Source organism: Tiliqua scincoides, chromosome 4 (assembly GCF_035046505.1).
Source record: "Tiliqua scincoides isolate rTilSci1 chromosome 4, rTilSci1.hap2, whole genome shotgun sequence".
In the NCBI taxonomy this organism is placed as follows: domain Eukaryota; kingdom Metazoa; phylum Chordata; class Lepidosauria; order Squamata; family Scincidae; genus Tiliqua; species Tiliqua scincoides.
In genome coordinates this window covers 221,988,078-222,109,973 of record NC_089824.1, presented here as the reverse complement: position 1 = coordinate 222,109,973, position 121,896 = coordinate 221,988,078, and the positions used below count along the sequence as shown (strand labels likewise).

The window sequence follows — 121,896 nt, the reverse complement described above, 5'->3', positions numbered from 1 at the left end:
ACAGAGATTCTACGGTGGAGTCGGACCCACCTTCAGTCTCTACTTTGCTGGATTCTATCCCTTCCTTAACAGAAAGGGCCACCCCACCTCCAACACGCCCCTGCCTGCCCCTCCTGTAGAGTTTATAGCGGTGGGATTGTGGTATCCCACTGATTCTCCGCATTCCGCCAGGTTTCTCTCCTGCCCACTATGCCAGTGCTTGCCCAGGCACCAGACATTCCAGTCCTCCCATCTCCCTCAAAGACCTCCCCTGCAGAGTGCAGCTGGAGTGCGCGCCCCACTCCCTGGAAGACGCCTGTGCGCGTGCGCGAATCCCGGGCAGGCTTGGAGACGGCTCCAGGCGGTCGCCTTCGTTACGCCCCACCCGGAGGCGCATGCGCAGAGCAGACGCAACGAAGCCCGGCTGGAAGAGCGCGCGTCACACCTGTGCGCATGCGCGAGGTCCGGGCAGGGCTCCAGACCGTCTCCTTGGTTACCTTGCTGCTGTGAGGAGAGCATGCGTAGAGCAGGTGCGATTAGGCCTCGCAGCCTTCTCGCGGGCCGCGATGGGCGAGCGGGACCCGGACTTCGTGCTCGGCTATCTGGCCGAGGTGGAGGCGCTCGCTGAGGAGGTGATGGCCGGCAGGCAGCAGGTAGGGAGGCCGGTGCGGTGCGGGGTAGGCAGGTGCTCTCGCAGTGGCGTAGCTGGAAGGGGGGCGGAGCGCTCAGTCCGGCGGGGCGGCTCGGCGGGGGAGGTAAGTGGCCCCTCCATTTGAAGCCATTCCCGGCGGGGGGAGCCAAAACGGAGCCGTACGCCCCCCCCGCCGCTCGCCCCCCCCACCGGACTGAGCGCTTCGCCCCGCTCCAGCTACGCCACCGCCTCCGCGTCCTGTGGCCAGGAGTTCCGCAGGCTGACTGCACGCTGGGGAGCTGCAAGCTCTTCCTAGGAACCCTCAGGCACTGGCTGCCAGAGGGGCAACAGCAGGAGGCAGAGGCCGGGAGGTGGTGGCCTGGGTGGTGCTGTTTTGCCTGGGGGGCTCCAGGCACTTGAAGGAAGGAAGAGCCCCCTGGCTGGCTCCGTCCAAAGGCCCATCTGGTCCAGCCTCCTGGATCTCACAGGGGCCCACCAAGTGGCAAGGAGTTCCACAGACTGGCTGCATAGGATAATCAGAAGAGCCCAGCCTCCTGCATCTCACAGGGCCCGCCAGGTGGCAAAGAGTTCCACAGACCAATTGCATAGGAACATCAGAAGAACCCAGCTTCCTGGATCTCACAGTGGCCCACCTGATGCCTCAGGGAGCACACAAGACAACAGACCTGCTTCCTGGTGCATCTGGCATTCTGAGGTAGCCTCCTCCTAAAACCAGGAGGTTGCACAGACCCTTCATGGCTTGTAACCTGTGGTGCACTTTTTCTCCATCAGTTGGTCCAGTCCCCCTTTAAAGGCATCCAGGCCAGGTGTCATCATCACATCCTGTGGTCAGGAGTTCCACAAATTCCATTTGCTGTTGAGCAGCCATATCACGCTAGGATTGCAGTGTTCATACTTGTGCTTCACCCATGACTTGCAATCCGTACAACTTTGCAATTTGTAAGTTGGGTCAGCTACATTATTAAAAAGTGGCAAGAAACATAATAAATAAAACTTTTTTGAATGATCAAAGTACTTTTGTGTACATGCACAGTAGTAGTAGTAGTAGTAGTACTAACATTTTATGTCCTTCCTCCAAGGAGGTTGTTGCAATCAGTACAATAACCCATCAAGGTTAGTCAATACAGTATGATGAAATGACAGGAAAAAATACTATAAGAAAACATTTCTCCAAATGTTCACAGTACTTTGGGTTCATTACCTTGTTGTAACTTGTGAAAAACTTGCAAGTTAGATTTCCCATATTGCAGATGGGAGGGAGGACAGCTGAGGTGCAGAGATGGTGAGTTTGCCCAAGGATAGCACATGAGTGTCTGATACTGGTGAGATTCATCCCAGGGGCTTCTGGTTCTTTGCTCAACATCTAATAATTCATAGTCGCAAATCACACATTAAGTGAGTGGCAACAGGATTGCATTATCTGTTCCTTATGAGTGGAAAAAACGCACAGATTCTCCATGTGGGCAATATCATATATCATCAAGAAAGCCAGACTAGAGCCCTTCTTCCTGCCTTGGATTTTCTCTTTGTGTAGGATTTTCAACCATGGGAGCTCCCCCACCTGACATGGTATTACCCAACTTAAGTTGACCTTGTCGCATGTACCATATGTGAGAATTCAGCTGAAGCCATCAGGCTCATACCTGTTCTCTGCTGTGCCATCCATCACAACAGTCCCTTCACTTCAGTCTTTCTCTCCCCTGCCTATGGCATCCTTCAGTCTTGGAAGACTATGGTGTCACGTTCTGAATGGTGGTTCTGGAACAGAGTGTCCTCTCCAGTGCGCGAAGCCTGGGTAAAGTAGGTATGGAGGATAAGCTGTTACCCATGCAGCAAATCCCCCCTCTCTACGTCGCTGAAATGGTCCAATGGAAAGGCAGAGGCCAATACGGTTGGTTCCAGCGGCGTCGCAGGAGTTGCCAGAATGTGACTGTGTTCAGCCACGAACTGCCTCAGGGACTCCGGCTCCGGATTTTGCCTCGAGGTTGACTCCTGAAGCCTTTTCCATAACTGGATGTAGCCACAAGGCAGTGGAGGTTTGGGATCAGAGTTTTCCTTCTCTCAGATGAGCTGCCTTCCCAGGCTGATGAGTCCCATCTACCCGGTGGCTGTTTAGTCGCCTCTTACGACAAGTACAGCCGAACTGAGGGCCTATTCTTATCCCCAGACTCCTCCATAATAGGAATTTCCAGTGTTCACTGCCGTCTCCCATAATTTCCTGTCTGTCTCACCAAGGCACTAGTTAATCTCACCAAGGCACTAATTAAGATGTGTATGTGCAACCTCCTGATTTTAGAAATAAGCTATGTCAGAATGCCAGATGCAAGGGAGGTAGCAGGATGCAGGTCTGTTGTTCTGGTGTGCTCCTTGGGACATTTGGTGGGCCGCTGTGAGATACTGGAAGCTGGACTAGATGGGCCTATGGCCTGATCCAGTGGGGCTGTTCTTATGTTCTTAATTTTCCCACTCAAAAGGGAAGGTGCTTGTCAGATGCTCATCCCCCTTTTAACTCCCTTCCCTTCTGCTGTATCAGTCACTGCCTCCTTATTAAGAGTGCAGTTCCTCCCCTCCCCCCTGTTTTTTGCAGGGGGTTTTGCACAGATAGAGAGGGGGCGCCTGTATGGATAGCCACCGCCACACACATGCCCCCACGCACCTGTTAAATTACGTTTGTTTTATTGTAAAAGCACTTGTTTAGTGAGTGCTCTTTGTTTAGCAGTCTTGCTTACTGAAGAACTGAACATGCAGGCAATGCATCCACACACTACAGAGAGACTGCCAGGAAGCTGGAATTATTGCTTCCTGTTAGTTGTCCACTATCATGCAGGCTGGTTGTCTGCACTTTCCGCTCTTCTCAAACAAGAACCACCCATGTGCAAGCACTTCTACAGTAAAACAAAGGTAATGTAATGGGCACAAGGAGGGTCCCCCCTGCCCCCCAATCAGTGAATCTGGAGATACTGGATCCACAGATACAGGAGCCTGCATGTACTACTTATTTCTTTTCTCCTCCCTGCAGAAGATCAGAATGCCAGTCAGTCTTCCTGCCCCTTCTGGAGAAGATTCTCTTGAATTTCTGACTCCAGTGTTCTCAGGGTCTCTCTCCCCCCCTCCCTCCGCGCACTGGAGCATATGCCTTTGCCATTGTAATAACCTTGTATTCGGCAGGTCCTTAATAATGTTGGTGAGGGTTATTTTTGCATCCTACCAGCTCAGTGGAGAGAGAGGGAGGGAAGGGTACATATTGGCTGGTTCTTGAACAGACAAGCAAGGTGGCTGAAGTACATGAACAGTTTCTGGTGCCAGTTTGCAGGACCACCCTGGCCCACAGGGCAGCATCTTTTTTCCTGCCTGGATTCCACCATGTTTGCCACAAAGAGGTTGTCTGAATTGTTTACACTGTACATGAGCAGTTGGAATAGGGCTGTGCAGAACCGAGTGTAGGTTGTGGCAAATGGTTCAGGTGCCTCTTCGCCGTGTGGGTAACAGAAAGAGCATTCAGTTCTTCTTGGCTATTGACATAAACTGACAGTTTAATCAATTTTCTTTCAGATTGTGAATCTGGATCAGAAACGCAATCAGAACCGGGAGGCACTGAGGGCTCTGGACAAGGAGTCAGGCTCTTCAGGTAAGGGGTCATCTTGAACAGATGGAGCTACTTGATACCAAATTATACCTTTGGTCTCTTTGGCCCTGTGTTGGCTACTTGGACTGGCAGCCGTTCTCTTGAGTTATGGGAGAGGAATCACTTTCTTAGCCCTGCCACCTGATATCCTTTTAACTGGAGGTATCTGCGATTGAACTTCTGCTCACAAAGTGAGGGCCTTCTGCCCCTTTCATTAGTGCTGGAGTGTGCATAATCCTGTGGTTTCACAGAGATATTGTGGGGATGGGCTGATGTATGTCCAGGATGTTCTATGCCTAGGGAGGGAGGGAGGGTTGCTGTAGGATTGCACCAGATCTAGTCTGTAAGCATTCATGCTGATATCTGGGACAACGGGTTATGCTGTGTAGCCTGTTGCGTGGCCTTCTTTGTTAGCACAGAATAAAAATGTAAGGTTTTCCATGGCAGAGTGTCTGATGGATACCTTGGTGCCTGGCAGGTGCATGTATGACTCCTTAGCATGTCTGACTCCTGAGAAGAAGCTGCTGTGCTTAGAAGGAGCTGTTGCTATTGAGCTATCAAATCTAGCATCCTCTGTGTTTCCTCTTCCACTGCCAAAGGAGTGCTGGATGAAGCAAGAAAGAACCACAGAATGGCAGAAACAAGGAATTTGCAGGTGTTCTCAAGGACTTGGAGTCTCGCAATATTACTCCCTTTTTTCAAGGCAGCTTTGTAGTGATTATCAGTGTCCCCAGTACACCCCCTCCCCCACTGCCACAGTATGCAACCTGGTTCTGGTCACATTCAATTTGGGAGGGGCAGGACAAGGATAGGGATTGTGTATGATGCAGTTCTGTGGAAGCTTAGAAATGCTCCAGCTACTTGATGACACTTTTAAACAATCTCAGCTTGAACTTGTTTCCTCCTTTCAGATAAAGTCATGGTTTGCTTTGGGAGCATGTTTGTGCAGCTTCCGAAAATGAAGACCAAGGACATGTTGCAGAGGGGTGAGATCCCAGGGATGCTTCTTTTCCCCTTCTTGATTAACAGTGGGAGCTGGTTTGCACCACCAGATTGTTTATTTGTTCTCAAAATATTGTTGTCCTCAAAATATTGAATCTAACATGCATAATTTGACTTTTAATTTCACAAATTACGTATGCAAGCCAAGTTTACAGTTCAGTTCTTTGCTTACCTTTCCACTGTTCAAGTCATTTTCTGCAACTTTGTGGTAATGTGTAAAGTTGGCTGAGTTGCCAGCTTGGTACCTGCTGCAGCTTAGATGAGGAATCCTCTTGATTCTTCAAGTGTGGTTGGGTAGTGCCTTTGCCTCTTCAGGCTGAGGGTGGGGAGCAGGAATAGTTGGCTCCTAAATGAGAGACAAGGAAAGCAGAGACTGACAAGAAAACATGCCCAACTGCTTCTGCTTCCCTGCACTTTTGCCTACATTGCCTTCCAGCATTCTGTGGGGGAGCTTCAGAATGCCCAACGGTCAGAACATTGCTTGCACATGGCTCCTCATGTGCGATGTGGCTTAGTTCAGAAGGGCTTGTTCCTGATCATAGTTTAGAAAAAATGCATAGCCAGGTATTTCCTCAGCAATTAACTCCACAGCTTGAAATGCAAGCAAGCCTAACTGTGTGGTATACATTGTCCCTAAGGCCAGTTCACCCAGAGGGAAAATTCCATCCCTTCCTTAAAATATGACAGTCTCTTAGTTCTGCAGGGTAATGTGCGCTGAACTTTCTTAGTTTATTGGGACGCATGCCTTCCCTTGGTCCAAAATTGTGCATCTAGTTACAAAAGGCAGAACATCTTTTGCTTGTTGATTCCAGTGGGTCATAATTCATAGTAGTTTGGACAGTAACTGTAAGGAGTCTCTTGATATGTGCTTAAAAGGGAGAATATGCCTTAATTCAACAGAAATGGCAGGTTTTTGAACGAAGAGGAAGATATGCCTTTAGTTGCTGCGACAGCTGAAATACGAATACTGTACACGGGATAGTCCAGGTCATGAGTCTGAGATGTATCTTAAATCATCCAGGTGATTTCTTATTACTTCCACTCTTTCTCCAGATCAAGAACTCTTAGACAAAGAAATAGCAAAATTGAGGGAAGAGCTGAAAGTGAAGGTCAGCCGTCTCTTGGAAGCTCAAGGTATTTGCCCAATGAGCAAGAAATAATCAAGTTCTGTCATGAATGTGATGGGGAACCTGGTGGAATTTGGATCAGGTGTTGATATTTTTTCTGTTGTTGCTGCTACTCTTCATGCACTTTGTGGTGACCTGTTGGGACCCACTAGGCCCACTTCTCTTCTTGGAGAGAGAAGCAAGGCAAACAGCCCAAGCACCTGACCTTCTCACACACCTTTGGGTATCTTCCTGGGATGACTGTGGCAAACAGCTTTGGCACTGGTGATCCTGCATGAGTACATAACTCCCACCAGCAAGGAAAGACACCCTTCTCCTTGCCCTTCCTCCAGCTCAGTTAGCCGGGTTCCCTTAGCATGGAACCTGGTCACAAAAGAAATGTCTGGAGAGCCAGCTGACTCTGGTCAACCCCAGTTTCTCTTTATGCAGATAAGGCCTTGCAAAGTAAGCCAAGAGTAATTTGTAGTAGTATGAGGGGCTGTAGCTCTCTACTCTGGAGTTTTCACAAATAGGACACTCAGAAAATGAAAACGGGCAAGGCTGAAATAGGCAAGACACGTGAAATTATTGCAGAAAGAAATAAAAGCCTAATGCAAGCTGCCTAGAATTGTGCCTAGCTGGGATCACTCACTTAGGCCTGCACCAGACATGCAGTTACTCTGTGGCAAAGTGCATTTGTGATTGGCATCTGTGACGGTCAACCCATGTGGGATTTGTGACCACAGATTCATTGCAATTGGGGGGTTTATCCTTGGCAAAAGTCACACTAGTCCCTCCTCTGGTACTATCAGTTATCAGCAGACTTCCTGTGTCTGCATGTGTCCCAGCAGAACTAACCTGCTGAAAGGAGTGGGAGTTTTGGAAATCTTCATGGTTCAGGCTTATTGTGTGATTTGCTGCTCCACCTTTTACAGGGAAATTTTCTTTCCTTGTTACCAAGAGAATGAGGTTCCCCCAAGAAGGAATCAAAAATTTGGCTCCCACTGGTTTCCAGTCCACATGTGGTATAACATGAGATGACAAGATACACGAACTCAGGGGTGGCACATCTCATTGCAGATGAATCAAGTCATATATTTCAAGGAAAGCTACAAATTCCCCTGCTGTTTTGACTGTTTTTTTCCACAGGACTTCTCTGATAGCTTGATATCTCCTCATTCTTTCCCAAGGTAAACCAGAGCTGAAAGGCTACAGCCTGAAACCTTTGGGCACAGAAGAAATGTGGTTCATTAAAAAGGTGCTGGAAGGCTGAGGCTGTATCGTTGTGTGGACTTAGCCGCCGCTTCCTGTGCAAGAAGCTCATGGTGCAAAAGGAAACTTCACAGGCAGATGCCTGGTCTGGACACAGGGCATCTTCTGAGCTGTTGAGCACCCAATCTCTTTGGTCTTTTGTGGCAGGTTGAGTGGAGAAAAATGTTCACAGCAGTCTTTCTCTGCAGCTTTGACAGCCTGGCTGAGCTTTGAAACCCAAAGAGCAAGATATTTATGACAGGTCACAATGTTGTCATTGTAAGATGATGCCAAATTAAGTTATTGTTGGGCTCTTGAATTCTGGAAGGGAAGCAAGTAGCAGAACTATGATTCTGTTGTCTTCTAGGATAGGAAATGCATGATTTCATGATAATAAATTGTACATTAATTGTACATTAATCAACTGCTTGTCGTGGGTGATGGGAATATGTTCTGTTGTTCAGCCAGCTTGTGTTGTGATCCATTGGTTGAAATCAGCGACTTTTAACTCTTAGAGTCTAAGGGCACACAGTCTAGACAGTCATAGCTGCCTTTTTGCCTAGAAGTTTGTCTTGCTGTGCAGTGTTGGGTGTCGCACACTAGGTGGGTAAAAATACCAAATGGCACAGCTGGTAATATTTCTCTCTACCCCAGCCAAACATCTGCTGCTACTTAGGCAGCTTCTTCCAGCTTAAAATTATGAGATCTGTGTGGGATTGTAACTGTAATGAGCTAGTTGGCATTTCTGCAGTGTGCTGGCCAACTCTGAAGAACATCTGTGGGAGGGGGCAAGAAAGGCAGGAATCCATAAAATCTGACTTGCAGGGTATGAGCTTAGCCTCTCCAAGTGGCAGGTGTGAGCTCCCTGCTTGCCCCTCTCAACCTGAACTTTTGCATGGTTGGTTTGCACCAGTAGGTGGCAAACTTCCCTACTCCCTGCTTTCCATACACACTCTGGCCTGTCAATCAGCAGCACCAGTCTGCATATTTCACTTGCCATAGAGACTTGTGTTTGGGGTTTTCTGCAATTACTTTAAAGCCTGACCAGGACACTTTCCCTGAGACCTGCCATTATCCTGCTTTTCTCCTGTGTCCATTCCCACCCTCTTCATACTTTTTACATGTGAACCTGTGACCTTTTGTGGGTATATTCTGTTTTCTGAGGTCAAATTGTATTAATCATTTGGAGCAAGCATTGTCGAACACACCAGGATCCATGTCAGCCACAACCAAATCTCTAAGCCCTGGAGAAGACCATGAGCTCAACAGTCCCTTGTGGTTGCAGCACCCTGTGCTTGCTTTAGGGGGTAGCTACTGCAGGTATGATTGACTTGAGGTCTTCCTGCACATCTGGAGAGGCAGCCTGTGTCCCTTGGTGAAGTCCCTGCTCTCTGGGGAGGGTGGCTGTGTGAATCAGCCCTTGGAAATGACCCTCCCAGGCCCATCTCTCACTGATCTATGATAACAGTGCTTGCCCTGTTGCATTGCCTGAAGCGGTATAGTTTTGCTGGCTTGTGAGAATTGCTGGAGCATCTCCTTACTGGGCTTATGTGCAACCTTCTGGCCAGGGTTCTCCATTCAACCTTTAAACAGCTCCCTGGTCTCAAACATCCACTGAAGGCTTGTGTTTTAGTAGTCTCCAAATAGTCAAATCCAGTAATCTTTAGTTTACTCTCAAATTTGCCCTAGACATGCAAATTTTAAATTCTTTTGTTTCAGCCTCATTCCTAACACGATGGACATTAGGATACAAAAAGTGACAAAGGTGCAGTTCCTGTGCTCTTGTTTGGTGCTTTAGTATCTAATGGGCAGAAGCAGATAGAACAGACAGAATCTGGCAAGGGAGAACCCCAAGCCCCAGGTGCTGCTGGATTGTCCTTTCCTAAAGACTCAGCATGTGGAGAACACGTAGGAGAGATGGAGATCACGGAGGCCTTTGCTCCACAATCCTATTTAGACCTGTGTTGAGTCACAGGGTCAGTAGCTGCTTACATGTTCTCACTTCCTCTCCACCCTGGGCCCAGCATTCCCCTGTCAAAAGCAAAGGAGCAGGTTTCTCAAGTCTTAGCAGTCTTAGTAACTTTTATTTATCCTCCGTGTGTATCTGAAGCAAGATCGTATACAAGGGTGTATTTGGCAGGGAAGCATTGCTTTGTCCAACTTTCACTGTGGATGACTTCATAGTAGAGCAGCCACCACTTAGGAAGACCAACACTCCTGCCCCCCCACTCTTTGTCGGTTCTGTGAATGCTAAGCACTGATCACATTTGCCCTGGTGCAGTGTAGCAGCAAGTTGCCAAGTTGACTTCATGCAATGGATTACCTTGATTAGAATCTGCCTGACACTTGAAGTCGGCCTGTCTTGAGACCCAGGAAACTTCTCTACAGATGCTCCTGAAGCTCCCCAAAGTATGTGTAAGGGGTGGATCTAGCTGAGGCTCGTGAAGTTGGCAAGTGGCCCGAGTTTGGCTCTGCAACACAAAAGGAACCTCCAACTTCTGACCATTCCCCTTCTGCTGTACCCTGAGTAAATGCTACACTTTCTGCTGTGACTGAATAGACTTGAAAAGCTGCTTCAGCTGTTTCTTCCTGTCATTGTTGTAGCCTGAAATGAAAGTGAGAACAAGATGTTACCTTTAGTGGAGAAAGAACAAAATCAGCTGATTGCTTCAGTTAGGGTGGAAAAATGGCTAGAGGAAATGCTGCAGGTGCCTCTCAGTACTATCTGACAGTCTGTGTTAGATGCACCACCTGATGGAAGTGGCGCTGGGAAAAGAGTCAAGTCTTTCCATTCAGCATCTAAGGGAGCGATACAAGGGTAGTTCTTTAAAAAAAAAAAAAAAAGGCTAAACTGCCTGTCTTAAAAGTTGGTCATAAACAGAACCCTGCTGGTTCAGGCCACAGGCCTATCTAGTCCAGCTTCCTGTATCTCACAGTGGCCCATCAGATGCCTCAGGGAGCACACCAGATAACAAGAGACCTCATCCTGGTGCCCTCCCTTGTATCGGGCATTCAGAGTTGGCCTACTTCTAAAATAAGGAGCTTGCACAGACCTATCACAGCTTGTAACCTGTGATGGACTTTTCCTACTGGTTGAATTGCAGGCAGCCAATTTAAGACAGTTAAATAGGTACAGAATGCAATCTTACAAACATACAAAGCTGCTTTACCCAGTCAGAGTTTTGAACTATCTAGCCCAGCACTGAATGCCACAGACTACGCACTATGTGAAGGAGTATGTAGACCTGGCTTGGGGTAAAATGTGTAGGAGCAAAAGAGCAAAAGTTGCAGTCTCCAGCATGCTACGAAATTCCATGGTCACAGAGCCCTGCCAGTGCCTCCCAAGGGCCACCCAGCCATCTACCTCAGAGTTAAGTACCTAAATGTGTGTTTGCCACAAAGCCATTCATTGGTGTATCCAAATTCCCATCTCCTCTGCTAACAGGACCATCGTTCCATACGAGGTCAAAGCCCCCAACACGCTTCTCCTTCCCTGTCAACCTGTAGGAACAAAAGCTGAGCATCAAGCACAATTATTGAAGTGCCTGCCCTTCCTTTCCCTGCCAAAAGGCGTAATCAGTACAGAAATAATAAAGTAGCAGCACATCACCATCCAGGTGTGTTGAGCGTTGGCACAAGTGTGGGTTGTCTGTGGCATGCAGGGTGCCTGGAATGGTTTGCTTAGTGACCCAGATTCTGCAGCTGGATGACAATACATACATGGTGTGCCATGTTTCAGGTATTTGAAACCCACCTTTCCGCCAGAAACAAAGGCACCCACGGGGGTTTACAATAAAATGAGTCCACCTATAAAAATTGTGTGGGGAGAAGCTGAGCCTCTTGGTCTGAGCAGCAACAGGGCTCTGAAGCCACACTCGCCCTGCCCTTCTGTGCCTCCTGTCACGTGTCTCTGCCTGGCTGGAGGGATTGTCTTCCTCTCTAATCAATGGCCTTGGATCTAAGAGTGTGCTAAGCGAGGGGGGCAGAGGTAGATCCAGGCCTGGCTGTCCTGCAGCTGTGCACACTGAGTGGGGACTCCACCCTGCTTCCTATTTCCATGACAAATTGCCATGGGCACCTGTATCAGCAGTCCCTGAAGTTGGAGGCCTATTATAACAGTCAGTCAGAGGTCCCTTCTTGTTGTAGGCACCGTCTTTGCAGGCTTCCTGTGCTTTCAATCAGAAAAGGGGCTTCTGAGAGAGGAGCACCGCTGGCCTGATCAAATCTGCAGCCCCACCAGAGTCTTACTTGCCCTGAGTCAGAGGCAGCAGATTAGAAACTCTGTACAAAGAAATCAGCACAAGATGGGACCCAGGAAAATACCATCAACACCAACCTCCTCTCCTATTTCATGTCCCTTGTAGGTGGAGACAGATGCCACAATAGTAGAAATGTGATCCTGCTGGGCCAAAGGGAATCAGATCTCAGGTCTGGTGCCCTGAAGTCTTTCCCACTGGGAAAAGGAGATGGGCAGCCAGAACCTTGTTAAAAATCCACAGTAGCTACTGCCTGGGGCAGGGCTCGGAGCACACACAATACAGCAAACACCTTCTATGTAGGAACCAGGAGCTGAGCTCATTTCTTCACACACTATTGGCTGATTTTTATTTTTGATACTATAACAATTATAAATGTTGTAATGCTCTAAATACAATGAAAAGTATGCATTGTACACCATGCAAACATGTCCCCATATGGCTTTGCTCACCTGCCTTCCATGTCTACTATATTCAGCGTGTCCTCAAGAAGCCGGGTTTTGAGTTCATAGTCCTCCTGGCTGCTGGCGGTGAGGGAGGGGGAAGCATTGACTTCTAGAAGCCAGCTATGGCAGAAAGCAGAACAGAATGTCAGGCACAGGAGAAGCAAACTCTGCTGGCAGTCTGCTTCACCAGCCTGTAGTGAAAGAGGTGGCAGAGTTGAACATAAGAAGAGCCCCACTGGGTCAGGCCAAAGGCCCATCTGGTTCAGCTTCCTGTACCTCACAGTGGCCCACCAAATGCCCCAGGGAGCACACAAGACAACAGGCACAACCTGCCTCCCAGTGCCCAACCCTGCATCTGGCAATCAGGGGCAGCCTGCCTCTAAAACCAAGAGCTTGCACATACCTACTATGACTTGTAACCCGTAATGATCTTCTCCTCCAGAAATTTGTCCAATCCCCTCTTAAAGGCATCCAGGCAAGATGCCATCACTACTTCCTGTGGCAAGGAGTTCCACAAACTAATTACATGCTGGGTAAAGAAATATTTTCTTCTGTCTGTCCTAACTCTCCCAACATTCAGCTTTTGTGGATGTCCCTTGGTTCTGATGTTATGCAAGAGGGGAAAAAGAGTCTCTCTATCCACTCTGTCCCTGCATGATTTTGTATGTCTCAATCATGTCTGCCCTCAGGCGCCTCTTTTCTAGGCTGAAGAGGCCCAAACACTGTAGCCTTTCCTCATAAGGAAGGTGCCCCAGCCCAGGAATCATTTTAGACGCTCTCTTTTGCACCTTTTCCATCTCCACTATATCCTTTTTGAGATGCGGTGACCAGAACTGGACACAGTACTCCAGGTGTGGCCTAACCATTGATTTGTACAATGGCATTACAATATTAGCTGTCTTATTCTTAATGCCTTTCCTAATGATCCCAAGCATGGAATTAGCCTTCTTTACTGCTGCCGTGCATTGGGTTGACACTTTCATCGAGCTGTCCACAAGGAACCTGGTGCTTGGTGAGGTGACGGGGAGGGGTCCATCTTGAGACCCTTGAGCTCACGACCCACATCGATAGCGTAACTGCACAACTTCCCCAAGGAGACTGAGTAGCCATGTGATGGAGCTGTCCCCATGTCAAGCAGGAGGAATGAATGCTTTCACTCATTCACAGTGCTTGGGGACACTGTTTGGCTTGGCACTAAATCACTCGCCTTCTGAGTTCGGACTTTTAATATTGACGGTTAAGGGTTTATGCTGATTGTTTTTATGGGCTGTGTTTTTACTGCCTGCTGCTGGTTTTTAATTAGATTTTTAGGTTGCATATTAATTTTAGGTAATTTTGATGCTTATATTTTTATATTGGTATTGGTTTAAAGTTTATATTTTTATATTTGTACTGTATTTCTCTTCATATTTGTATTGTTGTAAGTCACTTAGAATGCCCATTGGGAGATTAAACAGAGAATGAATGAATAAATGAATGAATGAAATGTCAAAAAGATTATCTGAGAATCAGTGGCGTAGCTAATCAACATGTAGCCCAGTGCAGAGCTCCAAATGATGCCCTGGAAATGATGTCACAACTGGAAGTAACATCACACCCAGGCTTCTTAAAAAGTGCAAATTGGGGGGAAGACCTGCCTCCCCCATATTAACACCTTATTGGTTCCATGCTATATCATAGTAACATCTCATTGGCTCTCAGAACAACCAGTCTCAGAGGTCAGTTTTGAATAAAAGAAATTCATTTTTTGTTCCTTAAGGCAGTTGTGTTTTCGTTTTCTGGTTAATTGACCATAACGTTTGATAGAATACAGATATTCTAATTTGGTTTGTTTCATTGCATTCTTCATTAAATTACCTTTCCTATGATATATAACAAGATGGTATTATTCGTACATACAAAGATTTTCACAATTTTGGCCACTAGTGTCAAGCTCAGCTTGTTGTCCTCCTAAAGCTTGTTGCCCGGTGTGACCCCCTGCACCCCCTTAGCTACGCCACTGCTGAGAATCACATCTGGGCCTCCCCACAATAGTCCTGTTGATTGTTTTGTTTCACAGAACTGAATGAAGTTTCTGAAAATAACGCCCTTTTAAATCTTCATAGTCCCTCCCTGGATTCTGTGACTGGACAGGTCACAAGTGTATCAGGGACATGTAGTGGGTGGGGAGGCAGGTGAGGCAGAGTCTCCCCACCACAGTTCTTTGAAAAATGCCGCCATGTGTGAGGTGTGCAAGTGCTCACAACTCACACACTGTGTGTGTAGATTTTGAGTGTCTACACACCTCACACATGGTGGCACTTTTCGAAGGACTCTAGTGGGGAGGCTCTGCCTCACTTGCCTCCACACCCACCACATGTCCCTGAACTGTACATGCACACGCTCTCTATGACCTGTTAAGTTTGATGAGCAGGAGAGAGAAAAAAGCAGAAATGGGCCTAATCTCCCCACCTTTCACTGAGGTCAGTGGCTTAACCCATTTCTGCCCAGCCCACAGGTGTACACATTTGGTCTGTGCTGCATATATGCAACGTTGGGCAGAATGGCTTAAGCTGAGAAACACTCCCACATCACTCACTTGGTGACAAGAACCGAGCCAGCCCTCCCTGCATAGGCTTCCGGTTTCATGTGCTGGAACACGTGGAGCTGCCAGGAGGCTCCCTGGGAAATGACCAACCAGCAAGCAAAGCTAGTGGACCACAAACACAGCACAAGGTGCCTGCACTGATTCTTCCAATTTGGTGCCTGCCAAGGCATGGCTGTGAATACAGGAGACAAGAGCGCAGAGGGGAGGCCCGTCTGCTCTGACTGTGGCTGGCTGGCGTCTGGCTTGTCTGCTCCTTTGAAGCAAGGATGTCCCCAGGGCTGTGGCAGAGGCATGACTGGCCACCAAGGGCGCTAACTGAACCAGCAGGCAGAGGACCATTGCACAAGCAAGACCAGAAAGACAAAACTCAAAGGAGCGCAGTGCGACTTAATCCGATTGTGCAAGTCTCCTTGTCAGAATAAATCTGGCTGGCCTGGTTCATTGCTAATTGGGTAAGAGGCACTTTTTCAAGTGGGTGCTCCTCTTTATAGCAGGGGGAAAGTAACTGGCCCATCACACCCCAGCAGTGTCTGTTCTAGTGGCTGTCTGCTGGTATTCTTTTGCATCTTTTTAGATTGTGAGCCCTTTTGGGAGCCATTTAGTTATTTGATTTTTCTCTGTAAACCGCTTTGTGAACTTTTAGTTGAAAAGCGGTATATAAATACTGTTAATAATAATAAATAATAATAATTGCTAATGTGCTGGTCTTCTCATTTGCTGTTTAGTTTCTCTCGCCTTGGATGGTGCAATTCCAACAGCAAGAGCCAAATCATGTTTTCGGTTCAGCAAGCAAAGGCCCCCTGAGAATAAACAGGAGACAGGCTGAGAATTCTGCTACAGACTCCTACTCCCTCTGATCAACCAGGTCTTCATTTTCTTGGGGGACACCCACAGTGGTTCAAGGTTTTTTAACAGTTTTAAGGCTGTAGCAAAGGCATTGATTTGATTTTCTTTGTAAACCACTTTGTGAACTTTTTGTTGAAAAGTGGTAAATAAATATTCATCATCATCATTCCACCTCCAGTCCCTCACAGCACATTCAGTTAGAGCAGGGGTCTCCAAACTTTTTGGCTAGAGTGCCGCATCAAATATCTGGTGTGGTGTTGAGGGCCAGAAAAAATATTTAAATATGAAGTTTTAATAAATAAATTAGAGATGGAACTTAGAAGACTGAATAAATGAATGAATGGGCTCATTCATTTAACCTCTCTGGCCCTCAGAACACCCTCCAGATGCAACCAGAGCACAGTTCTGGTCGTGTTCAGTTGAGTGGGCCAGAGGCTTTCAGGGGACAAGAGGCTGGCCGCGGGCCAGATAGAGGCTTGCCACGGGCCGCATCTGGCCCCCGGGCTGAGGTTTGGAGACCCCTGAGTTAGAGAATTGCAAGCAGCACGGCTGGTAGAAAGCCCTCCCTGAGGTGCTGGAGAGCCACTGCCAGTCAAAGCAGGCAATACCAGGTCAGATGGACCGCTGATCTGACTAGATAAGGCACCCGACATCTGATTGTGATGGTCAGCACTTGAACTCACAGAAGCTCCTTGCCTGTTCTTCCTCATCCACATCTTGCCAAGAGCAACTGCATTTTACAAGGTGCTTCGAAACTGCCATAGTGACACACCCACTAAGCAGGTTGGAGGCCTGTGATTCCTTTCTTCCAGCTTCCCATAGCCTTCCACCTTCTCCCATGTCCCGCACTGTCCGCCACTAACCACCCTCTCCTAGTTCCCCAATACAGAAAACTGGGGACTTTTTGGGCTGCAGAACTCACATCCTTCCTGCCCAGAAGTTTGCAAATGCCCTCCAGTCACTTCCACTTACGGCTTCAGGTCCTTGTCAATCAGGATATCATAGCCATAGAGCTCAAAGCAGTGCTTATCACTGATGATCACTTTCTGGACACTCTGCAGGCTCTTGATGAAAATGTTGTCCATCTCAGCGAAGAGTATCTCCACGGCTTCCGCTCCGTGCTTGGCTGTCAGGTAGAGGCGGAACTGCTGGATCATCCACTTGCAGCCCTGCCAACATAAGAGAGCTGGGATGGGAAAGGGGGATGGGCAGAGGGGTGGACACTGCCGGGGGGGGGCTGGGCACAAATCCCCACTGAGCTGCTGTCGCTCAGTCTAACCTACCTGACACGACCCTTATGAGGATAAACTGGAACGAGCCCTATTGTGCTGTCCTGAATGCCACGGAAGAAGGAATGAGGCACAAATGTGAGTGACAAAACAAGCACCAAAGCAGCCAGGAGCAGATGAGGTCTCTCCAGTCCATGTTTCTGCAGATTTGTGATTCAACTTGCACTACAATGGCATTCTGCATTCAGCAGTCTGAGGGCCCAGTCCAACTTTCCAGCTGCGGTGTAGCCACAATGCAGCCCCATGGTAACGGAACACATGCTCCCATATCTTAAGAAGGCCCCAGTTACTGCCCCTCCACCAATGGCACAACTGCACTAGCACTGGAAAATGGGATGGGACTGGGCCCTGAGTCAGGGAAGGCAACCAGGGAAGGCAGGCTGATCAAGGGGAGTAGCATCTCATGAGTAGTGCTCATGAAAGGGAAGGGAAACAGATTTGGCTGTCCAATCATATGGCCCATGCCAATGCTTGGCTCCTCCAGTCACAAAGAAGGACCCCAGTCCACATCCAGCTGCCTGGGAATTCTCAAACAAAAGTCAAAGACTGCTATAGGAGCTTTTAGGCTGCTTGACCTGCCCAGAAATTTCTAGGAGGTTAGAAGCATCCAAAAATAAGGAAAAAATGGGAGGAAAAATGGAGCATTCATCAGTGTGCTAGCTGATGTGCGTAAAGAACAGCTTCTGCCCTGCTCTTTCCTTCCCTCAAAATTACAATAAAGATGAGGAGGTTTGGGTATTTTGTGCTGATTATAAGAAGGTTCTTTGCTACTGGACACACAAAGGGAAAATGATGTTAACCTCAAAAGGAATTAACAGTCCAGTCCTTTGCTGTGCTACATACTTCTGTCTCAACATTGGATGTGATCACTGGGTTAATGTATGTATTTCTTTGATCTTTGTAGCTTATTGAAAATGAGAATACAAACAGTTTGTGAACAGAGCACCTGTGGGTCACCAGCAGGCTTCCCCCCACCACAACTCTAGGCTCCAGAACAGTTTTGCCACTGTTTTTAGAACAGCCTTAGGTCCAATAGGAAAGAACCTTCCCTGAGATGCCTGGACAGCAGTGCCACCACTAAAAGACCACAAGGCCACGCAGACAGATGGTTTGAGCATTCCCTGTTTGGTTGGTTTCCCCAAGAACAACAGGTCCCAGTCAGCCCACCTCCTGGGACTGGCATGCACTAGCTGGGGTAGGTGAGGATGCCTGTGTAGCTTTAAAACACTCAGATGGGCTAGTGATGCCATCAGCCTGGATTTCTCAAGATTCAGGATGCTTGTGTGTAGTCCAGCCTGGCTCCTTGTGAGAGCACATCTGTGTGTGGTCAGATTCTCACCTGCCTGCCTCTTTAGTGATGCAAGACACATAACAGACCTCTCATGCTGGAGGGAAGAATGAGAGGGAAGAGTGAGATTTGGATGCATTGGGGAATTGGTTGCTTAGGTTTCTGAGGAATTCTCTGTGTAACTGGAGGGGAGGCTTCCAAGAACTGTCCCTTTCAGCCTGGCTTTCTCCTCAAGCTGGCTGGAGAGTCTGCTGAGTTTTGCCCTGGTATTGGGGCAGATCGCGGGAAAGGAGGGAGGCATAGGGCTTCTCCGTGGTCCCTGCGCACTGTCCAGAAATTACAACTGTCTTCATTTTGAGCTGTTGAGCTTGTTGCCAGTGGCATAGCTAGAGGGGGTGCAAAGTATGCAAGGGAGGGCACCAGGATGAGGTCTCTTGTTATCTGGTGTGCTCCCTGGGGCATTTGGTGGGCCGCTGTGAGATACAGGAAGCTGGACTAGATGGGCCTATGGCCTGATCCAGTGGGGCTCTTCTTATGTTCTTATGTTAAGTCACCCCTGGGGGCTGGGGGCCAAGAATAGGCCCTCAGTTTGGCTGTACTTGTCGTAAGAGGCGACTAAACAGCCACCGGGTAGATGGGACTCGTCAGCCTAGGAAGGCAGCTCATCTAAGAGAAGGAAACTCTGATCCCAAACCTCCACTGCCTTGTGGCTACATCCAGTTCTGGAAAAGGCTTCAGGAGTCAACCTCGAGGCAAAATCAGGAGCCGGAGTCCCTTAGGCAGTTCATGGCTGAACACAGTCACGTTCTGGCAACTCCTGCGACGCCGCTGGAACCAACCGTATTGGCTTCTGCCTTTCCATTGGACCATTCCAGCGACGTGGAGAGGGGGGATTTGCTGCATGGGTAACAGCCTATCCTCCATACCTTCTTTACCCAGGCTTCGCGCACTGGAGAGGACACTCCAACTTCGCCATACGGCGTCGGCACAACACGGGAAGCAGCAGTTTACCGGTTATAAGTCTTTGCTCGATTGGCGTAGAGCATGACGCCAGGGGCTGCTTCCGACGGTGGGAGAGATCATTGCATCTCATTGGGCAGCTACCGCCCGCCTTAAGCTGGGCAGTCCCCAGCCAGTAAGGTGTTGCCTCGCCACGGTCCGTTAACCTCATGGGGTGCGTGGGGTTTAGGGTGAAAACCGACAAGCGGATCGACAACTCTGCACCATGCAACAGAAAACAGAAAACTACTGCCCTAAAGCTGGGCACCTGGAACGTTAGGACAATGACACCTGGCTTCTCTGATGACCTGCAAGAAATAGACGACGCACGCAAAACAGCTGTCATCAACATGGAGCTGAGCAGACTGCAGATGGACATCGTCGCCCTTCAAGAGACTAGGCTGCCAGATTCCGGATCTGTCAAGGAGAGAAATTTCTCATTTTTCTGGCAGGGAAAACCACCAAACGAAACCAGGGAACATGGCGTTGGCTTTGCGGTCAGAAATACCCTGCTGAAATCCATCATCCCACCTACTGTGGGAAGTGAAAGAATTTTGTCCCTGCAGCTCCAGTCATCAGCAGGACCTATCACTCTCATCAGTGCTTATGCACCGACTCTGTCGTCTCCAGCAGAAGCCAAAGACAAATTCTATGATGACCTGGCCACCACTGTCAAGAAAATCCCTGTAAAAGAGCCATTGTTCATCCTCGGCGATTTCAATGCTAGAGTTGGTGCTGATAACAGTTCATGGCCCACTTGCTTAGGTCAGTTTGGCACTGGGAGGATGAACGAAAATGGCCAACGCCTGCTAGAGTTTTGCTGTCATCACGGTCTCTGTGTCAGCAACACATTCTTCAACACAAAGCCCCAACATAGAGTCTCTTGGAGACATCCAAGATCAAAGCACTGGCACCAGCTCGACCTGATCCTCACCAGACGCTCCAGCCTTCCCAGCATCAAGATCACACGCAGTTATCATGGTGCTGCCTGCGACACTGACCACTCCCTGGTGTGCAGCAGAGTGAAACTGCAAACAAAGCGACTGTACCACACGAGAAAGGAAGGAAGACCTCGCATTGATACCAGCAAGACCCGGGATCAGAGAAAAGTGGAGGAATTTGCACAAGCGCTTGAGGAATCTCTTCCAGGCCCGGCCGACGCAAACGCATCCAACAGATGGGAACATTTCAAGAATACCGTTTACAACACCGCCTTGTCCATATTCAGCAAGAAGACCAACAAGGCGGCAGACTGGTTTGAAGCCCACTCTGAGGAGTTGACACCAGTCATTGAGGAAAAGAGGAGAGCTCAAGCAGCATACAAGGTCTGTCCCAGTGAGCGCAACCTGCAGGTCCTCCGAACTGCTCGCAGCAAAGTCCAACAGACTGCCAGGAGATGTGCTAACGACTACTGGCTCCAGCTCTGTTCCGAGATACAGATAGCAGCTGACACGGGCAACATCAAGGGGATGTATGATGGTATCAAGCAGGCCCTAGGTCCAACACAGAAGAAAATTGCCCCTCTGAAGTCTGCCACAGGCGAGGTCATCCAGGATCGGGCGCAGCAGATGGAACGCTGGGTGCAGCACTACTCTGAGCTATATTCCAGAGAAAATGTAGTCACCGAAGAAGCACTGAACAACATTGAGTGCCTGCCTGTGCTGGAAGAGCTTGACAGTGAACCAACCCTAGAAGAACTTCACGTGGCCCTGGACTCCCTTGCCTTTGGCAAGGCACCTGGAAAAGACAGCATCCCTGCTGAAGTCCTAAAATGCTGCAAAGAGATCATCGTCACTGAGCTGCATGAAATCCTCTGTCTCTGCTGGAGAGAAGGTGGAGTACCTCAAGACATGAGGGATGCAAACATCATCACGCTGTACAAGAACAAAGGTGACAGGGGTGACTGCAACAACTACCGCGGCATCTCTCTCCTTAGCGTTGTAGGAAAGCTGTTTGCCCGAGTTGTACTAAAGAGGCTCCAGGTACTTGCAGAGAGCGTCTATCCAGAATCGCAGTGTGGATTCCGAGCCAACAGGTCCACCACTGATATGGTATTCTCCCTTAGACAACTGCAGGAGAAATGCAGGGAACAACGACAGCCACTCTTTATAGCCTTCATAGATCTCACAAAGGCTTTCGACCTGGTCAGCAGAGACGGCCTCTTCAAGATTCTCCCCAAGATTGGATGTCCACCCAGGCTCCTCAGCATCATCAGATCCTTCCACAAGGACATGAAGGGCACTGTTGTCTTCGATGGCTCCACATCAGACCCTTTTGACATCCGAAGCGGAGTGAAGCAGGGCTGTGTTCTTGCACCAACCTTGTTTGGGATTTTCTTCGCTGTCCTGCTGAAGCAGGCCTTTGGAACTGCAACAGAAGGCATCTATCTCCGGACCAGATCAGACGGAAAGCTCTTCAACCTCTCCAGACTGAGAGCAAAATCTAAAGTCCAGCTGAAATGTCTGCGTGACTTCCTCTTTGCCGACGATGCAGCTGTCACTACCCACTCTGCCAAAGATCTCCAGCAGCTCATGGATCGTTTTAGCAAGGCCTGCCAAGATTTTGGACTGACAATCAGCCTGAAGAAAACACAGGTCATGGTTCAGGATGTGGACTCACCTCCCTGCATTACAATCTCTGAGCATGAACTGGAGGTTGTCCATGACTTTGTGTACCTTGGCTCAACGATCTCCGACACTCATTCTCTCGATGCCGAGCTAAACAGGCGCATCGGTAAAGCAGCTACCACATTTTCCAGACTCACAAAGAGAGTCTGGTCCAACAAGAAGCTGACGGAACATACCAAGATCCAGGTCTACAGAGCTTGCGTCCTGAGTACACTTCTGTACTGCAGCGAGTCATGGACTCTTCGCCCACAACAGGAGAGGAAACTGAGCGCTTTCCACATGCGCTGCCTCCGACGCATCCTCGGCATCACCTGGCAGGACAAAGTTCCAAACAACACAGTCCTGGAACGTGCTGGAATCCCTAGCATGTATTCACTGCTGAAACAGAGACGCCTGCGTTGGCTTGGTCATGTCGTGAGAATGGATGATGGCCGGATCCCAAAGGATCTCCTCTATGGAGAACTCGTGCAAGGAAAGCGCCCTACAGGTAGACCACAGCTGCGATACAAGGACATCTGCAAGAGGGATCTGAAGGCCTTAGGGATGGACCTCAACAAGTGGGAAACCCTGGCCTCTGAGCGGCCCGCTTGGAGGCAGGCTGTGCAGCATGGCCTTTCCCAGTTTGAAGAGACACTTTGCCAACAGTCTGAGGCTAAGAGGCAAAGAAGGAAGGCCCATAGCCAGGGAGACAGACCAGGGACAGACTGCACTTGCTCCCGGTGTGGAAGGGATTGTCACTCCCGGATTGGCCTTTTCAGCCACACTAGACGCTGTGCCAGAACCACCTTTCAGAGCGCGATACCATAGTCTTTCGAGACTGAAGGTTGCCAATATGTTAAGTACTTTGCAGGGAGCCTCACCACAGCATGCAAGCAGCCCCTCCCCCTCCCTTTCGAAGGCAAAACAGGTGAAGGCAAGATGGAGTGCATGGGCAGTCAAGGCCAATGCCTCTGTTTTGCTCCCCCTGCCTGGAATGGCTCTAAAGGGGAGGGGGAGGGACCGTTTGCATGCTGTGGTGCGGCTCCCTGCAAAACTAAGTTCTCTGCACCCCTTCTAGCTATGCCACTTCCTGTTGCTGTCACTGCAGCCACTTACTCGGCTCCATGGCTGCGCAGGGATCTTAACCCTGGCCTCCCACATCTCAGTCACACCAGTCCTAAAGCAGGATGGGCCTGGTTGCCCTGCCGGCGGAGTCAGTATTGCTCACCTTCTCGGGATCGTAGTCAGGGGCCGTCTTCTGCACAGCGACGTTTGTCAGGTGAACATCTGGCATGAGGTAGGATATAAGGATTGTGCAAAAGGGAAGGAAGGTTCTTAGCACTTGAATCTGGCCCTTAAACAACCTCCCCTGACCCCAGCTCAGTGGTGGAGGTAGAGGGGGTGCAAAGCACTAAGTTTTGCAGGTGCATGAACACACCGTGCAAGCGGCCCCTCCCCTCCCCTTCGGAGCCATTCCAAGAGGTGGGAGTAAATGGAGGCAATCGCCTTGACTGCCCATGTGCTCCATCCTGCATTTGCCTCCGGTTTGCTCCCTCCACCCAGAATGGCTTCAAAGGGGAGGGGAAGGGGCTGCTTGCATGGCATGTTTAGATGCCTGCAAAACTTGGTGCTTTACACCCCCTCTAGCTACACCACTGCCCCAGCTGCCACTTAGTTTATTCTCCCACCCACCTATTTGGGCACAGACCTCAAGCTGCTGGATGGAAAACAAAGAACGGAAATACCATTCCCCATATTTTTAGGAACATACAAATCCTGAGGCAGCATATATCTTGCAACCAAATAGAGGTCGGCCTGATGTACTCTGTGGTCAGAGAGTCCCAAGATAGACCCTCTATTGCTTCACGGTATCCATGTGCATTTGGGAATTAAAGGATTAGCCTAGGCACCAGTTCATACATTATGGCCCAAATCCTAACCAACTTTCCAGCACTGGCATAGCTGAGCCAATGGGATGTGTGCTGCATCCTGCAGTTGGGTGGCACTCACGGGGGGCCTCCTCAAAGTAAGGGAATGTTTATTCCCTTACCTCAGGGCTGCATTGCTCTTATGTCAGTGCTGGAAAGTGGGTTAGGATGTTATTTTAGGTGTAGACTTCAAACATATCTTTTGTTCTCTTGTTATGGATCTGCAGATTGGAGAGAACAGATGTCCTGCTCCCTGGATTCCATGCTGCATTTTCTGTCAGGAGGGCAGAGAAAAAAGTCTGATTTCTTCCTCAGAACCTACCTGCTTATTATGTCAGCTAGAGTAAGTATTTTGCTCTAGTCTTGCTAGAAGGCCTGCAATTGTATGTTCTTGGTCTTTATTACTAACCTCACTGTTTGTTTAAATACGTTCTGGTGTGTTCTGAATCAGAACTTCTGATCTGTGGGGATTTTAATGCATCTCATTTCCTCTCACCCAAGTTACTTGTTCAGTAAATATACCTTTAACCTTTAGGGAAGTTGGGTACTTAGTGACAGGTAGCTGGGAGAGTTTCATTTGGAATGGCCACCTACCCCTTTTAATTCATAAGAGCCATACTGCTCTTTAACTCAACAGTGATGGTATCTGTTGACACCCATGGGTTTCAGAGTGCATTTAGTTCCCATGGGAAAGCTGAAGAAATGAGACATCCAACGAACCCAGTTTACTAAGGGACCAATGACATACCAGAATAAGGAGAGTTGTATCAGAATAAGGACACTGTTCTCCAAAGGATCCCAAGGGTGTCATGGGTCTTTAACTGGGGGACTGGAAGGGCTGCTTCAGCACTTGTAACTGATGCAGCCTAGACATGCCAATTACTCAGATCTGGAAGATCCAGGTTCAAATCCCCTCTCAGTCATGAATCTTCCTGGGTGACTTTGGGCCAGTCACTTTCTCTCAGCCTCACCAACCTCACAGGGCTGTTGTGAGGAAAAAAGGAGGGGAGCAGCCGTGTACACTGCCCTGAGCTCTTTGGAGGAAGTGCAGTATAAAAATATGATAAACAAAATAACTTCCTATGACTCTGGTCCCTGCTATTCCTCTCAGCTAACCAAGCCTTGACTAGCACCAGTGTGGGCTCTATAGTCTGCACTGCTGGCTTCCTAGCCTGGGAGCGTCTTACTGCAGAAAGAGTACCTTCTTGCCTCTCCCCTCTGAAACACTACATGCCAAACTGAAACAAGCCCCATGTAAAGGACGACAGGTTAGGATACAGTGGTCGTCAATTGAATTCAGAGTGAAGCGCGTATTAGAGAAACGAGCAAAGCCATCTCGGTACAGCCAGGCCTTGAGTGGGAGGTACTGGAAGAAAAAGAAAGACTGGAGGTCTGTCCAAGCTAGCAAGTACGCCGGCAAGGTGTGGAGAGACAGGCCTGCTCGCTCACTCACCGACATTACGAGGACGTAGACCCGCAAGTCAAACTTTCGACCTGCAAACCAAGGAAAAATAACTGGTGAGCATTCAAACATCTGTGCTACTGACTGCTCATGTACCAGGACCACAGAATGGCATTACATTTGGACTGTGAGCACCTGAAGGAGGGCACATGACTCTTTCGTTAGTGCAAAGCTCTGTGTGTGTTGATGGCATCATAACAAGAAATATAAGAGAGAGAGAAAGGATTCCAAATTCAAAACCCTGCATGGGAATTCCAATTCCAGGACCTTCACAAAGCATGAAACATCCTGTGGAAAATGTCCCCGCCTTTCCCCATTGGAACACCTTGTGCCATTTGGAAGCAGCCCATGTCAGGTGAGCACAGGAGAAGAAACACCATGGAGTTGTTCAAAGCAGGTTAAAGCAGTCATTGAAATTACTGCTCCTCAAGACTGACTAATTGCCAGCACCTTCCAGGGCCCCTCTCTCACCTGGACCGCCCCTGTACACCCTCCCAATGTGACCGGAGCTGTGCTCTGGTCACATCCGGAGGGTGTTCCGATGCCTCCGGAAGGCCTTAGAATGCCACTTCCAGTTTTTTGGCAAAACCAGAAGCGATACCTTAGGGCCTAGAAGGCCTTCTGACACCCGGGGAGGTAGTGTGTGGCCTTCCTGGCGTTCAGAACACCCTCTGGACATGACCGGAGCACATCTCTGGTTGTGTTTGGAGGGGTTGCAGGGGTGAGCGGGGGGGGGGGGGGGAAACCCTGCAGCCATGGCATTTCCTCCCGCTCCCCTGAGGAGTGCCACCTAGGATCCTGTGATCCCTATGAGCCCCCCCCCAGCTATGCCAATGGTACGCCTCATGTGTTTTTCTTTTAGGTTAGCAGGAATTGGCAAGCAGGACTTGGCCAACAGGCTGAGGCAAAGAGGCAAAGAGGCAAAGAAGGAAGGCCCATAGCCAGGGAGACAGACCAGGGACAGACTGCACTTGCTCCCGATGTGGAAGGGATTGTCACTCCCGAATCGGCCTTTTCAGCCACACTAGATGCTGTGCCAGAACCACCATTCAGAGCGCGATACCACAGTCTTTGAAACTGAAGGTTGCCAACTTGGGAGCAGGAATTGTCATTTTAAGGTCAGCATAACATAAGAACATAAGAAGAGCCCCGCTGGATCAGGCCATAGGCCCATCTAGCCCAGCTTCCTGTATCTCACAGTGGCCCACCAAATGCCCCAGGGAGCACACAAAACAACAGACACAATCTGCATGCTGGTGCCCTCCCCTGCATCTGGCAACCAGAGGCAGCCTGCCTCTAAAACCAAACAAATGCAGTAATTTCCATGTGAGCACTCCAAGTACTGTTAATTTGCCCATCCTTAGTGACAAGGACCATTAGCAGCAGTAGTCACTCCGTATTTTGGAAAGAGGTATGTGGCTGGATTTGCAGACAACTTACCACCTATTAAATATGGATTCTCGATATAGCGCTGAGCTACGTAATTCTCAACTGGAATGTCATCTTTTTGGTCATCGAAGCGAACCCCATCCTGAGAAAGAAATCGTGTGACTTGCTTAGTTCACAAAGAACAGAACTTTTTCTGTTTTGAGCCACACAGAATCAGGATGACTGCTAAATTCGGGAACTGATCAGAAAACATTGTCCTGGGGTCAAACTTCCAGCCCAATCCTTTCTAGCCCTTTTGCTGACAAAACTTGCATTGCAGCCCAATCCTATCCAGCCCTTCCAGGTCGCAGGTGCTACAGTTGCAGCGATTCCTTCCCAGAAGGGAAGAGGAGCAGAGAAATGGGGCCTGAAGCACCTAAGAAGGAAGCAGGAAACAGGAAGGCCAGAGACCCCCTTCCCCACTGACAGAGCTACTCAGGCAGGGTAAGATAGGGAGATGGATGATTCCTACCTCCCATTGCCATAGAATCCAACTGGACCCCCACTGGCCTCAGCTGACCTGGGAGGAGGCTGGAGGATCCCAGGGAAGCTGGGAGAGCAGGAAATTTTATACTGGGATTACACCTTGGCAGGAACTTGGATTGCACTGGCTATGTGAACATAAGAACATAAATAAACCTTATAAATAAACCTCCCCCTGAAGAGCAGTTCCTGGTCTTCACTACCTCTTACTTGGAAAAAGATGTCCTGGCACCTAAGGGATGTCACTTGGAAACCCCTTAGAGGTGTTGCGCCAACCCTGGGATGAGGCCGCGGCCCCTGCAGACATCACAGGCCACCACTTGGATGCTTGGTGACTGCACACATGTGTCACTGGAGCACTCAGCCACTGCCACTGCCTGAAAGTTGGCAGTGGGGTGAGCTATGGGCGGGGGGGGGGAAAGAATCAGGGTGGGAATTGGGGCTAGCTGGGGTATGTTGGGGAAGGGCAAGGGCCGGTTATCAGCAGTAGTGGCAACAATACCTGATGTCCCCTTCCAGGCCTTGACAGATCCTGTTGGGCCCATTTGGACTTAAGCTAGCCAAAAGACTGGTGTAGATCCAAGTAGGCCCATTGGGTGGAATGGTCTCCTGCTGGCCCACAGCATGCAATGGAGGATGCACCAATGCTACTGCACACTCTGGGCCGGCTAGGACTGGGCTGAGACCTGAGTCTGAAGAGGACTCTGCCTGCTGCGTGTAACTTGGTCCATTTGTTTAGGTACTTCAGACGATATCCTGCAGGTCTCCTTTATGTTAAGGTACTTTCATGGCTCTCCATGAATCAAAGAAATTAAGATTTGTGGGAGGGGTTCAGGACTGCCTGCCATGTATTGATCCCCCAAGCCCTACTGTGCTATAAACAGGGAACAGGCACACCACAGAAGGGCTGCACAGCAATAGGTCTGGAAGACGGAAATCCATAAAACCAAAGGAGATCAATAATGCCCTGAACATGACAGAGCCAAAAGCATCAAACATTCAAGGTCTGACTGACTGCCACACATGTGGCTGGAAAGGAAAAGTTGACTGGAGCCGTTGTGCCTGCCTGATGGGGCTTAAACTGATCTGAGACCCTGCATGGGCTGCCCAGAGCGAGTAGCATTTTGCTCAACACCTTCTTGGACTACCATTCCCTGATGCCCCTAGCAGCAGAAGCAGAGTCAATGAACAGAATCTTACAAGACTACAAAGACTGCATTTCCCTGGTGGATGCCACAATATGTCATCACATTTTAATGGCCCTGAAAGAGTTCTAAAGCCTGCAGTCCCATCCCCTGGCCCACAGTGGGATGAGCCACACATCAGCCCTCCCTGTCTGTCCCCATTAACCTGCCAGCAGGGAGCAGGAGAGAACAAGGAGTCCCTTTAGCAGTTGATGAAAGGGTACTGCTGACCACCTAGCAAAACTCTAAAGTAGGCTGTTCCCAAAGAATCCCTTCCTGGGAAGCGAGAAAAAGGAGGCAGCTCACCTTTCTCCAGTCAATTACATCCTTCAGTTTCCGGAAGAGAAAAATCCCTCTCCCCTGGGACCGGGCAACCTGCAGGAAGGGAAGGGGAAAGTTAACTTGCCCTTGATCTGACCAGCACTCTCCTCTTGGCCTCCACAAAGCAAGCTGCAAATACCACTGCGTGGTCTATTTCCTGCATTGTCTGCTCCTGATGTGGAACAAGCAAGCAATAAATAAATGGATTACCGGAAGTGGGAGTAAAATGGAGGCAAATGCCTGGCTCCAAAGGGGAGGGGGGTGGGCTGCTTGCATGCCGTGGTGAGGCTCTCTGTAAAACTCAGTGCTTTGCACCCCCTCTAGCTACACCACTACTACCTTTTGGGCCCCAAAATGAGACACCCACCTCAGGCATCATAAAACAACAATAAAAAAAATGAAACCACTTATATGAACAACGCTATAATTGCAGCAAAATTTCATCAGCAAATACCTGGAGACCAGACTCCACGTGGTGCTCACAGGCAAACCCCTGTGATGTTATGCAAAGCAGGACGAGAAAGAGGCCAACAGACACTGGCCCTCTTGAGGCAAGGAGTTCCACAGCCTGAACAGACTCACAGAGAAGACTCCCTCCCAAGTGCCCTCCCATCACACCTCAGCAGGACACGGAGCAGCATCTGCCTGATGATTAGAACGTGCAGTCGAGTTCATACAGGAGAAGATGGTCTCTGGGATGTGTGTATATTTAAAAAGTGTAAATCCCATTTTTCTTAAGCAACAACCCAACTGCTCAATCCTACGTAATTCCCTGCATGGCGATGCAGCCAGGCCAACAGGGTGTGTGCTGTACCAGGAGGGGTAGTTTCAGGTTCCAAAGGTCTTCTCCGGGCAAGGGAACCTTTGTTCCCTTGCCCTGGGGTAAGCCCTCATCACCTTCCTGGGTCTGCTCAGACTTGCGGCAACTATATAGGGGGCACAAATCTGAGTGGGCCCAAGAAGGTGGATTGAGGCCAAGAAGGGGGTGATATTAGTGGCACCGCCCCCCTTCCTCAGCCTGGATCTGCCCTTCTCCCCACCCCTTTCCCTACCTACTCCTAAAGGACAGAAACACTGAAGAGCTGGGGAGAGCTCAGTTTGTCTCCACACTAGTCATCCACACACTTCCCAGCGGCAGCTCCGCTGAGTGGTGGTGTTTCCGGCCTTGTCTCTGCCGAGCTTCTGAAGCTGACGCTGCGGTTTTATTTTGCAACATAAAAAGGGATGCTTGATGGAGTGCCGGGATAGAAAGGCTTTATGGGCACAAATGTGGGATGGTGGCATTACTCAGGAGTGGCAGTGACACGGGTGAGTTATGCTGGCCATCCCAGAGGAGAGCTGGTAAAGTCTTTATAGCACTGCCTGTGTGTCTCTTCTGCATTTCAAGCAAAAGTTTCTTTTGCCCTTTCAATGAGTTGGGAAAGTTTTACTGCAGCTGAATGTTTTTCAGCCGTCTTGCTCGTAAATCAGAGCTACGCCCTTGGAGGACTTGCAGAAAGTGGATGCCAAATGATGCCCTGATCTCTCTGTCAGCTGCTTCTCAGCACCTGGTACGGACAGGCTCTGCAGGGGGGTCCATCCACTCCAGCACTGTTTCAGGCAGGGGCCTCTGGGGAACCCCTGAGCAGGGCACAAGGCAGCATCTTCCCTGAACTGAGAGGAACACTGGCTCCTGCCCAGTGAGGCTGCAGTCTGCTATCATGCCTAATAGCCAGGGATCCCATTCAAGTCAACTCAACTTGTGGCCATTCACAACATCATTTATGTGCTAATTTTAAGTACATACACAGCTAATCGGTTTCATGGCTGACCCTGAAGACTGGTGCTACAAGAGATGGAGAAGCATTTCTCTGTCCACTCTCACCATACCACTTTATTAAGTTCTCTCACGGGCTTAGTGGCATAGCTAGAGGGGGTGCAAAGCACTAAGTTTTGCAGGGAGCCTCCACACAGTGTGCAAGGGGCCCTCCCCCCTCACCTTCGGAACCAGGCATATGCCTCCTTTTTACTCCCACTGCCTGGAATGGCTCCAAAGGGGAGAGGGAGGGTGGGAGCTTTGAACTGGGGCTTTCCAGGCCATTGTCATGGGCACAATGAGACAAGACCCAGATTCCCTACAGTTCTTTAAAAATGGCACACGTGGCTGCGGGCATGGGGCAGTTCAGATCCAGACCACAGTGCAAGTGGAGGTGCTCTTCTTTTTTTAACCCCCAGCACCATTTTCTTGATTGTAACAGTTTCCTGAAATTACTAGATGCTGCACAGAAAAGAGTGGCTTCTGGAGACAGCTTCAGCTGTGGGGCAAAGGGTCCCACCCACCTTCCTGAATGCTGAGGCCTCTATCTAAGCTGCCCCCACCCTGAGAGATACCAGCCACGGATCTCCTGCCATCTCACTCTGAGAAAACAAAGAGAGTTGGGGCTGGCGCCTCCCACTCAGCTTAAGCCCAACCTCATGGCCACATTTTCATGGGTACTTTATTGCCATATAAATGAGCATGTGAAAGCCCACTGAGTTATACCAGACTGCACGAGGCTTCCTCATACATTGAAGCATTAGTGGCATGGGTGCCCTGATCCAAAGTTTGTCAGGGTCTTGAGCCTTCAGTTGCACTGCTGAAAGCCATGCACAGCCCTCTGTGTTCTCAGCAGCCCGGCTTTAAAGTGACTCAGAGATCCCGGAATCCCAGCTCCCCCAGGTGATAAAGCGAGCTTTCCAAGCCATGGAGCAAGTGAGATATTGGGCTGTTAAAACGTCCCGAGCTCAGACTCATATATTACCTTCCCATTTTTAAGGCCTGTGTATTTTTTCCCAGCAGAACATTTTAGAAGGAAAAGAAAGAAATATTTTTATCGCAGGCTGTTTCATGAGATCTTCCTGGCCATTTAAGTAGCAGCCGTTTGAAAGCCGCACACAGCTCAGCATGGCAGGGAGCCATCGAAGCCCAGCGATCTTGCCTCAGACTACCAGGGCATGGGGGAGGACTGACGGATACAGCTGCACCAAGGAGGAGGGCTCATGATCTCTGTGCAACTTGGCCTATAATGCAGGTGTTGTTCACAATGCTGACACAATTCACAGTGCTGACACAGCATTTATGTCTGGCAACCTAATCCTTCCAGGTATCCTTTAGAACGATTGGACTGTATGTGAAACTATTAGATCTGCCGACCAGTGAGTTGGCAGCTAGATTGGCAGTGAATCAATCCAGAGCAAGGCTCCAGGGACTAGGCTACCAGTTATTGCCACTGCACTAAGGAGAAGCGGCCAAAGAACAAATTGTGCCCTTCACATCATTTATGGCAGGGTTATCAGGGTTTTTAGTGTTACTTAGGAAAGGTGGCTGAATCCCCCTTCTTTCCCCTTTTATTTTTATTTTTAAAAAATTATTTGATTTACATCATGATCATCATCATAACTGGTATTTATATACCGCCTTTCTTGGTCATTGGAGCGCTCCTTTGACTTTATTCAAGGCTGTTTACATGGGCAGGCTTTCTCTAAACCCCCATGGGTCCTTGTGCCACTTGCCCTCCCCCCCATCCTGAACGCCTCTGAAGGGCCCTCCTCCTGCCCTTCCCAAACCCCTGCGCCGGCAGCCTGCTGCCAATCCATACTTTTACACATGCCTTGCCACAAATGGTTGGCAACCTTCAGTCTCGAAAGACTATGGTATAAGCCAGGGGTGCCCAAACCCTGGCCCGGGGGCCACTTGCAGCCCTCAGAGGCTCCCAATCAGGCCCTCGGGGAGCCCCCAGTCTCCAATGAGCCTCTGGCCCTCCTTAGACTTGCTGGAGCCCGTGCTGGCCCGACGCAACTGCTCTCAGTATGAGGACAACTGTTCGACCTCTCATCTGAGCTGTGGGACGAGGGCTCCTTCCACTACTTGCTGTTTCATGTCTGTGATGCAGCAGTGGTAGTGAAGGAAAGGCTGGCCTTGCTTTGTGCGAGGTCTTTTAAGCCTTGAGCTATTCCAAAAGCTTCATTCATCCGTATAAGTTTCCTCCTACATTCATTTATATAAATTAATTCAAATTTTAAATTGTAAATTAATTCTTTCTTTCCTGACCCTTTCTTTCCGGCCCCTGACACAGTGTCAGAGAGATGATGTGGCCCTCCTGCCAAAATGTTTGGACACCCCTGGTATAAGCCTACAGCCACTGGTATTCCCAGGCAGTCTCCCATCCAAGTATTAACCAGTCCTGATCCTGCTTAGCTTCCAAGATCAGACAAGATCAGGCATCTGCAGGGTCTTTTACAACAGACTTTAGAACTTTTGAAAGTTTTTGTCTTTCAAGAACACCCTACATTCCAGATGAATCTTTTTTCTGTCTTACAAGGCCAGCCTCTTTTTTCTTACTGCTTTCCAAAGAGCTCTATGCAACAGACCAGCCTGTACCCTCTTCGATCACGGCAGGCTGACTGAATAAGAGAGATGTGCAACTTAAGATCTCGCTCCCTGTTTCTCAACCAGTGGCACTTGTACCAATGGTGGTACTTGAGGTGCTATCTGGTAGTATGCACAGGACACCCAGACCCCCACTGCCTGGCAATGAGATCAGCAACACAATGCGACAAGCAGTGGTAGGAGGCTCCACTTGGCAGGCAGAGCTCTGGCAAGCACTTTTCGCATGCTCCAAAAAGCCCTTCCACCTGCCCTGAGCCTCTGACATTGCATTGTACCTGACCTCCCAATATGGAAGTAACTGGGTATGATCTCATCACCAGTTACTTCCGATGGTACTTCCAATAGGTGGACCATGCAACACTGCTGGTCCTGGCCACATGGCTGCCCCAGGGCAGAGCATAAAAATGCCACCCCATAACCAGAAGTATCTGCAGTGACATTGTCACCACATCAGTGCCATGCAAAGTTACCACAATTACTTCTGGTATTAGTGCTGATTTGAGAGTCACTCCCCTTCTTCCTCTTTAAAAAAGGGGGAAAGAAGGGGGAGGCAGTCTGATCAGCACAGATTCACTTTTTACAAAGCAAAACAAGCTGGCAGCAACCCCGGCTTGTTTTGCTTTGAAAAAAATCTGGAAAAAAGGGTGGCAGTGGGGGAGGCACCGCTGTGATCCACTCCCCCCTGCCACCCTTTTTTCCAGATTTTTTTGGAATCTGTGGGTGCCTCCCCCACTGCCCCAGGGTATGTGAACCCATTGACCCCCCCCCCCGGTCCGGTACTCCAGTGCCATGCGAAGTTATATGACGGGGGATAAACATTGAGAAATGCTGATCTAGCAGGTTATTTCATAAAAATAGAAGACAAGCGTGGCTGCTGGCTCATGGTGTCCCCTGACTCCAGCATCTGACTCCCCACAGTGCTCAACAAGATGCTTCCAGGAAGCCTGCAAACAGGGAGGGCCTGAAGCAACAACCCCTCCTGCCATTGCTCTATGGTAATTGGCATTCCCTGCACTCTGCATCTGAACATGGAGGTTCCACATAGGCATCAAGACAATATCTTTTTGTAGACCTCTCTGTATTCTCGAGGCCGGATGTCCACCTGTCAGGGATGCTGAGTAACTGCCTGCATTGAGTAGGGAGCTGGACTAGATGATGTCCAAGGTCTCTTCCAATTCAAACATTCTAAGAGTTCGCATTCAACTCCCTTTTTAAAGTCATTTGAGCCAGTGGCCATCACTACAACTTATGATGGTCAGTTGGATACCTGGACTTGGAGCCCAGATCTACCTGACGTGGGCTCCCATTCTGACTGCCCTCTGGAGCCATTTCTTCCAGGTGGGTAGACCTGGGCTCCTGGTTGAACTTCGGCCTCTGTGGCTGAGGATAGCTGGGCAGGTAGACCTGGGCTCCCGCCCAGACTTGAAACCCAGATTAATTTTATTATAAGGGGAGTGTCAAAAATTTATGGGCCCCAGGTGACAAATGATCTAGCTATGCCAGTGCTTCCAAGATCCTTCTACTTGCCCTACCTCTGTGCAAGATCTAAGCAGCTTGGCCAGAGGCAACCCAAGCTCCCTCTAAGAACATAAGAACAGCCCCACTGGATCAGGCCATAGGCCCATCTAGTCCAGCTTTCTGTATCTCACAGCGGCCCACCAAATGCCCAGGGAGCACACCAGATAACAAGAGACCTGCAAGGCTTCCTGGGAATTGTAGTTAAGAACATAAGAACAGCCCCACTGGATCAGGCCATAGGCCCATCTAGTCCAGCTTTCTGTATCTCACAGCGGCCCACCAAATGCCCAGGGAGCACACCAGATAACAAGAGACCTGCAAGGCTTCCTGGGAATTGTAGTTAAGAACATAAGAACAGCCCCACTGGATCAGGCCATAGGCCCATCTAGTCCAGCTTCCTGTATCTCACAGCGGCCCACCAAATGCCCCAGGGAGCACACCTGATAACAAGAGACCTCATCCTGGCGCCCTCCCTTGCATCTGGCATTCTGACATAACCCATTTCTAAAATCAGGAGGTTGCGCATACACGTCATGGCTTGTACCCCGTAATGGATTTTTCCTCCAGAAACTTGTCCAATCCCCTTTTAAAGGCATCCAGGCCAGATGCCATCACCATATCCGGTGGCAAGGAGTTCCACAGACCGACCACACGCTGAGTAAAGAAATATTTTCTTTTGTCTGTCCTAACCCGCCCAACACTCAATTTTAGTGGATGTCCCCTGGTTCTGGTATTATGTGAGAGTGTAAAGAGCATCTCCCTATCCACTCTGTCCATCCCCTGCATAATTTTGTATGTCTCAATCATGTCCCACCTCAGGCGTCTCTTTTCTAGGCTGAAGAGGCCCAAACGCCGTAGCCTTTCCTCGTAAGGAAGGTGCCCCAGCCCAGTAATCATCTTCGTCGCTCTCTTTTGCACCTGAAAGCCAGGCAGGCAGCTGAGCCAGTTGCTGCCAGAAGCATCATCACTGCTGCCACTACCACAAAATTTCTTCATGCATTGCAAACTAGATAAACTTATCCCTTCAGTGTCTCATCTTCTAAGGCCAACACAGCTACAACAGTATATTCTGCCCTAATATATTGCAGGCATAAAACAGAGATTTTGCAACACAGAATTTACAGCTCCCTGTCATTAAGTATAGCCAAATACTGACTGCCACTTTATCTGCTACCACAAGACCTTTTTGAGACAAGATGATGTTTAACTGAGAAAGCAATTCAGAGCTGCGCTTAAGCCGTCTCTGCCCAATGTTGCACATACGCAACAGAGACTAAATGTCTATACCAAATGTGTACATGATCTTTAAAAAGGGAAAGAGGGGGGACCCAGGAAACTATAGGCCGGTCAGCCTAACATCCATACCGGGTAAGATGGTGGAATGCCTCATCAAAGATAGGATCTCAAAACACATAGACGAACAGGCCTTGCTGAGGGAGAGTCAGCATGGCTTCTGTAAGGGTAAGTCTTGCCTCACGAGCCTTATAGAATTCTTTGAAAAGGTCAACAGGCATGTGGATGCGGGAGAACCCGTGGACATTATATATCTGGACTTTCAGAAGGCGTTTGACACGGTCCCTCACCAAAGGCTACTGAAAAAACTCCACAGTCAGGGAATTAGAGGACAGGTCCTCTCGTGGATTGAGAACTGGTTGGAGGCCAGGAAGCAGAGAGTGGGTGTCAATGGGCAATTTTCACAATGGAGAGAGGTGAAAAGCGGTGTGCCCCAAGGATCTGTCCTGGGACCGGTGCTTTTCAACCTCTTCATAAATGACCTGGAGACAGGGTTGAGCAGTGAAGTGGCTAAGTTTGCAGACAACACCAAACTTTTCCGAGTGGTAAAGACCAGAAGTGATTGTGAGGAGCTCCAGAAGGATCTCTCCAGACTGGCAGAATGGGCAGCAAAATGGCAGATGCGCTTCAATGTCAGTAAGTGTAAAGTCATGCACATTGGGGCAAAAAATCAAAACTTCACATATAGGCTGATGGGTTCTGAGCTGTCTGTGACAGATCAGGAGAGAGATCTTGGGGTGGTGGTGGACAGCTCGATGCAAGTGTTGACCCAATGTGTGGCGGCAGTAAAGAAGGCCAATTCTATGCTTGGGATCATTAGGAAGGGTATTGAGAACAAAACGGCTAGTATTATAATGCCGTTGTACAAATCTATGGTAAGGCCACACCTGGAGTATTGTGTCCAGTTCTGGTCGCCGCATCTCAAAAAGGAAATAGTGGAAATGGAAAAGGTGCAAAAGAGAGCAGCTAAGATGATTGCTGGGCTGGGGCACCTTCCTTATGGGGAAAGGCTACGGCGTTTGGGCCTCTTCAGCCTAGAAAAGAGACGCTTGAGGGGGGACATGATTGAGACATACAAAATTATGCAGGGGATGGACAGAGTGGATAGAGATGCTCTTTACATTCTCACATAACACCAGAACCAGGGGACATCCACTAAAGTTGAGTGTTGGGAGAGTTAGGGCAGACAAAAGAAAATATTTCTTTACTCAGTGTGTGGTTGGTCTGTGGAACTCCTTGCCACAGGATGTGGCGACGGCATCTGGCCTAGATGCCTTTAAAAGGGGTTTGGACAAGTTTCTGGAGGAAAAATCCATTACCGGTTACAAGCCATGATGTGTATGCGCAACCTCCTGATTTTAGAAATGGGCTATGTCAGAATGCCAATGCAAGGCAGGGCACCAGGGTGCAGGTCTCTTGTTATCTGGTGTGCTCCCTGGGGCATTTGGTGGGCCGCTGTGAGATACAGGAAGCTGGACTAGATGGGCCTATGGCCTGATCCAGTGGGGCTGTTCTTATGTTCTTACCTGTGTGCCTGGCAAAAACGGGTTCAGCTGGCACAAGTCCTTTGCACCGGCTTCTGGGTGTCACAAATGTGGTGTACAGCACATTTGCGCAATCACAGGAGTCAGGGAGGCTGGTGCAAGGACACACACCAGCCTCCCCACACTGGAGCAAGCTCCAGCAAAGGTAAGTATGGATTGGCAGCAGGCTGCCGGCGCAGGGGTTTGGGAAGGGCAGGAGGAGGGCCCTTCAGAGGCTTTCAGGATGGGGGGGGAGGACAAGCGGCACAAGGACCTATGGGTGGGCCAGGCCTGGGAGGATGGTGGGACTGGCCTCTGGCACTTAGGCTGGATCCTAACCCCCCTCCCAAGCTTCACCTAACGCCAAGCTGCTTGGATCTGCATTAGCCATTTAGCTGGTGCAGATTCGAGTAGCCCCACTGCAGTGGCTGGGGCAGTGTTTGGGGAAAAGGGAAAAATAGCTCCTTATCCCGAGTTGTGCCACAGCCACCTCCAGTCCTAAACAGGATAAAGCTCAGGCCCGCTGGCCTGCAGCACAGGTTAGAATTGGGCTGTGAATATTTTAGAGCAAAGTGTAATCTACCTTTTCTTAAGCTTTAGAGAAGGTGTAAGTCACAGTCCAAACCTACTGGACACTTATGGAGGTGAATCTCACAGTCTTCCCAATGCCACAAACACCAGACACCATCATGTACTATGGAGCCATCAGCAGCCAGCACAAATGGCTGGAGGTTCCATGCATATGCCAGTGGGTCCTAGATGCCCTGCCAGAGCAGGTAAGGTGGCAGAGGGCCTGGTTCAGGGGTGGCTCAGGGCACAGAGGAGGCTGAACTGGGGGAGGGAGGGGGACTGTGATACACACCAAGATCCTACCCCACCCCTGCCCTGGACCCACCTCCAAGAGTTACCTTGGACTTACACCAGCAAAATAGCTGGCATAGTTCCAAGGAGACCTATTGGAGTCCAGGCAGCCTATGGAGAGGTAAGGAAAAATGGTTTTCACTTACCTCTTTCAGGCTGTCTGGTCACCCCCCCCTCCTCCCCATAGCATGCAGCACCATCTCCATCTGCAGAGTTGGCAGGGGATAGGACTGGGCCATTGATAATGTGAATATATTAAGCAGAATAGGAGGCAAGTTCAATTTCCATCACCTCCACAGCCTTCTACAGCCTTCCACTTGTCGGCATAACGCTGGTAATTGTAACCTTTTTAATACAGCCCCATTTGGCGCTTTCCCTCAAAGTTAATTGAGGATGTGGGCACAAATCCGCTTAATATCAGGTTTCTTGCTGGCAATTAACGCAAATTATCATTGGTAGACTTAGATAATCACTGGCTGTTATCCTCCTGGCAGTAATTCACGAGCTCGTCTGCATAATTACCTCCCATTCCCCATTTTGAAACCCGCCCCTTATTTGCAGGGCAAGGCAGAAGGCCTGGTGCCAGCTTTCTTCTGCCCAGCAAACAACCTGCCCTGCTGCGAGCTTTGCAGATGGGTGTGGAGGCCATTATGCGCAGTGGGGCAATATTCCTGATGTTCAATGCCTCTCATCATCTGGCAGCAGCAAAGCTTGGCTCTGCTCTGCTCAGCATCTTGCCAGCCTCCAAAAGAGACAAGAGCTTTTCCTAGTCCCAGGGGGAGGCAGGTGCCTAGAACAGTGTTTCTCAAACGGTGGGTTGGGACCCACCAGGTGAGTCATGAGACAATTTCAGGTGGGTCCCCATGCATTTCAGTATTTTATTTTTAATGTATTAGACTTGATGCTACCCTGGTAAGTGACTGCATTTGGGGAAATGTTATATAGTCTTTCAACAAACTACTATGTATATTCTTTTAACAATGATAGTAAAGGAAACTTACTCCTGGGTAAGTGTGGGTAGGATTGCAGCCTAGGATAGTTAAAAATTTTCCTGCTTGATGATGTCACTTCCAGTCATGACATCACTTCCGGTGGGTCTCAACAGATTCTCATTCTGTCCCAGTGGGTCCCGGTGCAAAATGTGTGGCCTAGAATCAATTATAACATGCAAGAAAATCTGATTTCTGCTAAGGAGCAAAAGGAGCTCTAGGGAAGGGAAGGAGCTGGCAGCCAGTGTCACAGAAGTGCCCGTGTTTCTGTTATCCCTTCTTCCTCCAAGAAGTGAGCTTAGAGCAGCTCACTTCCAGAAGGCCATCCAGACACTACTCAGGTCAGATCCTCATAGTTTCAGTAAATGAACTGCTATCCCATTGCAAATGACTCATCTCGGGGCCACTGTGTGATTTGGTAAAGTTGATTTGGAGTTCAATTTCCAATTCAGCTATGGCTTTACTGGTGACTTTGGGCAACTTCTGAGATTGCAGCCATGGAATTAATAATGACCTATACTGAAAATGCATTTATTTATTTTTCTTTGTTATTTTTTCCCCTTCCTGAAAGCTCTGGATAAGCAAAATTAAATTATACATGGCATGGAGAGGGTCAAGAGAGAGAGAGAGAGAGAGGGAAGAAAACCTCTGTGTCTTCCCTCCCCACAACATGCATCATTTTATGTCTCAATCAGTAAGGCTTGAATCAGCAGCATAGGGGCCCAGGCAACTTGCAAGGGGCCCCTCCCCCTTCTGTTCAGAGCCAGGGTATGCCTCCATTTTGTTCCTCCCATCTGGCATGGCTCCAAAGGGGCGGGGGTGGGACCCCTTGCACACTGCAGTGAGGCTCCCTCCCTCTGCACCCCATCTAGCTATGCTGCTGGCCTGAAACATCCTTTTTCCAACCTAAAAAGTCCCAAACATTGTAACACCTTGTCATGAGGAAGGTGCTCCAGCTACATCGCCATTTCGGTTGCCTTCTTCTGCATCTTTTTTTGCTCTCCAATATCCTTTTTCAGGTGTGGTGACCAGAACTGGACACAAGATTTCAAAACCCCAACCCTCTACTGAAGTACATTTGGTTTCTGTGCCTCCTGCCCCCCGCCCCAAGCTCAACCAAATGAAAAATATTTATAGTGCTTCAGCAGAACCTCAGCCACAGGTCTGAGAGAGTCAACAGGGTCTCAATCAGAGGTCCTTTTCACAAAACCAGAGACCTTCCATAAGGCAAGCATGGATTCTGGTGCAGTGGCATAGCTAATAAACGTGTAGCCTGGTGCGGAGCTCAAAATGATACCCCGGAAGTGATGTCACAACTGGAAGTGACATCACACCTGGGCTTTTTAAAAAGTGTAAATTGGGGGGAAACCTGCCTCCTCCCCCCAGCAGTTCACCACCCACTTGATCTGCCACCTCCCCCCAGTCAGTGGCATAGCTCCTATCTCCTCTATCTCCTAACTGGAATCAAAGAAGATTTTGTAGCCCCCCCAAGACAAAATCAGCTTTAAGTAAGTAAATAAATAAAAAGTGTTCCCCTTATTGGTTAGAGACACTGTACTGGGGTGAAGAGGGACAGTTATTCTCTCCTTGCTAAACATAAGAGGAGCACCACTTGAAAAAGTGCCTTTTAACAACTAGCAGGAGTAGCTGTATTATGATACATGGAAATGAAAGCTAATGTTAACACCTTATTGGTTCCATGCTGTATCATAATTACATCTCATTGGCTCTCAGAACAATCAATCTCATAGGCCAGTTTTGAGTTAAAGAAATTCATTTTTTGTTCCTTAAGGCAATTGAGTTTTTGTTTTCTGGTTAAATGGCCATAACTTTTGAAAGAGTACAGATATTCTAAAGTGGTTTGTTTCATTGCATTCAGCATTTAATTACCTTTCCAATGATATATAACATGATGGGATTATTCATACATACCAAGTTTTTCACAATTTTGGCCACTAGTGTCAAGCTCAGCTTGTTGTCCCCCTAAAGCTTGTTGCCCGGTGTGGCTGCTACCCCCTGCACTCCCTTAGCTACGCCACTGTTCTGGTGTGACAGCTGAGTTTCCTGACTTCCCTCATCTGCCAGCACAGCACAGCACAGACCCCGCTTGTGCAGAGAAGCGAGGGCAGCAATGAAGCCCACCATCATTTGCTCAAACAGAGGCACACACTTACTTTGCAGGGGTGAGAGGAGGGTGCATCTTCCCACTTTGCCTTGGTCCGTAATTCTCTTACCGGTTTCATAATCCAGGTGATGCCGGGGTTCTTGCGGAACTCTTCCACAAACAAGTGGTATTCTGAGGGCATCTCAAAGGTCTTGGGGAAGAAGTCACACTTCATGGCCTCCAGCTTCCCGGTTTCCCGCTCAAGCTGCTTCCGAAACCGCTTCAGGTTCTTCACAATGTAGTTCTTCCGAGTCAGCTGTCCACGCACACAGAAAAATGAGGGCAGCCTCAGTAAATACCCCTAATAAAAAATGACATCAAGCTATTTCTTACAAGGCAACTGGTGCAAGTTGCCAGTTCAAACTTTGCCTCTCTGTGAATGCCAGATGTGCTTTTAAGTTAGCCACTGTCTCTCCGTTCAATACCCACTTCAACCTTGGATCTTCGGTGGGGAAAACGCTGGCCTACTTCAATCATTTTTAAATTTTTACCCATTTTTCCACCCATAAAGAGCCCTGAACAAATAGTAAAACCAGAATCTCTAAAACAGTTTAAATCAACAACATTATTCAAGACCCACAGCAGCAACATTCACAACAGGAAAATTATGTGAGGTGTTCCTGTTACAAAACTCCTACATTGCATCTAGTTTGGTCAAATCAAGCATGCATGGAAATATACTTCCAAGTGGAAGCCCCTGGCTGTTAAACGTGGTTGGGGCTATGATCTTGGTCAGGGCTGGGATATATAGGGTAGGGGGGATTCACTCCTTCCCACTGTGTGGTCAATATTTTATTTTTTGTTCATTTCCTTTAATTCAAGATGCGTAGGAGGCATACTAAACAAGCGCATCGGTAAAGCAGCTACCACGTTTTCCAGACTCACAAAGAGAGTCTGGTCCAACAAGAAGCTGACGGAACATACCAAGATCCAGGTCTACAGAGCTTGCGTCCTGAGTACACTTCTGTACTGCAGCGAGTCATGGACTCTTCGCTCACAACAGGAGAGGAAACTGAGCGCTTTCCACATGCGCTGCCTCCGACGCATCCTTGGCATCACCTGGCAGGACAAAGTTCCAAACAACACAGTCCTGGAACGTGCTGGAATCCCTAGCATGTATTCACTGCTGAAACAGAGACGCCTGCGTTGGCTTGGTCATGTCGTGAGAATGGATGATGGCCGGATCCCAAAGGATCTCCTCTATGGAGAACTCGTGCAAGGAAAGCGCCCTACAGGCAGACCACAGCTGCGATACAAGGACATCTGCAAGAGGGATCTGAAGGCCTTAGGGATGGACCTCAACAAGTGGGAAACCCTGGCCTCTGAGCGGCCCGCTTGGAGGCAGGCTGTGCAGCATGGCCTTTCCCAGTTTGAAGAGACACTTTGCCAACAGTCTGAGGCTAAGAGGCAAAGAAGGAAGGCCCATAGCCAGGGAGACAGACCAGGGACAGACTGCACTTGCTCCCGGTGTGGAAGGGATTGTCACTCCCGGATTGGCCTTTTCAGCCACACTAGACGCTGTGCCAGAACCACCTTTCAGAGCGCGATACCATAGTCTTTCGAGACTGAAGGTTGCCAATACAATACAGGAGGCATACATTGAAATACATGTCCTTAGTTGCTGCCTGGAGTGCAAGGGCCAGACCAGATATACGGCCACAGATCCGAGGGTCAGGAAGGTCACACATTAGATTGACAAGTCACATGATAATCCCCCCTCCCACTTCCTTGATTCATCCAAGGAATTCAACACTCCAGATTTGAACAGAACTTTTTACTGCTTAAATGTTTAATGTAAGAACATAAGAACAGTCCCGCTGGATCAGGCCATAGGCCCATCTAGTCCAGCTTCCTGTATCTCACAGCGGCCCACCAAATGCCCCAGGGAGCACACCAGATAACAAGAGACCTGCATCCTGTTGCCCTCCCTTGCATCTGGCATTCTGACATACCCCATTTCTAAATGTAATTTTTAAATGTAACGTTAAATGTAATTTAACTAAACTCCTGAGTTTTGGAAAAACAACTTTTGAAAGACACATTGAGGCAGATAGGTCACCGCAGGAGGCAGGCACCAGGGGGGTGGAACAGGAAGGGAAGAACTTTCTGGTCGAGGGGGAGAGCAGAAGGTAAAATGGGGAAGGAAGGGGGTGGTTTCTGGCAGCAGTGACATGCGCCGGATCCTAATGCTGTTCCATCTCTCTTTTCTCTTCAGACCCATGCCAGCAAAATGGCTGGTGTAGATCAAAGGAGACCCATTAAGAAGCATTGCGTTCGAAGGGCTGCGGCATCTGTCAAGAGAGTTGGTTTGGTAGGAGAGACTAGTTCCCACAACTAGTGCTTCCATGGTCTGTTCTCAGGCTTACTCCTGGCCTGCAGTCCTCAGTTCAGGACGGTGTACTGATCTGGAAATTGGACTTAGACCTGGAAGACAAAGGTTCAAATCCCCGCTCAGCCATGAAACTTCCTGGGAGACCTTGGGCCAGTCACTTCTCTCAGTTGTTGTTCACAGGGTTGTTGCGAGGACAAAAAGAGGGGAGGAACCATGGACATTACCCTGTGTTGCTTGGAGGAAGGTCGGTATAAAAATGTGGAAAAAAAATATTTCCAGCTGTGACCTATCCTCCTTTCCTCCCTACTAATCCCCCTGACTTCTCCCCTCCCCTCCCTTCCCTGTATCCCAAAATTTTCCTTTTCTCCTCTTGGGCTCCTCTCGGAAGCCCAACCAATCTTCCTACATTCTTTCTCTCCCCCACATGCACATTTCCCCCCACTTGTTCTGCCCCATCTCCTTCTAAGGAGGTCACCCCTCCTCACTTAGGGTTCCGCTGCTTGTTCCTGTTAGAGATACTGTAGAATTCCCCTGAGTACTTTCAGAGTCAGTGCATTAGGATAGTGAGCCCCAGTTGGTTCTTGAGCACTTCCACGAAACTTTGGTGCAACTTGACTTTTGCCTATGCTCTCCGTGTGCTGGTGCAGCAATTGATGCACCCTGTCAGAAACATGCCATAAAGCACATCACAACAATATAGACAGCTCCTGGGTCAGATCTGCCGACATGAGTCCACTTGGACTTGCACTGGCAAATTAGTAGGCACAGGTCCGAATAGACCCATTGCTGCAGCTGGAGCTTACCCTAGGTAAAGGGACCAATGTCCCCTTACCTTGAGGAGACCTCCAGCCTGCTGACTTCCCGCACTGGATGCCTTGCGGCCGCGCTGGCCCTTCTGCATCAGCGCTGGATGGGACTGGGCTGCCTGACTACTTTTCACAGCTGAAGTGCACAGACGTGCCATTGCCACTGGCCTGAGTGCACATGGTAATTGTGTTTTAAAAAGCACAGCCAATAACATCCCCCCTCCCCATTTTAAAGTCAACAACATTGCCCCTGAAGCAGCATTTTGCCTGTAAAGTGGTGATTTTCTCAAATTGCTGCTTCATAGACAAAGTGCCACTTCCGGGGGGTGATTTTCAGCTTGAAAATGGCATGGGGGGAGGGTAAAGTTCTCCCTCCCCAGTCCCAGTGCTGTCTGAGTCATGGCCCCAGCAGCTGTTTGCTTGTTTTTTTAATACGTCTATTTGGGTGGCACATGTGAGCAGGTCTGGTTTGAATGCACAATTCAAGCCCATTTGATTCGATTAGCAGCCCCTTCCTACCCAACTCCCCACACAGAAATGCAGCAGCACCAGTGTGGCATCCACGGCATCCTGCGGGGGAGTTTTTGGCCCCTGGAGGCCTCCAAGGAGCATCTGTTCCCTTGCTCCAGGGGAGGCCCTGACCACCGGGTGGATCTACTTGAACTGGAGCCAGCTATACAGGAAATCCAAGTGGATCCATGAAGGCAGACTGAGCTTGGGAGGAGGGTTGGGATTTGATGGATGCCACTGCCACCCAACCCACCCCCTTCCAGGGCTTGATCCACAATCCTCTCTGCCCTCGTTGCCTTCCCATTCTGCCCACCTCTGCCCTTCTGAAAGCATCACATGCCAACAGAACATTAGCTCTTGTGTCGAGGAGGGGGGAATTGGGCTGAAAGAGTAGCCTGCAGTTTGTCCCATATCCACTATCCCTATCCCCACAACCGTGAGTGCCAGGAACGTATAAAAACGGGGAGAGGAGGACCCTTACGCTTAAGAACATAAGAACAGCCCTATTGGATCAGACCATAGGCCCATCTAGTCCAGCTTCCTGTTTCTCACAGCGGCCCACCAAATGCCCCAGGGAGCACACCAGATAACAAGAGACCTGCAAGGCTTTCTGGGAATTGTAGTTAAGAACATAAGAACAGCCCCACTGGATCAGGCCATAGGCCCATCTAGTCCAGCTTCCTGTTTCTCACAGCGGCCCACCAAATGCCCCAGGGAGCACACCAGATAACAAGAGACCTAATCCTGGTGCCCTCCCCTACATCTGGCATTCTGATACATAACCCATTTCTAAAATCAGGAGGTTGCGCATACACATCATGGGTTGTACCCCGTAATGGATTTTTCCTCCAGAAACGCGTCCAATTCCCTTTTAAAGGTGTCTAGGCTAGACACCAGCACCACATCCTGTGGCAAGGAGTTCCACAGAACGACCACACGCTGAGTAAAGAAATATTTTCTTTTGTCTGTCCTAACCTGCTCAACACTCAATTTTAGTGGGTGTCCCCTGGTTCTGGTATTATGTGAGAGTGTAAAGAGCATCTCTCCATCCACTCTGTCCATCCCCTGCATAATTTTGTGTGGCTCAATCATGTCCCCCCTCAGGCGTCTCTTTTCTAGGCTGAAGAGGCCCAAACGCCGTAGCCTTTCCTCATAAGGAAGGTGCCCCAGCCCCGTAATCATCTTAGTCGCTCTCTTTTGCACCTTTTCCATTTCCACTATGTCTTTTTTGAGATGCCTCAAATGATGAACAGGATTTGAGCAAGACATTGGTCAAAAAACCTAACGGCAACAGGATTTTGTGGGAGACACCACTGCATGAGTTGCTTTCATGGGAGCATCATGGGAAAGTGTTCATACTTTCAACCTGGAGCCTTTCTTCTCCTCTACTGTGATCACTGCCAACATCATCTCACCTCGTAATGATTCCGGAAGTGACTGATGCGAACGTGCTCGTCCATGTAGGTGTGGTCAAAGTTCTCCTGAAGCCAGCGGACATCACACCAGTAAAAGTCCCACTCACCTTCCCTGCAGAGAAAGGTCAGGTGAGGCCCAGATAGGTACCAGCACAGCATGTGAACGCTACCCTCTGACTTTCTCGTCTCACAGCCCAATCCTATTGAAATTTCCCCGTGTTGATGCAGCGGGGCCAGTGTAGCCTGTTGAGGGCCCAATCCTATCCAACTTTCTAGCTCTGGCATAGCCGCAGTACAGCCCCATGGTACTGGAACACATAAGGGTAAAAAGGCTCCAGTGACTGCCCCTTCACCACAGGATGCAGTCCATACCCCACTGGCACAACTGCACCAGCAATGGAAAATTTGATATGACTGGGCCCTAAATCACCAGCGCACATCTGAGTGGGACCGTGTTGACCGATCTGGCCTGGGAAGGGGGATAGGATATGGCATGCACCAGCACCACCGATCCCGCCTCCTCCTGGGAACTGATGTGCTCCCCCCCCTCTACTGCCTGGTGCAGAGCTGACCTGCTTCAGCATGTGTCAAGACCTTCACTGGCAACAGTGGGACAGTGCAGACCTTCCCACCAGCGCTACTAACTCCTACGCTGTTGCAACGTGCTTTACATCACATTTGCGACAGCCTGCGACAGCAAAGCGCATGCTCCATTGGTGCAAACAGAGAAGAGGATTGTCACATCACTCTTTGCATCAATTTGTTAAATGACTTCAACCATCACAAACATCAGGGGTCTTTCATTGTACGTGCTGTTGCTGTTCCCTGACTTGCATTAAACTAAAAGGACTGCGGTTATTTTTCAGAACAATGACGAACAGTTATAAAATAACTGGAAACAATCTAATGAGAGTTTATGCTCTTTGTATAAAATTATTCCCGCAAGTTTTAAAAGGGCAACACTGGACTTAATACATTTTTAACAAGACGAACACGGCAGCCACGTGCAATTGTCAAATGAGATATAGTAATTACTGGACAACTGGATGCATTTCAGATGTGACTGTGTTTCAAGTGCTTCAGACCCAAAAGACCTTCAGACCCCAAAGCTGGCCAGACCTCAGTTCCCCTCCTTCTCTGCCTGTTCCTTAGCCAAGGATCTGGGACAGGAGGCAAGGCAGTGGCTCTCTCAGAAACAATGCTCTAAGCAGCCAAACGACTGTGGTGTTGCACTCAGCATGAACTTGTTTGCTGAGCAACCCCCGAATGTTCCGTTTGGACGCTCTGTGCAGTTCTCCCTTCAGGAGGGAACCTCCCACTGCCCACAGACCCTGGTTCTGACCAGGATTGCTGCTCAGCACAGTTCTCTTACAAGCGCATCAAAAAGGATGCGCTTCTCGTCAGAAGCATGACCCTGGAGCTTGCCTGTGTGCTTGGCCTGCTGGCCCTCTGATGTAGAGCTGGCTGGGCCTCCTGAGCCCCACCACTATAGCACACGAGCTGAAAACGCACCCAATAGCTTGTCACAGGAGAAAATGGGTGATGATGGTGGGAAGCGTTCAGGGAAGCTTGTCCACTGTGGCTGAACTTGTCACCAAGGAGCCCCAGATAAACTCCCTACATTTGAAAACTATTTCTCTCCATTCATAAGTCTCTCCATCCCACAGTTGGAGAACATTCTTAAGGGACCTCGTGCCGTCAGTCACAAGTTACATCAGCAAAAGCTTGCCGACGTCCAGGGCTTTTTTTGCAATAGAACAAACCTTCCGGCAACTTTTTCCCCCCACTAGCTCCACCCCTTTGGGGGTTTTTTGCACTGTTGGCTAGGGCGGGATTTGAACCTCTGACCCCATGCTCCACAGCCCAGCACTCTCTCCATTGGGCTATAGGAACTCCTGTAGTCAAAAGTGCTTTTTGCACTGCTAACAAAGGCAGGATTCAAACCTCTGACCTTGTGTTCCACAGCCCAGCACCCTCTCCATTGGGCTATAGGAACTCCTGCAGTCAAAGTGCTCAGAACTAATATATAAGGTCTTGAGCCCAGCTGGTGGCCATCAGCGCCTCAAGTATTAGTTCCAAACAATTCAAGTCTAAAAGCTCCTATGGCTCAATTGCTAAAGTGCTGGTCTGTGGAGCCAGAGGTTGGGGGTTCAAATCCCCATAAGGAATAATTTTTTTTCTTTTTTTCTTTTTTTTAGGTGGGGAGGTAAATAAATAAATAAAAGATTAACATGTGAGTTCCTGCACCTTGTGTTTTTTTGTTTTGTTTTTTACAAAAGAAGCACTGCCGACGTCATTCACATTTTCAGGGTTAATGTGGAGAGCAGCACCAGGATGGATTTGTGCTGAAGCCGCTGGAGGACCCCAATGCAAGTGATCTAAGGGCTGCAGTATTTGGGGCCCAACCTTGCCTTGTGTTGCCTCAGCTTCACTTGTCTTAGCAACAGGCAACGGCTGATTATGTACCACAATACAGCTTCCAGAGTTGGCAGCCAAGGGTGGAAGGACCCACCTGCTTAACAGAATCCAGCATGCTGCAGAATTCATGTCCCCCACCACCCAGGCCAGAAACAGGGTTCTTTCGGGTGAAATGCAGGTTCTGGGAGCATCGGATTTGACTGAACCAGCGGTGCAGGGAGAAGGGGTGCTTCACCCTTTCCACATGGCCTGTCATCTCTCAGAATCATAGACGTACACACACCAACAGGCCAAGCTGCTTTCCCCCCTTCAGGGAGAGAAATACAGCATCTCTATACAGCAATACCTTGCACTGGCTAAGGATCAGAGCAAGGACGAAAGTCAAAAATCACACAATCCAACACACATTTTGGATTCCTTCCTTAAATGTTACACCAATTCCTGGATATATTTGGGGTAAGCCTGCAAATTTATTTTGGCAGTTAAAAAATGTATATAACTAAAAATATAACACATGCAAATGTGTGTGAAACCGAAATAAACAGAAATAAAAGAAAAATAAACATAAGAACATCAATGTTGGATGGAACCAGAAGAAAGAGGAAAGCAGGTGGGCAAAATTTGAAATTTGGCTATAACTGAAAAGGGCTGAAAGAACAAAGTGATGAAAGTCAAGGTAGTGCTGCACATATTCCCCTTAGGGTGGGAAAGCAATTTGTGTATGTTGGGAAATCATAACAGTAAAGCTGATTGCAAAATGGCCTGGAGGAAGCAGTGAAGTGCCCAGTGGCATAGCTAGAAGGGGTACAAATCACTAAGTTTTGCAGAGAGCCTTCCCGCAGCAAGCAAGTGGCCCCTCCCCTTTGGAGGGGAGGAGTATGCCTCCATTTTGCTCCCTCCAAAGGAGAGGGGCCGCTTGCACACCACGGTGAGGCTCCCTGCAAAACTTAGTGCTATGTCACTGGAAGCGCCTGCTCCCCTGAACAACTGTTCCAACCAAATCCATAGTGTCCCATCTCTCTCTATCCCTACCCCCCTCCTCCCAGCTGCATTTCAGGCTATTTAAAGAGCAGGCATGGGCGCCCCACATCAGCTGTGTTTTGATCTCCAACAGTTTTGTAGAAAAGAGTATTTGGGCAGGTGCAGCTCTGCTCTTCCAACTGCTCCGGGACTCCATTCTGCAATTGTGAATACAGCACAGGGTGTTTCTCAGTATGTGCAGAATGCATGTCCCTCACTACGAAGGCATTTGTCTATCTGCATTTAGGGAAGAAAGGCATTTCCCACCTGACTGGGGGTCACTGGTATGTCTTATTTTAGAAACTGGGTTTCTGAATGTTAAACAAGAATTTTGGATGCCCAGCGGGTGGGGGGGAGGAGGGGGAGAAGGGGAAAAGGCAAGAACTTATCTGCTGAAGGGGAGGAAAGAGAACCTGCCTCTCCATTCACCACATATCCCTGCTCAGATCTCTACTGAGTAGGAAGTCACTGTGCTTCATGCCCCTGGTAACTGAAAGAAAAACCAATATATTTCTAGAGGCTTAAAGGGATCCTGGAAACACTGGAGAACCCCAGTGCGGTTGTCAGTGCTGGCTGTACATATTACTTTCTAAGTATGCGCAAACTGCTATAAAACATACAAGTGGCCAACCTGATTCCTGGAAAGCAGCCCTAGCGTGGTTTCCAAGTAGAATTTCTTTGTATGTGTGCAGTATGAAGATGGCATTTTTGCAGACGTGCACAGTGTGGGGGGGGGGGAAGGTAACTGGTAAGCTTCGTTTCTAACTTTTTGTCCAGGCAGTCGACAGGGGTCCAAGTGAAACACCTGTGACAGGAAACTGAACTGAGATGCGATCTGGGATGACTCTTTGTATCAGAAACCAAATTTGGGGTTTGCACCGTGGATTAAATTCTGAAAGGAACTTGTCCCTCTGGTCTCCCAAATTTGTTACACCCAGGATAAAAAGAATGTAAGCCTTACTCTTTCACTTCAATCCATCCAGGCCGCTGACGAAGGACATCCAAGATGGTGTTGGTGAGGGCACACTTGAATCGGATGCAAGCACGGGGCTCTCTATGAACATAAAAACTCCATTAATTATTAACAGTATTTTCCCATCACTCGTAGGGCTGTGAACATGAAGATGTACTGCAAACAACCCCTTCTTCAGTTTCCTTTACAGTCACTTTGCAATTTAGACCACAGCCCCTTCAGCTCCACAACAGGCACAAAAGCAGAGGCATACCTACACTATAAATATATTTGACTAGAGATGTAACATTTCTGGAAATGCTGAAACCAAAGGAAAAAAAACTGGGATTTTCCTGTTTAAAAGCAAACAGACATTTTGGGGAAAATGAGAACATATGAAATATTAATTCAAAACTTGCTTAATCACTTTAAGAACATAAAATGCATTACATATAACTTAGCACATAAAATTGTACTGTTTGTGAAATTTAAAAGTGTAAATGCATTACTTTTATTCAAACAATGATTTCAAATATAGCCACAGTCACATAGAGATGGAGCAGCAAGACAGGACAGCCAATGGTATTTGTAATTCTTGGATTTGCTACTTGTAAAAACAGGGGAAAAATAAAAATTGAAAATAGAAACCATCACTACTGTAGTAAGCAAAAAGCAGCATTTAAAAAAAAATACAGATAACTATTTCACTCCTTCTCTCCATAATGAGTAAAGTCAGCATTATGCAGAAGCAATGCAAAACTCTGCTACCAGAGGGAAGACTAGGATGCGTGTATATAAAAGCAGTGGGGTCCAAAGTATATGCCTCTGTTTTGCTTCCCCCACCAGGAATGGCTGCGAAGGGGGGGAGGGGTCGCTTGCACCCTGCAGTGAGGGTCCTAGCAAAACTTAGTGCTTTGCACCCCCTCTAGTTACACCACTGCAACAGCTCTGACTGTTATAGCTTTGCCAGAATGGATACAAAACATTTTTATTTGCAAAATGCACAGCAAATTGGTCACAGTGGGCTACTGAGGACTCAGTCACTTATCCCTCTGTGACAAATTGCAACAGGCCTTGACCCACCAGGGAAAGCTTCACTAGCACCTTTGTGCAGGTTCAGGGGCAGCAGAGACTCTGATGTTTTTCACCACCATCATATCCACAGAGCAAGCCATAACATGAGCTCAAGCTGTTTTCAGTTGCACTTATCATGTGTCTTCTGTTAAATACACACTAATCGTTGACCCAAATATTTCTTCTTGGAAGCAGCTCTTTGAAGTCTCCAGCAGAGGTTTTTACTTTCTATCTGATCACCAGGGAGTGAACCTGAGATCTTCTGCAAACCTAACCAGGAAGTTGTCTATCCATGACAAGGACGTCACTGCAGGCGCTTGCACCCCCAGATCACTTTCTCCCTATCCACTGCAAAACCCCATCAGGTATGTTGAGGCACATATAATTTGACATAGGTTATAATGAAAGCCATGCCATCTTGACTCACATAAGACAAGGTGACTGTGAAATAGATGTTGAGTCTTCCAAGACAACCAATCTTAGAATCTCAACACCACCTCAAAGATTATCCCTATCAGCTCACACCTGTTATGCAGAGGAGAGAGCAAAGTACAAAATACCAGAATCACAATGCTGTCTCAAAAGCTGAATATCATGCACAGAAACTTGAAGACCATTTTTATTTTTTGACTTCATTTTATTGTGAGCCACTTATTTACCTCACCATAAGCCACCTGGCTGCCAGCAGGTCCCTTGGACCTATGCCAGCTATTTCGCTGGTGTAAATCGAAAGAGCCTCAGATGACCTGTTGTGCTGGAAAAAGGGAGATAGGATCCCCTTATGTGCGACTACCACCAAGATCCACCACTTGCCCTTGAATCATCCCTGCCTGCCCTGCTCCTTCCTCAGTCCTGCTGACACCTTACCTGCTCTGGGGTGGACTGGGTGAGCCATTGGTGTGCGTGTGGGGTCTCCAGCCATTTGTGCCAGTGGTTCCACAGCACACAACAGTGGTGCACTTTTTGCGATGCCAGACGAAGACTTATGGTGGATTGGGCTGCCTGTCCTCCCCCTTGTTCTATCACACTTCCATAATACATGTCAGGCTGGCATGTTTATCCAGGATTAACCCTTGGATGGCAGTTATTTTCTTATTAACCAACAGCAACAGCCTCAAGCATGATGTCAACGTGAATTTTCCTGTATCAAAATGCTTGTAAAGATTTATGTTTCCACCTGGAATATACCATCCTACTCTTTCAGACAGTAATTAAAATCCTTTCCTGATGCCCCATTTGTGCAGAAATGGGAAAGGGCTGTTCAAATTACAGTATCTAAAGGGAGAAAACAATCACTCACCGTTCCTTTAGCTTTTGGTAACCATAAGGCCCTTTATAGTTTATGTTCTGCAATGAGACAAATTGAGAAGCAAGTGAAATGGAAACATGAATACACACACTTCTCCTTCCCTCTGTCATGGCTGACAAATTCTCAGGTGTCCTAAAATACAGTGCATCAAAGAAGTGGAAATATGTTTCCAGATCTAGGTGGGAATGGCTATTAAATGCAAGCCTAGGACCTAAAATGTTAGCACATCCCTAAAAATTTGAAATATACTTCTCAATCCAGGCTATTGCTCTGGCTGCAATTCTATACACCAGCCATTTTCAACCAGTGTGCCATGAATGGTCCACAGGTGTGCTGTGGGAAATTGGGAGAGGATCATTTATTAGTAGGGCCATTGGGGAATGTGAGCCTCCTCCACTGGCAGCACAGTGTGCCTTGTCAGCAATCAAAAAGCTGATGGTATGCCTTGAGCATTTTCGAGCCTTGTCAGTATGCCTTGAAATTAAAAAGGTTGAAAATCACGGCTATACACACTTACTTGGCAGTACATTCCATTAAACTCAGTGGGGCTTGCATACAGAGGATACAGAGAATAGACATACAGAGAATTGCACCACCAGTCTATGAAAGAAAGAAGCCTGGCAATGTGGTGATCCTTGAGTGTGTTTTGCCATTCACTCTCTCCTTGACAGAGGAGCCCAGCTGCATGTACCCAGTCACAGAAGGTAGCAGGACCCACTGCCTTCTCTCTCTCTCTCTCTCTCTCTCTCTCTCTCTCTCTCTCAGGTGACAGGAGAAATGGGGTGGGGTAGAGGAAGACAGACAGTGAGTGAAGAGCATAGATGGCACAACTCTCCCCCCCCCAAATCTGGTTACCTGCAAAGCTGTTTTACATTGTAAATTACCCAGTCTTTGCGATACTTTGTCATGTTCATTAGGGTGGCTCAAAAAAGTGCCTTCACTGAGGATTTGAAATATGTAACTTTAGTTAGCTAATTAACTCATCAATTTGCTGAAAGTCAGGCACTTAACTGGTTGAAAATGTAATCTGTTGGCAACTTTCAGCCTCGAAAGGCTATGGTATAAGCCTTCAGCACCTGGCATTCCCAGGCAGTCTCCCATCCAAGTACTAACCACACCTGACCCTGCTTAGCTTCCAAGATCAGACAAGATCAGGCACGTGCAGGGTAACAGTTGCTGCTTAATCTGCTGGCAGCACAACAATTTATCCACAGGTCAACGCAAATGAAAGATATTCACATTCACGTCCGGGGGTTTTTTTTGTGTGTGTGTCCCAGTCATTTGCATCCCACTGTAACTGGGCTACAACCTCCATGTTATTTAAGTCTTTTATCCCAGTTTCTAAACGTAACCCTAGTTTTGAGTTTTAAAAGTAAAAAAGTACATCGAATGTAAATGCACATATATTGGGACACAAACGTCCAGGACGCAAAAAACAAGCACAGATGTCCAGGGACTCCAACGAAGGGGTGCATTTGGTTGGGATACAGTTGTCTAGGACACAGTGGTTCTGTTGCCCCTGTACTTAGCCTGCATACCATTTTATGATTAAGACTTGGGATATCCTGGTCCAAGCAGGGCTGAACAAGAGGTCATATTTTTCCACAAAGGGAATTGCTACCACTATGCATCATGGACATCAGCTAAAAATTTTCAGCTTGAGTAGTACTCTGTGAAGTGCTTCCTATCCCAACACACTACTGCATGCCCTGCCCAGAATCTGTCTTGGAGTGTTTGCAAATCGGCAGAACAGTTGCAAAACATCTTACTCCAGAACAGATTAGTGCTGAAAGGGGCTCTTTGGGCTGAGTGGTACTGAGCAACTGACCTGAGAAAACTTAGCAGTGAGGGTGGACTGTAGCTCAGTGGTAGAGTCCCTGCTTGCATGCAGAAGGTTCCAGGTTCAATCTCCAGGATAAGCCATGTGCACCCCTGGAAAGAAAACCCAGGCAGCTGCCACCAGCCAGCACAGACAACATAGAGTTGGATAGATCCATTATTTGACTTGGTAGTAGGAAACTACCTAGTAGATGGGACTCGTCAGCCTGGGAAGGCAGCTCATCTGAGAGAAGGAAAACTCTGATCCCAAACCTCCACTGCCTTGTGGCTACATCCAGTTATGGAAAAGGCTTCAGGAGTCAACCTCGAGGCAAAATCCGGAGCCGGAGTCCCCGAGGCAGTTCATGGCTGAACACAGTCACGTTCTGGCAACTCCTGCGACGCCGCTGGAACCAACCGTACTGGCCTCTGCCTTCCCATTGGACCATTCCAGCGACGTGGAGAGGGGGGATTTGCTGCATGGGTGACAGTCTGTCCTCCATACCTACTTTACCCAGGCTTCGCGCACTGGAGAGGACACTCTGTTCCAGAACCACCATTCAGAGCGTGACACCATAGTCTTCCGAGACTGAAGGATGCCAACAAGTAGGAAACTTTATATGCTCACCATACCTAGTCACAGATCACCACCACCCCATAGAAATGGCATGAAATATGGAAGCAACAAAGGAAGAAAACAGCTAGGCACATGCAAAAGCATAGGACTTCCGTCTCCCTCGGCAGGCGAGACTAGAACCAATGAGCTGAAGTTACAGGGAAACTGATTTAGGCTAGACAACAGGAAGAATTCCTTAAGTGTAAGAAGTCAGGCTCAGAGAAGGGTAATGAAGACCATTCAGAGCGCAATACCATTGTCTTTCGAGACTGAAGGTTGCCAACTATCAATGAAGACGATCAGACGTCTGGAAAACAAGCCATATGGTTGGGGCAACTTGGTATGTTTAGCTTGGAGAAGTGAAGACTGGAGGACAGGCTATAATAGCACCTTCCAAATGTCTGAAGGGGTACTAAGGGCACAATCCTAACCAGGTCTACTCAGAAGTAAGTCCTATTTTGTTCAATGGAGCTTACTCTCAGGAAAGTGTGGTTAGGATTGCAGCCTTAGTGGAAGAGGCAAACTTGTTCTTTTCAGCCCCAGAGAACAGATTTAAGGAGGAGAGGTTTAGGGTGGATATCAAGAAGAAATTCTTAATTTGCAATTCCATTGCAGTCCCATAATGGATCTGATTACCAAGGGAAATGGTGGGCTATTCCACACTGAAGGTGTTTACTCAAGAGGCTTGCCAGGCCCCTTTTAGAGAAGCTCTAGAGAGGGTTTTCCTGCTTCATGCAGGAGGCTGGACTTGCTGGCCCCTCCAATTATTTAATTATAAATAGCGGGAAGTTATTTTCGTAGTGGGAAGTTATTTTCCTTCTCACGTAACAACACCAGAACCAGAAGCCATTCACTAAAATTAACTGGTAAAAGTTGGATCAGACAAAATATTTCTTTACCCAGCAAGTAAATCTGTGAAACTCCATGCCACAGGAAGTTGTGGTGGCACCTGGCCTAGAAGCTTTTAAAAAATAATTGAGCAGATTTATGGAGGAAAGATTACAAGCCATCAGATGTTACAAGCCATGAGGACTGTACGATGCTTCCAGGTTTTGGAGATAGCCTGTCTCTGAATGCCAGACGCAAGGAAGCTGCAACAGGACACAAATATTATGTTGTCTTGAGTGCTCCCTGAGGCATCTGGTGGGCCACCATGTCACACAGGAAGCTGGACTAGATGGACCCTGGGCCTGATCCAGCATGGCTTTTCTTATGTTCCTTTGAAGCACTTAACACACAGAGTTAAGTTTTTCTTGTCCTGATACATTTTCTGAGCTACAAATGCTGTTTTTTAGCTGGGAAAATATGATACACCCCCGCCCCAGATCGCACATTTATTGTGACTGTGATTGTTATGTGAAATGTGATTGTCACAGACACCCACACAATATTTGTTTGCTCATATGGACTGAATTTTGAAACATTTCAGCGAATATTTCTGTGGCTGAAAAAAGATGCACTGAAGTGTATGACATCTTCAGATGCTCCAACTGTTCCTACTTAACAGGGACTGTCTCTGTTTCCTGGTACTCATCCCTGGTAAATGCGGCTGACCCTATTTTTGCCTTTCAGGAATGCATTGATGACATTTTGCTAGCAGAGTTGCCATTCATCAGAATTCACAGCTCACTCCTCTTGGTCTCTTGAAATACAATCTCAGAGTGTGTGAGTGGATGTCTCTTGTCTCTAGTGCAGGGGTGTCCAAACTTTTTGGCAGGAGGGCCATATCATCTCTCTGACACTGTGTTGGGGGCCGGCGGAAAAAAATTAATTTACATTTCAAATTCAAATAAATTCACATAAATAAATTTACATAAATGAATATATTAGAGATAGAACTTATATGAATGAATGAAGGTCTTGCAATAGCTCAAGGCCTATAAAAGGCCTTGCACAAAGCAAGGCCGGCCTTTCCTTTGTTGCCACTGCTGCATCACAGATGTGACTCAGCAAGCAGTGCAGGAAGCCCTCTTCCCACAGCTCATGCGAGAGGTCGAACAGTTGGCCATCATACTGAGAGCAGTTGCATAAGGCCAGTATGGGCTCTAGCAAGTCTCAGGAGGGCCAGAGGCTTATTGGAGACTGGGGGCTCCCTGAGGGCTGGATTGAAGTCCTTGAGGGCCACAAGTGGTTTGGGCCGGGGTTTGGGCACCCCTACTCTAGTGCAGCTGAGTCTACTCTACTCAGTAGTAGTGCGTCTACTCTAGCTGATGGAACATACCAAGATCCAGGTCTACAGAGCTTGCGTCCTGAGTACACTTCTGTACTGCAGCAAGTCATGGACTCTTCGCTCACAACAGGAGAGGAAACTGAACACTTTCCACATGCGCTGCCTCCAACGCATTCTTGGCATCACCTGGCAGGACAAAGTCAGGCATCACCTGGCAGGACAAACAACACAGTCCTGGAACGTGCTGGAATCCCTAGCATGTATGCACTGCTGAAACAGAGACGCCTGCGTTGGCTCGGTCATGTCGTGAGAATGGATGATGGCCGGATCCCAAAGGATCTCCTCTATGGAGAACTCGTGCAAGGAAAGCGCCCTACAGGTAGACCACAGCTGTGATACAAGGACATCTGCAAGAGGGATCTGAAGGCCTTAGGAGTGGACCTCAACAAGTGGGAAACCCTGGCCTCTGAGCGGCCCGCTTGGAGGCAGGCTGTGCAGCATGGCCTTTCCCAGTTTGAAGAGACACTTGGCCAACAGTCTGAGGCTAAGAGGCAAAGAAGGAAGGCCCATAGCCAGGGAGACAACCAGGGACAGACTGCACTTGCTCCCAGTGTGGAAGGGATTGTCACTCCCGAATCGGCCTTTTCAGCCACACTAGACGCTTTTCCAGAACCACCTTTCAGAGCGCGATACCATAGTCTTTCGAGACTGACTTTCTTTGCTACAGGATGTGGTGATGGCGTCTAGCCTAGACGCCTTTAAAAGGGGATTGGACAAGTTTCTGGAGGAAAAATCCATTATGGGGTACAAGCCATGATGTGTATGCGCAACCTCCTGATTTTAGAAATGGGTTATGTCAGAATGCCAGATGCAAGGGAGGGCACCAGGATGAGGTCTCTTGTTATCTGGTGTGTTCCCTGGGGCATTTGGTGGGCCTCTGTGAGATACAGGAAGCTGGACTAGATGGGCCTATGGCCTGATTCAGTGGGGCTGTTCTTATGTTCTTATGTTCATGCTTGGGATAATTAAAAAAAGGATTGAGAAAAAACAGTGAATATTATAACACCATTGTGCAAATCACTATTAAGGCAACATCTGGAGTTTTGCATCCAGTTCTGGTTGCCAAACTTCAAAAAAGATATAGAGGAAATGGAAAAGGTGCAGAAGAGAATGACCAAAATGATTACTGGGATGGGGTACCTCCCTTATGAGGAAGGATACAGCATTTGGGGTTCTTCAGCTTAGAAAAAAAAGATGCCTGAAGGGAGACATGATTGAGACATACAAAATTATGCAGAGGATGGATAGGGGGATGTACTTTTCCCTCTCACACAACACCAGAACCTGATGGCATCCACCCAAGGGTTAATAAGGAATTGAAGAATGAAGTTGCAGATCTCTTGACTAAGGTATGCAACTTGTCCCTCAAAACGGCCACGGTGCCAGAAGATTGGAGGATAGCAAATGTCACGCCTATTTTTAAAAAGGGAAAGAGGGGGGACCCGGGAAACTATAGGCCGGTCAGCCTAACATCCATACCGGGTAAGATGGTGGAATGCCTCATCAAAGATAGGATCTCAAAACACATAGACGAACAGGCCTTGCTGAGGGAGAGTCAGCATGGCTTCTGGAAGGGTAAGTCTTGCCTCACGAGCCTTATAGAATTTTTTGAAAAGGTCAACAGGCATGTGGATGCGGGAGAACCCGTGGACATTATATATCTGGACTTTCAGAAGGCGTTTGACACGGTCCCTCACCAAAGGCTACTGAAAAAACTCCACAGTCAGGGAATTAGAGGACAGGTCCTCTTGTGGATTGAGAACTGGTTGGAGGACAGGAAGCAGAGAGTGGGTGTCAATGGGCAATTTTCACAATGGAGAGAGGTGAAAAGTGGTGTGCCCCAAGGATCTGTCCTGGGACCGGTGCTTTTCAACCTCTTCATAAATGACCTGGAGACAGGGTTGAGCAGTGAAGTGGCTAAGTTTGCAGACGACACCAAACTTTTCTGAGTGGTAAAGACCAGAAGTGATTGTGAGGAGCTCCAGAAGGATCTCTCCAGACTGGCAGAATGGGCAGCAAAATGGCAGATGCGCTTCAATGTCAGTAAGTGTAAAGTCATGCACATTGGGGCAAAAAATCAAAACTTTAGATATAGGCTGATGGGTTCTGAGCTGTCTGTGACAGATCAGGAGAGAGATCTTGGGGTGGTGGTGGACAGGTCGATGAAAGTGTCGACCCAATGTGCGGCGGCAGTGAAGAAGGCCAATTCTATGCTTGGGATCATTAGGAAGGGTATTGAGAACAAAACGGCTAGTATTATAATGCCGTTGTACAAATCGATGGTAAGGCCACACCTGGAGTATTGTGTCCAGTTCTGGTCGCCGCATCTCAAAAAAGACATAGTGGAAATGGAAAAGGTGCAAAAGAGAGCGACTAAGATGATTACGGGGCTGGGGCACTTTCCTTATGAGGAAAGGCTACGGCGTTTGGGCCTCTTCAGCCTAGAAAAGAGACGCTTGAGGGGGGACATGATTGAGACATACAAAATTATGCAGGGAATGGGCAGAGTGGATAGGGAGATGCTCTTTACACTCTCACATAATACCAGAACCAGGGGACATCCACTAAAATTGAGTGTTGGGCGGGTTAGGACAGACAAAAGAAAATATTTCTTTACTCAGCGTGTGGTCGGTCTGTGGAACTCCTTGCCACAGGATGTGGTGCTGGCGTCTAGCCTAGACGCCTTTAAAAGGGGATTGGACAAGTTTCTGGAGGAAAAATCCATTATGGGGTACAAGCCATGATGTGTATGCGCAACCTCCTGATTTTAGAAATGGGTTAAGTCAGAATGCCAGATGTAGGGGAGGGCACCAGGATGAGGTCTCTTGTTGTCTGGTGTGCTCCCTGGGGCATTTGGCGGGCCGCTGTGAGATGCAGGAAGCTGGACTAGATGGCCTGATCCAGTGGGGCTGTTCTTATGTTCTTATGTTCTTATGGACAGCCACTCAAATTAAGTGTGGGGAGAGTTAGGACAGACAAAACAATGTATTTCTTTATCCAATGTGTATGTATGTATGTATGTATGTATGTATGTATGTATGTATGTATTTATTTATTTATTTATTAGATTTGTATTCTGCCTTTCTCCCCGAATGGCACCCAAGGCAGCTAGTAATTAGTAGTGGAATTAGTCTGTGGAACACTGTGCCACAGGATGTGATGATGGCATCTGGCCTAGATGACTTTAAAAGAGGATTGGACAGATTTCTGGAGGAAAAGTCCATCACAGATTACAAGCCATGATGTGTATGTGCAACCTCCTGGTTTTAGAAGTAGGTTGTCTCAGAATGCAAGGGAGGGCACCAGGATGCAGTTCTCTTGTTGTCTTGTGTGCTCCCTGAGGCATCTGGTAGGCCCCTGTGAGATACAAGAAGCTGGACTAGATGGGACTGTGGCCTGATCCTGCAGGGCTCTTCTTATGTTCTTATGCAGGCATGGAGGTGGGCAGATCTATGAGCTGTTAACAGGTACAGCGATGCAATGGAAACTCCGGGTTCAGAGGCCCTGGACACCTGAGTGCCAGGTAAGAGCAGTGAACAGAAGAAAGAACTTGTTGCCTTCCTGACCTCACTATTGCATGTGCCTCCTGCACTGCCAGAAGTAGGGTGCCAGAAGTAGGGTGCTGGCTTCACGTGGAGGGCCTGGCCCTTAGCAGGGATGTGCAGGGGGGGAGGCAGGTGAGGCAGAGCCTACCCACTGGAGTCCTTTGAAAAGCGCGCGCCTGGGTTGAGAGTGCTTGCACACCTTCCAAGGCGGCGGCGCTTTTCAAAGGACTCCAGTGGGGAGGCTCTGCCTCACCCGTTCCCCCCACACATTCCTGACCCTAAGATGCCACTCACTCACCCCCTTGTTCCCCCCTTTTCTTTTCACAAGTCCCCCAGACACAATTCTTGTGAACTGCATTTGCACAAATGAAGGCAGCCCCGCCCCCACTGCTCAGACAGGGAGGGGGTCAGACAGCCCCCTCCTCTCCCCTGACACCTGGAAGGGGGCTAAGGCTGGAGCCGCCGCCCGCCCCCTCCCTGCCCACCTTGTTCTTGGCCATGGCGCTCCACCCTCCGACGCGCTTCAGCCCAGAGCCGCCGCCTCCATCACCACCTGGCGCGTCCCGTTGCCATGGCAACCGGAGCTGGACCAAAGGCTGGGGACCGCATCGGGGTAGGCGGAGGCGGGGCCGTGCGGGGTGGGCGTGGCTTGGGAAGCCTTAGCGGGGAGGGCCTGTGATCAGAGGGATCGTGGAGCGGCCAGTTGGGCTAGTCCCTGTCGCAGGTCCGCGGTGCACAGAGCAGGCTGTGAGCCGGCCCTGGAAGCACTGCAAAGGCCAAATCTCGTGCTGCGGTTGCCCCCCTTCTGTCGTGTGCTGTGCCGCTGGGGGGCCGTAGCATAGCTAGAGGAAGTGCAAAGCACAAAGCACACCTCACCACTGTGTGCAAGCAGCCCCCCCCCCCCGCTAAGCAACCCAGAATGGCTCCAAAGGGGAGGGGGAGAGGCCGCTTGCACGCTGTGGTGAGGTGCCGTGCAAAGTTTAGCACACACTGCGGTGAGGCACCACTGTGCGAAATTTAGTGCTTTGCACCCCCTCTAGTTACGCTACTGCTGGAGGCTTTGTGCATATCAGCCCAGACAGCCATAAGAAGAGCCCTGCTGGATCAGGTCCAGGGCCCATCTAATCCAGCCACCTGCATCTCATAGCGCCCCACCAGCTGCTTCAGGGAGCACGCAAGACAACAAGAGACCTGCACCCTGTTGCCACTCGCTTGCACCTGGCATTCTGAGGTAGCCTACTTCTAAAACCAGGAGGTTCCACATGCCCATCACAGCTTGTAAACCTGTGATGTACTTTTTCTCCATCACTCTGTCCAATCCTCTTTTCAAGGCATCTATGCTAGATGCTACAGCCGGTGGCAAGGAGTTCCACAGACTAATTACACACTGGGTATAGAAACACTGTTTTTTGTCTGTTCTAACTCTCCCTGCACTCAGTTTTAGTGGATGTTCCCTAGTTCTGGTGTTGTGTGAGAAGGAAAAGAACATGAGCCATGAAGCTCTGCCACGGAGGGACCTGGCGCCAGTTCCCATCTCAGCCATACCCTACCTTGCTGTGTTGTTGTGAGGATAGAAAAGTCACACATGGTCCCCCTGGCCCCTTGGGAGGAAATATGAGGTACAAATGTAATTGATGTCATGCGCGTAAGCAGGCCATCAAACTTAGGAACTTTTATGCTGTAATATCCTTTGCATGCTGACTTGGGAGTAACTCAGTAGAACTCGCTTCTAAGTAATGTGCGTAGGAGAAGGTTGCATAGTTGTGTTGATTTCAATGAGAGAAAGTTTTGTATGTCATTAATCCCCTCCCCCCAAATCAATGAGACTTCTATATTTGGGGGTATATAACAAGCCTACAGGTAGACCACAGCTGCGATACAAGGACATCTGCAAGAGGGATCTGAAGGCCTTAGGGATGGACCTCAACAAGTGGGAAACCCTGGCCTCTGAGCGGCCCGCTTGGAGGCAGGCTGTGCAGCATGGCCTTTCCCAGTTTGAAGAGACACTTTGCCAACAGTCTGAGGCTAAGAGGCAAAGAAGGAAGGCCCATAGCCAGGGAGACAGACCAGGGACAGACTGCACTTGCTCCCGGTGTGGAAGGGATTGTCACTCCCGGATTGGCCTTTTCAGCCACACTAGACGCTGTGCCAGAACCACCTTTCAGAGCGCGATACCAGAGTCTTTCGAGACTGAAGGTTGCCAATACAAAAAAAAAAAAAAACAAGCCTGAGAAGATCCAAGAAATCAAGGGGCCAAACATGAGGATGCAGCCAGGAAAGACAAATTGCACAGTAGTCGAGCAATCTGAGTGGCAACAGCAGGACATGAAAGAGCAAAAGCTGCATTGCTTGGTCTGTCAGCCAGAAAGCAGGAGGAAGGAAGGGGTCATCTGACTGGGTTGAGGATGTTTGCTCCCTGCATTGCTTTCTGGTGAGGCAATCGCAGAGGGAGGTGCCCAGGTGATCCAGATCCAGTGGTTGCAGCAGAAACCTGGAACCACACCCTGTCTGTGGTGCTCAGTCTACGGAGAAGGAATGGCCAGGTAAAAATGCACACTGCATGACTTCATGCCTCAGGTGGGGTGGGGGAGGGCTTCAAGCCTTAGCTCAGTATGCAGAATGTCCCTGGTAAGGTTTACTCTTTGGCATCCCTGAGTAAAAGGATCAGTCTGAAAAGCTGGTGATTCAAAAGCTACTCAATGTGGTCGAGGGACAAGCTTTCACCCAGTCCACAGCAGGGATGGTTTTCCTGCTGAAGCAAATGGGAGACTTGCAGGAGAATGAGAGGAGGACTGTTGTTTACTTTTCATGGGGGTTTGTGGTTGAGAACTTCCTGGTGGATTGTGCCTCATATTACGTAGTTGGGAAAGAACTGTTGACTTTTGGATTTCTCACCAAGTGCACCAGAATGTTCTGCCATAAAAGCAACAAATTCACTGGAAGCTTCTCCTGCACTGGCCCCACTGGAGTGAATGGGAACAGCTGACCAGTGAGCAATCTAGCCTTAAGACACTGCCCCTTCACTTTGCTATGATCTTCACAGTCAGTATAGATCCTAAATGAAAGGCCCAGAATGCACATGAATACTACACTACTACTGTGCAATGGTGTAGCTAGAGGGGGTGCAAAAAACCAAGTTTTGTAGGGAGCTTCACCGCAGCATGCAAGTGGCCCCTCCCCTTTGGAGCCATTCAGGGCCTGGGTGCAAAACAGAGGTGGCAAAACTTAGTGCTTTGCACCCCCTCTAGCTACGCCACTGCTCAGTAGTAGTATGAGTATTCCTACATCTCGGTGCCGACTGCCATCAAGTTGTCTTGCTGCCCGTCCCAGGTGGCTGTGTGCTTGTGGATTCTATTTTTGTGGAAGTGACATCCAAGGATGTAACCAGAGCTGCTGCAGCCCTGTGCTTGTACATTCCACTCCGGGAACATTGTATTCCCTGGGCCTCCCACTCTCAGGCTGCACGCTCACTTGGATGAGTCACGGGTTTCCAGCACCAGAAAGGGGCCAGCTGCCTTCTGCTCCTACATGTGACGTTAGAGGCCTGCCTTTTTCACCCTGTTATTCTGCAGCATGTGCCAGGACATCTCCCCCAGAATTCAGGTATGTCCCCGGAACTGGCCGGGTCATGCCCCTGTGAGCTGCACAGAGTCAGGAGGCACATCCATTGTCAAGCCTTGACAGCCCAGCTTGTCACACAGCCAGGAAGACAAAAGGTTTTGTTCTCCTCTGAACACTGGGGCTCTGTGGTGGAGCAGCCGCAGCAGCAGCACTGCCTAGCCTTGGCACACCCACCCGATTGCAAAAGAGGTGGAGTTTTTCCTCTGCTGTCAGCCTGCCAGAAACAGTCCAGGACCAGGAAAAGCCACTTCTGGGAGTAGCTTCTTTGCCATCTTGGAGGAAAAGATCGTTTCCCAGGCCAGGAGAAATTCTGGCACCCGTCAGCGGCAGAGACTGATTCCTCCCCATGAGACACACTCCTGCCACAAGGAGGTCTCTTTTAAGTGCCAGCCCAACAGGTGGAGGGTGAGAAGTATAAATCTCTGACCCTGCCTGATGCCCTCTTGCTGAGTAGTGTGAAGAAGAAGGTGGACACCTGGCGCACAGGGAAACCTGCTTCTGTCGGTCGCTTCCAGCCATGGGCAATGGCATGAACAAGGTATGGTTTATGCTGGGGATGTGGCCAAGGAAACTGTCATATCAAAGAATGCTGTTGTATCTGTGTGCATGGTGTGGAAGAGGTTTCTTAAGAGGGCCGAAGATGTCCCCAACACGCTTCACAATGTTCCCAGAGGGAACACAATACCTCTGGGTGCAGGTTCACCCTTCAGTGCACTTGACCCGTCCTAGCGTGCCTGTGATCAGAGTGGCTGAAGCAGAGCAAAACAAAGGCAGTTCCCACCTGTTTGGGGAATGTTGACGGACATAGGGAAAGCATTTAAAACAGGGCTGGTGGGCGTTCGTATGGAGCCAGGGAATGGTCCTTATTCCCAATAGATTAATCCAGAACAGAAAGGTCCAGCTGAGTGTCTGCACTCACACTTCCTGGCTCAGTCCTTCCACACACCTGTTCCTGAAGGCTCCAAACCATCCAGGCTTCCAAGAGCTGCCCAAACACAGAGTGTGTGAGAGACCCCGGACTCCAAGTTACACATCTAGAGGGGACAGCAGCAGCAACATCCTGGTCAAAAAGCTGCAGCCGGCAGGATGCAGCCCTAGGCATCACCACCCAGTGGCAAGGAAACCTTGAAGAGCACCCCCAAACCACAGCCTACTCCTTTAGGGTAAGTCTGACCTGTCCAGAGAAGGCAATACCCCAAATTACTTGTCCTGGTAGCTATCATCCCCTCTCTCCCATCAGGGTGTGTCTAACTACAGACTTACACTGGTTTGATAGGCATTCCCTCCCCTATAAGACAACTCGATGGCAATCGGCACCGAGAAGTAGGAATACTCATACTACTAAGCCATCAACCTAGAACAACATTTCTCAAACTGTGGGTCGTGACCCACTAGGTGGGTCGTAAACTGGTTCCAGGTGGGTTTCCATTCATGTCAATATTTTATTTTTAATCTGCTAGACTTTCTGCTATTGTGGCATGTGACTGCATTTGGGGAGATCTGTATTTTTAACAGGCTACTACATATATGCTTTTGTCAATGATAGTAAATGGGACTTATTCCTGGGTAAGTGTGGATAGGATTGCAGCCAGGGATTGTTAAAAATTTTCCAGCTCAATGATGTCACTTCTGTTCATGACTTCTGGTGGGTCCTGACAGATTGTCATTCCAAAAAGCGGGTCCCGGTACTAAAAGTTTGAGAACCACTGGCCTAGAGGGATCTGTACTAGGGATTCATAGCACCCTCACCAAAAGACAACGCCCAAGATTCTCTGGAGGAAGCCGTGTTGTTAACCCCATGTTGTGATGGCCAAGTGGAAGGGGCCCTTCATCGGGCATACTCCTCCCTCCCCCCAACTCAGTTTTATTCCATAATAACGTGGCAGTAACTGCTGCCACCACCAGGACTAAAACTGGATGCAGAGGCTGTCTTAGAGATTCTTCCTCACCCAGCTGGAGCCCCAGATTCCAAGGGGGCTGTCAGAAGCCAATAGGGCAGTATAGGGCCAGCTATCAGAGGGACAAGGCAACATGTGCTCCAGTGCTGCCAGCTGGTTACAGGTGCAGTCATGAGTGCAGAGAGAGCCACTAGTGCCAGACAGATAGGACTGCACATCGCAGAGGTCGGGTGTCTCCACTTCCTGCGCAATGCACCCGATGCTCTTGCTCAGAAAATAGCAGCTTCCAGGTGGGAACGGGAAGCTCAAGGCTGTGTGTTGCTCTGGCCTTTTCTGTCTCACGATATGCTTTTTTGGGACACTCCCACACTGATGCTGGCTGTGCAAACTGCATGGCCACATTGAGTTCTCAGCCCCACCTGGTCAGCTGTGTGGATGGATGAAGATTCAGGTTTAAAACCCAATTAAATAAGAAAAGAGTTCTTGTAATTTTGGCAAAGGTGGGAAAAGGGAACTCTCAAAAGGAAAGGGTGGGAGGCAGCAGGGAGGAAGGACGTAAAGGGGAAATTGGCCCATTGGTGGGCCACTGTGACATACAGGAAGCTGGACTAGAGGGACCGATGGCCTGATCCAACTGGGCTCTTCTTATGTTCGTATGCCCTGTGCTGGGGAGGAGAAGTGGAAAGAGCTCATCTTGTCCGGGTTGCCCCTGTTGGCTAAAACTTCCTGGAGACCTGGGAACTGCAGCTCACCGGAACATTCCTTTTGTGCCTCACAGATTCTTCCTGGACTTTACCTGGGGAACTTCATTGGTGAGTAAACAAATCCCACAGAGATCCAGTGAGAAATATGGACCTGCACAGTAGGGCCTGGCACCTGTCTGGGCCCAGCACCTGTGTCTTTCATAGATGTGTGGGTAGGTAGAAATGTGCCAGATGCCGCTTTTCCTATGGCTGTATTTCCCCGGCAGGGAACATTTCACCTGTTGCACTTCTGCCTGCCATGCAAGGGTTAAAAGCACTAGAGCTAGACCAGAAAAAATGGCAGTCCCACATGAGTACCTGCTCTAACCTGTCTGGGGAGGGGATCAGTTGCTCATGTGCAGCTCTTGGCACCCTGCCCTGTAAATGTTACCTGGTAGTCGGGGCAGCAGCCTTCCTCTCCTGCAGGCACACTTACAATTTGCTGGCCTCAGCGTTTGTTTGGAAAGAATGTCAAGGGTGTCATGGGAAAAAACAAAACAAAAACAGCCTTGGATCCCTGCCAGCCGCCTCTCCTCTGCCTGAAGTAAAGACCTGGGCATTCATCCATCTGGAACTGTTTAAGAATGTTGCATTTTCCCACTCACATTTTGAAAACATGCACACAGAAGCAGCCAAAATGCAAGAATGAGTGAAAAGTAGCAGGTTGGAGGGGATAAAAGGACAGGCACACCCTGGTGTCCATGTGGATGCATGCACATTACCCCCAGCAAGTGCTGGGGGGGGGGAGGATTCTTCCCTTAGTGTCACTGAAGGAAGAGCACATTTATTCCACCCTTCTTGTCACCATACTCAGCAGCGGACTGGTGAAAGGAGAGGCCCAGACACTCAGGGGCTTGTCACAGGACTCTGCCTTGGGGTCTGCCTGCCCTAGTGCTGACCCTGCTCATACCCACAAGCTGATCAGTGCCCACATACTGTATTGCTGCCCATCGGTCCACCAGATGCTGCCGGTTTCAAGGGAAGAACCTTGCAAGTCTGGTCCCACTTCCTCCTCTGGCAGTTTTCAACCCATCTTGCAGGGTCTCTCAGTCAGAAGGTCAGCCATAGTGGGCATTGCCCACTGGTAGATAATGGTGGGAGGGGACATAGGTGGCACATTTTGCTTGCAGAAGGTCCCCGTTTCAACCCCTGGCATTTCCCATAACCTGGGTCCAGTACCAGGGAACAGGAAGGAACGAGATCTGCCGGAGACGCCAAAGAGCCACTGCCAGTCCAAGCAGGTAGCCTTGGGCTGGTTGGAGTAAAGGTCTGACTCGCCAGAAGGCAGCTTGTGAGGCTAATGAGCTTCCCTGTTGAAGGGCAGTTCTCCCACCACTGATCTTCTCTGGCAAGGCACAGCACCAGAGGGTGTAAAATAGCAGGCGCTGAGGCACCAGTGTAAACTGCCCCGTAGATGTGTCCTTTGCAGTTCCCCAAAGGTCCTCAGTAGACCAATGGACATGGAGAGGATAGAAAGCTTGAAGACAAATGACCTGTTCCCTGGGCCACCAGGGCCACCGGCTGGAGGAAGGAAATGCCGGAAGTTCTTCAAGCTAGGATGCGGACACCATTGTCCTCTTGAGCAGGGAAGTCGAGATCTCAGACGGCCAGCCTTCTCTCAGCAAGGAAGCCATCCGTCTCTTGCTATTCCAGGCCGATTGCTGGACTCCCTGTTGCTCCTTCTGCTTCCTTTTCCTCCAGTCATGGAGGTGGCTGGCACTTCAAGTGCTCAGTCCTCAGCGCCAGACAGTGGGGAACAGGAGGCTGTGCAGGATGGAGCATTGGGAGGGCAGGAGCAAGGTGGCCTCAGACCTCAGCACCACAGGCAGCTTCTCGCTCTCTGTGGTTGTGTCATTAAATATTGACACCCTTCCATTAGCATCCAAAGTATCTCCATGTTGCAACTCTTTCGCTTGCTTGATGGTTCGCAATCCTCCCCACCCCCGGCCCTCGCTCCAGGGCTACTGCAAGCCTTCGCACGCAATCGCCTGCCTGGTGCCCTCTGAAGCACCAGCTGCTGAAATCAGCTCAGGGGCACCCTGCACCCTCCTCAGTGCCCATTTGCAACCTGCCGTGTGTGGTGTTGAATCTGAGATGTATTGAGGGCAGCTGTGGGGGTGACAGACACAGCTAATCCACAGGGGACTGGGAAGTGCTCCTTTGCAAGCCCCAGTGAAGTGAATGGGAACTAGCCCAACTGCCATCTATACCACTGCACAGTGCAGCAATGTTTATGGGTGTAGCAATGGGAGATCCGACAATGCCCAATTTAGGAACTGCATCCTCAGCTTCCTCTATAACAGGGGTGCCCAAACGGCCCTCAGGGAGCCCCCAGTCTCTAATGAGCCTCTGGCCCTCCGGAGATTTGTTGGAGCCCACACTGGCCGGACACAATTGCTGTCAGCATGAGGGCGACTGTTTGACCTCTCGTGTGAGCTGTGGGTTGAGGGCTCCCTCCACTGCTTGTTGTTTCATGTCTGCGATGCAACAGCAGCAGCAAAGGAAAGGCCAGCCTTGCTTTGTGCAAGGCCTTTTATAGGCCTTGAGCTATTGCAAGACCTTCATTCAATCATATAAGTTCATCTTTAATATATTCATCTATGTAAATCTATGTAAATTTATTCAAATTTTAAATGTAAATTAATTCTTTTTTCCCCCCGACATAGCGTCAGAGAGATGATGTGGCCCTCCTGCCAAAAACTTTGGACACCCCTGCTCTATAACAACAGGGGTTGACAACATTTTCAGTCAAAGGGGTCAGTCGTTCAATGGTGATGTCATCACTGAACTTCTGGGTTGCCAAGCTCCATGAAGCAGCTGCATGGGGCTCAGTTTGGGAGGTGAAGCCTCTAGCCCAATTTGTCACGCATCAGACAGGGAATGACAGAGCCACCTGCCCAGGCTTATGGATTCTCTGTCCATCACATAGCAAATTGGGTGGGAGGCTTTGCTCCCCCAAGCCAAGTTCCATCTGGGCCAGATGACTTTAGATGGTGGGTCAGATCCAGCCTGTGGGCTGTAGGTTGCCAATCCCTTCTCTACAGCATAACAAGAGATCCCTGAGGTGCACCTCTTGAAAAATGTAATGGAACTTCTGGGGTCCTATCTCCTAAAACCATAGAATGCCACGAAATGAAGAACAGACAGCACAGTTCTTCATTCTGACAGCCCTATACTGACATAGTGTTTTCTCAGAAGCAGATCCCATTGAGGTCAATGGAGGATGGCTTCAAAATAAGTGTGCATAGGGCTACAGCCTTTCACCTGGGGGCTGGCGATAAGAATAGGCCCTCATTTTAGTTGTACTTGTCGTAAGAGGCGACTAAACAGCCACCGGGTAGATGGGACTCGTCAGCCTGGGAAGGCAGCTCATCTGAGAGAAGGAAAACTCTGATCCCAAACCTCCACTGCCTTGTGGCTACATCCAGTTATGGAAAAGGCTTCAGGAGTCAACCTCGAGGCAAAATCCGGAGCCGGAATCCCTGAGGCAGTTCATGGCTGAACACAGTCACGTTCTGGCAACTCCTGCGACGCCGCTGGAACCAACCGTATTGGCCTCTGCCTTTCCATTGGACCATTTCAGCCCTGGGGGGGGGAGCAGCAACTGTTACCCTGCACATGCTGGATCTCATCTGATCTCAGAAGCTAAGCAGGGTCAGGCCTGGTCAGTACTTGGATGGGAGGCTGCCTGGGAATACCGGGTGCTGTAGGCGTATACCATAGTCTTTCGAGACTGAAGGTTGCCAACCAACCAGAGGAGGGATTTGCTGCATGGGTGGTAACATTCTATCCTCCATATCTACTTTACCCAGGCTTCGTGCACTGGAGATGACACTGTTCCGGAACCACTATTCAGAGCGCAATACCATAGTCTTCCGAGACTGAAGGATGCTAACTAGGCCTAGTGCACCAATTGAGAGCATCAATCAAGAGCAAGTCTCCCAGTTCAAATTTTACCTCGCTGGGTAGTTTTAAGACAGGACCACTGTTCTTCTCCCCCTGCCTGCCCCCTCCCCACACATACAGCTAACCATCCATGGGAGCGATAGGTAATGAATAAGACAGGATGGAAATGCTATAATCCTTTGCATGTCTCTCCCCCCCCCCCCTGCTTCCTTCTAGATGCCAAAGATCTGGATCAGCTGAGGCAGCACAGCATTACTCACATTGTCTCCATCCATGAATCCCCCCAGCCATTTATTCCGGTAAGGACAGGATGGGCCTGCCACAAGTGGCAGCCGACTCAAATAGCAGATTTTGGGTATTATTTTGGCACTAATAACAGATTTTGGGAGGAGGCAGGGTGGGAGACATCACTGATGAATGGGCAGCCTACAGGAAAGTTCTCTAGTGCAACTTCCTTGAGTGATGGGGAGCTGCGCAAGAATACTTGATAGTTATGCAAGGGAAGGGACAACAGGGATCTCTTGCAGAGCATTCAAAACAGCCTCACAGGGTACGTACAGTGCCCTGAGGCCTTTGGGGAAGTTACCACAGCTTCATCTGTTTCAAGTGGGTTGGAAGTGTCATTTGGGCCTGGAATTGACCACAAGTCTTTTGCAGTGTGTGTTTCTGGTTCTTGGGGACTGCAGTGGAGAGATTTATTTCAACCTATGCCTGTGCTTTTTTAGGGAATTGCTTATCTTCGCATCACCCTGCCAGACATGCCAGAGGCAAACATGTAAGTATCAATTGGGAAGAAGCCGGGGCACGATTCACTTATTTCTTTAGAGCAATGCAAGAAGTGTGAAGATTTGCATTAAATATTTAGAAGGAACTCATAAGTGTAGGTAGAGACCAGTTGGGGAGAAGTTGTCTAGCTAGAGCTACAGTCCCCCTTTGTTCCTCCTCCAATTTCTGAGTAGTTTGGAGCTGGGGGAGTATAGAAACTCCATTGCCCTGGAAACACACTGGACAGCCAGAATATATGGACAGATTGGGGAACAGGATGTATGGAAGGAAATTCAGCCATAGCACGGCCCTGTGTCCCCCTCCAAATACATCTGCATAGATGGTGAGGAACAAAAGAACTGTTGTTTCATAAGAACATCAGAACAGGGCATGAGAAGCAACAGGAGAGGGAGACCACCGGTTAAAATTTCTGCAGGTCAAGTGGCTGTTTAATGCTGCAGGCCAAGCTACAGTGAACAGCTGAAAACTCGAGAACTCTAAAGGGCTCAGCCACTCCAGCCTCGTCTTTCTTTCTTGGAAGTGAGAGACCCTGAGAAGCAGGCAGGAGGGAGTGATTTCTGCTCTTGCTAGAATTGCCACCATGTCCTGGGGACTCTTTCGTGTGCTTTAAACAGTGACGTGAAAGGGACACCACTTTCTGTATCTTCACACTGGGGAAAGCAGCATCTATTTGATTTCTGCCAGCCATGTAGCATTTACAGCTGGAGTTGGTTCCACATAGGAGCCAGACACCATGCCAAGGTGTGACAATAATAACACATGCACATTTGATACACGTGTGCAAACCTTCCAACTAGGCCATAGAGCAAAAAGAAAAAGAGGTGCGGCATGGCACAAAGAGGCACATGCCCAGACACAGGATGATGCTCAAAGGAAGCTTCTGCCCTTGGTCTGTCCACTGTAAGCCTTACAGAGACTGAATTACAGACTTGAATTCTTTTCTAGGACCACCATGGGCCAGGTGGATATACTGTATCTTTGTGGGATTATGGACCAGATTATTTCCACGGGTGGGCCAGATACAGCCTGCAGGTTGTAGGTTGCCTGCCCTTGATTTAAACTGTGGCATTCTAATCTCTGACAGCTGCACACAGATGTGGATTCCTTGCAGGTTCTGGAATCTGGCAGAAATTAATGCCTCGCATATTACCGTAAGGGCCAAATTCTATCCAGCTTTCCAGCACAGATGCAGCCATGCGAAAAGGGTGTGCGAAGCATCCTGCGGTGGGGGGGGGGAGCCACAGAGGCCTCCTCAAGATAGGGGAACATTTGTTTTCTTTGGGGCTGCATTGCTGCTGTTTTGGTGCTGGAAATTTGGATAGGATTGGACCCTTAGCTACTTGGAGAGGGACAACTGGATTGAAATCGAATTGCATAGCAGAATTTCAGTTTTAAAAACTTTCAGTGTGTGTTTGTGTGGGAGGGCTAACTTTTTGTGACGGAGGTCCAATAAGTAAAAGCTGCCCAACAGGCCAAAATTAATACGGCAAAGCTTTCAGCACAGAGATGCAGGTTGGGAAGTTTTACCTCTGGGAGCTCTGTCAGAAAAGAGATACCAACTTGGTGTGAGTGTAGCACAAGTTTGTGCATAACCAGTGGCATAGCTAAGGGGGTGCAGGGGGTAGCAGTTGCACTGGGCATCAAGCTTTAGGGGGGGCAACAAGCTGAACTTGACACTAGTGACCAAAATTGTGAAAATCTTGGTATGCAAGAATAATACCATCATGTTATATATCATTGGAAAGGTAGTTTAATGCTGAATGCAATGAAAGAAACTGCATTGGAATATCTGTATCCTATCAAAGGTTATGGCCAATTAACCAGAAAATGAAAATGCAACAAAAAGTGGATTTTCTTAACTCAAAACTGACCTATGAGACTGATTATTCTGAGAGCCAATGACATGTTATTATGTTATTGATATGTTATTGACATATTATCATGATACAGCATGAAACCAATAAGGAGTTAATATGAATCAGCTCTCATTTCCAGATATCATAATACAGTTACCCCTGCTATCTGGGTAAAAAGGCACTTTTTCAAGTGGTGCCCCTCTTAATAACCATCCCTCCTCACCCAGGGGCACACTTTTTATTTATTTAATTTATTTAATTTGATTTTGTTGGGGGGGGCGCTACAAATGTTCTCTGACCCCCGGTAGCAGATAGATGCCTTAGCTATACCACTGACTGGGGGAAGGCACCAGAGCAAGTGGGTGGCAAGCTGCTGGGGGGAGGAGGTGGGTTCCTCCCAATTTTCACTTTTTTAAAAGCCCGGTTGTGACGTCACTTCCGGGGCAGCATTTTGAGCTTGGCACCGAGCTACACAATCATTAGCTATGCCACTGTGCATAACTGTTACATATTCAGGTTATTTCTCCTCGTACCCGTTTCAGAACGGAGAGTAGTGCTTTAAGGAATGTGTGTAACCCAGTCGGCCTCTTGCTCCAATACATGCTGTGTCCAAATGAAGAAGTTAATTTATATAATCCATTTTCTGGGAGCCCTATTGAGTGAGCCTCATTCTCTGTGTGGCCTTTGGGCTCTGCCACTTCAGCTGTGTTTTCTGATGTACGGCCCCGAAGCCTTGAGGTCTGCAGCAGGAAACACCCACAAAGCTGTGGTTTGCCAATGTCTGAGCCTAAAATTGTCCATAAGAGACAGGACGTGGCGTCACAACTCTGGTGTTATTTTTTGAAGCCACAGTATACAATCAATGACAATGAAGAAAATTCTGTCTCATTTACAGTCTAGAACCAACTATAACATTGAAACCTAACACTAATGTAAAATACGTCACGAGGAAAGTTTTTCTAAGGCTGGAAAGAAGGTAGCTCCTTCTCTCTCATGTTGCAGAGAGGGCTGTTGAAATGAAACAGAAAGATTTCTCTTGACCTAGTGCCATCATAAGGGGGGGTGACTGGGACAGGCCTTCCCGGTGATGCCTCCAAACAGGGGTGCACCACCACATCACCCTTTGGCGATCTTCAGGCAGCTTGATACCCAGCCACTGCGCACTCTCACTGTTGACTGTGTTTTTGGTGCTCACTGGCAAGAGCTTGCAGCGGCTGGGCCTGAAGTGGCCCCAAGATTGCCAAAGGGAGGCAGGCTTTCCCATTTAAATCAATGTGTGGGCCTGGAAGGGGGGTGACATCATTACATCACTCCCCCCCCCAAACTTCTGGGGTGTGGAGTGCCTTCAGGTAAGTGCCGGCACCCAGGTGCAACCTACCTCAGGGACGCCTCCTTCCTGACAAAGCATGAGTGTCACATGTGGTTTCCCCTACTCAATGGCAGCGGCTCGAATGCTCTGCTTGAGTCTGAAATGCTGTTCTGTGTACGAGTTGCACATGATCTCACATGTGTGACTGCACGGAAGGCCAAGAACATGAGATTCACAATCACGGCTTCTTTGCCTTGAATGTTCTGTTCTGCTTTGCTTCCATCCCTCCAGCAAGAAGCACTTTAAAGAATGCATTCATTTTATCCACTCCTGCCGCCTGCGGGGAGGAAACTGCCTCGTTCATTGGTACGTCGACTTATGGTGGTAGCAAAGAGGGGAGGGCAGGAAGGCAAATGCATGTTGAGCCATTCAGAGGACTGGAGGAGTGCTCAGGTGCCACGATACAGGCTGCAACAATGGTTGTGAGAGTTCAGGCCTGAGGGAGGAATTCAAGGGAGGATGGAGGGAGTGTTGATTCAAACGCCTCTTGGGAAAGCAGTACATGCCCCTATTTCCAAACTCATTGGGCTTCATCCAGTTCACTGCAGGGAAGTGGCATAATAGACAGTGTGTTGGCTCCTTGCCACAAAGGGGAGGAACTATACCAAGCTTTTGTGGCACCTGAAGGGCTTGTGTGTCCCTCCCTGTTCTGTTCAGTCAGAGGCTGAAACCTCCTTTTCCTGACAAAACTCCTATGCCTCTGAAAGTTGCTAAACAGGTAGAAATCCAGTAGGTTCAGCATTTTTTCCTGGCATGGAGATGAAGTCATGGGAGATACATCACCTGTTGAGTTTCTGCTTCTCACAATCTCTATAAATAGCACAGGGGCTCTGCTAGAAAAAAAAATGTAGCTACTGTACTGCAGAAGTTCCTAATTTGGTGCATAGGAACACAACCCTATTATTAATTATTAGTATTAAAATTTATATACTGTAGCATTAAAATTAATATTGTTCAGGCTGACAGGCTGCAGTCAAATAAAACAGTTCATTCTGAATGTTTTGCTTCAACTATGGCAGGCATTCTCAAAGGATAAAATACAGCAAGTTGCTCCTCAAGCTATCTTGTACAATTGGAAGTCCCTGGAGTCAGGGAACCGATACATACAGTACTTCCTTCTTCAGCACATACAGGTTGTTCCAGTTGTACTGGATAGCTTGAGAAGTAACGTGCTCTATTTGATCTTTTGAGAATGTCTACCACAGTTGTAGGTGAAACGGTAGGAAAGATGTCATAAGGTTTCTTGATTAGAGGAGTCTCCATCTAGGGGACTTTACCTAGTGGCTCTTTACCTAGGTAGACAGGTTTAGCTGCCCAGTCAGCAGGTGCCTGCCAGTCTCAGTAGGAAGCTTGGCTACTCCAGCCATGAAGGAAGAACTATGTCCAACTACAGCATAGGGCCACTTGGCGATGGTTTTCCAAATAAGGGCTACCGCAGAAGGATGTACCAGCAGCCTTTAGGGACGTAGAAGTGTCCAGCAGTGTGGAGGAACAGACAAAAAATGCACCTGTGGATGAGCAGACTCTATTTTTATTGCTGATGGAAATTTCACCATCCATGTGCTGTGAAATGTGGGGCCAATGCACAGGGTGTGCTCCCCAGACTGTCTTGAGCGCCAGCCCTTTTCTTTTTAAAACTTAAGCGGTGCACTTGGTTTATGACACCCCTGAAAGAGCGTCCAGTGCCGTTTTGCTGCTGTCCATGTGATCGCATCACAGCAAGGGGGGTTTTGCAAGGAGCTCAAAGGAGGAGGGGGTTCTCACTGCATGTTCACCTGCTTGCAGCCTTGCAGGAGTCTCTCGCAGCACGACCATTGTCCTTGCGTACATCATGGCAGTGACACAGCTGAACTGGCGGGAAGCCCTGGAGGCTGTCAAGGTGGTCCGTCCAGTCGCCAACCCCAACCCTGGATTCCGTCAACAGCTGGAGGAGTATGGGGGCAGCAGGTCTGCCTGGAAGGTGAGAACCAGAGGCTTGTTGCGGGTGGGGAGAGCTCAGCCTGTAATGAATCCAGTATGTGGGGGGAACAAAAAAACCAGAGGGACTTTGCACAGAGTACCCTCTACTCCTTAAGGCAGTGTTTCTCAAACTGTGGATCAGGACCCACTAGGTGGGTCCCCATTCATTTCAATGTGTATTTTATTTTTAATATATTGGTTGGCAACCTTCAGTCTTGAAAGACTGTGGTATAAGCCTACAGCACCTGCTATTCCCAAGCGGTCTCCCATCCAAGTACTAACCAGGCCTGACCCTGCTTAGCTTACGAGATCAGACGAGATCCAGCATGTGCAGGGTAACAGTTGCTACCTTTAGACTTGATGCTACTGTGGTATGTGACTGCATTCGGGGAAATGTTACTGATCTGTACTTTTAACAGGTATGCTTTTAAACGCTTTTATACGCTTTTAACAAGGATAGTCAGTGGAGCTTACTCCCAGATAAGTGTAGATAGGATTTCAGTCTTTAGGATGTTTGGGGAATTGTTTTAAACAGATCAGCAACTGCTTGGAAGGGTTAGGAAGGTTCTTTATTTTAAATAAATGTTTAAACGTATACTTATTGAAAATGTTTAATGTATTTACTTAATTGATTTGATTTTGTCATATGGTAGTGTTAAAAAAATAGAGGTGTCAAAAATTTCCCTGCTTGATGATGTCACTTCCGGCCATGACATCACTTTCAGGTTATCGACATCACTTCTGGTGGGTCCTGACAGATTGTCATTCTAAAAAAATGGGTCCCAGTGTAAGAAGTTTGAAAACCATTGCCTTAGGGAATACTTGGGGGCAAACAGAGGTTCCCGGGCAACTTATACCCCCCCCCCCCAGATAAGATGCTCGAGGCAAGAAGCAGAGAGCAGATTTCAGGCCATGCAAAACAAGATCACGCTTCAAAGAGATTTGCAGCACATGAGTGACCAGACTTGGGGTGGAACTAGGCATGGTCCTGGCAATACTGGGCAACTTTCCCCCTCCTCACTACAGTAAGGGGGTGAAAGTAAGAAACCACATGATGTGACATCATCACCCGCTGAGTTTCCCTGCCCCCATCAGTGGCGGCCACTGGGTAGACACCTGGGATTTGTACGTCGCCTTGTTTCCCCCCATGTAGCTATGAGGGGGTGGGCTGAAAGTAATGTCACTGCTGTCACTGCCCAGAATGGCTCTGATTGCAAGTGGGAGGGGCAGCTTACATGGCACATTACGGTGACTGCAATACTTCCTGTGCCCTACCCCCTGCCCCATAGCTGGTACTGCTGTAAAGCAGTGGTTCTTGACCATTTTGGGCTCACGGGCCCCTCTGAGAATCTGATGAAAGGGCCCCCTCCCCAGAAAAATGCACATAAGCACATTCACACACAAAAAAAACATTTTTGCTCCCTCTTCACAGACACCCCCCCGAAACCCATGCATGGACCCCACCACACACACATAAAGAGGAAGTCTGAACTGTAGACATGCACAAGGACATGCATGTTCATATGATAATGTCATGCCTGTATGCTCTGGAAGTGGGGAGCCTGAGTTGGAGTTGCCCTTCATTATCAGATCTAAAGCTGCAACCCTATGACACTTTCCTGGGAGTTAGCCACACTGATCACAATGGGTAGACATGCGTGGGATCATGCTGTAAGGTTATGAAATCTCCATATCCTTCTACATCAGCCAAGTTCTTCAAGCTGTTTACAATGGCCATGTGCTCTGCAAAGCCCCTGGTGCAAATGTCACCTCAGCTGTACACTAGATGGCCACAGGCAGGTACCTGATTGCTCAGCATCAGCCCTCTTTCATCTGCAAACAGGGAATGTAGAAAGAGCATCATTCTGGCTTGCAGTTGAGAACTGCTAGTGAGGTGGGCTTTGCTGGGATAATGTTATGTGAGTGTCAGGACCGCGGCATCCTGGTCAAATGTGTTCTGGTATTGAAATTTGCATCTGTTCTTTTTGTGTCCTTGAAATTTGTGTCCAAATATAGTTTTGTTGATTTTTTTTGTTTATTAGATGTACTTTTTATTTTTAAAACACAACGATAGGATTAGGGTAAGGTCTGGGATAAGTGGCCTAGGATATATAACATAGGCTTTGTTGCCCAGTTATAGTTTATTAGTTGCCCTTTTACAGTGGGGTGAAAATGACCAGGACACACCCAAAAAACCCCAAACATGAACTTCCAGGGCCGCTAATGTGAAATATGAAATGCTTTGTGAAATGCTTTATGTGAACTGCTTTGAAAGCACTGCATTGAGGCAGAGAACTGTCACATGAGGAATTGCCCAGGGACGTGCAGTGGGTGGGGAGGCAGGTGAGGCACAGTCCTTTGAAAAGCAATGCGCTGCGCAATGTGTGTGGTTTGAGACTGCTTGCGTGCCTCCCACAGTGGCGGTGCTTTTCAAAGGACGTCGGTGGGGAGGCTCTGCCTCACCTGCCTCCCCACCCACTGCACGTCCCTGGAATTGCCCAACTGTGTTCAACCTTATCTGTGTAAGAGGACCAGAATCTGTTTTTCTTAAAACTGCCGGGATTTGGACTCCCACTGTACAAATCAAAGAAGTGAGACAATATATCATATGTCCCTTTTTGTTGGCCACGGATCTGTGTAAGGCCTAGGACTGTCACAGGCCCTATTAACAGTCACCTCTTGTGTCACTGACAGATCCACCGGCAACTGGAGCGCAAGTATGGCGCAGCCCCTTTTGACGATGAGGAGGAGATGAGGGCCCTGCTTCCAGCCAGCAAGAGGCGTGACGTCTCCAGGACTGAAGGGACTTGGCAGGCTCGGGTGCCAAAGAGCAGGGGACCCAAGCAGGCAGACCCCTTCCTTCTGAGGGTAAAGCAGACCTTCTCCTGCCTGCCTGGGTGTCTGAAATGAGGCTTCGAGGGGTATCTGAGAAAGCACAGAGCAAGCCAGACTGGACTGGCCCAGGCCAAAAGAAGGCCCCTGTCCCTGGCTCTTGGAGAGGAAAAGATGTGCTGTTGGATGCTCTGCACGGCCAAGGGAGGAACTGAAGCCTGGGGGAGGAGGCCTCTTCTGTCTCTGATCCTGTCCCCTGCAAAGTAAAAATTACTGTTCCAGGAGGACACTCTCTGAACTTTCAAGAGACCTGTTGGATTCATTCTTTGCCCAGAGAGAGTGGATCATGCCCTCACTTGCGCCATTGGGGGCTGAGTCATCTGCCAGTCAAAGGCTTTCCAAAACAGATTGGGGTGGGGGGGGGAGGAATTTGACAGCCCAGTAAGAACACTTCAGTAACCGCTACACAGAATCAAGAGGGGGAAAATGAAATAAAGAAGAGGAAGCAAAGTGAAGCGAATAGTGCTTGATTCTCCCCATCCAGTGGTACATGTACTAGAGAGATACCCTCCTGCAAAAATAGCAGGAGAACAGAACAGAAAGGGGAACAGAACAGGCATTAGCAAATGGGTCCAGTAGACTCTGGATATGCACGGACTATAACGTTGCACAGAAAGGAACATTTTGGTCTGCATAGTTTGTCCAACTACTGCCCGACCATGAAGGGAGAAGCAGCACCTCAGTGACAACCCATCCATTAGCATCAGTGGCAGACTGCATGGGACCAGAGGGTGTCCTTCACCCCAAGCCTGTCGCCACCATCACCTCCCTACAACCCACACTGGTCTGCTCTCTGCCCTCTAAAAGCAAGTGGAAAGTGGATCCCTTAAGTCTTTAAGCACCCCTTCTTTCCTTGCAAAATGAAGCTGCATTACACCCCCCAACCAGTTCCTGTAGGAGCAGATTGCTCCTGGTGCTCCTCAAACCTTTTTGTCTTTGGTGTGATTCCTGCTCTCTGCTGCCCTTTTCGAATGACCGAAGCACCAGGCCAAGGTTGGTCTGAACGTGACCCACTTCTGCAGCAGGGAGAGGGAAACCGGTTGATGTGCTCGGATTATTTCCTGATGAACCAGCGGTGGTGGTCTATGGGAATGTGGGCGCTTCAGAAGCCTTCTTGGGTTCTCCCGGAATTCACAGCACTCAAGAGACATCACCGGCCCTTCCCCCATGGAGCAAAAATGATGGGTTTGCTGACTCCCTTTCCCAGTGTCTCCGCAGCCCAAACAGCTCTTCTCAAGGGAGTGATCATAACAGACGTGCTGCGCTGATGATCTTGCCGCCCCATCTGCAGCCATCCTGGCCCTTCTGTCTTGCTGCTGAGACTCCTCTCCTTAGCAGGAACAGCCTTCCTGTAATGGACGCACCTTCTTTCCAAGCAAGTGACAGAGTGAGCAGCCGCTGGCCCCAGGTGAGAGTGGGGTTTCGGGCCCTGCCTCACAAACCAGGGCCTGGTGCTGTTTCCCAGCTGAGCTGTGCCCATGACGTGGCTTCCTGTCTGTGACTCGAGAGCCGTTCCAGCCACAGAACTGGAAACGGAAAGCTTCACAGAAAAAGAAAGGGAAAGCGAGAGTTCCTGTGCCAGAGCTCTGCTTCTCCTGATGCCAGGCGGCCCAGATAAGCCTCTTCTACTCCTGGAAGCGCAAAGTCTCTGCTTGTCTCAACTGTGAAATGTGGGCACTTTCAGTTCTGCTTTCTTGGCCTTTCTAGCTTTGAATCGTCATGCCAGGGTTGATTATTTAACCAGTTTGCAAGGGTGGCCACAGATGCAGTCAAATCCTCATCAAGAACTTGAAGCGTGGCTTGATTAGGACTGCAATTGTGAGAGAAAACGGAGGCGTTTTGCTCCCCCTGCCAGGAATGGCTCCAAAGGGAGGGGCCGCTTGCTCGCCCTGCTGAGCCTCCTTGCTGGACTGGGCGCTCCGCTCCCCCGCCAGCTACGCCCCCCCCATATCAGTGACAAGAGAAATGTGGGTATGCGAAAGGTGGAGCAGTTCTTGGTTTTTATTCCTGGGGGAATAACCTGTGGTACCATTTTTTTAAGAAAAGAAAAATGTATTTAAATAAAAATGTGTAAGTGCCAGAAAAGGCATCATTCTGTTTTTGATTATGTGAAGAGAAGGAGAAGGATGCCTGCTTTAAATGGGACGTGGGGCAGAAGGTGTATGTGTACAGGCAGGGGTGAGAGCAGCCCTTATTTCAGAGGAAACTGTGAAGCAATGGAAAAGCGCATCCTTTTTGAACCCAATACAGGGACCTTCTTGGCATCTCTGAATATTTGGCAGTTAGAGGCAATCAGTGGCTGCAATCCTATCCACACTTACCTGGAAGTAAGCCCCACTGACTCTAATGGGACTTACTTCTGAGTAGACATTCATAGGATTGGGCTGTGAGACCCATGACAGTGTCTGTCAGGTCAACTTACACAGGCCAACACACATTTTGCTTCCTTAAACGTTACACCAATTCCTGAGTATATCTGGGGTGCTGATTCCAAAAATGGCATCCGTTTTGCCCTATCACGTCTAGTTTTGGAGACACGGCATAGCCTCTTTAGTGAATGGTTCAAGCAGCTTCCTCATGAGGAAGCCTACACCATGGCTTCCTCATGATAAGACGTGATAGGGCAAAACGGATGCCATTTTTGGAATCAGCACCCCAAATTCATATCAAACCACCAAAAAGTTTGGGAAAAACTTTTCTGACCCTCAATTTTGTAGCCCTGTGTTATTAGCATCTTGGCCCTAAAAGACTGGGGAGGGTGATCTGTGACCTGTCCAAGATCTTGGTCCACACCTAGCCAAGCAGGGAGATGACCCCAGTTGGTGCATCCAGTACTTGGGTGAGAGACCAGGACAAATGTGGAAGATAGGGTATGTGACCCCCACTTTTAATTGCCTGTGGGAATTACCCAGGTCTCTGATTCTCATACAGAAATCTGTCAGAGGAAGGTCCAAACAGGTAGGGATAAAAGAGCCCAAAGAAGGGGGTGGTGGTAAAACACTGACATGTACTGGGCAGTTTGGAGCTTGGCACATGGTTCAGTGTGACCGTGGCTGCTACAGCATGTCCAAAATCCCAGTCTGCCCACTACAGGTATTCATATAGAATATCCAGGATTGTGTCATTTTGGTCTATGTTGTTGTCTAGTGGTATGTCACACCCCAGCTGCTCAGAAGCATCCCTTTCAAGGACACGGAAGGGAGTCTGATATTTGGTGATTCGCGTCCTGGAACGGGCACCCCTCTGGCCCAGCCTACCTGCTTGCCTGCCTGTGCTCAAGCGGCCATATGGAAGCAAGACCCCCTCTCCTCTCCTTGCATTCCACACCTAAGAATATTTCAGGGCAATGATGGAATAGTTGGGCAAGGATCTGGAGAACGTGGTGCCTGCCAGGAAAGGACATGGAAAGGGCTTATGGTTCCTTAGAACTTTGGTTAGTTAGTGGCTCAAAGTTCTTTGGCTCCTACATGCACCATGTGCAGCTCCTGAGTAGGAACTAACATACTCAGCTCACAGGCCTCTGGCTTTAACTGTGCAACTCCAAACCTTTCCTCTCCAAAGATTCAAAAATCAAAAGTGCAATAAAGCCAGATCAATTTATATGTAGAAACCAGTACCCCACAAGTCCTATGTGTTACCACTTCTTTCGTACCAGAATACAAGAGCCTCCAGTGACTTTTGAGCTCCCTCTAGTGGATAATTTCTTCCTCTTCAGGGATGAGGAAGATGCTTTCCCACTGATGTAGCTACCGTAGAGGGGTTGCTAAGTTTTGCAGAGAGCCTCACTGCAGCATACAAGCATCCCCTCCCCTCCCCTCCCCTCCCTAGAGCCATTCTGGGCAGTGGGAGCAAAATGGAGGCACTCACCTCTTCTCTGGATCTTCTCTGGCAAATGGTCCCTCCCCTTTGGAGCAAATGCCTCAGTTTGGCTCCCACTGCCAGGATTGCCTCCAAAGGGGTGGTAGAAGGGCGGTTTGCATGCTGCAGTGAGGCTTCCTGCAACACTTAGTGTTCTGCATCTCCTCTAGCTATGCCACTGACTCTACCTGCACAATTCAGCAGTCTGTCATCTGAGTCTCAATCTGAGGCTGCTGGTCCCACTACCTTTGAAAAATATGAGGGGTGCACTTTTATGAGCCCTCTTGAAGAAATGTTTTTAAAGGTCTCAATAGCAGTAGAGAACCATCACCAAGATGCCACCCAACCACTGCTGGTTCTCTAGTGTATCTCAGATGATGGACATAAGTGAGGCATTTCAAGCCACTTCCCCTTGTGTGCACACACTTCTTGGCTTTAATACTTGATTGTGCAACTCTTGAGCACTTGCAGCTGAATGTCTAATCTGACTCCACTGAAAGCATTATGTTCCAGGTGACACCACCCAAATCTAGGGGGTTTGATCTGAAACAATTCATTCACATGTACATGTCACCATTTGAGAATGAACTTCCATCTGTGAATCTGGCCCCCTCTAAGGTGCCACTGAATTTGTTGCCTTTTAATTTATAGAGAGGGATCTGAAGGCCTTAGGAGTGGACCTCAACAGGTGGGAAACCCTGGCCTCTGAGCAGCCCGCTTGGAGGCAGGCTGTGCAGCATGGCCTTTCCCAGTTTGACGAGACACTTGGCCAACAGACTGAGGCTAAGAGGCAAAGAAGGAAGGCCCATAGCCAGGGAGACAGACCAGGGACAGACCGCACTTGCTCCCAGTGTGGAAGGGATTGTCACTCCCGAATTGGCCTTTTCAGCCACACTAGATGCTGTTCCAGAACCACCATTCAGAGCGCGATACCAGAGTCTTTCGAGACTGAAGGTTGCCTACAATTTATAGAGCCCACAACCATATCCATAATTTTCCCTGCCTCGGTGTAGCCTCATGACAACCGTGCAAGGTAGGTTAGATTGTGAGAGAGCAAGTCTGGCCCAAGACTTCTTGGCACCTGAGGCAACTGGCATCCTTGGATTGGGTCAAATCCTGCCCCCCCAAACCTGGTGATATGCCAATCTCTGCTCCTCTCTGAGTTGAGAAAGCGAGAAGAGAACGGGGTTGGGGGTGGTAGAAGTACATCCAGGACTGGCTTCTCTTCCGCTGTGGTTCAGCAATAAATGCAAGCAATGCATATACTAAGCTTTGAGATACAAGTTGGACGTCAATCAATTATTGTCCATTAACCACCTATTAATTGACCACAGCTCAATATTGTGATTCCATCAACCAGGAAAAGTCCTCATGAAAAGAGAAGCCAACCTATGCATCATGTTGTGGTGTCAACAGCAATGTGGGGGGGACGGGACGGGACAGGACACACGTCGTCAAGGTCCTTTTGCTTCCCAGCTCTCCAAGAGTGAGATGCTCACATACCCCTTCATTTAGAAGCAGGGACCTGTGGCTCTACAGCTCCCTTCCCCTCCCCACTAAATAACCCACATAGCTGAGCTTCTCCCACTCTCCACATGCTGCAGTGATCCACTGCAAGCATCTCTCAAGATGAACAGAAATCCAGGGTTCAGAAGAGGAAGCAAGAGGGGGGGGGGGGAAACTGTACAGTGGCAAGAGAGGTCAAGCACTGGCACATCCATTAGGTTTTCGGTGGGGGAAGAGAGGCTGCAGGGGATCAGACATGCTGCTCTCTGAAGCTCCTGGGAAGGCTTCGGATCTTGGTCATCACTTTGATCCTTTGTTACTATTCTAATAAATGACAGCCCAATCCTATACATGTCTACTCAGAAGTAGGCCCCATCATGTTCAGTGGGGCTTGCTCCCAGGAAAGTGTGTATAGGATTGCAACCTGATTCTGGCTTTCAATGCTTGTTGGTTGTTTGATAACGTTTTATTGATCAAATTGGTCAAGGACTAAACCTAGTGCAGAACGTGCATCTTCACTCCTCTTGGCCAGTTCTGGATTAAATACTGCGCACTATTCGTGAAAGCACCACCTAAAAGAGGCTGGGGCTAATCTCCCAGCTGTGGCAGAATTTTGTCCCCTTTTGGCCAGCTTTTTGCAATTATCATGCAAACATTCAGTTTGCCTCCGACGTATTCTCGGCATCACCTGGCAGGACAAAGTTCCTAACAACACAGTCCTGGAACGTGCTGGAATCCCTAGCATGTATGCACTGCTGAAACAGAGACGCCTGCGTTGGCTCGGTCATGTCGTGAGAATGGATGATGGCCGGATCCCAAAGGATCTCCTCTATGGAGAACTCGTGCAAGGAAAGCGCCCTACAGGTAGACCACAGCTGCGATACAAGGACATCTGCAAGAGGCATCTGAAGGCCTTAGGAGTGGACCTCAACAAGTGGGAAACCCTGGCCTCTGAGCGGCCCGCTTGGAGGCAGGCTGTGCAGCATGGCCTTTCCCAGTTTGAAGAGACACTTGGCCAACAGTCTGAGGCTAAGAGGCAAAGAAGGAAGGCCCATAGCCAGGGAGACAAGCCAGAGACAGACTGCACTTGCTCCCAGTGTGGAAGGGATCGTCACTCCCGAATCGGCCTTTTCAGCCACACTAGACGCTGTGCCAGAACCACCTTTCAGAGCGCGATACCAGAGTCTTTCGAGACTGAAGGTTGCCAACTAACATGCAAACAACTCTGGAGGCACCCGCTTTCCCCCCCCCCCCCCCACATCCAGCAGGAGAGCCCCAGGCTTTTGTATTCAAAAGTCAACCTATGAAAAGTGCTCAATTATTCATTCCCACTAATTGCCACATGGAGCCTGAAATGCACATTAATGCTCACACATTAATCGCCTCATCAGCCTGAGAGCCGTTAGATGAGGTCATGGGCATTGACTTCAGTTCCGCTCTTACTCCACCTCTCCTGCAGCCGCTGAATGTCGACCTCTCACATCCATGTCAATTGATTGGAGGAGGCTTGGAGACCCCAGGGGTGCTTTTAAAGGCATGTTCCGATGATGGCACTACCTTTCTCCAGGATGCTTCAAGTGCCCCCAGATGAGCTATACAGATGCCAAACAGGAACATGAAAAGTTGGCACTGGGATCAGTGGAGAGACATTCCCAGCTGAGCTTGCCCCCACTTTTATGTTCTGAACCTTGTATGTGGAAACATTCATCAGGTGACCCCATTCCCATCCCTGCAAGACTATGCTGAAAAACATTTTCAACTCCAGTTCTTGGTCTAGAACAAGCCAGGATTTGTCTCTGTGTCCCTAACTGGCAAAACTCATATTCTGCCTTGTTTATTATCTATGGTTAGAACAAGCTGAGATGTGTTGGGTTTGCACAGATGCAATGACCAATTCTGGTTTGTTTTAAACATAAGAACATAAGAACAGCCTCACTAATCAGGCCAGAGGCCCATCTAGTCCAGCTTCCTGTATCTCACAGCGGCCCACCAAATGCCCCAGGGAGCACACCAGATACCTCATTCTGGTGCCCTCCCTTGCATCTGGCATTCTGACATAGCCCATTTCTAAAATCAGGAGGTTGCACATACACATCATGGCTTGTAACCCATAATAGATTTTTCCTCCAGAAACTTGTCCAATCCCCTTTCAAAGGTGTCCAGGCCAGACGCCATCACCACATCCTGTGGCAAGGAGTTCCACAGACCAACCACATTCTGAGTAAAGAAATATTTTCTTTTGTCTGTCCTAACCCTCCCAACACTCAATTTTAGTGGATGTCCCCTGGTTCTGGTATTGTGTGAGAGTGTAAAGAGCATCTCCCTATCCACTCTGTCCATCCCCTGCATAATTTTGTATGTCTCAATCGTGTCCCCCCTCAGGCGTCTCTTTTCTAGGCTGAAGAGGCCCAAACGTTTCCTCATAAGGAAACGTTCCTTTCATTCGTAGCCTTTCCTCATAAGGAAGGTGCCCCAGCCCCGTAATCATCTTAGTCGCTCTCTTTTGCACCTTTTCCATTTCCACTATGTCTTTTTTGAGATGCGGCGACCAGAACTGGACACAATACTCCAGGTGTGACCTTACCACACCTAAACCAGGAACAGAAGTTGAAAACATTCTCCCCCTTTGGGGGGGGGGGCCACTGAGGCTCACAATTGTCACATTCAGTTAGGATTAGATCATGAGTTAGCACAATGTCTGAACCAGGCCCATGTCAAACCCAGGCTTGCCACCATGTAATATGCAATGAAGCAAACTGCATGACTAAGGGCTGGAAATGTCCCCAAGTTCTGTACCCCCCTCCCCATGAAAAAGAAGCTATTCGCAAACTGGTACTTTCCTTGGATAGTCTTACTCCAGAATCTGACTAGAAGGAGCCCTGTTGGCCCTTCTAGGCCAGTTCTTGGCTTCCAGCAACAGTGCTGCTTCTGGGAGGATTTCCAGAGCCCAAGTCACAAGAATCCAGGAACAAAGCTGTTCACATTCTTGCTTACAAATCTATAGGGAGTTAGACGTCCTCAAGTCCAATCAGATGGTGCTCCTGACATCATTTTTGTTCTCAAAAAACAGCCACATGGAGTCCAACTTGGACCAGGCCTGTGGTGCATGGGGGGTACTCAGTTCTTCCCATGCCACAGTCCTAATCTGAATTGCTCTTCCTTCTGAAGCTGCAATTCGCTGTGGAGGGGACAGAGACTGTGCATGCAAGCTTTCCCCTCTGTGACTGATAGCAGCTTCAAGAGGATAAATTAAATTGGGAAACCGGTGCGGGGGGGGGGCACATGGTTAACCCCACTTGCCCCATGGCCCTGAGCCAAATCAGCTTCCCCAGCAGCTGCTTTGGGGGTAGAAACAGATGGTCAGGTGCAGCAGCCACTATGGCAACAGCAGTATTCTGGAGGAGGGGGTCCTCACAATTTGTCACAGTGGGTTGGGGGCTGCTGTCCTCCTCTGCAGCTGGCAGAATGGAGTGGAGCAGGCCACAAGTTTTGATTTAGTACACTTCCAATCATGTGACCTAAATACTGTACACTTCCTCTGGCGAATTGACACTTAGAGGCTCTGAGAGTGAGACCAGCATCTTTCAAAGTCTGTAGCACATCCCCAACATGTTGAAGGTGCTCTTCCCAGGTGTCGCTAAATATGGCAATATCATCAAGATACGCACTGCAATATGGTTGGTGTTTAGCTAAGAGAGTGTTTACTAATCTTTGAAATGTAGATGGCGCTCCAGACAAGCCAAAAGGCATTCGTTTGAAGTGGAAAGAACCCCCTGGGGTCACAAAAGCAGTCAGTGGTATACTATCTGGGTGCATCTTCACTTGATAGTACCCCTTGGCCATGTCCACTGTAGAAATAAATTTACTTTTGGCTACTTGTTCTATCAGTGAGTCCATTCTTGCTAAAGGAAAACGGTCTTTCTTGCATTTTTGATTCAGTGCTCTATAATCGATGCACATTCTATGTTCTTTTATGGTTTGGCCCTCTGGCTGTTTCTTTTCAACCATCACAATGGGTGAAGCCCATTCACTGTGGGATGGTTCAGTGATGTCTAATTTTAATAGTAGGTCAATCTCTTTGTCCACAATGTCAGCCATAGGCCCCACAATAGGTCTTAGGGGACATCTGCTTGGTGTAGCTCCTTCTACTAAGGAGATTGTATGTTGCAACACGTTGGTTTGCCCCGGTATATCTGTAAACAGCTCAGGGAAGTTCTCTAAAGTCTCACGAAGCTCTACCTGTTGTGGGTAAGCTAAGTCCTCAGGTAGCTGGACATCATCCAAGGTCTCTAAATTTCCCGTGTAGGGGTCCAAAAGATAGTCCTCTAGCTGGTCTGATTCTGTGCTGTGAAGACCTTGTACAAAGAACACGTTAGTTTGATCATGCTCCACAAATTGTTTAAGCCTGTTTGCATGCAACACAGTAGGCCTCTGCCGCTTAGTCTCTTCTTGTACCAAGAAGTTGTCATTAGGCAAACATTTTACAATTTCAAACCCTTTTTGCCACTTAGGCTTGAGTTTGTGTTGGCGCTCAGGCACTAACACCAACACTTTCATGCCTTCTGTTAACTCTTGAGGCCTGGCTTTTAGATCATAACGTCTCTTTTGTTCAGTTTGAGTCACTTCTAGGTTTTGCTTGGCAAATTCACGCACAGTCTCTAGATTGTAACGCAGTTTATTAAAATATTCCACAACAGGTACTGGCATTTCATCCAATTGGCCTTCCCAAGAAGACTTGAGTAAGTGCAAAGGTGTAGTTATGTTTCTGCCACAGATGAGCTGGTGAGGTGAACAGCCCAAGGCCTCACTAGGGATGTCATTGTAGGCAGAACACAAAAATGGTATAGCTTTGTCCCATGACTGTTCATGATCATAACAAAATTTTCTAAGCATGGCTGAAAGAGTCTGATTAATTCTTTCAATTAGACCATGTGAATGAGGGTGATAAGGAGAACTAGTAGGTTTGTCTATCTGGCCTAATTAACAAAATTTTCTAAGCATGGCTGAAAGAGTCTGATTAATTCTTTCAATTAGACCATGTGAATGAGGGTGATAAGGAGAACTAGTAGGTTTGTCTATCCGGCCTAATTCACATAACTTCACTAATAACTTCGAAGTAAAATTTGAGCCTTGATCAGTCAAAATCCTGGTTGGTACACCAACTCAAGCAAATAAGTCAAGTAAGCATTGAGCAACTTTTCTAGCTGTAAAGTTGGCTAAAGGTACAGCCCACACATATCTGTTTGCTCTGCAAATATACACAAGAAGGAATTGATTTCCAGCAGGAGTCCTTTTTAAAGGCCCGAACACATCCAGACAGAGTTCAGAGAACGGAAGCTGGCTTAGGGTTGGCACAGCCCTTAACTTGGCTCTTTGTTCATCTGCATTTCTTCTCACAACCTGGCATGTTTCACAGCTCTGAACGTACTCCGGAGCCCCAAAAGATTGCCTGGCAACACTGAGGGTGCAATCCTAACCCACTTTCCAGCACTGACATAAGGGCAATGCAGCTCCAAGGTAAGCAAACAAACATTCCCTGACTTTGAGGAGGCCTCTGTGAGTGCCCCCAACTGCAGGATGCAGCACATGCCCCATGGGTATTGCTATGCCAGTGGTGGAAAGTTGGAAAGGGATGGTCCTGTTGGTCCTCAGCACCTGGTTTCCCAGGTCAGGTCAGATGCTATCACCACATCCTGTGGCAAGGAGTTCCACAGACTAGTTACACGCCGGGTAAAGAAATGTTTTACCCAGAACTCTATAACTCTATTCAGAAATGAGCCCCATAAGAACATAAGGGGAGCCCAGCTGGGTCAGGCCAAAGGGAGCCCCATGAAGGCTGCAATCCTACCCACACTTTCCTGGGAGTAAGCCCCATTGCCTATAATGGGACTTACTTCTGAGTAGTCCTGCATAGGACTCCTAGCCCAGCTTCCTGCACCTCCCAGTGGCCCATCAGATGTCCCACACAAGCCCACAGACGCATCCTATTGCCACTCCTTCCTTGCAACAGGCGTTCAGAGATAGGCTACCTCTGGAGGTGGCACATCCCCAGCACGCGATGGGCTTTTCCTCCGTCGATCTGTCCAGATCCTCTTTTCAAGGCACCCAGGCCAGCTGCCACACCCACGTCTCGTGGCCGGGAGTTCCACAGGCGGCGTGCCGAAGGGGCCGGGAAAGAGGAGCGCGAGGGCGCTGCAGCGAAAGTGAAAGTGGTTTCGCTTTCCCCGGGAGCTGGAGGTGGGCGAGAGGCGGCTCTTGTGCGGCAGGCGCGCCTGGGCTGGGGGCTCCGCAGCGCCACCCAGGGCTGGGCAGGGAGACCCCCCGGCGGGGTGAGGGCCGAGTGCCGCCCCCCTCTGGCTACGCCGCCGGTCTGGGGAGCGGAGCACATGGCCCAGGCGGCGCGGCCCCCGCTGCGGCTGAAGGAGTGGCTGGTGGCGCAGGTGGAGAGCGGCCGCTACCCGGGGCTGCGCTGGGAGGACGGCGCGGGCAAGAGCCTCTTCCGCATCCCCTGGAAGCACGCGGCCAAGCAGGACTACCGGCAGCAGCAGGACGCCGCGCTCTTCAAGGTACCGGCCGGGGCGGGGGCGTCGCCGGAGGGGGGGCGAGGCACCAAGTTGGGCCAGCGGACAAGAGGCGCCCCTTGCTTTGCCCCCCGGCCACGCCACTGGCTTTGGGCTGCTCCCGCGTGTCCCAACCGCAGACTGACTCCTCTCCCCTCTCTGCCCCCCCCAGGCCTGGGCCATCTACAAAGGCAAGTACCACGAAGGGCTGGACAAGGCCGACCCCTCCGCCTGGAAGACGCGCCTGCGCTGCGCCCTGAACAAGAGCCAAGACTTCCAGGAGGTCCCCGAGCGGAGCCACCTGGACATCTCCGAGCCCTACAAGGTCTACCGCATCGTCTCGCAGGATACGGGTAGGGAGAGTGGAGAAGGCAGGTGGGACACCTCCCGTCCCACCAGCTCCCCACTGGCGAACAGCGAGGGGCCCTGAGCAGCCACACCTTGAAGGAGGGCGATCGGGTGGGCTGCTGTGGCTGCCCCCCACCTGAAGCACCCCACTGCTCACCAGGCTCAGACCCCCTTGTCACGTGATGCGACTGGTCTGCAGGGGGCAGCTGGAGCAGGGCAGGGTCGTGCGGGGTGGGAAGGCAGGTGAGGCAGAGCCTCCCTGCCAGAGTCCTTCCAAAAGTGCCACCACTCACAACCCACATGTTGAAGCATGGAAGGGGAAGGGTGGAGCAGGAGCGCGTAGGTTGCGAGTGCCTGGGCGCCTCACACTGTGGCCGCACTTTTCAAAGGACTCTGCTGGGGAGGCTCTGCCTCACCTGCCTCCCCACCCACCCCACAGCCCTGAAGCAGAGGCTCCCTTCTGACCCCTGTTGCGCTTGGCCGCAAGTGGCCTGTGTTTCTGCACCAGCCCAGTTCCACTTGAGCCCTTCTCAAAGGTCGCTTTCCATTCTCTCCTCACCAAAAGGGACCAGGAGACTGAAATGGGTTCTTGGCTCCCTCCAGCCTGCTCCTTAAAACAGATCCAGGGCCCAGTCCTATCCAGCTGTGCAGAGCTGATGCAGATGTGCCCACAGGAGCCTGCAGCAGGGGAGCGATCATGGACCCTCCTCAAGGCAAGGGAACATTTGCAAAGGCTGCATCAGCACTGGAAAATTGGATGGGATTGGGCCCACAAGGTGCTGACATTTGCGCACTTCTGCCCCCTTCTCCCTCCCAAAAGGCTGGGACCATCCCAGCTCAGACCCATCTGCCACTGGCTAGTGTGGGATGTAGTCCAAAGCTCCTCTTTTGCCCAGGTCCAAGTTCTTCCCCCCTGCCAGTTATATATGGCATGGGGGGGGAGTCTGTCTCCTGGTGGCCGGTAGTATGCATGACCTGGAATGTCCTAAGGCTTTTGGGGTGGGGGGTGGAGATGTGCAAGCATCAGTTCCTTATTTACCCTACTACACCCCCTTGAAGAATGGAGAACTGGAAATCAGGAACCATTTTCAGGCTGCCAACTGGGGAAGTTCTTGTCTTATTTGTTTCCCTTTTCCTCTCCTGCTCTCTCCAGACTTCCCAGTTGCTGTTTGAGAGTTAACAGGAAAGAGAACCATCTCCCTCCATTTTTTATAGGTTACAAAAGCCTACGCATGTAGAGGCCAGGTGATCAAGGAACGGGGAATTTCCCAACCCAACATCTATTTCATGTGCTCTGTGAAAGGGACAGGGGCTACGCCATATCCATGATCTGTGCTGTGTTTAGCATACTACTGATACTAGTGAAATGTTACTTGGGAGTTGAGAGTGCTCTCTCTGTCTCTTTCTTCAGATAAGGAAAACAGCAAGGAATCTGCCCCGGAGCCATGCCAGCCCTCAACCTCTGGGCACCAAGAGACCAGAGTTAATTGCAGATCTAATAAGGTAAAGGCATTGCTGGCCCAGACCTGGGCCATGCCAGCGCTGTCCATTGGCATCCACATCCAGCTAGTTCAGTGCAGCCCAGAAGGCCGCTCAGTGAAAACGGCAGTGTGGAGGGAGGTGCTGCAGCCACGTGGATTGTGCCGCTTCCTCTTAAGTGGGTTGTTGTCATTGTTGCTTCCATTCCATTTCCTCTTTGCTGTTTTTGGATGTGTGGCTAATTATTGATTTTCACTACTAAAAATATGCAAAATGTGCACATCTATATAATACACCAGTGAACACTGGCATAGCTAGAGGACATGCCAAGCACTTAGTTTTGCAGGGAGCCTCACCATGGTGTGCAAGCAGCCCCTCCCCTCCGAAATGAGCAAAATGGAGGCATTAGCTCCAAAGGGGAGGGGCCCCTTGCATGCCATGGTGAGGCTCTCTGCAAAACTTAGTGCTTTGCACCCCATTTAGCTATGCCACTGCCAGTGAATATATGCAATCATTATACTAAAGAAAAGGGCTTATATTTCTTCTTCATAACATTAATACCAGACAGTCTCTGTATTTTGTCTCCTAAATGAATGGGCTAATACAGTGTTTCTCAACCAGTGGCACAGGTACTCCCAGTGGTACTTGAAGTGTGGTCTAGTGGCACTTGCTGGACCCCTGAATCCTGCCGCCTGGCAGTGAGACCAGGAATGCAACACAACAAACAGCATTAGGAGGCTTGGCTCTCCAGTTCCTTGTCATCACCAGTTACTTCCGGTGGTACTTTGAAGAGGTGAACCATGTCAAGCGGTACGGTGGACAAACGTTGAGAAACACTGGACTGATATTCCATTCCTGCTTTCTGGTGCTTCAAAATACCCACCTGGAATCCCTGATGGATCCAAGGGGACATGCTACTTAATCATGCAAGCAATAATGGACCAGATCTTTTTTCCAAACTGTCTTGGGGCCCAGTCCTAGAGACCTGCTGCGCTTCTGGCACTTGCATTGCAGCGGCATGCTTTATGGCTGTCGCAACAGACCACATGCCGCAAGCATGGCCTGTCTGCTGCTGAAAGTGGCTGAGGCCAGCAGCCTGCCAACAACCTCCAGCATGGGAAAGTCAGCGCAGGGGGCAGGCGGAACAGGGCTGAGCTCAGATGGTTCCCCCAGTTTCTCCGTCCCATTCACAGGCAGTGAAAATGAGAGAAAACATCGGGAGCAGAGAGGAGCAAAATGGAGGCCCTTCTCACAGAGGCAGAAGGGCTCTTCTCAGTGGCCCCTGGCTGGCAGAAGCCAGTTTTGATTCTTCTCTGGAAATGCTGCTCGATTATCATGCAGTGCCCTTCCTCGAGGTCTTCTGGCCTCCAGGCCAATACCATCAACACTGTCTGGCTGTAGCCCTCTGTCCGTGATCTCACCCAACACCCCTTTAATTGGCAATCCCGGCAGTAGAACCTGAGACCTTCTGTAGGAACGCCTGAGCTCTGCCTCTGAGCAGCCAGCTTATTTCTTCCCAATGCCACCTGCTGTCTTTCCTTCCTTCCCAGGCCAGAGGATCCTCAAGTTTGGACCAGGACAGCAAGGATGAGCCAGTGAAGACAGGCCAGAGCTCTGCAGTGTCCCAGGCCTCCCAGAAGCCGAACCAGACGGAACTCCAGGGTAAGGAAGCAAGGAAGGGTTTCCCCATGTTCCTGTCTGCCGTGGAATGTTTGGCATTTTTTAAGTCATGCGCCCCCCCCCCCACCCAGTCACAGAGTGGTGCTCCCCTGACCTGGGAGTTATTTCATCTGCCACCCAAGGAGAAGGCACTAAGTTACAGGGGTGGTGCCTTGAAGGGAGCTTCTTTTGTGGCCCTGGAGGGAATGAATGAATACAACTCAGTTCAGCTGCAGTAGGGGGCACATGTCAGCCCAAGTGCTTGATGGGACACCATCTTCCTTCACAATTCTGAGCCAAGTCAGGCTGCTTCTCGCACCACAGAAAAGGGTCCTCCTTTGTCAGGATAGGGGGCTGCCTGCTTACCAAAGGACTCTTCCTCCTTTGTGTAGCGAGGGTCAATGGAATGCTGATGACTTCGGCCGTTCAGCAGGGACCTTGAGATTTGGATGACAGTCTCCATGGAGGGCATTAGGAAAAGAAGGACACGCTTCTCCAGCCCCAACCATCCAGCACATCCAATAACATAAACCTTGTTATTGGGACTGTTGAGAGATTCTGGCCTCACGTGATCATGTGGGGAAAGGGATGGTGCACCAGGCAGGTCGGGTTGGAGGGTGTGCCTCTGCTTGTCCTGATGTACTGGGCCTCCACAATGGGGTGTCGTCCAGTAAGCCCTGTGTCTCCTGGCAGAGAGGAGGGTGATGAGGAGAAGACATATTGACCTGTAGCTGTCAACTATGTTAAATGGACAATCTATATTAACTGTTTCCTGTCTGGTGCAGCAGTGACCAAGTTCTGTTGTAAAGACGTTTTCTGAGGTTATCTGTCAAGGATGCCTTGCACGCCAGCTGGTGGCCATGGGAACTTGTCCTATAGATTCCCCTGGCTTCTGAAGTGAAGCAGGGGACAACTGGGGATCTTGGTTGCTGCTCCCTGTCTCTTCCCAGCAGACCTGTCTCATTTCATCAGCAGATATCATTTTGGTGCCAGGCAAATGCCCGTTGAGCATTTTTCTGCTGTTCTTCTTTGCTGTGTTTTTACTGTTGCTTAGATTTTGTGGGGTTGTTTTTTTTACCTGTTTCTCTTTTTTCATTCTGTGAGCCACCCTGGGAGGGAACATCTGTGTTGAAGGATGGGTTGTACATGGAATATGTATGTGCATAAATGTGAATGCTCTGGTTTTCTTTCCATTTCCCAGGCTACCAGGTGAAAGGGGCTTTCTGTAGCTGGAGCTCACCACAGTTCCATTCTCCACGAACTCTTTGCTATGTCACTCACAACTCCCAGCATCCCTGCATTGAAAACATCAACTCAGGTAGGGAAAGAAGCACACTTTCCCCCGACAAGGGTCACCTTTATTTGTTTTATTTAAAGAATTCCTATCCCACCTTTCCCACAGCAAAGCAAATGTCCCAGGTGGCTGATAAAGATCCATAATAACTGTAAACAAAAAGTGAGTAAAATGAAAAACAATAAAACCATTGGAGGGGGGCAACTAGTTGGTCTAGAGAGAGGCAACAGAATCAAAACACTGTTACAGAGGCACTGAGGGCAGACGTCAACCCATCACCCAAATGCCAGAAAAGTCCTCCCCAAAGGAATGCTCCCTACCTCTTCCACAGCTTGGGGAACGTGGACCACTTTGGAGCTGTCATGAACCCACCTCTGCGCTTAACAGATGCTTCCAGGAACCATTTGCCCCCTTGGCTTGCCACATGTGCAGTAGTCATAGGGTGAGCACAGGGGGGCCTTGGGTTCCCACAGTCTCCTGCCAAGCTCCTTGGGTGGTTGTTGCAACTGAAAGCAAAACCCACTCAACTGTCCTCCCTTTTCCCAAAGTACTCTGGGGTTGTGGTGAACTGCCACTGGTCAGTTTGGAAGATATTGCAAAGCCAGAGGTGGCCCAGTGGTGCTTCCTTGCTGTCCCCCACATCTCCCTTATTGTGGGGAGAGAAGTGTCATCTGAATAACTCTCCTGCTCAGGGAAATTTAAGAGCAAAGCTGGGGATACAAAGGGAGAGGCCAGAGCACAGAAGTGCATATATCATTAACGCATGGGGCCATTCATACTGCACGAGACAGTCAAATTCACAGCCACGCATCCCCAGCTTCACTCTCCACCTCCCACATCTGGTGAAGCAGGCTGTAGCCCAGAAGGCTCCTGTCATGTGCAGTGGCATAGCTAAAGGGTGTGCAAAGCACTAAGTTTTGCAGGGAGCCTCACCGCAGTGTGCAAGCAGCCCCTCTCCCTCCCCTTCAGAGCCATTCCGGGTGGTGGGAGCAAAACAGGTGTGAACGCCAGAGAAGATCCAGAGAAGAGGCAAACGCCTCCATTTTCCTCCCACTGCCTGGAATGGCTCCGGGGAGGGGAGGGGCCGCTTGCAGTAAGGGTCCCTGCAAATCTTAGTGCTTTGCACCCCACTAGCTACGCCACCGGCTATGAGGAATGTTTATCTACAGGGTAGTGCAAGCCTGTAGTTTTTGCTCTTAAGACTGCATTCACATGTAAGGATTTGAACTAGATGATCTCCAAGGCCTGTTTGGAAGGCTCAGGTAAACCCTCATGTCTGAACGTGTCATTCTTGAGGAGAATTCTTGAGCCACTGACAGTCACCTGCCTTCCTTTCCTCTCCAGATTGCTGGTTGTACGTCCGACTGTTCTATTGCAATGTACTAGTGAAGGAGGTCACCACAAGCACTGCAGAGGGCTGCCGAATCACCTACCGCCCAGTGCTGGCAGACAATGAGTGCTTCTATGGTCCAAACGGCATAGAGCAGATCCAGTTCCCCTCCCCAGATGTGCTGGCTGGGAGTGGCCAAGAGCTCAGAACCATGGGGGTCTTGGAGCGTCTCCTCCCCCACCTGCACCGCGGTGTGCTCATTTGGGTGGCCCCCGAAGGGGTCTTCATGAAGCGCCAGTGCCAAGGTCGAGTGTACTGGGATGGACCTCTGGCCCCCCACCGCAACCAGCCCAACAAGCTGGAGAGGGAGAAGACCTACAAGCTGTTGGACACCCAGCAGTTCCTCCAGCGTGAGTGCCTTGCTCTCTCTCCGTCCATGGGCCAGGCTGACTAGAGAGGACATGGCTGACATCCACCCCACCAGATGAGGCTGGGATCCCCTGGGGCAGCAGCAATTCTGGAACCAGGCGTTCGAATGGGGGGCTGATTCAAAATCAACCGAAGGCCTCTGGTGAGGGCATCAGTATTCTCAAACACACCCTCCCCTTTGCTGCATCAGGGGCCTCCCAGCATGTCCAGTGCGGTTCTGCTTGCTGAGACCTGCCGTGCGTAGACACAGCCCTTCGCTAGCACGCTGCAAGAGCCCTGTCCCCGCTCAACCCTCCAACTCTCCCTCCTTCACTCCCAGACCGCTTCTCTCCGTCCCGCGTCCAAGCTGATGAGCTGTGTTTGCAAACTCAGCCATCCAAAGCCTTTAAAGAACCATCCTTGACTCCTAGTGCTCTTTGAGAAAACCTCTTTTACTGTTCCCTAAAGCAGCCCTTCTCCCAGTGGCCTCTCTGGCGGACTGGCAAGTCTTTTTTCCAGTGTACCGTGGACTGAGGAAAGCGGGGGGGGCAGGCAGGCAGAAAGTGTGCAGGCTTCCCTTGCCTTCCCCGCTTCCCTCTTCCTTTCTTGCTGTCTCAGAGCCCCTCGTGAGTCTTAGCTTCTGTCCAAGTCCCACAGCCAGCCTGGAGAGAGAAGTCAGAAGAAGGAAGCCCCAGGAGACACACTGGGGGCTGGCAGCCAGTTGCACTGCCCCAGATAAGGGCCTAGATGCAGCTCTCTCCCCACTTGACATTCCGTTTCTCATTTTGGGGCGCTGAGGCTCAGGTAAAAATGCTTCCTGTTTCTCCAAGTTGTAAACACTAAGCAGCCTTATTGTCCTAAAGCCAGTGGTGGTCCTGAGGGGGCAGGCTGCACAAAAGCCCCTGGCATCACACTGCTGCCTCCTACGGTGCGGCCTCAAGCTCACCTTCAGGAGGCATTCAGTGGCCCACGCAGTGCACCAAACAGCTCCAAAAGCCTTCTGAGGCCTCTGGAGCGTCCTTAAGGAGCACTTCCGGTTTTCATCGGACACTAGAACTACCGTTTCAGATTGTGCCAGAAGCCTCAGAAGGCTCTTGAGTGCTTTGGAGTGTTATGGGAGGCTCCATGCGCCTAAGTAAGTATCCCCTGAGGAGGGTGTGATGCAGGGGGTGGCATAGGGGCCAAGTCCGTAACTGCCCAGAGTGGTTTGTCCTTCCACTGCCTGGGTCTTCTGGGCCTCTTCAGATCTGCTTGACCTCCATGCCGTCCTACCTGGGGTTTGACATCAGTCTATTACTTTCAGAGAAGTGTCGGTTGTAAATGGAATCTCTTCTGCCTCTTAGAGCTGCAAGGCTACTTGACCCATGGACAGCCACCCCCCCAGTACCAGATCCACTTCTGCTTTGGAGAGGAGTACCCTGCAGCTCCCAACCAGAAACTCCACAAGTTCATTATGGCCCACGTAAGTACCCCCATGATGGCAAAGTGAGGCCAGCGCTCAAGATTTGGTTCACGTGGTGCATGAGGGCCAGAAAGATCCCACTCCAGTCAGAAAGCTACTTAAGCTGTTCACAGGGGAAGCAGGACTCCCTTCTGATTTGGCCATGAAGACTAGTCACACACTTCTCCTTTGATTTGGCCTCCCACAGAACCTTCTTGTTCCGTGCAGTGAGTCCCTTAAACATCTGGACTGCTTTATGGCCGCTTCCCAACCCAGCTCAAAACAATAGGCCCCCTCAAAACACTGCAATACAACCATGTGCTCAGTCTTGCCCCGATCAACAGTGGAGACAGAGAACTGTTTTGTGATAACTGAAGGTGGTCATTGGTAGATGTGACCATTTCTATCACCCAGCTGTTGTATTTGGACAGATGATTTTGTAGGGTTTTGAAGCACAATGAGAATGGTTGACAAGGATGATTGCAAGAGGGTTATCTACACCATACCTAGCAGTTGCGGATTCCTTTATCATGCCACATAGTGATGGTCATACCTGCCATGCAGGAAGCTGCCTTATACCCAACTAGACTATTGGTCCGTCTCACTCAGTGGAGTCTTCATTGATTGGGGGAGCTCTCCTTGGTCTCAGGCTCAAGGGCATATCTCTGTCCTACCTGCAGATGCCAAGGGGTGAGGCTGGAACCATCTGCATACAAAGCAGCTGCTCTGCCCCTGAGCCATTGCTCCCCTTTGACTCTCAGACACTTTTTCTAACAACTGTCTCTAAAGTAGGGGCAGTTTGGAGGCTTAGCGGTGCTTTCCGGGGTTACCTTTAAACTCAAGTTTTTCACAGGACCTCACATTCACACTGTAGTTAAAGCCAGGAGCCCTGTGAAACATGGACAGGACAGGGATGGTGGGGATGTGGGGGTAGAGGAGGAAGCAGCTGTGGTTCTGGGATTGTGATGGAGGGCTCAGGTGGGGCATCAAGTCTCCCCCCTTCCCACCCTGCCTCTTGAAGTTAAATTGTAGCAGTGCAATGCTGCTATGGGAAACAACCAAGGCTTCTGGGGCCTTGTTGTTTGGTGGGAGTGCAGAGGCACTGAGAAAGTTTAGACTATAAACAGGAACAGCGAGGCGCAGAGCAATGAATGAGACACAGCAGATAAGGATTCAATTGTAGAGATGCTGGGGAAGAGAGCCAGAAGCAGGACGGTATGAGATCGAGAGAGAAGTCCCTTCTCCCGGCTAGCTTCCTCAGACTTTTATTCTCTAAACACATGATGCAAAGCTATGCAATAGGGAAAATTACTGAAGGTTGCTAAGATTATACTGGCTGCCTACTGGCTAGTTCTAGCTTGACCACAATACACATTCCTGAGATATGATTCTGTTGTCCAGCACTGGGTTCAGAGTCATCACCAAGGCCAAGAGTTTGCTCTTGCCACGCAGGCGCAGAATGTGATCTGCTGTTGCCACATATGCCAAGGCATCTCAAAACCCAGTGCCTCTGCATATTTTTCCTACATAAATGACTTGGCTAGAAAAGGTGTCTTTGTGTTTGCCACACCTGCCTGCCTTAAGGTGACCTGCCCACCACTCTTGCTCCACAGGTTGAGCCAGTCTTCGCCCGTGATCTCTTCCACTATGCCCATCGGCTGGGGCCGCGGTCCTTGCAGGACTCGGAGTCTTGCTTTTCGGATGCTCCCAGGAACATCGCCCAGATTCTGAAGCAGCTCTGTCCACCTTGATTCTGTGGGGACTGGGATGCTTAGCTGCGGGGGATGCTGTTATCGGGAAGAGGAGAATTTGCTGCCTCCGCACCTTCTCTGTCTCTGCTGTCCAGGGTATGTCTGTCCTCATTGCTGGCTGTGTACACATCATGCTTTTGGCTCCTGTGTTGTCTGACCTCACTGGGCCATCAGGAGCTTCTGACTGCCTGCGCTGAAGACTTTCATAGTCTGTGGTAGGCTTACCTACCTCACAGGGTTGTTGTGAGGACAAAAGGAGGAGAGGAATCACATACGCCACCCTGAGCTCCTTGGAGGAAGGACAGTTTAGAAATGTGAAAAATAAATAGGCTTAATTGTTGTATACAGCAAATGAGGGGACACGCTAGTTTTTTCTGTGTTGGGGTTCAATGGTGTAGCCACCCAGCACGCCACCCTGGGACATGCCAGTCAGTCTGCGACCCCCCGCCTGATCTGGAAGTCATTGCAGTGACATGATGATGTCATCACAATTACTTCTGGCATGGCCAGTCAATCATGCCGGGGAAGGCTCCAGGGGGATTCTGCCTGTCCCTAGAGCCTTTCTCGGTGTGGTTGGAGCTGAGCTTCCGAAGAAGCAGCTGGCTTCGCTCTGGCTGCACCACGTCAAGGAAAGCTTCATGGACGGGTTCTCCCTGCCCCTGATCTTTTCTTGGCATGGCCGATTGGCTGCAATGACTTCAGGTGTGATTGCCACACAGGCAGCTACACAACTGCTAGAACTTTTTTTTCTTTGTGGAGTGGATTCACGGCCCAATCCTATCCATACTTTCCTGGGAGTAAGCCCCATTGACGCTAATGGGACTTACTTCTGAATAGACATGCATAAGATTGGGCTGTCAGTCAGTAAGCTGTCCCTCCCCCCCCCCTTGAACCAAAAGCCACAGATTTAATTTTGGGGGTCTCAGAGGCATCCTCAGGCTTTTCCCTAGAGGCTAAACGGACAGGGCAAATGTGGACAGTTGGCAAACATCTCCATTCTTGGCTGTGTCCACAAGGGGATACCCAGCTGCGGGTATACACAAGTGAAGGTGTTTGTTTGGAACTGGGAGCACAGGTTGGGAAAGTTGACCCCCTCCCTCCCAGAGTGTCAGGGCCTGATCCAGCTGGTGAAAAAGGAGGAGGAAGGTCACTTGCCATTTTTCTTTGTGGGACAGTATCATCTTGGGTGGATCTCCAACTCCAGGGTATGCCCAGGCACAGGTTTGCTGCCTCCCTGAGAGCTGGGCCTCATCCAGCAATGCCCACAGAAAGACCTTGTTACTGGGATGCATCCTGAGTACTCAAGGGGACCCGGACACTCCAGGGATACCGTCAAAAGGGCAAACCACTGACTTTGGAGTAAGGTTTGTTTCCTGCACATGTCACTAGGGGGAGCCAGGAGCTCACTGAACAGGGGGTGCTTCCCACTCTCAGTTCCCAGTGGTGATTTTGGCTTCTCAGAGTCTTTCCAAACGTTAAAGGAAACCCTGATGAAGCATCTCTGTCCGTGGGTTGAGCCCCAGCTCTGAGCTGTCATGAGGATCTTCCAGAGGGTTTTCACAGAAGCTGTCTTGTGCTTCAGTAACTCCAGCCACAGCAGACTGACAGCCCAAGCCTATGCATGTCTACTCAGAAGTAAGTCCCATTGGAGGCAATGGGGCTTACTCCCAGGAAGGTGTGGATGGGGTTGGGCTGTGAGGCTCCTCAGGCCTTGGGCTGCTCCTTTGAATGATGCTTCTTGCAAAAGGGAAAGCGGAGAAGCCTCTGCAATGCAGATGAGCCTTTGGCCCAATGATTTTCAGCCCAGTCCTAACTAAATCCCATCCTCAGCATGCAGGAGGCATTGACTTCAATCCCAATGTTTCCAGAAATGGGTCACAGGGAGCAGGGCTGGAAAGGAACCTCTGGCCCAGAGCGTGGAAAGCCACTGTGAACAAGACCAGATGGACCCGGGTGGCTGCTGGTGCCTTCTCTCCTGAAGGGAGTGCTGGGACTCCAGCAGGCAGGCTCTGCAGTCGTTCTCAGCCCCTGAAATCTGTTGAAGGTTTCCATTGTGTGCTCTCAGGGTTTTAAAACATGTCTAAGCACAGAATGTGAATCCCAGCAAAGGGGCTCTGCTCCACCAAGAGGATGCAACTTCAGGTATTTTATGGTTCTTGGATTTCATGTGAATTCTTAAAGCTTTGTATGCAGATTGGACTTTGCTGATGAGCTCCTGAAGAGGGTCATGTGACCAGGGACCCAGTGAACCCACATCCTCCTTGGGAGTTCCTTTCAGCGGCCTTTGGATGCTGAGCCTTGTATCCGTATCATGTGAATTGCTTTTCATTTGGAATTACCCTGTGGTTGTATAGGATGTATTTGCATTATGGAAAACATGACTTGTACCCAGGGGCTCTCACATCTTTTCATATAACTTTGTTTGTGTTGCCATAGACGACTACCCAAAAAATGAGAAAAGGACTGAAATGGGCAGGGAGGTGAGAACAGGCTATTGCGCTCTCTCTCTCTCTCTCTCTCTCTCTCTCTCTCTCTCAGCCGCTGTGTGTGTTGTTTGTCACTTAACAGAACAGTATATAAGGGTTGCATCTCCAGCTGAGGACAAATAACAGTGGAGTGGTTTGCCTCTATAGGATATATTTTTTTAAATTACTAAAAATAGTAATGATGTTTTAAATGATTTTTAAATAAAGCTGTTGTAGTGTTCATAGAATGGTGTGTGAGCATGACTGTAACTGATACTTATTACGTGCATAGCATTTCACATGTAATAATATCTTGTCATCCCAGCTACCACCACCTTGTAAGATTATTGAGCCCATACTGCAGCTAGGGAAGACTGAGGCTGGGGTGTGTGGGGCTTGCCTAAGGCACTCTAGCGGCAGTTCATAGCAGAGGCAAGGCTGGAAGTGAAGACTTCCCAGTTTACACTTCAGCCACTATGGTGCACTCGCTTTCTGGCACATAATTCCTGCTTACATCTACAGTGCCACTAATATTAATAAAAAAATTAATTTTTTAAAAAGTCCATCACGGGTTATAAGCCATGTGTATGTGCAACTCCTGATTTTAGAAGTGGGTTACCTCAAAATGCCAGATGCAAGGGAGGGCACAAGGATGCAGGTCTCTTGTCTTGTGTGTTCCCCAAGATACAAGAAGCTGTGCTAGATGGGCCTATGGCCTGATCCAGTGAGGCTCTTCTTAGGTTCTTAATATTGCTGACCACTTTATGAGTAAGATTAACAAAATGTTAATGCCACTAAAGTGTCACTCATAATTGTGTTATTCTGTTTAGATGGTGTTTACTATTGAAGGTTTTAAGCTAAAACCAGTTTGATTTATTTGACGAAATAATGATATATTAGTTTGATGATTTTAAATTAAAATTTAAAAACATCAGACACTCAGGAAGGCAGGTCTCTGGCATTCGTGGATGAAGCGAAGTTTGAACCAGGAACTTCCCTTTTCCGAGGGAAGGGCTTTTGTGCTTGCGGCCAGAGAACTGGCTCTTGTTGAGTGGAGAGAAAAATGTGATTTCCCCACAACCCAAGTGCCGCTTTGAAGGGGACTCCAGCCAGAGCTGAGCAACAACTGAGCAATCCTTGTCTGGCAGGTCCAGCAGCGGCTGCGGGAAGGAACCAAACTCCCTTTAGGTAACACGTCCCTCGCCCAGCCTGGTCTGTCAAAACTTTCCCTGCACACAACGGAGCTGGAGCCTCTGTGTCATGGCCCACTTCAGCCTTGGCTCCCCCTGCTCTCGGTTTGGGAAGAGCTCTGCACTGGAGGTGGCTGAGGTGGCATTTCCTGCTCCGAGGCTGATGATGAAGCCGGAGCGCCGACTGCCCCGTGGGCCTGGAAGTGGTGTATGCGGAACAGGAGCCGCTGGCCCCTCCTCTGGGTCCCTGTGGGCAGGAGGTGGAGCTGGTCAGCCCCTTGCCTTTGCCTTCCCCTGCAGCCAGCGAGCGAGCGAGCGAGAGGAGGCTGGACCACAGCACAGTTTAAACCAAGTGGTGGGAGAGTTTCCGCAAGACTCTGGAGCTGGCCTTGGGCTGCTGCCTGCGGCTGGAAGGAGGATGCAGCTAGACTACCCCAGCCCAGCCTCCGCTCGGCCCATTCTGCCTCCCCTCTGCAAGGAAGGAGGGGGTGGCCCGCAGGGAACGGGGCTTGCGGCATACCCCACTGCAGAGTCCTTCCAGGGCCCCCGCTCCCAGGCCAGCAATGGCACCAAGCCACCCTACAGCTACATCGCCCTGATCACCATGGCGATCCAGAGCACTCCCGAGAAGAGGATCACCCTGAACGGCATCTACCGCTACATCATGGGCCACTTTGCCTACTACCGGGACAACAAGCAGGGCTGGCAGAACAGCATCCGCCACAACCTGTCCCTCAACGAGTGCTTCGTGAAGGTGCCCCGTGACGACAAGAAGCCTGGCAAGGGGAACTACTGGACACTGGACCCCGACTGCTACAACATGTTTGAGAACGGCAGCTTCCTGCGGCGGCGGCGGCGGTTCACCCGCAAGCGAGGCCTGGCACGGGCCGCGGCGGATGTCGAGGGCCACCGGAAGCCACCCAAGTGCCAGCCCAAGCCGGCAGGCCAGGCATTCGCCAGCAAGGCGATCAAGACGGAAAATGACCAGCCTTCCCCAGCTCCTGCCAGCCAGCTCCAGAGCTCCTGCCAAGAGATGCTGGGCACAGAGAAACCTCTGCCCTCAGACGTGCCTGTTGGTGGCCGAAGCAGCAGGGAACCCTCCCTTCCTTGCCAGGAGCAGCCAGGCCACGGGAGCCTGGCATGTGCCAAGGCATACGCGTCGAGATCAAGGCCGCTCTTTCTTCCCCCGCAAGGCCTGGCAGGGTCCAAGCCTCGATTCCTGGAGAGGGAATCCTGCTATCCTTCCTTGCAGGAGAGCTCCCAGGCGAAGGAGGGGGTTCCTGCCAGCCCTCTGGTGCAGGGCACTCCCGTTGGGGAGCGGATGGTGCTGCCGCCTGCCCAGCTGAGTGGAAATGTCAAGGAGAGTCTCTCAAGCCCCTCCAGAACCCCCCAGGGGCCACTCAAGAATGGGGAAGAGGGGAAGGAGGCACACCAGACGTTTGGCCAGTTGGCCCCACCCTTCTCGACCCTCCTGGGCCCCAGCAAAGCCCCCCAGCCTGGCAGCAGACAGCCGTCCCCAGCCGGCCTCCCCACCTTTGACAGTGAGAGCTACGCCAAGCCGCCAGTGCTGCCAGTTTTTGGCTCCTTTGGCTATTCCAGCCCCGAGGCCCTGAGTGGGAACTATCAGTGCCGCTTGCAGGCCTTGAACTTCTGTGTCAATGAGCACAGCTGCAGCACTGCCCTAGAGCACCTCCTGGCCAGCCCGGCAGCCACCAGCACCTCGGCCCCCATTCAGCCGCCCCCTTTCATGCAGCTTCAGGGGGAGCAGGAGAGTTGGACCGGGACCCCCTTCTCCCTCCAAGGAGGGAATGGGTACCAGCTGGGGCTCCCCCACTGCCTCTACAGGACCCCGGGCATGTTCTTCTTTGAGTGATGGGGGCAGGCTGGTGTGCCCTTCCGCACTGCCCCTCGCTTCCCTGCTGGAGGGTAGGGGTGCAAATGCAAGGACTCCCTCCTGTAAGTCAGCAACCCCTGCCTAGCTGAGCAGAGAGGGACTCTGAGCAGGGCGGGGGGAGTTGCCAGCGAGCACTGGGGGCCCATCGCAGAAAAATACCTGCCTTGAGAGAGCAACCAATTTTTTGGCTAGCAGAATAAATGTGTATTTCATCCCTCATTCCGGACTCCACTTCTCTGTGGGCCTTGGAGAATGTTGAGCCTTGGAGGGTTTGGTGGCCGGGCGGAGGGGACGGGGGGGGGTGCACAACTGGAGTTCCTAATTTGGTGGGAGTTGAAGTGCTGAGTCAACCCCTTCCCAGGCTCCTATACTGATAACTAGCTCCGACAGTTGAATGCCTCTTGGTTCAGAAGCAGACCAGGGCCACCCAAAAAGAAGGGAGTGCCCTTCACATCCTTAGGAAGACCCCTTGCTTATCAATCAAAAGAAGGGGTTCAAAAACGCCAAACAACCCTAAGATGCCTGAGTGGGCCTCGTGGCCTCTAGGAGCCATGGGGTGCTGAAGGCAGCAGTAGTATCAGAAGGAGAGAAAACCAGGGGGGGGGATTGGCCCATTTGAGCATGGCACCCTCTCGACCAATTGCCAGAAAAAGATGAGTGAGGACTGGGGGGGAGGGGGAGTGTTAGGTGGTTCAGTGTTATTTTCCTGCCTTGCACAAGATGGTTGTAAAGAAAAACGAAAGGATATTTAGCCCTTAAGAGGGAGGTATTCTGCACAGGGTCAGAGGCCCTGCCTAGCCACATCCATTCTTTTTCTTTTTTGTGTCAGTGGGGAAAGGCACTCTGCAAAGGCTCAGGTGCACTGTGACCTTAAGGTGGTTCTGAAAAAGCACTGCTTGTTGACTTTTCAAAAGGCCAGGGATTCTCCATGCACCCACAGGTCCTTTTTATGCACGCTCCCTTTGGGGAAAGGCACGCTGCATGCACCCCGCTGCACTGAGGACAAGGGCAGAGCGATCCCTGATTGTGCCTGAAAGGCAGGGAGATGCCGCACCTTGCTTGGATATTCACAAACATCTGGATCACCATCTGTTGGGAGTCAGTTGCAGGAAGGAAGTGCGGCCAATGTTTCCTTTCACTATGTATTCAGCTGCACCAGGTCTCCAGGTCTGGCTTGAGCCAGTCTGACAGGTGAGTGGAAGCTAATGTATAGGCCAGCCATGGCGGCGGGGGGTGGAGGGGGCTTGGTTTGATCAAGGTCTCAGGCTTACAACCTCCAGCAATGCAAAAGAGCCCTCCCTCAACCTCAAAATGGGCCACTCGATTATTTGCAGGCCTGTGTTTGTCTCACTCTAGCTATGTGCACATGTATCTACTTCCTCCAAGGAACTGAGGGCAATGCATAAGGCTCCTCCACTTCCCTTCTTCGTCACAACAACCTTGTGAGGTAGGCTAGGCTGAGGGATAGCACCTGGGCCAGGCAGGGCCTCTGAGAGGAATTTTATTAGGGGGTACAAAGTTTCTTTTGATCCCCTTTGCAAAGGGGGAGGGGTGAAACAGAGCAGGGGAGGGTGAGGATGGGCAAGCAGAATGGGGGCAGGATGGGGGGAGGGTGGACACAGATGGAAAAGTTTTTGGAGCCCAGGTCTACCCACCCACACAGCATTGGCAGCTACTTACATTTAGGGCACCATCCTAACCTACGCCATTCCAGCACTGGCGTAGCTGTGCCGGTGGGCAGTGTGTTGCATCCTGCAGTTGGGGGGCAGTCACGGAGGCCTCCACAAGGAAAGGCAAAGTTTGTTCCCTTACCTTGGAGTTGCATTGTCCTTATGTCAGTGCTGAAAAGTTGGTTAGGATTGCAGCCTTATACAGATACACAAACACACTCCTCTCTAAAATCTTGTAAATATAGAAAAACATGCAAAAATCAGCATCATCGTATTTAGGCTCACTCCAGAATGGAAAGTGTCCTGTGTGCAGCAGCTGTAGTCCTGCAGCTGTGTCCCTGAGCAACTCTACACTCCTTCATGCTAAGCAGATCCACAAGTCAAAGAGCTACTGTAGTGGGCCAGTTCCTCCCAGATTTGGCACTGCATTAAGGTGTGTCAAGTATGCATTATTTGGTCCAGCAAATATGGCTTGCTCGGAGCTGCAGCTGCGCTCTCGTGGTAGTGTCCTCAGCATCCCATGCCAGCAACAAGTCTGAGTAGACAGGAAAATGTAAGATCCCAGGAAATTTCAGGGCTCCCTTTCTTGGCTCCTGGGCCCCCTTTTTGACCTTAGGCCTGGGTACAAATGACCCCTCTCTCCTACGCCCTTGGCCTAGGAGGATCACCCAGTAAGCTTCATGACTGAGTGGAGACTTGAAGCCAGGTCTTCCTCGTCCAGGCTCAACATGTATAGATGAAGTGTTGGCCTTAACAGCAAAGAGGCACCGGTTCTGATTCCTGCTCAGCAAGGAAGTTAACAGCGTGATTTTGGGCCAGTGCTGGTTTTGACTTTGGCCAAGATGGGAGCTCTGCACCCCTTACTTTTTCCAACTGGCCTCCAGCTAAGACTCCAGGGGGGTACAATTTGACTAAAATTGTGGGGGTCAGGGGTGGGCCTTGTGTAATTCAAGCGTCCTACTACCTTCTACCCCATAATCGAAGCACAGGACCAGTCAGTCATTCTCTCTCAGGGTCATTGGGAAGAAAAGTGAAGCAAGTCAGCTGTCCTCAGCTCCTTGGAGGAAGGATGGGGTACAAAGGTGCCACAGAAGGACAATGTCCTTGAGAATAGAAATGGACCTTGTGTGCATCAGAGGGAGGCTCCTTGATGTCTTGTTCTCGGGTGCTTTCCCTCAAGTAGGGGTTCCTCTACACAAACTTCCTCTGCCATACGCCTCTGCTGATCGCTTGGGGTTATTCACAGGTCAAGCCAAGAAAGCTCTCTTTGGAACACCAAGTCCTGGAAACGGTGTGGAAAGTGCTTCTGCAGCTAGATACAAACATGGGAAATAAGGCCCTCACATCTGTTTGAGTCAAAAGGTTGTGATGGACTGCAAGGCACCATCACCTGGTTGAGCAGCAGCAGGTCTTGATTTCTTGCACCGCTCCTAAGTGCCCAACTGGCTGTGGTCATCACGGATGCTATAGCTGGGCCATGCATCTTTTGCAGTCACACCACACACTGGCAACATGCAGCTGTTTGTGAAACCAAAGCATGCTTTCCAAAGCATGGAAACCAAAGCATGGATCTTCAGGTGGTTTAGACTATAGTGGTAAGCAACTGTTACCCTGCACATGCCTGATCTTGTCTGATCTTGGAAACTAAGCAGGGTCAGGCCTGGTTAGTACTTGGATGGGAGACCGCCTGGGAATACCAGGTGCTGTAGGCTTGTACCATAGTCTTTTGAGACTGAAGGTTGCCAACCAAGGTGGGTGATATCTGGGGGACTCAAAGAACCCAGAAGGAACCCTGCAGGATTTCCACCCATTAGGGAGTGCTCTTTTGCTTCCTCATGAGTAGCAGAAGAGGTTCTGCAAAATAAACCAAGGAGTTGGAAGTATGCAACAGGTTGTAGAATTGTGTTTTTGGTAGAGAATGCAGATGGTGGGGGATGCTGAGTTAGTGCCAGAACAGAATGTGTCAGTACTCCACCTTATCTACATTTGTGCAGCTAGCACAGAGGTGTACGTTGGACACCCCCTGTAATATGTTCTACCAATCCAGCATTCTGCTATGATTGCCTCTGCTCCCAGCTCCCTCCCATGCAGTATAAGTGCAGTGATTGACCAGAGCATTAAACACAATGTCATATACCGTAATAGTTACCCCAGAGTTGCTGACACAGTGAGGTAGCTAGAGGGGTGCAAAGCACTAAGCTTTGCAGGGAGCCTCACCATGGTGTGTGTGAGTGGCCCTTCCCCTTTGGAGCCATTCTGGGTATATGCCTCCATTTTGTTTTCCCACACCCAGGAAGGGCCACCTGCAGGCCACAGTGAGGCTCCCTGCAAAACTTAGTGCTTTGCACCTCCTCTAGCTACTGTCGAAGGTACTCTGAGAAGCATTCACTAGAAGAGTAACGCCCTCCATAGGAGGGAGTGGAAGGCCATAGATGTGCAGAAAAATAGTCTGGAGGGTGTGTTGTGGGGAGAATTGCTCATGAAAAACTCTCCCAGGGAGGTGACAGCGCAAGACCACACAAGCAGGCTCTCCAGCAGTCCCTCTTGACCAGAGACAGTGACTGGTCTCTCTTAGGGAGATGTGGGGCCTGCTTTCTACAGCAGGATGTGTGTGTGCAGTCCCTTCCCCACTGAACTGCCCATCCTGGAGCTGCTGCATCAGCTTCAGAGGAGCTGCCCTTCCCTAATCAGATGCTCTTCAATTAGGTGTTCTTGACCTGTTCCAGAGGTCGACACAGGACAGGTTATTGCAGAGGAAGAAAATACAGCATTCAGTCCACAGAGAGAAGCCACCAGCAGCAAGTCATCACGGAGAAGGGTCAGTCAGGCAGTGATTTGTGGAGTGCGGCTTGGGGTGGTCTATGTGTGGATATACACAACAGTGACCCTCATTGCAGCTGGGAAACTTGCCACAGAATGACCAGCTGCAGGGCACAAGTCTGTCAATCTGTCAGAAGGGACGTGCAGTGGGTGGGGAGACAGGGGAGGCAGAACCTCTCCCCCCCCCCCGGAGTCCTTCGAAGTGCCGCCACCACGTGAGGCACGCAAGCACTCACAACGGCAGCTGAGCTTTCCACAGGACTCCAGTGGGGAGGCTCTGCCTGACCGGTCTCCCCTGCCTCCCCACCCACTGTATGTCCCTGTCTGCTCATCACAATGGCCATGCGCCGACCCCCGGATGCAGCAGCATCTCAGTTGCAAGGGAGCGGTGGTGGCGAGAGGTGTGCCTTCCTTGTCTGCTTGCTGGAAACAGGATGCCGGACCTGATGGGCCCTCCTGGCCCTGATCCAGCAGGGCTGTCTTGTGCTCCTAAGTAGGCCTGCTCGAACCCCTATTCCAGGCAAGGTGGGGCCTTAGTGAGCAGAGATCCATGGAAGTGCCCACATCCGCCTGGCCCACCCCTGAGACAAAGCTGACGCTGCTACCTGCTCAAATGTTGCCTGCGTGGGGATGAGTGGCAGCCATGGGCCATCTTCTGCCACCCCGTGCACTGTTTGTGCTGTTTCATGGGCGGAAAGGTTCCCCACGTGCTCCTTGCCACCACCAGGCAAGGGGAGGGGTCTGCTGGGGAGCCTGTGCGCAGCAGGATCTGCATCAAGGGAGGAAAAGTGCCGTGCAAGTGCAACAGAATCCTTGCCTCTGTCTGTGACCTCCACTCATTAAGAATCATCTGGTGTTCTGTCAGGATGTGTGGAGGTCCTCACTGCCACCACCTTCCTGTGAGGTGTGGTCCTGATTATTCCCCTTTCACCTGTGAGGAACTGTGGTTGGGAGACAGCAACTGGTCTTGCCCATGGTTACTTCTTCAAGCCACAGTTGAGCTGGGGGGATTTGAACTCAGGGTTCCAACCCCATCTAGGACTCGGTGAATCAACAGCTAGCTCCTCAGGAAAGTGAGGAAAAAACTGCCTGGCCTCAACTCTGAGTCAGGTCTCTCCCCAGGAAGGCACCTGGGCTGGCCTGGGCTGGCTTGGGAAAGGGGCTGCCACCCACTGGGCATCTTTCAGGACCTTTTGCTGCCCCCAGAGAGAAAGGCAGGGGGCTGTCCTGACTCAGAAGCCAAAACTGCTGCGAGCGGCTCCATCACATCCTCCCTCCTTCCCACGCGCTCCCCACAGCCAAACCACCGTCTGTCCCGGCATGCCACGGCACATGTTACTTGATATGCTGTCAGACCAGTGAGCCCAAAACTCGGGTCCAAGCCCTCGTGCTATCAGTCCCTCTGCACCCTCTTTTTCTCCCTTCCCCACGCCTGACTTTTCAGGGAAAAACAATATTTTGGGACATACATCATGTTGGCGTCTGAAAACGCCGTCTGTTCAGGGAACATTTGGCCTCGGCTCCCCCCTCCTCACAGTCCCTGGGGGCACGGAAGGAAGCCAGCCCGGATGAACTGTGCCCGGGGCTGTCTGGTTCCCACAGACCCGGGCTGGGCCCCCACTGCCCTCACACTGGAGGCTCCTGGACCAGGGCTGGGAACACATTCTCTCCGCAGCAGCTGCCTCTCTCTCTGGTCCTCTGTCCACTCCCAGGGATGGGAAGCTCCCAGCATGAGACCAAGTGCAAGAACATGATGTCTTAGCTCCTTGGGGAGCAGGGCTGTGCTGGGAGGAAAAATCCCGCAGTAGAGGGGCCTGAAGCCAGCAACAAGGGAGCTTTGGGGGTATGTGGGATGACGTGAAAGGAAGTTGGTCTCTGAGGAGCTACATCTTCAGGGGCTCCTTTGGAGCCACTCACATCAGCCTGGGGCTCTTTCCTCAGTTGTGCTTTGATCCTTTGTGACCTCTGCACCCCGAGTGCTGCCAGCTTTTCAAAGCTGTTTCCTGTGGAGCTCAAGAAACACTGGGGGACAAATGTTCTGGGCACCTTGAACCTCAAACCAGAGAACAAGGAGTTAAACGAGACTTTTGCAAGGACAATCATCCCTTAAAGTGCCTGTCAAGGATGTAATTGATTCAATTATAACTGCTACTGCTGCTGAGTTTCGAAGGTCTGTGAAATAGTCTGTTGGTTCTTATTTCTGCAAAGCAGAGATGCTCTCTATTCCAAGAGTGGGCAGAAGGCAGACTGGGATCTGCTGGTGATTTGCAGGATGGTGACTGGCAGTCACTCAGATGCCGGACTCCTGAGAGTTCAACTCTACCGACAGCAAAAAGGTTTTTTTCACCCCTAGACTGGGCTGTTAGAAAATCCCTCCTCTGGAGTGACAGGACATGGAGCTTGGAGCAGGTTGTGTATGGTGCACATGGGTAGCGGGAGGCCATTGCCATTCTTTTGCCTGGCTCTGGTCAGGGGACCTCAGGACCGAGTAAAAGCCAAAGTCCACCCCAGACTATCCTGAAGTCAGTTCGTGCCTGCCCTGCTGCATCACCTGGGTCAGAGGAGGAGATGACAATTCCTGCAAGAGGGATCTGAAGGCCTTAGGAGTGGACCTCAACAAGTGGGAAACCCTGGCCTCTGAGCGGGCCCGCTGGGAGGCAGGCTGTGCAGCATGGCCTTTCCCAGTTTGAAGAGACACTTGGCCAACAGACTGAGGCAAAGAAGGAAGGCCCATAGCCAGGGAGACGGACCAGGGACAGACTGCACTTGCTCCCAGTGTGGAAGGGATTGTCACTCCCGAATTGGCCTTTTCAGCCACACTAGACGCTGTGCCAGAACCACCATCCAGAGCGCGATACCAGAGTCTTCCGAGACTGAAGGTTGCCAACTAATTTATGCAGCAATCACTTGGAGGTCTGCAGACATGAGAAGGCCAGGCTAGTGCCACTGACTCATCTAAATTTGACTCACAGATTGGCTGCCTTTCCTCCCCCTGGGCAAGTTGCCCAGGGCTTCCAAGTCCTCCCCCTGGGCCACCAGACTACTGCCCACCAGCCAGTACACTGTCTCAGGACAGTCCTGACAGTGAACAAAGAGCTTGAGTGACTGTGGCAGACAAACTGCTATTACTTCACTGACATGGGCACACCTCCGTGGTCCGCTTAGCTGGAGGGTGCCATCCTCCCCACACTCCGATGGGAGCTTCCTTTAGACGCACATAGGGACTGCCAGCTGTCTGCAACCAGGCGCTCCATCAGATAACTGCCCAGAAACTACACAGAACAAGTCCATCATCATTCAGTCACATTTACATGCGACCAAGAAACCAAACCCAGGATGGGGCTGTCATGCAGGAACAGGCTTGATTTCCTCCCAAGGGGCCAGTTGGGTAGAGAGCAGGTTTAGCACTCCCATTATGGTGCCCCCAAATGCACCCCATCACATTCTCCCATACAAGTGAAAGAGTGGCACGCATTCATTCAGACTAAAATGAAAGCTCCCCTTGAGAATGTAGCAGTGAGAGCAACCCTCTGTTGCAGTGGTAAGTGGTAAGGTCACCCCTGCTGTGGACAGCTGGGCCCCTCACTGCCAGGACTTGCAATAGGTATGGTGGGTGCACACACCGAGGCATTCTAACAGCCTTACTTGTGCGCACACACACTACCAGCATTTATATAGCCCTATCAATGTGCATGACACTTTACAAAGCACCAGAAGCCAGCTCCCTGCCCCAAGGAGCTTACAATATGGAGGACACAAGGAAGTCCAGGAGGCAGAAGAGGGAGAAATGGGGAAAAAATACATCTTTATTTTAGCGACACAGACTTAGGTTTCAGTAATGGAATGGAAACTAAGGGGTTAAACCAAAGCCTTTATGAAAAGGGGGGGATTTAAAGAAAATCAGAGAGTTGGAGGGAATTTCAGGCATCACTGGGGGTGGAGCTGTTAAAAAAACAGAGACTAGAGGGTTGTGCTGGGGGGGGGATGTACAGTATTTGAGGACATCCTGAAGGGGGGAGGCCACAGGAGGGAGGGCTTTGAAGGTGCTTTTGCTGGGTTCAGGATCAGAGCGGTTTTCAGGTGTGGAGCCTCAGCAGAGCTTTCCTAATGTTTAGCGTGAATACAGAGCACCCTTCAGTACTCAGAGCTGCTTATGCACAGTACCCCTGTCATCCTGATAGTGGTCTTGTAAGGCAGGCCAGTATGCTTAGCATCCCAGCTGTGTTGCAGCTGGGAAGAGCTGGGGCTGGGGCTGGGACTGTCTAAGGCCACCCAGTGAGTCTGTGGGAGAGGCACTGTTGGGGCCAGTGAAGAAGACCTGGAGCCTTCCCACAGAAGTGGCTTTGCTGGGAGGAGGACAAGCCGATTTACTCCTAGAACAATGGAGGTGAAGCCCTCAAGTAGGAAGGGGTCAATGTGCTCTAGGGGTGGAGGGTCACACCCATGCACTGAAAAGGGAGTGTTTCCTTTGATACTGCTAAGTCAAGTGCACACGGTCTTGATTCTCATGCAGATAATTCCCCACAAGAAACAGAAGTGGGAAAGTTGCCACACAGGGGGGTTATAATGATGCTGCTTCCCAATGATGTGCTGGAATGGGGGGGGGGCTTTGCCACCACATGGCAGCAAGTTCTTCACACTTGCACTTTCATCACTCAATGACTGCAACATTAAGAATGGCTTGCCTGTGAGTCAGCCACATGATGAGCACAGAACTGGATCAGCCTGCTCTTGTGGCCTAAACAGGGCTTGATGTATACCAGCCTATCCATGACAGACAGATCAGCATTGCTGCTGGCTCATGTCTGCAGATCCAGCTGCTGTAAAGGCACAGCTGCAGTTGAAAAGTTGGCAACCCTGGGTGCTGTTGGTCTTGAAGCTTGCCCTACTTGCTTTCACCACACCGATTCAGCATTTAGAAGTATTGTACTTAGCCAGTGTACATAGCACTTCACACTTTACTCAGTGCCATACACAGGTCCCTGCTCCCAAGAAGCTTACAATCTAAAATGGACCATGGAGGGAGAAACCGAGGGAGGGAGAAAGAGACAAGGATGGAAGGATGGCGTGATGCTTTTTCATGTACCTAAAACTTGGCATCCTTTCCATGGCATTTAGCAAGGCTCATGCATAGGCCTGCACCCCAGCACACCCCCTTTCCAAAGAAAACCTCTGCAGGGCCCCCTACTTCCTTAATGGAGGGGTTGCAAAGCAAGCCAAAAGCATATCATAAGAACATCAGAAGAGCCCCGCTGGATCAGGCCATAGGCCCATCTAGTCCAGCTTCCTGTATCTCACAGTGGCCCACCAAATGCCCCAGGGAGCACACCAGATAACAAGAGACCTGCATCCTGGTGCCCTCTCCTGCACCTGGCAATCAGAGGCAGTTTGCCTCTAAAACCAAGAGCTTGCACATACCTACCATGACTTGTAACCCGTAATGAACTTTTCTCTATCCACTCTGTCCGTCCCCTGCATGATTTTGTATGTCTCAAACATGTCCCTCCTCAGGCACCTCTTTTCTAGACTGAAGAGGCCCAAACGCCGTAGCCTTTCCTCGTAAGGAAGGTGCCCCAGCCCAGGAATCATTTTGGTTGCTCTCTTCTGCACCTTTTCCATCTCCACTATATCCTTTTTGAGATGTGGTGACCAGAACTGGACGCAATACTCCAGGAGTGGCCTCACCATCGATTTGTACAACGGCATTACAATATTAGCTGTCTTATTCTCAATGCCTTTCCTAATGACCCCAAGCATGGAATTAGCCCTCTTCACTGCCGCCGCACATGGGGTTGACACTTTTATTGAGCTGTCCACCAGCACCCCAAGATCTCTCTCCTGATCTGTCTCAGACAGCTCAGAACCCATCAGCCTATATCAGTGTTATTCAAACTGTGAGGCCCGGCTCTTTAGGGCAGCAACAGGAACTCAAAGGGGAGGCGCAGGACCTCACACCCCTGGGGTCTTCTGCCCCTCCTCTTCGCTTTTTTTTTTAAAGCAGAAGAAACAGAGTTGCTCAGCTGTGAGAGTGGCTGCTGTTGTCCCGCCCTCTTCGGAGCAAACTCAGCTTGCAGTCCTTAACCCTCGCTGATCCATGTCTGGTTGGTTTCCAGTTCCCAGCCTGTGATTGCTTCTCATCAAAGTGAAATCTCTCTTTTCAACCCCCTCCCTCTTCCACTCCCCCCTTTCAATCTCCAAACCTTCCTGCTTTCCTCCCCCTCCCCAAATAAAACACTTCCCAGGGGTCTTAAAGTTGTTTCCATGCAGTTGGCAAAGGGGGAGGGGAGAGACAAGCACACACTTTACTTGGCCAGGAGTAGAAAAAGGGGACTGTTTTTAAAGTGATGTATTAATCTTGGTTGACTGAAGAGGAGAGGCTGTATTTTTAAAGTGATGAATCTTGCTATTTGAAGGGAATACTTATCAGCCATTGATGAAGTGATTGCCAGCCCAATCCTATCCACACTTTCCTGGGAGTAAGCCCCATTGACTCTAAAGGGACTTACTTCTGAGTAATAATATAATATAATATACAGTATTTATATACCGCCTTTCTTGGTCTTTATTCAAGACTTTATTCAAGGCGGTTTACACAGGCAGGCTTATTAAATCCACGCAGGGATTTTTACAAATTGAAAGAAGGTTCTCTCTTTCAAGAACCACCACATTCAAGCTGTTACACTCCGATCTGGTTTCACATTCTGGCCTCCATCCTCCCACGCTCCGAGCAGATGGAACAGCTCAGCTGCAGCTTGCCAGCTGCTTCAGGGTCGCACAGTGCCGGTGGCCTCGAACTGGCTACCTTGTGGATGTTAATCTTCAGGCAAATGGAGGCTCTACCCTCTAGACCAGACATGCATAGGCCTGAGCTGTGCATCTCCTAGAATAGGAGACAAATCAGCTTCCTAACCAAACCCTTATCAGCTCTGATATATTTTCCTGGTCTATTTTTTTTTCCCCACCAGCTCCTGGAAAAATTTAATTTAATTAATAAAGGGTTCAATCCTATCCAAGGAGAATGGGAGAAATGACTAGTTGGATTGGGGTCCACAGGGTGTGTGTGTGTGTATGTAATGTTGGTCAGACTGGTTGTTCACAAAGTTCATTTGATAAAACAATTCTATTGTTATGCTTACAAAGTTTAAAAAAATGAGTCCTCCTGGACCAGACAAAATCTACCTACTCCAGCATCCTGTCTCCAACAGTGATCAGCAGCTGATCATTTATAAAGCATGTATATTGCTGTGTATTAATAATATATTTTTAAGATCTGCATTTAATTAATGATATGATTAATATAATTAATATTAATATAGTTAATATATATTTAATATTTTATTATTAAAATAAAATAAAATGTATTTAATATATATATAATATTATATTATTATAATATCCCCTGGGGGCTGGGGATAAGAATAGGCCCTCAGTTTGGCTGTACTTGTGGTAAGAGGCGACTAAACAGCCACCGGGTAGATGGAACTCACAGCCTGGGAAGGCAGCTCATCTGAGAGAAGAAAAACTCTGATCCCAAACCTCCACTGCCTTGTGGCTACATCCAGTTATGGAAAAGGCTTCAGGAGTCAACCTCGAGGCAAAATCTGGAGCCAGAGTCCCTGAGGCAGTTCATGGCTGAACACAGTCACGTTCTGGCAACTCCTGCGGCGCCGCTGGAACCAACCGTATTGGCCTCTGCCTTTCCATTGGACCGTTTCAGCGACGTGGAGAGGGGGAATTTGTTGCATGGGTAACAGTCTATCCTCCATACCTACTTTACCCAGGCTTCGCACACTGGAGAGGACAATCTGCTCCAGAACCACCATTCAGAGCGTGATACCATAGTCTTCTGAGACTGAAGGATGCTAACAACTGAATATTATAATATTATAGTTAATATAGTTAATATTTCTGGCCACTTCCTGTTTAATGATGTCACTTCCAGCCCTCAGGAACGTGATGGGGAGTCATGGCCAACAGCCATGTGGGTCAAGGGAGCCACTGGCCGGAAAAGTTTGAGTACCACTGCATTAGCCTACATGTAAAGTTTTGATTCTTTGCCCCAATGTGCATGACTTTACACTTACTTACACTGAAACGCATATCATTTATTTATTAATTTTTCACCTGTTTCTACTGCCCTTCCTCCAAGGAGCTCAGGGGGTTGTCTATGGTTCCTCCCCTCCTTTTGTCCTCACAACAGCTGTGTGAAATAGGTGAGAGTGAGAGTGACTGGCCCATGGTCACCCAGGAAGCTGAGTGCGGATCTGAACCTGGATCTTCCAGGTCTAATTCCAACACCACAACCACTACACAGACTCCGCTTCCAGTGCTAAACTCTGCAGCTGACCGACGCTTCTTCGCTATTGCCAAGAGTGCTGTGCCAGGTCAGAGCCTCTGTGGCGAGAACGCATTGTTTGGGAACTGCCTCCTAGCTGAGCGACCACCCCCGACATGTCGCCTGCACATGCCTGCGTGCACCAGCAGTTCCAAACCAGGTCGGCCTCTCTTCAGGGCACCAGCAGCCCTTGGCTCTTCTCCCCCAATGCTCTTCCGTTCTTCCTCTCGGTGGGTGGTCTGGATCGGTGCCTGCAAAAACCAGCATCGCACAACCATTCTCCTTGCATTTGGGTGGAGAAAGCAAGTGAAGGGGGGCTGGATCTCTGTGGCTTGTGGGGCTGGGAATGGAGAGGGGCTTGTTTGCCAATCATGATGGGAAATAATAGATTTTTTGGGAAATATAGATTTTTATTTAAAAAGTTTCATACTACAATAAATAATACAAAGGAAAGAAATCACATTTTACATTTTCAACTACAGTCACATTACATTGACTGTTTAACTAGACATCACGTTAGAGGTGGATTCACCCCATCTAACCACTCCCACCATTTTTTTCACCTGTCTCTACCGGTTCTCACCCTTTCGTATACTCTGGAGACCACAAAGCGGACCCATCCCTGCATGTTGGTGGGCTTTTTCTCTTTTATTTCTTTGCCCCTTCGGATGCCCAGCGCAAAAAGGACATGCAGATTTATCAATCTTACCGTAGACCACGGCACCTCCCACCTATCGTCTCCTCCCCTCCGTTGTCCCGCATTACTCGTCCTCTTGGGTCCCCTCATACCTCCTGCCAGCTCCTTCCCAGAGACTATAGTCTCCCAGGCCTGTTGGGCCAGTTTGGGCCACTTAAAGGCCCTCGCTACGCCCCTCCACAACTCCTTCACCGGCATACACTCTTTGACGAAATGGGCTACCGTTTCTATCAGTGGCAGGGCGCCTACCGATCTAGAGGGTCCCAACCCCAAACAGGTTGGCCTCTTGCACCTATTCTGATCTTTTTGCAACCATGGGTTTGCTGCTCCCACCCTGAGGACCTGATGGAAAGCCCTCCACCTTAATTCCCATAAACTAAAGGGGATTCTCTTCTCGCTAAAGGCACTGTGTGCCACCTCCTCCTGCAGGAGGTACGCGGAACGGTGCGTCTTACTTTGCTGTTTCTCTTGGTGAGGCCTCATGATAAACTCTTGTACCGTCGTTTCATACACGTAACGCCTGAGTTGTTTCCCTTCCAGCCCACTTGACCGAGAGCCCCATCTCCTTCATCAGAGTCAATCATGATGGGCCCAGGAGGTGGAGTCACTTCCAACAGTGGCT

The 121,896-nt window shown here is 49.7% G+C and overlaps 5 protein-coding genes and 1 pseudogene across 6 annotated transcripts; 5 read left to right on the top strand and 1 right to left on the bottom strand.

Moving 5' to 3' along the window:
- Window positions 1-481: 481 nt before the first annotated feature.
- On the top strand, window positions 482-8,039 carry PDRG1 (p53 and DNA damage regulated 1). The gene is made up of 5 exons (XM_066625107.1): window positions 482-632; window positions 4,184-4,259; window positions 5,168-5,242; window positions 6,312-6,392; window positions 7,555-8,039. The coding sequence occupies exons 1-5, from the start codon at window positions 546-548 to the stop codon at window positions 7,635-7,637; spliced, it is 402 nt and encodes a 133-aa protein (XP_066481204.1). The 5' UTR covers window positions 482-545; the 3' UTR covers window positions 7,638-8,039.
- A 1,807-nt stretch (window positions 8,040-9,846) lies between these two features.
- On the bottom strand, window positions 9,847-62,039 carry TTLL9 (tubulin tyrosine ligase like 9). The gene is made up of 14 exons (XM_066624742.1): window positions 62,025-62,039; window positions 53,322-53,368; window positions 50,957-51,049; window positions 46,558-46,669; window positions 41,565-41,750; window positions 28,724-28,792; window positions 26,763-26,853; window positions 25,314-25,354; window positions 25,139-25,226; window positions 23,161-23,219; window positions 16,723-16,919; window positions 12,324-12,437; window positions 10,995-11,116; window positions 9,847-10,220 (listed from the first exon to the last, which is right to left on the bottom strand). Exons 1-14 carry the CDS (start codon window positions 62,037-62,039, stop codon window positions 10,150-10,152), a joined length of 1,305 nt encoding a protein of 434 aa, XP_066480839.1. The 3' UTR covers window positions 9,847-10,149.
- Window positions 62,040-65,054: 3,015 nt separating this feature from the next.
- DUSP15 (dual specificity phosphatase 15) lies at window positions 65,055-82,654 on the top strand. Its single transcript, XM_066623705.1, has 7 exons — window positions 65,055-65,698; window positions 67,837-67,870; window positions 71,924-72,006; window positions 72,433-72,482; window positions 75,950-76,024; window positions 77,504-77,678; window positions 80,372-82,654. The coding sequence occupies exons 1-7, from the start codon at window positions 65,678-65,680 to the stop codon at window positions 80,585-80,587; spliced, it is 654 nt and encodes a 217-aa protein (XP_066479802.1). The 5' UTR covers window positions 65,055-65,677; the 3' UTR covers window positions 80,588-82,654.
- Window positions 82,655-92,246: 9,592 nt separating this feature from the next.
- On the top strand, window positions 92,247-104,901 carry LOC136649558 (interferon regulatory factor 4-like). 2 transcript variants are annotated; one of them, XM_066626270.1, is made up of 8 exons: window positions 92,247-92,499; window positions 92,666-92,846; window positions 94,253-94,344; window positions 95,871-95,982; window positions 97,181-97,297; window positions 98,618-99,013; window positions 100,355-100,473; window positions 102,066-104,901. In XM_066626270.1, exons 1-8 carry the CDS (start codon window positions 92,320-92,322, stop codon window positions 102,201-102,203), a joined length of 1,335 nt encoding a protein of 444 aa, XP_066482367.1. In that variant the 5' UTR covers window positions 92,247-92,319; the 3' UTR covers window positions 102,204-104,901. The 2 variants fall into 2 exon arrangements, 1 of the variants encoding a protein (XP_066482367.1); XR_010794407.1 differs by lacking the exon at window positions 102,066-104,901 and having other exon boundaries at window positions 98,618-99,174; window positions 100,355-100,404.
- Window positions 104,902-106,024: 1,123 nt separating this feature from the next.
- Window positions 106,025-107,961, top strand: FOXS1 (forkhead box S1). Its single transcript, XM_066625112.1, has one exon. The coding sequence runs from the start codon at window positions 106,025-106,027 to the stop codon at window positions 107,729-107,731; it is 1,707 nt and encodes a 568-aa protein (XP_066481209.1). The 3' UTR covers window positions 107,732-107,961.
- A 3,056-nt stretch (window positions 107,962-111,017) lies between these two features.
- LOC136650227 (5S ribosomal RNA) lies at window positions 111,018-111,134 on the top strand (annotated as a pseudogene).
- The last annotated feature ends 10,762 nt before the right edge of the window (window positions 111,135-121,896 follow it).

Bases quoted from the DNA above. Each gene is read 5' to 3' on its own strand.
- FOXS1 (XM_066625112.1), top strand. From the start codon at position 106,025: ATGAAGCCGGAGCGCCGACTGCCCCGTGGGCCTGGAAGTGGTGTATGC.
- DUSP15 (XM_066623705.1), top strand. From the start codon at position 65,678: ATGGGCAATGGCATGAACAAG. The intron at 67,871-71,923 runs GTGAGTAAACAA...GCTTCCTTCTAG, and splicing joins TTACCTGGGGAACTTCATTG to ATGCCAAAGATCTGGATCAG. The intron at 72,483-75,949 runs GTAAGTATCAAT...CCATCCCTCCAG, and splicing joins GACATGCCAGAGGCAAACAT to CAAGAAGCACTTTAAAGAAT.
- LOC136649558 (XM_066626270.1), top strand. From the start codon at position 92,320: ATGGCCCAGGCGGCGCGGCCCCCGCTGCGGCTGAAGGAGTGGCTGGTG. The intron at 97,298-98,617 runs GTAGGGAAAGAA...TTTCCTCTCCAG, and splicing joins CATTGAAAACATCAACTCAG to ATTGCTGGTTGTACGTCCGA. The intron at 99,014-100,354 runs GTGAGTGCCTTG...TCTGCCTCTTAG, and splicing joins CACCCAGCAGTTCCTCCAGC to AGCTGCAAGGCTACTTGACC.
- PDRG1 (XM_066625107.1), top strand. From the start codon at position 546: ATGGGCGAGCGGGACCCGGACTTCGTGCTCGGCTATCTGGCCGAGGTG. The intron at 633-4,183 runs GTAGGGAGGCCG...ATTTTCTTTCAG, and splicing joins TGATGGCCGGCAGGCAGCAG to ATTGTGAATCTGGATCAGAA. The intron at 5,243-6,311 runs GTGAGATCCCAG...CTCTTTCTCCAG, and splicing joins CAAGGACATGTTGCAGAGGG to ATCAAGAACTCTTAGACAAA.
- TTLL9 (XM_066624742.1), bottom strand. The intron at 26,854-28,723 runs GTGAGCTGCCTC...TTTCTTTCTCAG, and splicing joins ATGTAATTGACTGGAGAAAG to GATGGGGTTCGCTTCGATGA. The intron at 16,920-23,160 runs GTGAGCAATACT...TTATGTTGGCAG, and splicing joins CTGACTACGATCCCGAGAAG to GGCTGCAAGTGGATGATCCA.